We start from the raw sequence: 141,471 nt of genomic DNA, 5'->3' as shown, positions 1-141,471 counted from the left end.
CGCCACAAGGGTCTGTAAAAACATTACACGATATTAATTTAGAGCGATTCAACATTGAACCAATGAGTTCACACATGGCAGATATTTTCACATTTGATGGAGAGCGTTCTCTAACATGTCACCCTAAATTTCCACAGTGAACTGGAGTGACATCCTGGAAAATATCACAGGACATTTTCAACAATCCCCTTGACATGATTTGAGACAGAGCCTTCGATCTGGAGTCAGATGCACTACAAAGGTGCTGGGTACAAGGTCTGTGTTTGGAAGTTGTAATGCTACTTTTAGACGGATGCAGTAAGGCGCAAAGGCCATCAATAAATCAGTAATTCACAAGTGAACAAATGTGTTTTTTGCAGAATGATTTAAAAATGACTTAATTTCACAGAATTACATGTTCTGTGAGTTCTAACCTCATAACATGGAAATACAACTTGTAACAAGGTTTACCACACATCTGTTTTGACCTTGACGTGATTTGAACACGCAGCCTTCTGATCTGAGTCAGACGCCATCGCTATGCGCCACAAGGTTCGATGTTGATATCATCATGTTACTTAAATGTATGCAATAAATGTGCAAAGGCCATAAATTAAGCAGCTTCCAAAACAGAGTGAACATATTACTTGCATTGAACATTTTCCCTGATCATGCTGGTAGAGAGCACTCTTAAAAAAATCATCACCCAGCTAGTTCTAAGTTGACAAACTTAAAGAACACAGGGGACAGTATTTATCACACATCCATTCGAAATCTTTGAAGGCAATAATGGCCTTTTGTAGTTTAAAAAAGCAAACCATCCAAAGTGTGAATATGCAGTTCAGATCCACAAAGCAAATCACTGCATAGAAGCCATATACTTTAAACTGATGTGAGTTTAGTGCTTTTTTAACTTTGTATGTTTTCTGTTAACTTTATGCATTTACTCAGCGGCCACGCTTTGAACTCGTGTTCATTATTCTGTTTTCCATTTTGATTTCGAAATGTTTTTTTTGAAAGCAAAACATCAGTGTTACTGTTTGGACGAGACAGGACTCGGACTGTCAAGCTTCTGGATTCGGGAGTCAGACTCGTCACCATCGGGTACGCAGAACACATCAGTGCAGAAAGGCTCATGTCTAAGCCCACTGTAGGTCATGAGAGTTCATTTGTGTTCATGAGGCTGAACACGGATACATGACACATTAAAGGAAAACAATTAACGGTCACGTGTCAGGCCGAGACAAGCTTTCAGAATAGCTCCAATGATTGTACAGGCCTTTGAACCAATACTGAAGGGATGAAACGCATTCTGTGAATATTGCATTACATTTCATGAATAGGCTCATTTACACTTTAACCCAAAAATATAATAATGTGTTGCAAAGATGACACGTACCTTATATTTTTTTTTAATCCTATGTAGAGTTTGAGCATTGTTAAAAGGGCTATACAAATAAAATAATTAACTTAGTTTCATGGCAAAGTGTAAGGGTTATATAAATTAACTGTAGGCCGTATGACTATAACAGAAGGCCCAAACTCATGAGGTCAAGGTTCTATAGTAACTTATTACACTAATTCACCCAAAGGTGTCTGGGTTAGCTCAGATCTTCTGACTGCAGTTATGATTCACACAGCTTTGGGTTTGATTCGTATTCTAATGTGATCATCTGCTGTATCGCCTAAAAGACCACTGCACCAGGAGTAAAATGTTTGTATCTGAGGCATTGAGTTCAAAAAGGGATAGTTTGACCTCTAATGGGATTGTAGAATTAACATTCTGCAGCAGATGTGCTATGTGCGTTTTTAGATTCAAAGCAACTGGATATGTCAGATATTAGTCTTACACTAGTTTTTTTGCACTCGTAACATTTAAAGGGCCCATATTTAACACCTTTCTGGGATTTAATGAGGTATTGTACTCTAGGATGATGCATCAGTGCTTTAAAGTAAAAATAAATAACTGCAATTGTATTTCCTTGTCTCCTCTTCTGCCTGTCCAGACAGAACAGGCCATGAAACCATGGCTTCAAGTGGAGCTATGTCATTTCTTACTGACTCATTTGAGGACTTGTTGCCCCCCCCACTACAGAGCACCAGCCCACAAGTTGACAGGAATTGTTCAAGTGGTTTTCTGATGACATCAACCAGACTGGTCTTTTTACTGCAATGTTAGCTTAACAATACATGTCATTGTGTTTGCCACCATTTCATTTGAAATGTATAGTGTAAAAATAAATAAAAGAAACATCGGCCAACAGAGTCAACATGTTGGACAGAAGGGGGTTAAAGGAGCATGTGGTATAGCAATTTAATAGTTTGGAAACTTGTGGCTTTTCACATCATGATTTACACTAAGGGCATAGGATGCTGTACACCAAGCAATCTTTTCCCCATGATTGATTTGTCACCACCATGGAACAGGTCCTTTACAGGTCAATAAAATGCATGAAACGCAAGTATTTGAAAAAGGTCTTTATTGAATTCTGAAACATCCTGCTGGAGGATCCACCTCTAGTCATGCTGGAAAGACAAGGTCAACATTAGCACAAGTAAAAAAAGAAAAGATATTTTGTGCCAGATTTTTATCAATTTACCTTTGGCTGCGTTAGAACTGTTCCACACCACCTGCATGGAGAATTGGTTGCTGGCTGTTCGAATGGAATAATGGGTTGGACAGCTGCATCTACACCAATGCCTAGAACCACTCATTTGCAGGAGCGCTAACCTTGGGAGTGTTGATTGGCTGAGGGAGCAGGGTAGGGTTATTCTTCTCACAGGTGAGTTCTTTGAAGTCGCCCCTTCCGTGTCTCTAAACCGCCGCTGAAGTAACTGACTGTGCCTGTTGACATGGCCGGTCAGAACATGTAGTCGTAGTAAGGATAAACGCGCTGCAGAGTCCAGCAGGGCCAGAGTCTGGTCGAGGTGGGGCTGGACGAGCTCTCTGCAGATCCGCAGCCAGAGGAGAACGAGGAGGTGGTGGCAGGGTCTTGTTCTGCAGTCTCGCGGTCGTGACTCTCGCCACCCTCAAGGTTCCTTTCGTGAATGGACAGCTCCCCTGCTCTGGTACACCGGTGGAAGAGGGATACTACCTTCACTGCTGATGCAATCTCTGGTGTTTCCTCATCTCTGAGGATAGGAGGTGCAATGAGCCACTTGCTCTCTGAGGAGAAATAAATAATAAATGTGAGCAAGATCAATGATCTGCTTCGATTAAAAATCTGAATTTTCTACAATAGAGAAGTAACCAAAGTCCTTCATTCAAATGCTAAATAAAGGGAATAAACCACCGGTTACTGTGAAGTTATTGAGCCTCAACCCTAATATTAATCTTGAGGTACAAGGTGTGTGCAGTGATAAATTCAGAGGCTCCAATGAGTCTGACAAGATCATTTGTACTGAATGCAACTTCAATCTCCAATCAGTCACTGAACACCCATCAGGCACTTTTCTACAGGATTCTATTTACGGTTAACAAAAAAAACACAAGGTACTAGCAACAAGAATTAAATGTTGTAGATACAAAAATATTTTCTAAAGCATTCGATTTTTCACCTTTGAGTCAGATTGAAATCCAGCCCTGACTGTGCTGGGCCCAGGACCCTGCTCGCCTGCACTGCCCTGACTCCACAGGGGTTCTGAAGAAGAACCAGCGCCAGCAGATGGGGCTGCTCAGCGCCAGGATAAGCACCTCAGGCATGAGTCCAGTGAATACTGGCTGGAAGGCGCTCCCAAGGGAGCCTGATCTTGAGCATATAGAACTGCTTTCGCTAAAGGACGACTGGGATTAAAGCTCGAATACAAGAGACGGTTCAGACTTGAATTTTACTTGTAACATGTAAATGTTTGTCCAGACTGTGAGATTAATTTTCTTGATGAGGGCCACAGCACATGTCCACAATCAGCAGAGCCCAGAGGGGAAGTCCCTGAATACTTTTAAAATCAAACATATGAACACAAGTTTCCAAACAAACAAATTGCCCGTACACAAGAACATCAACTTACCCAAAGAAGAATGCGTAGTCGTTATGTTGAAGGCTCACACTTGGAATTACAGACGGAGGTGCAGGTTATAAAGCTGTTGATCAACCCAGCCATCAATGGACGTCAAGTTGGTGCGATTGACAGGTCAGACCTCAGCACAGTGACTGAACGAGGATCAGGTGCAACAAGGTTGGTGGGCCTTCATTACTCTCAGTGTTTAGTGTTGAATGAAAAATAAATCGAGTTTCGCTTTATGTCTGATTATTTTAACTGTCAGTGCGTAGGAAACCCCAATGCGCACAGAATTGACTCTTTTGTTTTGCAATCATGTGGCATTTTTATGTTATGGAAAATCTTCAGTTCAAATTATGAACGGAGGAAAATACCTTGATACCATACCAAATGATTATTGTACCAATTTAATATTTAACATTCAGATGCTTCTATTGGCCCCCCGTGACTTCTCCCTGGCTTTATTTTAGTCTGCAAACAAGGTGATGCAGCTCAGTTAGACTGAGATGAAAAATATTCCACTTAAAACCTGAAAAGATCTTTGGCTATTTTGTTCGTATGTCTAGATAATCATGTAGATGTTGAATGAATAAATGTTTTCATACATCAATCTGAGCTAGAAAAAACTATGTTGCTTCCATCAGCAGTGAAAATCATCAGTAATTGCCAACGTGAAGCAGTTGGAGCACCTGCAGCCATATACAGCTTGAGTCATAACAGAACCAGCTCCATGTTTCATTTTGCTTTTCCCAATCTGCAATGTAACTTTAAATTGAAGCTTAGTAAAAGTGCATAATTCATTAAATGTCTAAAGTGGCATTAAATAGAAGCTACTGGCACAAATACCTCAATACGGGTCTTCCTTAAGGCAAATTTATGAGCAAATTAACTTAATGATTTCAAACGCTACAAAGTATTTCCATTGTCTATCTATTTAGTGAATTAATATAAATAAACTTTTGCTAATGTGCTTATAAAATGGTCAAAGGATGCTGTAGGTGGAGACATCTGCATTTTGAAAGCACAGCTGACCTTGATTGGTTTTGAACACACAGCCTTGATCTGAGTCAGATGCGCTACCATTGCGCCACAAGGTCTGTGGAAAACAAATACTGATGTTAATTTAGATGAAATGGAAGTGCAAAAGTATCAATAAAACAGAATTAAATATTGAACCAATGAGTTCTTCAATGAAGATATTTCTGAGTTGTGTTATGATTAGTTGGTGTTGGAGAAGGCTCTATTATACATCCCCATAAATTTGCTAAAGAACAAGTATCTTCTATAAGTCAAACCTGATGCTGTAGATGACACCATTGAGGCACAGCTGACCTGACGTGATTTGAACACGCAGCCTTCTGATCTGAGCTGATCACACACTGCGCCACAAGGTCTATGGTCTTGGACAGTAATGCTACTTTAGAGGGATGCAAGAGAAGTGCAAAGGTCATCACTAAAACAAGATATGGCAGTGAACCAACAAGTTCTTTGTACATAAAGATATTTCTGAATTAGTGTTTACTAAGACAGGCAGAGAATGCGTTAACATGTCACTCCTGACTAAAATATCCTGAAGATTTTATGACAGAGATTTCCAAATAAATCTGACATGATTTGAACACACAGCTCTGTCCCTGGAGTCAGACATGCTACCAATTCACCACAAGGTCTGTAAAACATACAGTGATGTTAGTTTAGAGGGATTCAAGACAAGTGCAACGATCGTCAATAAACCGGATTACCTGCTGAGTTCTTCTAGACAAAAGATATTTACTGACACACTGCATGGTGGTGGAGAGCACTCTCAACATACACCCTATATCAATAAGGAACTTGGGGACTGTGATACTCTGGAAAGCATCAAAGGACACAACTGCAATAAACCTTTGAGCCAGCGTGATTGAACACGCAGCCTCTGATCTGAGCTGACGCTACCATTGCTTGGCTGTTAGTCTGTAAAAACAAATACTGATGTTAATTTAGATACAAATGGAAGCGCAAAGATAATCTATAAACAGAATTAAAGATTGAACCAATGATCTTCAGTTAAGATATTTGATTATGATTTGACTTAGTGGTGGTGGAAAAGGCTTTATTATACACGCCCATCAATTTGCCAAAGCACATAAGTCAGTTGACTCTGATGCTGTAGATGGACACAGATTGATAGCACAGCTGACCTTGACGATTTGAACACGCAGCTCCTCTGATTCGGAGTCAGACGCGCCACCGCTGCGCCACAAGGTCCGTGGGTTTCAGAATGTCACTTTATATGGATGCAAGAAGTGCAAAGGTCATCAAAAACAATATATATAAGAGTGAACCAATGTTCTTTGTATTACAAAGATATTTCTCTTGAATTGGTGTTTTGATTAAGTGATGGCAGAGAATAGAATGCTACATGTGTCACCCCAAATGTCTAGGAGAACTGGGTGACAAAATATCCTGGACATTTTTGTATATAGACAGAGGTATTTCCAACAAACGTGACATGATTTCGACTACAGCTCTTCTGTCCTGACCTCAGACACACTACCAATTCACCACAAGGTCTGTAAAAACATACAGTGATGTTAGCAGGGATATTATAAAACCGGATTTAATACTGAGTCTTCAGACAAAAGGTATTTTCTGGATGGGCTGTTTTGATTACATGGTGGTGGAGAGCACTCTCTAACACATCACCCTACATATCAATAATGAATTGGGATCAGATATTCTGAAAGCATCAAAGGACACATTGACTGCAATAACTGTTTTATCCTTTGTTGTGATTTGGAACACGCAGCTCGGATCTGGAGTCAGACGCACTACCAATGCGCCACAAGGTCTTTGACCAGTCTCACAATGCCACTTTAAATGGATGCAATAGAAGTGTAAAAATAAATAAACAATATATAAGAGGAACCAATGTGTTCTTTGCAGAAAGATTTTCACAGTTAATCAAAACATACTTCTGTGAAATTGGAAACAGATCTGGGTGATGAAACTCATTTAGTGACTTCTCACCTTAGAAACACGAGATTGACAAGGCTACTCACACATCTGTCTGACCTTGACGGATTTGAACACGCAGCCTTCTGATCTGGAGTCAGACACGCCACCGTTGCGCCACAAGGTTCATGGTCTTGGAGCAGTAATGCTACTTTTGAGGGATGCAAGAGAAGTGCAAAGGTCATCACTAAAACAAGAGGCAAGAGTAACCAATGTGTTCTTTGTACATAAAGACATTTCTGAATTGGTGTTTTACTATGATGGCAGAGAATGGCAGCAATATCACTCCTGACTAAAATATCCTGAAGATTTTTACAGGACAGAGGTATTAAACAAACGTGATGATGATTTGGAACACGCAGCCTCTGATCTGGAGTCAGACGTGCTACCATTGCGCCACAAGGTCTGTAAAAACATACACTGATATTAATTTAGAGTTGCATTCAACATTGAACCAATGAGTTTCTCCGTCACATGGCAGATATTTCACATTTGATGGAGAGCGGTTTCTAACATGTCACCCTAAATGTCCACATGAACTCATGACATCCTGGAAAATACTTGAGGGACATATTGATTTCAACAATCCCTTGACATGATTTGAGACAGAGCCTTCTGATCTGGAGTCAGATGCACCACAAAGCCACAAGGTCTGTGTTTGGAAGTTGTAATGCTACTTTAGACGGATGCAGTACAAGTGCAAAGGCCATCAATAAATCAGTAATTCACAAGTGAACAAATGTGTTTTTGCAGAATGATTTAAAAATGACTTAAATTCACAGAATTATGAACTTGTGAGTTCCAACCTCATAACATGGAAATACAACTTGTAACAAGTTGGTTTACCACATTATCTGTTTGACCTTTGACGGATTTGAACACGTAGCCTTGTGATCTGAGTCAGACGCACACTGCGGCGCCCACAAGGTCTGATGTTGGATATCGTCATGTTACTTTTTAATGTATGCAATAAATGTGCAAAGGCCATAAATTAAGCAGCTTCCAAAACAGAGTGAATATATTACTTGCATTGAACATTTTCCCCATCATGTGCCAGTAGAGAGCATTCTTAAAATCATCATCTATTAGTTCTAAGTCATAAACTTTAAAGAACACAGGGGACAGTATTTATCACACATCCATTAGAAATCTGAAGGCATAATGGCCTTTGAAATAAAACTAAAGCAGGAATATGTAGTTCAGATCCACAAAGCAAATCACTGCATAGAAGTGAGTTTAGTGCTTTTTAACTTTGTATGTTTTCGTTAACTTTATGCATTTACCTTTCAGCGGCTACGTGCTTTGAACTCGTGTTCATTCTGTTTTCCATTTTGATTTCAAATGTTTTTTTGAAAGCAAACATCAGTGTTACTGTTTGACGACAGGACTCGACTGTCAAGCTTCTGATCTGAGTCAGACTTCGCCACCATCGGGTACGCAAATACATCAGTGCAGAAAGGCTCATGTCTAAGCCCACTGTAGGCCGTAAGTAGAGTTCATTTGTGTTCATGAGGCTGAACACGATACATGACACATTAAAGGAAAACAATTAACGGTCATCACGTGTCAGGCCGAGACAAGCTTTCAGAATAGCTCCAATGATTGTACAGGCCTTGAACCACTACTGAAGGGATGAAACGACATTCTGTGAATATTGCATTACATTTCATGAATAGGCTCATTTGACACTTTAAACTCCAAAATATAATAATGTTGCAGTTTGATGACACGTACTTTATATCTTTTTAACTCTATGTAGAGTTTACATTGTTGGGAAGGGCTATACAAATAAAATAATTAACTGCTTCATGGCAAAGTGTATGTATATATACTCAACTGTAGGCCGTATGACTATAACAGAAGGCCCAAATCATGAGGTCAAGGTTCTATAGTAACTTATTGCGCCCGACCACCCAAGTCTGCTAGCTCAGATCTTCTGACTGCAGTTATGATTCACACAGCTTTTGGGTTTGATTCTGTATCTTTAATGATCATCTGGTTGTATCGCTCAAAAGACCACTGCACCAGGAGTAAAATGTTTGTATCTGAGGCATTGAGTTCAAAAGGGATAGTTTGACCCTAATGGGATTGTGGTGAATTAAACATTCTGCAGTGAGATGTGCTACAAGTGCGCTTTAGATTCAAAGCAACTGATATGTCAGATATTAGTCTTACACTAGTTTTTTGCACTCGCACATTTAAAGGGCCCATATTTAACACCTTTCTGGGATTTAATGAGGTATTGGTACCCCTAGGATGATGCATCAGTGCTTTAGCAAAAATAAATAACTGCAATTGTATTTCTTTGTCTCCTCTTCTGCCTGTCCAGACAGAAGAGGCCATGAAACCATGGCTTCAAGTAAGCTATGTCATTTCTTACTGACTCATTTGAGGACTTGTTGCCCCCACTACAGAGCACCAGCCCACAAGTTGACAGGAATTGTTCAAGTGGTTTTCTGATGACATCAACCAGACTGGTCTTTTTACTGTAATGTTAGCTTAACAATACATGTCATTGTGTGTTTACAATTACTTTCATTTGAAATGTATAGTGTAAAAAAATAAATAAAAGAAACACGTCAACAGAGTCAACATGTTGACAGAAGGGGGTTAAAAGAGCATGTGGTACAGCAATTTAATAGTTTGGAAACTTGTGGCTTTTCACATCATGATTTACACTAAGGGCATAGGATGCTGCATGTTCAAGCAATCTTTCCCATGATTGATTTGCAGAGTCACCACCATGTGAAATGGTCCTTTACAGGTCAATAAAAATGCATGAAACGCAAGTATTTGAAAAGGCTTTTATTGAATTTCTGAAACATCCCAGTTGGAGGATCCACTCTTAGTCATGCTGAAAGACAAGGTCAACATTAGCACAAGTAAAAGAAAAAAGATATTTTGTGCCAGGATTTATCAATTTACCTTGGCTGGGCAAGTAGAACTGCTCCCATAACCACCTGCATGGAGAATTGGTTGCCTGGCGGTTCGACTTGAATAAATGGGTTGGACAGCTGCACCACCACGCCTAGAACTACTCATTTGCAGGAGCGCCAACCTTGGGAGTGTTGATTGGCTGTGAGGGAGCAGGGTAGGGAAGGTATTCTCTCACATAGTGAGCCTCCTTTGAAGTCGTCCCGTGCTCTAAACCGGGCTGAAGTAACTGACTGTGCCTGTTGGATATTGGCCGGTCAGGAACATGTAGTCGCAGTATGGGATAAACGCGCCAGAGTCCAGCAGGGCCAGAGTCTGGTCGAGGTGGGCTGACGTAGCCTTCAAGAGATCCAGCCAGAGGAGAACGAGGAGGTGGTGGCAGGAAGCCTTGTTCCGCAGGTCTCGCGGGTCGTGTACTCGCCACCCTCAAGGTTCCTTCGTAATGGGACAGCTCCTGCCTGGTACACCGGTGGAAGAGGGATACTCAGATACCTTTCATTGCTGGATGCAACTTCTGGTGTTTCCTCATCTCTGAGGATAGGAGGTGCAATGACACTTGCTCTCTGAGGAGAAATAAAATAAATATGAGCAAGATCAAATGATCTGCTTCAGATTAAAAAATCTGAATTTTCACAACAGAGAAGTAAATCAAAGTCCTTGATTCAAAACGCCAATAAAGGAATAAAACCACCTGTTACGGTGAAGTTATTGAGCCTCAACCCAATATTAACTTGTGCACAAGGTGTGTGCAGTGATAAATTCAGAGGCTCCAATGAGTCTGGACAAGATCATTTGTACTTGACAAATGCAACTTCAATCTAAATCAGTCACTGAACACCCATCAGGGCACTTTTCTACAGGATTCTATTTGATGGTTAACAAAAAAAAAAAAACAAGGTACTAGCAACAAGAATTAAATGTTGTAGATACAAAAATATTTTCTAAAGCATTCGATTTTCTACCTTTTGAGCCAGATTGAAATCCAGCTCCTGACTGTGCTGGGCCTGCAGGACCCTGCCTCGCTGCACTGCCCCTGGACTTAACAGGTCTGGAAGAAGAACCAGCGCCAGCAGATGCAGCCAGCTCAGGCGCCTCAGGATAAGCACCCTCAGGCATGAGTCCAGGTGAATACTGGCTGGAAGGCGCTCCCTGGTTAGAGCCTGATCTTGGATACATAGAACTGCCGCTAAAGGACGCACCGGGATTAAAGCCTGAATACAAGAGACGTTATTCAGACGTGAATTTTACTGAAGCATGTAAATGTTTTAACCAGACTGTGAGATTACCTTTCTTGACAGGGCCACAGCACATGTCCACAATCAGCAGAGCCCAGAGGGAAGCCCTGAAATGATTTAAAAATCAAACATATGAACACAAGTTTCCAAACAAACAAATTGCCCGTGACACAAGAACATCAACTTACCCAAAGAAGAACCGTGCAGTCGTCATGTTGAAGGCTCACACTGAACATGCAGACGGAGGTGCAGGTTTATAAAAGCTGCTGATCAATCCCAGCTTAACAATGGACAGCTGTTGGTGATTGACAGGTCAGACCTCAGCACAGTGACTGAACGAGGATCAGGTGCAACAAGGTTGGTGGCCTCTCTTCATTACCTCAGTGTTTATGTTGAATGAAAAAATAAATCATGTTTCGTTTATGTCTGATTATTTTAACTGTCAGTGCGTAGAAACCTAATGCAGCACAGAATTGACTCTTTTTGTTTTGCAATCATGTGGCATTTTTATGTTATGGAAAAATCTTCAGTTCAAATTATGAACGGAGGAAAATACCTTGATACCATACCAAAATGATTATTGTAAATAATTTGTTTGGAGATTCAAAAGTAATTGGACACATTAAGTCAAAGAAAATCATCATATTTAATTAAATTTAATATTTAACATTCAGATGCTTCTATTGGCCCCGGTGACGCTCTCCCTGGCCTTTGCCTTTAGTCTGCAACAAGTGTGATGCAGCTCAGTTAGACGGAGATGAAAATATTCCACTTCTTAAACCTGAAAAGATCTTTGGCTATTTTGTTCGTATGTCTAGGATAATCATATAGATGCTGAATGAATAAATGTTTTCATACATCAATCTGAGCTTAAAAAAACTCATGTTGCTTCCATCAGCAGTGAAAATCATCAGTAAATGCCAACGTGCCAGTTACACCGGCAGCTATATACAGGCCTGAGCCATCACAGTACCAGCTCCATGTTTCATTTTGCTTTTCCCAATCTGCAATGTAACCTTTAACTGAAGCTTTAGTAAAAAGTGCATAATTCATTAAATGTCTAAAGTGGCATTAAATAGAAGTCATCAAGTACAAATACCTCAATATGGGTCTTCTCATGCAAAATTCATGAGTAAATTAATTTAATGACTTCAAACGCTGCTGTAGTATTTCATTGTCTATATTGTTTAAAAAAATAAAAATAAAAATAAACTTTTCAAGTTAATGCAGTTTTTATAAAATGGTCACACGATGGCGCTATCATACAAACATTTTGTGACAGTCCTCTAATCAAACACTGAAGTCAATGTCTTTGTAAATAAACTGCAGATTGATCAACAGATTGATTCAAGCATCATTTTGTGAGACTGTCAGCAGATTTTCACATATTTTCTTAACAGATTGTAATTTCTTTTTAATCTAGTTCTGTCGCCCAAATCAGCAAAATAATAGAACAATAGAATTATATTGCAAAGATGTATTCAATCTAAAATCTATATTCTAAAATCCAGTTTTAGATGATCAGCAATCTGTCAAAGTAGACAGACATTGTGTAAATGGGTGTGTGAATGAGAAAAGAGAAAGAGAACAAGTAAGAAAATAGATAAATAGGAAGAGAGAGAAAGAAGAATTGTGAAAAGAGATTAAAAAAACAAGCGAGACAAAGAAAGAGAACAAGAGAGAAAAGAGAAAAAGTGAGAAAAGTTTATTTGTCAGCAGTATCACACAAAAAATATTCAACCATTTTCCACCATTTTGTGGAGGGGTGGGGCATAACCAAAGAAAGAACCCATAAAATGTTGGTGTGGCTCCGGATCAGGGGGTTGATCCAGGAAAAAAGATCATTTATTTTACGCGTTGTAAATGATCTTGTTAAGAGTTGAATATGAATGTCGGGGCTTGTGGACACTTGGGTGACACCACAGGAGCAGTATGGAGGCATGTTATGTTTTCTTTTTTAAGTCTGATGATAAGTCCCTAATATCCTCAGTTGTATTGCATTCGGATGCTACACAGTTTACCCCTGAAACTCCAGCAGTGTTTTGTGGACTCAAACACTTCACCACCCCTCCATCGGCATAGTGGTGACTAGATAATGAGTGAATTATCATTTTTGGGTGAACTATTCCTTTAAAATCACAGCTCCCCCTGGTGGCAACAGGAAATGTCTTGTTTTGGCATGTCCTACACCTCGTCCATTGCCCACAACTGTGTCAAACTTTGTTAGAAGGGCCTCAAGACATTGATGATGAAGTCTTATGGAAACTGTGAATTTTTGTCGAGCACCGTGATAGTGGCGTGGCGTCAAATTTCAACATATCGCCGTGACACTCGAAATTGCTGTAACTTCAGTGTACTTTGTTCAATCTCCCTCAAACTACATGTGTGTAATAACACCAAAATCTTCACCTATGATCAGAGTTCCGGCCTGAACAGCTCCATATGTCAATATTAACTCAGGGACATAGCGCCACCTACTGATTTGCCATGAAACAGGATGTTTTTTTTTACTTCACTGCACATTCCCCAATCGGCCTCAAATTGCTCAGGCTTCATCAGACCCCGGCCTGAACAGATTTATTAGTCTGTGTGTAGTGAAAGCGCCACTTACTGGCAACAGGAAGTAAGCCTTGTTTTACAACTTTAATTCGATTTACATTAAATTTGTGGACCGTAATAGTTTGTGGTTGTTTGATTCGCTCTAGAGTTTATGAGTCAACGCTGGGTTTTAACTTCATTGTTGCAGAAGAAGCGACGCCCGTTTATCCAGGAACATAAATATGAATTCAGCAGGTTTTTAGAAAGTGAGTGATTAGAAAACATCAGAGGAGCAGAGTTACTTTTTGACTTGCGAAATAATGCGCCTCAGTGCAGTGGCACTGCTAAGGGGGGTCAGGTGGGACCACCTTGATACAGTAGAGGCTATAATCAGAGTTTGTCCTTTTAAGCCTCATAAGTCTCAACTGAATTAATGTCAAATCAGTGTGGAGAGCACTGACCACTCATAGACTTACTGTTATAGTCAAATTTTTGAATTGTAAAGAAACACTCATGCATGAAATAACAGGAAATGAATACGGGTCATTTTTGACCCATGTTGTGCATTAGAGGGGTAGTGATACAAAAAAAATGTTTATTCAAAAAGTAACAAAGAAGAAATTTAAATAAGGATTTGCAATGATCAAAAACAAGTTAATTGGGGAATACCTGAAATACTGAATGAATTGCAATTCATTTACTGCAAATATATAGAAAATATAAACTGGGTCACCTTTGACCCATGTTGTGTATCAAAGGGTTGACTCCACCCAGGATTATGAATCCTTTGAAGTGTTCTTTTATATGAAATATGAAATAAAAGAACACTTCAAAGGATTCATAATCAAAGAAATCCTTGTTGTTAGTTTGTTTTAATGTCACAGTGTCAGTGGTCATAGATTCCTTTGATGTCTTAGGAAGTGACGTATTTATCCTTCCCTGAAAACTGAAATTCCTGCAGGAAGGCAGACGGACCTCCGCTGCAGGTGGAGCTGATTCAATCAAACTGCATTCACTGAGTTTAGTCCATTTCACATAAAGCTTTATACCCATTTATTCAAGTTTACTTAAATTCTGAAAAAAATAACTTGATCATCAAGGGGAAGCCAACAAAACATCGGACACCAACATTAATGTGCGATATGGACCCAACCTGTACAGCATTAATGCACGATACTCTATCAAATGCATGAAAAAAATCATTCATAACATTATATCGTAAAAGGACTTGTCAGATGATCTCGTCATGTGGCATTTCATCTTCATCCTCAACATTTTTAGAAAGAAGAAGTCGAGTGTAAGGTCGAGAAACATCAGTCCCGTGTTTCATCTCTGTGTTACAAATATGATGACATCTTATTATTATCAAGTTGCTGATTTCAGCACTTTCCCCTTTCGCACGACAGCGAAAGGGGAAAGTGCTGAAATTGCTTATGCAAACAAAAAAACACACACGCACGCACTTGACCTGTAATAACACCAAGCTCCTCCTAGCCCCACCACTATACATGACTAACCCATACCTAGAACTAGAGCTGCACAATTAATCGTATTAAAATCTCGATCTTGATTCACACCACAATGATTCTGCTTCATTTTAATTGGGGACATCGGCTGTATCAATACACACACTCCTACTTTCTACCAAAGAATCCAAAGGAGAAATAGATTTTTAAAATATTAATCTAGAAGTGTTTTCAATTCTAAACAAAAAGAGATTCTTATTTTTTTCCAGAGTCATGAACCCTAATCACAACCTAAACGAGAGCATGGATCTCTAAACAGGTAAAGTGATAAACTACCTGGATTCTTATAGACCCACAAAAGCCCCTGAAATCCTAACTGTTTGACATCAGGTGGGTGATTAAATGATCAACTTGTTTGGGACGTGCACCACGAAAGCACAGTTCACTAGGTCATGATTCTTTGTTTAAAGTGCTTTCTGTGTCAAAATGTAGCTGAGGCCTAAGTCCATGCTCCAGAGTTAGATTATATGAATCAGAGCAGATGACCACACTGCAAGAGGAAGGGAAGGAATGGTTGGTTAATAGACGATCAGCAGTTCATTGTTGTCTCAGGGCCCTCGGGCAGGTCACTCATCGATACTGTAGGTGCTGAGCAGCAGATATCTAAACGTCCCACTCTTCCACGTCTGCATTAAGGACGATCCATGTTGCTTGTTGGTAAGGGTAAGTTAATTCTAATGAAAGATGAAATGTAGCCCAGTTCAACACTGTGGCTTTAATGAATTTCTATAGTTGTTGGATAATAATGGATGTGTGGTACAGAACAGGAAGTTGTATCAGTTTGTGGCTTCAGCGAAAAGCCGTACAGATGCATTCATTTTTTGTTTTATGATCATGGGATTTGTTGACGATAGTGAACGAGGAAGTGTCACAAGGGTCTCAGATTCAGGACCTATCTGTTCTTCCTCACATACAGATGTGTAAATTTGCGGTGGCGGTGTCGTGGTTTTTTAATATTGGTCTCAGGAAGTGCACACTCTCTTCTTTAGAAGTCACATGGTGTGAGTGTTTGAAGAGAACTGTGTCTTATGATGCAGTGGTGCTAGTGGTTAAATATACATTTTTTGATCTCATGAGCAGAGTCGGACTCTCTGCAGGGATTTGCATCTCGGCCCTCAACAACCAGCAACATCTCCACTGACCATCAGCTGGCTGGATCCCACTGACACAAGAAACCAACATCAGATTAAAAAGAGCTGGGCCTGCAAATGAAGATTATGTGATGGCATGTGCTCTGATTGCTCATCTGCCATGGCAACAGTTGCATAGCAACAACCTTCTAATGACAGGGGTAATGGAAGCAGCCAAAGCAGGATAGACCCGAATGCAAATAGGCATCAGGCCGTTCTGATGCAGTGTGCTCAGTAAAGTGGGTCGTCAACTAAGGGGTGATAGTATGATTCCAAGTGTCCATGGGTAAGACACTGGACCCACAACTTGCTCCTGACAGCTGTGAATGATATGCATCACTGACTAAATAAATGCTGCCCATTTAACATCCAAGTGCTGAAAACAGGTAAACTGGACTTGGTTGAGTTTCTTGAAGGCGTTTCACCTCTCATCCAAGAGGCTTCTTCAGTTCTAACTGGCTGGGAGGTATTTAACTGGTTGGGTCTTTAGGAGTCGTTGAGGATACCTGAGAGGCTGGACCCACCTGCTGTTTGTTTCGTTGAGTCGTTGACCCACCAGCCCTGTCAGTCATGTGTCCTAAGGTGTGAATTGCAGTAAAACTTCCTGGGGATGGAAGTCAGGACTGTGTTGTATGTGGCTGATAGATGGTGTCTTAAATCTCCTCCTCTGTTCAGACATGTTTTTTCTAGTTTGATGTAGATAGCTTTACTCTTCTTTCAAACTATGTGTCTTCCCTGGCGTATTGAACATTTAACATAAACAGACCAAGAGACAATGACGCTTCTGAGCTATAAATATAAAAAGCTCAAGCTAGGTCGTAGACGTGTTCTCCAAAATCTTTCTCTGGACCCCCTCAGGAGTCAGAGGAGATTAAGGGAGCAAGTGATGAAACCTTACGCTCCCAAATTGACAGAATAGCAGCAAAACTCGTTGCTAAAATGCAAAATATCCAAATCAAGTAGATGAACAAGCCTCCATGTGTAGGCAGAAAAACACCTTGACCCTGTGAAGGAGAGGTTACTCTACAGCTGCACACAGTCTTCCATATCTAATATGCAAAGAGACGAGTAAAACACACTGATAGTGTCACTTGTTGAATGTACAAAAGAAACTCATAGAGAGCCGTCTGCAGGGAGGGATGAGCAGCACCAGGGCGGCCCCGACCTGGAGCTATACGTGTAAAAATATGATTTTATTCTGCAGAAAGGTCATAGGGTCCAGACAGTTTTTCCTCTAGGGAGGCCTGTGGCATCATGGGAAGTCATGAGGTACTTGCAGCATCCCTGTCTTCCTGCCTGCTGGCGAGTGATGAGGTCAACCATGGAAGCTTTGTGAACACATCTGGAGTATCTTTCACAGCTTAACCAGTGTCTGGTTTTGGGGGAATGTGGGAGGGTTCATTTTTTGTAGGCCCCGGAGGAGAGGGATTTTCTAGAGAGAGAGAGAAGGGGGAGTATTGTGAAGGGAGGGAACTGGTAAGGGAGAGGAGGGAGAAGAGCTAGACTATATAAATTAGGAAAGTGGAGTAAGAGCATTTGGTGTGTTTTGCGAGAACACATCTTTTTCCTACTCTTCTTATTCATTTCTTTTCCTGAATACCAGTGAGTTGCTGAGTAAAGCCGAGAATATTAACAACTGTGCATTTTTCTTTTGCTGGATATTTGCTCTTTGTGGCTTCACAAGATGGTTAATTTGTTATAGATTAACACTTGCATATCGTAACAGCTCCTGTTTTATTAGATGTGTGTTTTATGTCCGACCAGTTTCTGAGTAAATATAACTTTTGTTTCGCTGCTGTTTATATGTAAATTCCTATGACTCATATTTTTTGCTCTTGGGAAAGTGCTGACCCTGCAAGATGTTTTGTGCCCGGATGTTTTCAGTTTCTGATCCTGTCTCACTTACGCAACATTTTCTATGTCAAGCAAGTCAATGTTTTTACCAGGAAAATGAATATAATGCTTTAAAGGTGAATCCTTTCTAAATGCTTCTCACATTGACTTATATTTCTCTCTTTTTTTTCAGGTGCTGTGTCTGTGTGTGTGTGTGGATCTGTGTCTTTGTGCAGTTAATTTCCATGCAGGTGAAAATATAAATTTTCTGTATTATCCCCCTGCATTTCTGTGTTTGTGAGTGAGTGTGTGTGTGTGGGACCATGCCTAGTTTTGGGAATGGCTTGTCAATGCGACGCGGCCTCACTTTTGCCACGGGCCTGGTGGAGTGTCTGTGTTTTGCTGGAGCTGTGTTCGGATGGGCTTCGCTTGTTTTCGTCTTGAAGACAGAGGGATACTTCAGCGATCTGTGCGTCAACACCACAGGAGTCAATGGAACACAGGTCTTAGGTCAGTTTGATGTCCTCACATTCACAGCTCTGAATTCTGTGCATCTATAATCATTTAAATTATTGTAAACTGCAAAAGGTTTAACATTGACGTCTAAAATTCATTGCGACTTTAAAAATGTTGGAAGAATGATGATTTTTTTAAGAAGACATCTCTGACGTGTGTGTGTGTGTGTCTGTCTGTCTGTCTGTCTGTCTGTCTGTCTGTCTGTCTGTGTGTGGTGTGGTGTGGTGTGGTGTGGTGTGGTGTGTGTGTGTGTGTATGTATGTGTGCAGATTGCAGTGGACAGGATGAGCAGTTCTCGCTGGTCTTCACCATCGCTTCCTTCATGAACAATTTCCTGACGTTGCCCAGTGGTTTCCTCTTTGACCGTTTTGGCACGACAGTGGCCCGGCTCTGTGGAATGTGAGTGCAACATCTTTACACACAATACATGAGAGTGAATGCTAAATGGAGACAAACAATTTCCTATATTGCATCTACATACTGTAGATGCAACGAGAAAAAGTGTTTCCATGCTTGGTTCATCTGCATGTGCACTAACAAGATGTCTGATCGTTTAATGCGACAATAATTTCTATTTAGCAAAGTGTAAGTAAGTTCATCATCTAAATCTACATCAGATAATAACACATCCTGCCCACAACTTGAATTGAAGTAAGTTTTGATTCTTAGAGTAGAAAAAACAATCAAACATCTGACAAAAACCTTTCGGTTAGCAATAACCAAACACTAGAGTACTCGTTCAAAGATTGCTTTTTATTTTGTAGTTCAAGCCTTCATTTCAAACAGCTGCAGCACCGTGTATTTTACATTTTATTCTCGGAAGGCACTCCACCACTACGTTACATTCCCCTTATGAAACCACGTTCTTATTCATTGGATCTAGATTCTTATTGAGATCTGCACCAAACGCCCACACTCATAAATAGCAGTGCCTTCAACATGCCTGATTTCATCAAGATGAATTATTATCTGAGAAATCCAGGATGTTGGAAAAATGGCCTATTTGCAATTTATTAGCAACATTTTATGGGACATGCTTGGGTCTTGCCCCATGAAAATTGGTTGAGTATTTTTTGTTTAATCCTGCTAACAAACTATTGTTTCTGCAATAACCTTGAATTGAATAACCTCCTAGGCAGAGGTAATGATTACAGCATACCTTCAGTGAAATGTAAATTATCAGGGTCAAGGATACTTTTCAAACCTTGAAGTGACAGTGGCATGCTTTTACACACCTAATACTGCAACATGGCACTTATGTATTCAAGAGATTAAAACTAAATCATTAGAAAGAAAAGCGCAACAAACTCTTTATTTGCTCCACTTGTGTCGGTAACACCTTGAACTCTCCAGTGTCTTAACCAGAATGTCCATTATGATCATGATGCTGCAGCCTCTACCATCAACATCACGTTTCTACCAAACCAAATGTGTTTTCACTGACGATAGATGAGCCACTGCTCTCTCCCAGCAGGACTCCACTCAGTCTGCCGCTGGTGGAGAAGCTAACACTTCTGTGCAGAGGTGTTGTGCTGTAGTTTCAGTCTGTCTGTGGTGTTTCCCTCTGAGAGATTCACAAATCTGTTTACTTACTGTTTTCTCACATGGAGGAAGATGAGGGGGAGTCACGGAGAGAGCCGAGGAAATAACATGATATGTCTTTATATTGTGTGTGTGTGTGTGTGCGTGTACAAGCACACACACATGCATGCCATGTGTGTGTGCTTGTACTTTTTACTTTGTAAGGACTATTTTGAGTAAAGACGTTAAAAAGTAAGGACATTTGGGGAAATCAAGGACACTTTGGCTGCTCCTCACATTTTCAAAAGACTCTTATGTGGTTAAGATTTGGAAGGGAATCGACATGGAAACATGGAGACGTTAAAACAGAGACATCAGAATACCTTGAGGGATGTTCTCAGCAGACACACACATGAGTACGAAGCAAACATTTAAAAAGCCTGAAGACTAAATGTTGAGTGTTTTATAAGAAAAGTAAAAAGAACACAGCAGTAAAGTGCAATGGAACTCTAAAGAGCAGGAGAATGACTAAGAAACAGAAAAGGTTACAGGACCATTAATCACTTAAAGATGGAGGAGTGTTCGAAACATGTTTTTTCGTGCAGATGTTTCTGTCCGTGGGACTGAGACGTCCTCCATTGGCTCGGAGTTAATCTGTTTTTTAAGATAACACCGTGCACTGCCTTGCTTATTGCCCCAGATATATCTAAACCCCAATAACAAACAGGTACTGAGGACATCCATATGTTTCCACTAAAAGAGGGTGGAGGAAGTTAAGGAATGCAAATAGTTGAAGAGACGGCAATGAGCTGAGGGTGGATCTTGGCTTACGACAGGCTGAGAGAAGGAAATTAAAAGAACATAAAAAGTTGGTGGGAACATGTTTTTGTTGTATCTAGTGTCACAATTTTCTTTTTATCACTGACAGTGTTGATTTCTATTCATCTTTAACACAATTTTTGATTTGCATATCAAATTCTCTATATTGAGATGCAAATTATCCATGGTATGAAGCATCCAAAATGCTAACAACATAAAAACACTGGTATTTCTTTTTCCTCCACTAGATGTCTTTACTCCACGGGCACTTTGATGGTGGCCTTCTCCACTTCAGGTGAAAAATAATTATTAGTCTGCGTCAGGCCCTTATTGTGTCAACAAACATTCCAATATTAAGACTGAAGTGTTACAGCTATAGGTATGGATCCTCATTTCTCCCATTTTGTCCTTTTTTCCATCAGCTCTGTCCAACCTGCTCTTCCCAGCTCTCACCCTCCTGGCAGTCGGTGGCATCTTGTTTCTGATCACCAACATGCAGGTACTTCACACACACATTCACATGTTCATGTATGGAAAATTCTTGTATTTTTTTGATAAATGAAAGTTGACATTAGCTATATATATATATTAGATTTGGTAATATATGTTTTTTGTGTCATTTCTGGATGCCCCCCATGTTTGCATTGATGTTATCATGTAAAGGTTCTGTAAAAATAGACACATGATCAAGAACCACCAACTCCATCTCATCCCATGACGCATTAAAAACAAAACTGAAGCAACCAAGGTTTGACCTCATGATCTTTGAGATCCTCATGTTCTCCGGATAAAAGTGTCTCGAGGAACAAAAGACAAGAGGCTCTGCCCCCAGTGAACTGTTTACGAGTAGTATAAATAGTGCAGTAATATATGAGTGCAGGGCTTTTCTCAGACCAAACTCTGGGCTTATTGATTCATAGTGACTAATCAGGTCAAATGACAACAGATGGATGCAAAGAGAACGCCTTAATCACACAGAGGGAGACGCAACATTCATCTGTCGTGATTGATGTGAATTTTCCTCCTGTAGGTTGGAAACTTGTTCGGCTCACATCGTTCCACAATCATCACTCTCTATAACGGGGCCTTTGACTCGTCCTCAGCCCTGTTTTTTATCATCAAGGTGAGTAAATCCACACGCTGCTCCCATGAATAAAATCTAAAATTCACATTCTAATGATGATCTCTACCTGCTCTTGTTTTCTCCTGCAGTTGTTACATGAGGTCGGAGTCTCTCTCCGATCCGCCTTCCTCTTCCTGACGGCCTGCAGCATCATTCATGTGCTCAGGACTTTCTTCTTGATGCCCAGAAAATTCATTCCCTACCCGCTGCCTGATCACTACACCTACGGGTATGAGTCTGCAGCACGCCACAAACATCACCCACTCACATGTGTGTGTCATGTGCTCATGTGTCATGTGTAAACATGGCTCATTATTTTGTGTTTCTATCTAAACAAAAGAAAGAAGGAAAATCACTGGAAATATATATATGTGCAAAATCTACCTCCGAATAAAAAGTCCTTTGTTTCAAATATTTAAAGGATTATTGACGATACGAGCACATTTTCAATAATAAAAGTGCATTTTAGTCAACTTTGCTTACTTGGAGGGACTTAGATTCAAGATTTTCTGCTCTGCGTTCTCTATAAAACACTGTTTACTGTAAATTGTTTGGGAGAATGTGCTGTTTCTAGGACCTGTTTGTTTACACTTGCAACAATAACAAAAAAATGTACTTGTGACGAGGCAAAATCTGGGTGGAATAGAATTTCCTGTTTGAATTATACATAAATTAAAATACAGAATGTTCTGGTCAATGATAAATACCTCCTTCATCCCTCCTCTCTGTGGAAATATCCATCATATCCTGTAGAGTGATTATTGTGGGTTAGGGCTTAAACCCTCACATATTCGGTTAAAAACAAATTGAAAAAAAAAATTCCCACAGTCCCCTCAGTCTGTCTCTGACTCCACTGTGACCTTTGACCTCTGTCAGGATAACCTGTGGTAAATCAACCACCCTGAACTCCAAAGTGGCAGAGAATGGGGACACACAGATGGAGACAGAGGACGTGCACACACCGCTCGACAAGGACGCCCCCGCGAAACAAGGTTTGCGTGTGTGACTGCAGTTCACTGTGGCACTGATCTAAACATCCAGATGTGAAAGAATAACTGTATGTCCCATGTGACGTCCCCCTCCTCTGTCACAGAGAAGAGTTTCCGGGAGTGTTTGCTGTCCAGGTTCTTTGTGTTGCACCTGCTCTGGTTGTCGGTGATGCAGCTCAGACATTACCTGTTTATCGGCACCCTCAACTCCATGCTGCAGGGGCTGACAGCCGGAGAGCCCTCGCTGGGTAAACGCATACACTGCACACATCACCTCCACCAGTTGGTCTGCACTTTTACACATAACTACACTGGATCCGCTCCTTGGTCAATGTCCCAGCCTTTCACCATCATTCATATCCATCCATTATCTATACCATTGATTCTTTGTTGCAAACACCAGCTGACATTGGGTGAAAGGTCACGATATAAATACATCTTATTGTTTTAGCAGTTGTTTTTTTCTTGTGCCAAAATATTTCTTGAAACTGTTAGTGTTAATATATTAACACTTTTTTGATTCTTGTTGGCAATTTTATAGAGTAATTACTTGTATTTAAAGCCCTTTGAGACGGGCTTAGTTTAGGTTTAGGTTACAATTAAACACTGGTGAGCTTAACAACATGAAATCACCATTAATACCTCTTTGTCATCCTCTTCAAACTAATTGCCTGTGTTTCTCTGCAGTGAGCAAGTACATCAATGCCTTTGCCATCTCCCAGCTGTGTGGAGTGCTCTGCGCCCCCTGGAACGGCCTCATCCTCGACAGACACAAAGGCAAACCTCGTGCTCCGGGTAATTATGACGAGTCCAGACACCCGAGCACATGACACACTCACACCAGAGTCCACAACATGTGTGTGCTCTTGACTTACTAAGATGCTTTATACATTGTGTGTGTTTACAGGCGAGAGTGAACAGGAGGCAGACCTGCGGGCCACCGTGCTCTCTCTCTTCCTGACAGTGCTGCAGTGCGTGCTTTTCTCAGTTTGTGCCACCATCCCGTACCTGCCTCTGCAGTACCTCACCTTCATCCTGCAGGTGCTCAACCGCTCCTTCCTCTTCGGTGGAAACGCGGCCTTCATCAGTGTGGCGTGAGTATCAATGAACACCGTCACACACACAAGTAGTTCTTTTGTGGTCCCACTTATGCAGTGTGTTCCCAAGGCAGGAAGAACGCAAAGACACATAGAGAGAGAGTTATTTTTACAAACATACATTTGCGCTGATAATCAGGCAGTCATAAAGAAGGACTGTAACACATGACTGCACAACAGAGAGCGGTTTGTGGCTCCTTAATAACAATCCCCTGATTACAAGGAGGTTTGTGAGTTGTATGTTGTTTGTTGTACAACACATTGTTACTTAAATTGAAAAGTGCTATACAAATATAATAAGAATAAGAATAAGAATAATATTATTATATATTATATATTATATTTGTAAAGCACTTTTCATAATATATTTATTATTATTATTACGTATTAATGTATTTGTCAACAACTGAGTCCTCCAGTAAAGCATCTTTAACTGTATGATGGCATATTAACAGAAAATAAATTATATCATAATAGAGTTGGGATTATATATTAATATCACCTGCACACATGAAAACAACCCCAAACTACAAATACAATAAAATAAAAAAGTAAATGATTTTAAAGGAATGTTTTATGAGTTCCTCTTATTCTGTGCGTTCTTATGATTAATTTCTCTATGCCCCGTCATCACTTTGTGTTTGTAGCTTCCCGTCACGTCACTTTGGGAAGCTCTACGGTCTGGTCATGGCTCTGTCTGCAGTGTTTACCATACTGCAGTATCCCTGCGTTTCTCTGGTGAAGGGACCTCTGGGTGGAGACCCTTTATATGTGAGTACACGACAGAGCGGATGAAAAACTGTAAATCAAGGCCTTCAGCTTCACCATCTCTGAAACGTCCCCTCATGTTTGCCTCTCCTCCAGGTGAACGTCGCTCTGACGCTGCTCAGCCTGTTGGCCTTCATCCATCCCCTCTCCGTCTACCTGCACTGTCGAGGTCTGGCCTCGCTGCGAGCCGAGAGCCAAGCCGACCCTGCTTCCTCTCAATGACTGTGAATTGAGACTAAACTTAAATTGTATTTTATATCTCCAGTGACACTGTTACCTCCTCAGTTTGTTTTTATGGCTGTGTTGCCACATGTGGGACATAAAGTCCCGCATTCATTAATGCTCTACAGATTGTAGTAAAATGTGTTCACAGTGTGCTCGCCACACTCTAAAAGCTTGTTCACAGCCTGCTCTGACTGGACATCTGTATAAGTTACAAATAGTTCACACAGATGTATCAGTTTATTTTTTTATTTTATTTTTACACCGTAATACACTTTCATCTGAGCTCTTCTCTAAAGCACTTGGTTACAATGCAACATGTGGTGCTAAAGGGTTTTTTTGGTCTGTTTTGTGTCTTATTTAATTCTAGCCACCTATCACACCCTGGATATGGTGGCTTTAAAGTGCCAAACGATGACGCCGGTTTTTGTAAAAAGCTGAAAGAGAAACATTTAGAGAGATGTGGGACACATTTAGGAGCTGAAATCACAAACACCAGACATGAAAATGTGAAGCCCCTCTGCTCGGGCAAAGGTCGCTATCTTTTACTCTCTTTACATGTGGCATTAAAATGTGTTTTTAAGTGATCGGATCACAAACCTGTCCACAATCGTACCCATGATGCAACGAGAATGGATTGTGATCCAATTGGCCAAACTATACCTCCGGAGGTGGTCAGGGAAGCACTGTGACCACGTTGTAATGACAGGGAACTGCTCCAAACTAGCGAGGTAGCACAGATCTGCCCTCTGCTGGACTCTCAGTGGAGCTGTTTTACACACAAATGTGTTCTGTCCTTCTCAGGTGCTTGGTGTTTGTGTAACACAGTAGCAGAATTTCTACTCCTACCTGCCAACTAATGTTGACATGTAAAGAATTAAGTGTTTCTGTTTTCTTTCTTTTTTTAATTCCAAATGTTGGAAGAACTTTGCTGAAATGTAACTATAAATATGCAAATATGAGGATTGTGCTTATATGAAATATGCCTTTTGATCTGAAGTGAAGTAGTAAAGGGCATTATTCTATTTTGAACTTGAGAGGAATTATGTACCTACAGGTGGTATAAAAATGCAATTGAAATCTATTAAACTGAAACGAATGTACATGAAACATCTCTGGTAACTCTGTGTTTTACACTAGATGATATTTAAAGGCTTTTTCCCAGTTTTTGTTTGAAGGTTTTAAGTCTTTTTTAACTGACAAGTTAAAATTACTAAAATGTGAAATCAAGTAGGATATTATATGATATATTTACTTTCCAAACTCAGGGTCCAGATAAAATACATTATAATTTCATAGAATAAAATACAAACAAAAGAACAAATGAGGATAGGCTTTATAAATTAATGTCAAGCTAATTGGTAGTGTGTGTAGTGCTGAGCCTAATATTAAATAAAACCAAGATGATTTTATTTTCAGAGTCATTGAGCCGGCAAATAAATTCATTTATTTAGGAGTATAGACTCCTGCCACCACAAACATCTCACTCACTTCAAACCATTTAGGTCACTTGAGTAATATTCTCACAGCATCATTATGAGCAACTTCAAAATTTGACCACAAGTCGGCGGTATAGTGATATGCATGCTCTGAACAGAGACGCCTGTACACAGACTAAACCTGCACAAAAGAAATGTACAAACATCCTGCCTAAAATACCAGCATCTGTCATTTGATGAGTAATAAAATGTCCAAGATATTTCACCTCATTACTGATATCGACATTACTGTTAAGATCCATGTTTTTAAACCTGCGTTTACTATCCATCTTCATACAGGTCTACATAAATTTAAACATGCTCAGATTGTTACAAAAAAAACAATATACCATCAAGTAATATAAACAAATTAAAGGTACACACTACAAGTTTGACACATCACAATCAGTCCACTTGTTTTCAGGGGGACAACGCAGCCTGAAAACAGTTTTATTATTTCCTCTGTGGTTTTTCCTTTCTTTCATCAGGGTTTTCTCAAATTGTGCTTGGAATCTACTTTATTCTCCTGCGTCATGAACCGTGGGCGTGGAGTTGGAGAGACTCTAGCTTTTAGCACAGGAGGGTCTGACGAAAGATGCAATTGAGCTGCATTATGGGAAGGGTAGGATATAAAAGTGAGGATATTTCAGCCTCTGCTGCAGCGTCCTTAATACTGACCCTCACAAGTACCCCAACTTTATGGATGTGAATCTGTTGAGTACCTCTTGAAAGAACTCATCAGAGAAGTTAGAGATTTTTATTTTACTGCATCCAAAATGTCCTGTGACTTTGGCGCAACCTTGCAGGACATTGGAAAAGGGGAAAATGGACAACAGTTGGTGGGAAGACAGAAGCAGACTGGAGCTCAAATAAAAAAGCAACGCAATCGTCTAAACAGAGCAGAACTGACCAAAGCTTTTAACGTCGGTCTGATCTGATTTAATGAATCAGTGCAAACCTGCAAGAATCACAGCAAGCCCAGACGCAACGACTTCCAGATTATCCAGTGATCCACAGACCACATTGATGGTCTGGGTGGGAGTTGTCATGTTGTTACTGACATTGCTTGAGAAGTTTCACACAGGACAGAATCGTCTGGGGGGGGGGAGAAATCTCTCTCGCAGAGTTTGAACCTGAAATAACAGGGACACTCCTCCACAACAGCCTCTCTCAAATTCTCACCTGCTCTGCCACAACACCACAAGCCCCACAGCGTCTGTCATGCCCAGTGTGTGTGTGTGTGTGTGTGTGTGTGTGTGTGTGTGTGTGTGTGTGTGTGTGTGTGTGTGCAGGGGACATGTGCATATGTGACAGGTTCTTCCCATTTCATCTGCGTCATCATCCTCAGTATCTAGTCAATTTAAAAATACACTTTGCATAAACAAATGTATGACAGATATGAAGTGAAGGTGGGAGGAGTGGAGGATAAAAATAAATCTGTTAATGAGGTGATTGTGTGTGTGTGTGTGTGTGTGTGTGTGTGTGTGTGTGTGTGTGTGTGTGTGTGTGTGTGTGTGTGTGTATAAGCTGTTTCTGGACGGAATCTGTTGCAAACACTGAGGATTTCTGTCTTGACGCAGATTTGGTAAATTTACTCAAAACGCTAACTTGCATCTGCTCTCTTCGATGGGAGCAGCAGGAGACGTTAATGAGCTCGTGCTGCGAGTTTCAATGTTTTGTTTTCCATCTGATGTGGTGAGCTGCTGTCTGAACACATCTGATACTGAATTAATGAATCACACAAAAGGGTAGAAACATAGGGAGCTGACTGATGCTCGGGGGTTTCAGGCTGTTACCCAGATATAAGCACAACAAATGAATCCTGACTAATGAGCACAGTGACGCTCATGTCATTTATCATGTGGACAAATGTAAGTGGACGCTTTTGTGTACTCGTGTTCTGGGGCTGTTGATGTGTGGAAAGTAGTCTAAATTTTCTCAAGGCCCGTTCACGTTCTGATACTGTTGCACTGTTTATTGTAGTTTCCTACTAATTTTACTGCTTCACATATCACTGGGAAATATTCCTCTTTTTTACACATTTATTAGACAGCTGTAAATGCAGTGTTAAACGGATACAATTATATATTTTTATATTTATCATGAAACGCTAATGGCATCGCCAGGTACAACAGTAAATGCTACTTCCACGTGAAAGCATCAGTAAAAAAAATAATGCAATAATTATTCACGACAATCAAACTCTCACAAAGGTACTTTTATGTGCATTTTTTCAATCAATACTAATGTACTTTTACTTTTACATAGTTGTAATCATCTAATGTGATTCTCTGTGAGACTTTAATCTGAATGGAACGTGGCCACGACTAATCCCTCATACGGCAGCTTTGGGTTGAAAGAGTGCACTGGTTGTATCACCCAACAACTGTGTTGAACCTCACTCATGCGGAGAGAAGCTGACTGGGAGCTAATTCGTAAATACAGGTCCCATCATCCTGCCAGTGGAAAGCCTTGGTGGAGAAGAGGAGGCTGTTGAAGCTCCACAGTTACAGAAAGGAGGGTCTAAGCAGGTCTACAATACAGATTATAAAACCCTCTGTGGCAGCTGTATTATTCTTGCCTTTATAAAAACAAAAGTACTTTACATTAATTAAATTTTTCGCCATGTAATGTTTGGTTGTCCACATACTTTTGGCAGTATAACATGCCTCTATCTAACCTTTACTGCCTGTTTTAGTGGCTACATGCACACACATCTACAGCTAAGGTTTCTGTTATTTTACTTCTTCAGATTTTTTAAACCTTAGTTAAGAGGATTTCATACGAATGCTTTTTAATTTTCTCCTAACTCTTGGTGAAAAAAGAAAGACTGATGCCCACATTTAACCACGATTTTGAAGGAGTTGCAAATATGAACTTTAGAAACTGGAGCTTCTCTCCTGACACAACAATTAAATATCAAATGATTCATTGTCTTGTTAAAAAGTCTTGTCAGACTTTCGATGCCACAAATGACGCCCACATTTTGTATGATTCATGAATTTCTACACATTGCACTACGTTGGATTTGAAAAAAGGTGCAGAACCTTGGCCTTTAATTCTGAGTGTTTTGATTCCCGACCAAGCCTAAACTCTCAAGAAAAAAATTAAAACTGAAACACATAAAGGAATATAGAGAAGACGCTTAGTTTGATCAATGTATTTAAAAAAAAAACACTTTATGTATCAAAAGTCAGCCTCTTGGAGATGTCTCACCTCTCGACCCTGAAACGAAGGTTTTCTCATGTGTGTGTGTGTGTGTGTGTGTGTGTGTGTGTGTGTGTGTGTGTGTGTGTGTGTGTGTGTGTGTGTGTGTGTGTGTGTGTGTGTGTGTGTGTGTGTGTGTGTGTGTAGGTTATGGAGTCAGCAACAAGGACATGCTGTGTTTACACCAGTTCTAATGCCAGTGTACCCGTGATTCACTTTGACACAGCAGCAGGCTGCTGAGAGTGAGAGGGCAGATCTGACTGCAGGGGGATGTGTGAGCGTGTATGTTGTGTGAAATACATTCTAAAAAAAAACGTCTGTATATATTATAATATATGATTTACATAACACATGTCTCAAGTTAGAAACACATGCATAGGTGTGCACAAATACTCCACAGTGTCACTCTGGATGGTCTTCATAAGTGGGAATTCTGGGAAATAAGAACCTTGCACACACACACACACACACACACACACACACACACACACACACACACACACACACACACACACACACACACACACACACACACACACACACACACACACCTATCCTATTGGGACTCTGCATTGATTTCCATTTATTGTGGACAGTCTAACCAATCCTTATCCCAAACCTTAATCGTGACCAATTCATGCCTCAGCCTAACCTTGACCTACACATCTTACCCCTAACCATGTGCTCAAACATGATGTTTTAGCCATATCAGGCCCAGGCTTTAGTCCCCATGAGGTCTACTAGTCACACAGACGTTTGCCTCCCTCATACTTCACTTCAGCCAAAAAACAGTGTGACTCCACAATAGTGCCCTGCGCTCACAGCTTGGAGCTGCACATGACCTTCAGGGGGGCAGGTTTTGGTGAGTGTGTGTTCACTCGGGAACAGATGATGTGCATCATGTGGACCTGGCAGTGTCATGCAAAGCAGACATAATTAGTGAGTAAAAGCAGCCCACCCCTGCTCTGACACGACTCACAAGACCTCCGTGTCCCGTCCCATCCCACGTCCATGCCCGCATGTTGCAAGGCACCTTCCCCAGCAGCTCGTTTTTACTGGAGCCAAAGGAAAATGAGAGCGATTCTGTGACTTATCCAGAGGGCACAGTGGCCCTCACCTTCACCGTGGTGCACCAGGAGAGGAACTAGCACAATATTCATCTAGGTGAGAAGTTAGCATTTAGTTTGACCTTTAACAGTGGCTGCTTTAATAAATGTGTGAAATCGGTCCATATGTCGTGTGAGATCATCTCGCTCCACCGCTGGGTTTCACCTTTTCAAGTCCGTCTGTTGTTCTGAAGTGTAGGCGGCTCTCGGCTCGTGTCCAAACTGGCCTACACCAAATGAGACAAATGAATTTTGGCTTTAATGCCAAATGAGTTTTCCCACCTTCTGTCCACCCCCAACCCCCATGTGAGCGCACGTGACCACACAAACACTTTTCTTAATGAGCAGTGGCCATGCCTAAAAGTATTCTTAAACTCTTACTCTTGAAACCAAAAAAAAAACAACCTCCACCATGCATATGTCCATTCCTATCATATTGGGCTTTCCCGGAAAATCCAGTGAACCATGTTTAATAACTTCAAATAAAAAGCAGAGAGTGGTGCGTTGCTTTTTAAGGTAACACCACCGTGTGGACAGAGATTCACACCCACACTGCCGCTGCCTTTCCTGTCGCTTCCTGGGGGGACTCTCACCCCTCCTCCTGGGCTGACGTAGTGAGGAACCCCCGCTGCCCACGTCTGTGGGCGAGAGCCGGCTACGGGTATAAAACACCCGGGACTCCTTCACGTCACAGCCTTCAAGCCAGAGCGACTCGATCACCAGGGCTGAACCTCAGCAGAGATAGCAGCAAGCAGGCATCTCCACGCTGCGCAGGCTAACTCGCTTTCGGCTTTGGTTCGAGATGGAGGCTCGTAGGACCATGAGGAGCTCCCGTGCCCACAACTTCAAGAGTAAGTTTTCCACCAGCGTGCCCCTGCACGGTCTTGATTTTGTAAATGTATTTCTGTGATTTGGTGCTGCAGCTTGTAAATCAGTGGTTCTTTGAACAGATTTCAAAAACTGAGAACAGCCTTCATGTGGTTAACTGCTGAGTGTATGTTATTGTGGTTTTACGCACAGGCATTTTTATGCAGGGATGCATGTTAATTGTATGTCAACAGTCTGGTGGGTTCAATACAGTGTGTTTTTTACAGTTATGGGTGTCAGAACTTTAAAAGGACGTCACCTATAGAGTCAGAAGTGCGCGCTTTTTGGACACATTGGTGCGCAAATGAGCTGTGTCAAGTGCACGCTATTTACGTATCCGGTTTATCCATCTATTTGTAAATGTATATGGTGACATTTTATTGAAATCACCTGCTTTCTAAATTTGTATAGACTCTCCTGTAAATATTTCAGTAAGTTTGCACAAACCTCGTCATCCAGGCTCTCCATCTCTTTTACGCACGGATAAATGAGCTTGATTGGTGCGCACATGATACTGAACTTTATTTCTCACTCCAGTTTGATGTAAACAAGACTCACGGAGACTCTAGAAAGGTTTTCTCTTACACCTAAAAAGGCTCCAACTCCGGTTCTCCCTCAGCGTCCAGCGCAGCTAATAGTCCAACTTGTTAGAGGGTCAAGAGGTGAGCCGCTGGAAAATCTTGCGCGCAGCAGATGAATGGGAACTTCATCATTATTTCATGCGTGTACTTTTCCCGTGGCGAAAACTTTTGTGAGCGTTATCCGATCTCTGCCAAGAAGCTGTTGCAATATTAACAGGAACCGAAACCAATCCGGGTCTGGTTACGTGTTTTACGCGTGCCCTCTCTCCTGTACCACTCAACGGAAAAGCTTCTGGGGGGAAATAGCCTGAGAACTAGGATAGCAGGTTAATGCAATGCACTGAAGCACGTGTGATCGCTGCTTGTTGTCTCTAACTAGTTTTTATTCTATATTATTTGATGACTTTTTTTTATTCTAATAATATTGGCACAATAGATAATTGATACCCTTGTAAAGTGATCAGGAGGATATTGATGGATGAATGATTTCTGTAATGTAATCTGGTGAATTATATATGAACACCAAAGTTCTGGGGATCATCAACAGGTCCCGGGTGAGAGCACAGCTGTGCTAAAAAGAATCACTGTGTTCAGCCTCAGGTTTGACAGACAACAGCAAAGAAAGACCAAAAGCTGAATCACACACAATGTGCACATCAATCCAGAGCTTATCAATGCAACAATGCTCCTTTGCTGCTGACCTGACCTTGACTTGTGTTCCTTCAATTTTCATTAATAACCTCCTCTTTCTCTCCCTCCCTCTCTCCAGGTGGACTGACCCTGTGGCTGATTCTGTGGCTGGTGGTGGTGAAGCCAGGCGGGTTGGCCGCATGCCCCAGACTGTGTGTGTGTTACCCTACGCCCATGACGGTCAGCTGCCAGTCCCAGAACCTCACCATAGTGCCGGCTGGTGTGCCCTATGACTCGCAGCGTGTTTTTCTGCAGAACAACCGCATCACAGAGCTTCGCGCAGACTCTTTTGGCTTTGAAACTCAGGTAAATACTGACACTGCGTGCTGCTGAATTGCCTTAATTTGAATCCTGAACACTCTTTGAGTTTTCTTCTAAAAACATGATTAATTTCTCTTTAATCTGTGCAGGTGCTGTGGCTATACGGCAACAACATCACATGGATCGAGGCCGGGGCCTTCAGTAACCTGAGGGTTCTGGAGGAGCTGGATCTGGGTGATAACCCCCTTCTGCGGCGCCTGGAAGGTGGAGCATTCAGGGGATTGGAGAAGCTGCAGAGCCTGCACATGCACCGCTGCAAGCTGGCCGCTCTCCCCCATGACCTGTTCCACAAACTGTACAGCCTGCAGTTTCTCTACTTGCAGGTACAGCCAGAATCCAGACATATACCCAGCAACACACCCTTGTGTTTGTAGGAACACACATTTTTTGTTTCAGTATAGATTGATGAACACATCAGTCACTGTACGGGGTCCCCACACACAGGCTGCACATCACAGAGACACATTTATACTGCACATGTTAAATGGTTTAAACACAAGTAGTTTTCAGCAGAGACTAAACTAAACTGACATTTCTGTGATCATCATATTATTGAAAAAGCACAATAGGTCACTCTTGCACAGAAGGGTCACGGTTAGAAAATGATTGGCTGCCAAATCCTCACATAGTCTATAAATGAGTGTATAATACATACAAATGTTCACACACACAGCAGCAGTAGCCTCAACCCAGATGAGACAAAGCCAAAGACAATAAAACCAAACTGTAACTACAAGCTAATATGCAATAACATATTATAAGAGTAGATCTCAGAACCAAATAGTAGATACATTTCAACTAAACCACATAAATTGAAAGCCCCATAAATGTAACTTCTAAGCCCCTCCTGTCAATAAGAACACTGAATGAAACTCATCTTAATGCAGAACTTCAAAACCAACACAATATAACCAAGTTACTTGTTCAGTAAAAAAAAAAACATCACCAACCACAATTTACACTTTTCGAAAACATTTTCAATGATTATCTTAAGTATTTAATAAATTCCTTCTTTTTGGACAGTCACTCATTTCAGTACACTGAAAATTATCTTTCAAAGTTTTTTCATTATCGTCCGGTGTTTTTTCAGTTTTCTGTAGCAAGTCCCTGCCAAGATGTCATAGAGAATCATTCACACATTTTTGCCATCAACTAGACCCAGGATCTGTAATTTTCCCACCTGCTTTTCCACAGCACTAAATCTTCTTGTATTCTGACTTTGCTCCAGGAGAATCAGCTCCACTTTCTGCAGGATGACCTCTTCTCAGATCTGGTCAACCTCACCCATCTCTTCTTACACGGAAACCGCATCCGTGCCCTTTCTGAGAATGCGTTCAGAGGCCTGGTCAACCTGGACCGCCTCCTCCTCCACGACAACCGCATCAGGCAGGTCAACCGTCGTGCTTTCCGTGACCTGGGCCGCCTGACCATCCTTTACCTTTTCAACAACACCCTGGCCGAGATGCCAGGCCAGGCCATGAAAGACGTCCAGGGCATCCAGTTCCTGCGTCTGAATGCTAACCCTTGGTCCTGCGGTTGCGAAGCTCGTCCCCTGTGGGAGTGGTTCCGCAAAGCCCGCATTGCTTCCTCCGACCTCATGTGCACCTCCCCATCCCAGCGTCAGGGCCAAGACCTCAGATTCCTCCGGGAGCTGGACTTCGCCCTCTGCCCCCTGGCTGACCCCGGCTCCATGGCTGGAACCACCACGACCACCTTCAGCACCAAGACCCGCTGGTGGTTCTCCAAAAACAAGCCCGCATCTTCGTCCAAGGCCCTGCACCAGAAGAGCTCAGAGACGGTGAAGGCCTTCCCCTTCGCCGCTGTAAAGCCTCAGTACCTCCCCAAGACCCCCGTCGAATCCATCCCTTCCAAGTATGAACTGTCGGCCGATGAAGCGGCACTCCCCAAGCTGGACCCAGAAGAATACTGGGCCAACTACGGCAACGAAGACGCCTCCGTCCCCTGCTTCGAGCTGGAGTGCCCCCAAGGCTCGGACAACCCAGCATTCCCTTCATCCTCCCTCTCACTCATCACTCCATCCGTTCTCCACCTCCTGACCCTCTCCATAGTCACCTTCTCCCTTCATCTCCTTTTTGGCTGAACCCTTGCCTCCTCCACTCCTTTTTCCTCCTCTAAACTCTCCCCCTGCTCTTTCCTACTCTAACATAAACCTGGATCTTGATTCCTTTCAGCCACCTCCTCGAGGTGCTATACTGCAGGAGACAGGCGAGGCAGCAGGGAGCTTACCTAAAGAGCAGAGATCATTAAAGCTGACGTAGAGCAGGACAGGACTTCAGTATCGAAGTAGCTGCTGCTTAGTGGTTCAGACTTTGAAAGCATCAGAGATAACATCATGAAAACTGATTCTAATATCAACAGTCTCAAGGTAAAAACCTACAACGGTTTTGTGAAATGACCCTGTGCAGACAGCTATGGGGTCTCAAGATGTTTTTTGATATCACAGCTGTAAACAACGCAGGCGTTGGGAATTATCAACAGCTACAACAAGTACTCACCATCCAATCATTGCTAACATTATCCGTCATTGATTTACCTTTATCAGAGAGATTTAAAGGTTTACATGGCATCGCCAGAAGTAGGAGAAAGAGGTTGATCAACCCAGATAACAAGAGGCGGTCGAGGAAAGAAAAGAGAATTAAAGTGAAAAGAAAATCAATACAATGTGAGGAGAGCGAGTTTTAGATACATATCCAAAGGCAGAAAAGGACGAGAGGATCGTTATATCTGCAGCCAAGGCTCCTCGCCTCCTTCAGATTCAAACTCCTGTGTGAGATGCCAGCAAACATCCACCACCCACATCATCACTGTATATACACCCATCACACACCGCTCTGTATTTTAGCTGGCTTTGTACTTTCCTTTTTGTACCATTTAGTAAACGACAGCTTGTGGTGACAGAGAGATAGTAAGAACGTAAATCGAAGGGCAAACAACTGAAATATGGAAACTTCTTCTCACCCCTTGTGTTTTCTAGTCTCTTCCTCTTTCAGAAAAACTTGTCCTGACTTCCCAGACTGAATAAAGAATCAAAAATCAATGTGTTTAGAGCATTGATGGTATAGATTCAACATATCAGAGCTCACTGTCAACATGAGCAGAGTGATAGATAAAGAGATGCTTAGTAAAGACGACGTGTTTCGCTCGTCAGACTGTTTTGTGTGTGTTTTTTTTTGTTTTGATTGTGGTTGTGTGTGAGTGAAAGTGTTTTGAGGAGGTGACCTCTTCTGTGTGTGTCTGTGTGTCTGTGTGTGTGTGTGTCCTAAATGCACTAAATTCATATGACTTAGACCCTGAACTGTTTCAAAAATGCGCCGGAATGTGAGTTGATGTTTTTTTATCTTCTGAACATATTTAATAAATCCCAGGGTGTCACCTGGTTTCAATGACTCATATCTGTGTTTTATTCTCACACAAACAATAAACACATCAAAACAACGAAACTGTCACACATAAAACCATCTCTTGAGATGACAACCTCTCTGACTACAGTGAGTCTTTTTGGGTGTTTACCCATCTGTCCAACACAATGCCAATCCTGATTGAGATGTGGATTATTCATGCCGACCATATGCTCCTCCTCAACCCCAGATGTTAACATCTGACTCATAACTGTGACGTTCTGGATAGAACATGAAAGATACTGCGCCGCTGTTAGATTCTGTATTTTTTCAATGAGAAACCTTGTATGAGAAGTGCTCGGCTCTATTAAAAAAATGTAAGAAACAATCAAACTGAAGCGAGTTGTAGTTTCTTTGTTGTGTCACTGTCGTCTTTGTTCACTGAGAACGCTGCAGAGGAAAACAAAAAGTGGGCAAAAGTTAGTCAGCTGCTACTTTAGGACAAACACAACCCATACGGACAAGAATAGATTGAAGATGTATGTTAAACAGTATTGGACTGAAATCACAGTAAAATAAGGGACTTGATGATGAATGTGATCAATAATATCAGAGCTGATAACATTTGAAACTCTGTCATCTGATAGCTTCAACATTTTGGACAAATATAAAAAGTCAAGAAATAGTTTTTTAACAGCATCATGTCAGCTCTTGTCAAACTCCTTAGAAAAGGGCGGTGGTACTTGTGTGTATGACAGTGTGTGAAGTGTCACACAGTGAGTGTGTATGGTGAAGGTGACCAATCCCAACTGTGCTCTCTCCTCGCCCCAGTCTGTTTCGTCACCATGAGCAGTTGGCAGCTATATTGAGCTGTATTAGGGGTGGGGGGTGTTAGGGGGAAGAAATGGGAAGATGCCAGAATGAAAATGTGACGATGTGTCCCAGAATCAGCACACACCCCCTCACCAGACCAACTCTCACCATGGTAATCATGACGATGATGAAGTCGCACACTCTCACGCATGTGATTTTACATGTGCACATACACTAATACACACACTTGATCAAATTCAAAAAGGTTTGGAGAAGTTCGGTGGAGCGGCCTGTATCCAGTCACTCGTTTTTGTCGTCTAGCTCAATAATTATTCATCATTTTCACACCTTTCTTTGTTCCTCTTCTCTCTCTTTTGTTTTCCTCCTCTGTGTGATGAAAACTCCCTCACTCTTCCCAGTCATAGTTAACAGCAGATAAATCATCAAGCCCACTGACATTCTTGTCCTTAACAATGTCCTTTTTGGGGGACATTTTCCACTCCTCTGCTCTACACATTTGCAGTTAAACCTAACCTGCACATTTTGACAACAAAGAATCCGATGCAGCAAACCATCAAGACAACATACTGCAACAATCATTTCAGCGGAGTTAAGAATTAAAACTGTTCACATGACAGAGTTTGCAGAAATTTGAGAATTTCTAGGTTAGGGCCTTGTTTGTGATCAGAAACTTAAAGGACATTTACCTTTACCCGAGTTTTTAATGAGTACATCCATGCAGACAAGTTCAGCTCAGTGAATCATAATATTTCATATGAAAACATTTGTAAAACAACCAAAGTAAAACAGCTTTAGAAACTTTGAGTTTACTTTATGTAAAAAGACATTGACTGTGAGTCATAATTTCACAGAATTGCAGAGATGGCAGCAACGGATGGCCATGGACATGCCCTCAGAGCTTTTGTTTACCACCTCGAGAAATGCACATCAAAAACTTCAATCGTGACCGATGTGATTACTCTCTCCATATTTCCAAGTTGCTTTTTCATGGCAGTGGAGTGGGCGTTTGCCCTCTGTGCATGAACGCAGCAGGTGGTCATGGGACATGTTGATTGTTATTCCGCTGCAGGAACACAACCAGGCCATTAGCAGGGAGCATTTCTCTGAAGTTGTCAGACTTTGATGATGTTTTCTCTTCATGCACTGCACCCACTCGTTCTGCCTGAGTCTTTCCTATTTTTCTTGACGCTCTTTTGTGTGCTTGCCTGCCTTTCACATTCTGTCACTTCGTCTTTGTCTAAACTCTAATCACTCCAGCCCCTCTCTCTCTGCCTGTCACAAACGTCTCCCCCATATGGTTATTCCTGTCTTGGCCTGTGTGTTGGCTCATACGTGTTCGCTTGCGTACCATTGCCGTGTTTGCTGACGTCTACCTTCACACATGTCTTATTGGCAGAAGACGAACCGAGACTCACCCTGACGTCAGAAATGAAGAGGCAGAGATAGACTTTCAGATGAATGAAATTAACTGATTCACTGCCACTGTATAATGAGAAAGAACAGAGACTGTTTTGTTTTTTTACATTAAAGAACATAACAGGTTCATAATTAAAGTCGAACAATGTATAGCGTTGCAGACAACCTGACAACTGACCTCAAACATTCATAATTGATGAACACCATTAGCAGCACTGTCACACTGACCAACTCTCATTGTCCGGCACGTGGAAACATGAGCCTCCGGGGCAGTGAACCTCTGCTCGTGACATTTCACCAAACGGAAGAGGGGGGAAAAAGATAGAGGCACCTCAGAGAGATGAGGAGATCCTCAAACCATCTGTATAAATGTTTTGAGTGGAAACCGAGTTCACCCACTGAGCAATTAGAAGCCAATATGAGACTGGATGACAAAAGAGCAAGAAGGTGAAACATTCAAAACATTTACAAAATGTCAGAGAGGAACACTTGAGGAAAGGTTGCTGCAGCTGGTTTTGAAATGGTTTTCATCTGCAGCCCAAAAGCTGGAGACTGAAACTATGGAGATTCATGTAATTCTTCAGGTGCACCATGTAAGAACAAACAAAACTGGAGCTGCATTCATACACATGGAACTTCACTACAGTTAAATGTGGCATCACAGTGACTTGTAAAAACCTACAAGACTTAACTGTCAATAACTGATTTTATATGGAAATTGAAAATAATTTTCAAGTTATCTTCACTTAAAAATTGTGGTTAACATGATAAAACTGGCTGTTCATCTTATAACTATAACAAATGAGTGGCCTTGTGTACTGTATTGTGTTTGTGGGACTTGAGTAAAGGCCTTTGTAGCAAATGAAGAACTGCCTCTTCCAACTGTGAAAATGTAACTGGAATATAGATTCAGTTGTTAAAATGACTCATGACTTAGAGCTAAACATTCAGAAATAGTGCAGTTAACTTACATGCGGAGCAGTTGCTCTGCAGCCAGAGAAGGTTGTGGTTTGATCCCCAGCTCCTGCAGTCTTTTAATTAAGAAGACACTGAAATTGGCCCTCAGTGTATGTGATAGAAAAAGCGCTGTCGATAGAAGCGCTGGATGAATGGTTGAATGCCACTTGTACTGCGCAAGACTAAAAAAGCACAAGGATCCGTGAGAATCAGGCTCTGTGATGCTGTGGCTGCAAAAAAACTAAAAATATCGGAATTTATGAATGAAAATCTGCCTTCTGTTGTTGCTCGCTTGTGCGCATGCAAGTGTTTGTGAGCATTACTTTGTGCATCGTTGATCGCCCTACAGCCACGAGCTCTGTGCATCCGGTCTTGGGTCAGAAGTAAAAGAGGAGAGAAGGATGGTGATGACAGGGCACATCTGTCTGTTGGTCTGTTCACTCCAGGTTCAAGCACATGACTAAAAGTACACTGCAATAGAATGAAAAGACAGATTTTGAGACGGTAGAAATTTGATTAGTGTCATCTGTTTCCATAAGAAAGAGACACAATGAATGAAGGACTTAATCATAAAGCAACGACAACATGAGTAAAAGTGATTACACAGGAAGTGTGGGTCTTGAGTTTGCGAACAAAAGAACAATGATTACATGGGCGCTTGTGAGTCATTCGCACCACCTCGCTCTGGGACATTGTATGATCCATATTTGTTGGCTCAGACGCAACTTGTGACGTCCTTAATACAATTTGTTTATGAGCTCAAACATGTGACTGCTGCCACGTTCCCTGTGAAACACATGGGGATTGGGTAAGGCTATTTCAGTAACACGACGGCTTTGGAGTACTCAAACAGACCCGTCTGTTGCTCTGCAGGGTTTTCTCTCACTTGCGTCTTGTTTGTCTTGGATGCTGTCTCACAGCCGTTGCTCACAAGTCTACATTTGGGGACCTGCGTTCATCTGTCCCTCTGTTTACAGAGGACGTAGAGTTCCCAGATGGGGGAGTTATCTCAAAGTGTATTCAGGCTTTAGCGGGACTGGATGACGAAGATATGACACCAAGAAAAGTCTGAGTCTGTCAAAGGTCTAAACACATATTCCCTGTCATTCTGAAAAAACATGTTTCAAATGTGTTACATTACATGCTGCAGTTTGTATCATTTGATCTACCAAAACAAATGTATATTATCTTATAGGGACTATGGGTGTCAATAATATTCAAAATTATTTCATACATCAACACATCTATACAATATCTATGCAATAGTGTTGCCAACAAGAACTGAAATCTCAAAAATCTGGTCAAGAATTTACAAATTGCGATTTTTCAATAATCACAAACAGCATCTAAATCAGTATTGCCAATGCTGTAAAGGGTACCACATATATATATGGAGTACTCAAACAGACCCGTCTGTTGCATATATTCTAAATTTATATACTCTGCAGAGTCAACAATTTAGAAAAAGAAAAAAAAAACATTTCATAACACATTTACAGAAACAGAATTTGATATATTATCAGTTTGTTTTTTTGGATATATTTTTTTTAATATTCTTGTTATTTTTGTATTTTTTTTCGTGTATTCGCCTGTTTTTCCAGGTGGTGTCGGTATGAAGACTTTTGCATGTGTTCAAAATGAGCAATACTTGTCTTGTAAATTAATAAATGACATATAATAACTCTTCTATGTGTTTGTAGTGCTAGATAGTGAATATTTTGTTGTATCCGCAAAGAAGATGTCAGAATAATGGTTTGGTCCGTCATATTTAAAAACCCCCCTTGCTGGTGGTACAGTCCCCACACGCGCGAAACTTTTGTAACAGAAATGGCGTCCAAAACAGGTGGGTGTGTATTGTGTTTGTTTACTGTGTAGAAAGACAACTGTACAGGTTAATGAGACTATTGTTCCATTATAGAATTGTCCTGTAGCCTTGTTGTAGTTAATGTACAGGTGCAGTGCATTGTACCTCCTGCTATAGCGGCTGTCATCTCATGTTTGTGACTGCTGCCATTGAGCCACCGTTAGCTTCATGGCTAAAACAGCTGAGCATCCACACTGGCGAGATTTACTGATGATATGTTTATTTACGTTGTCCAGTTTCTAAGCGAGGCTTTGAGAGCCTGGCACTCGACTGACATGACTGACCGCTCTGTCTGCTTATACAACGTGACCTCTAAGTAGCCACTAATGGAAATGTTACCTGTGTTATGAAGACTACTGAGTAAAAGCGTGTGTTGCTCAGGCCGCCGAGGGACGAAGCGCAAAGCGGAGTCTCAGGTAGAAGAGGAGAAGCCATCCGTGAAGGAGGAGAAGGAGAAGGAGGAGGAGAGAGGAGATGGAGAGAACGGCCAGGAGGGTCAAAGAGTGCTCATCGAACACTGGTAAATAATATCACACCATACCTTGCAGATATAAGTGCTCAGATTCTGGGTTATAGTTGAACTCTTCCCCCACAAGTAAAATCAAACATTAGCAGATTTCTAAACTTGGTCAGTAAAGAAATAACAAAAACACAATTATTTAACAGTTAAGTAGCAACAGATCCTAACTATATATATATCTATCATGTGCATCTTAGACATAGTTAAGTGATGTTAGTGAAAAACCTTCACTGCATAAGGATCTCCTGAACTAGACTTGATAAATAATTACAGTATGGCTTTAAAAATGTGATATTAATGAGTATAAAATATACCTCACAATAGCTCTCCAACACAGTAAATAAAGTCACTATATCATGTGCAACAACACATCATTCACAGCTTTAGTTCCCTGTGCATCTGATAGTTGTCTGGTTATTTCTGGCAGCAAGAGCTGACGAGTGTATGGGCGTAATGCCGAGGAGGTGAAATCTGCCCTCCTGGCTGCCCACCCTGGACTGATTGTGATCCTCAACCGCGAGAAACCCCGCAGAAACAGCTTCGAGATCACTCTACTGGATGGAGTCAAAGGTGAGAAGGAGAAAAAGGGCGAATCCAATAATAAGTCGGCCATATGGCGTCCCAGAGGGAAGACCGACATCCTCAGCCAAGTGTGGCTGTTTCTATATTTGGTCTTTTACCGAATAATACAAAACAACAAAAACTTAAGAGAAACAAAAGCATGTTTTCAAATGTATATCAATCAGTCTATTATATATATACTGTTATATTTCAACGTTTTATTTTGTTGATCTAGCTATGGTTACAGTGAACAACATTTCCCATTTAAAACAGTTCATAGAAAGGCCTGTGGATCCTGCAGAGCAAAATGGGCCCATTGCATATGTAAAGAATTGTAAGGACATGTGGTATGTCTGAAGGAAAGTTGTATACTGTCATGTATTGTAAAAATGTGTTTTTGTAACACACGAGTGGTACCATTTATCGTCTATTATTCCTACAAATGACCCTGTTCTCTTTTTCTCATCCCTAAAGAAACATCTCTGTGGACCGGAATAAAGAAGGGTCCGCCTCGTAAGCTGAAGTTTCCTCAACCTGATGTTGTAGTTGCTGCTCTTCAGGAGGCTCTGAAGCCTGAGTAGATGTCCAGTGAAGGTTTGTGTCAAAGCTGTGTGACACTTAGACTGAAAACGCAAGTTTGAAAAACTCAAGTATTACACACTCGCACAGCTTTAATTTATAGTAATGCTAAGTTAAATTAAATTTGAGAGACAACACATTACATAGAAACTCAGGTAAAATGTTTCTGCTTTGAACTTAAGTTTCACACGAGGTTGCCAAACAAATTAGATGTCAAAATTTCTTCTCGACAGGATTATGAACATCAGTTGAACTTTTAAAATATGAAAAAGTTTAGTTCAAATTATATATTGTAATCTATATATTTGGAATTTTGAAGAATTTTTAAAGATTGAATTTCTTAATATATGCTCTTGAAACTTGAAATGCTGGAACGAAGGATCTTTTTGTAAAATATTATACATTTCTTTTATCATCAAATAAGTTACACTCAAAACACATTTCCTCATTGCTATTAGTTGTTGTTCCAGCATTTCCAAAGATACTTTGTAAGTAGTTGTTGCTGTTGAGTATTTGTCTTGATTCACAGTTCCTGTTATGTATATTTTCATTTCACCTGCAGAGCCATGTGTTATAACCTATTTCCTGGATAACCATATTTTATCAGTTTGCGTCACTGACCTAGAGGATGTATTAACTGTTTGTTAGTTGAGCTTATGAAACACTGTCAGCCTTCGACATTTGACCACTTCTAGCTCTTACTATGATGTCTCCTTTTGGAAATGGTCTCGCAAACCACATGCAATGTACAAATGTGTGTTGTGACTGTTTGTATTTCAGATTTTAACAGAATAATTCTTTCCTAACATGCAGTTCAGGAGAAGTGGCCTGTGGAGGCAGAATGACGAGGAGCGACCAAGGAGAATGTTCTCAGTCCTTCTTCTGATGATCCAAGCTCCAACAGCTCACATCCTCCTGATACAGTGCGACACCTAGTGGAGCCTCTCTGACACAACACGTTTTTAAATTTTACTTTTATGCTGTTTTTGAGCATTTCCCACTTTTTCTCAGTGGTTACTGTGCTTTTATGTCTGTTTTGATGAATAAAGTTGATTCATAGTTATAATGTGGGTGTAGCTTTGTGTTTGTTTTGTGCTGGATTGACAGAATCATGAATGTATTCTGATTAGACAATAACAAAATTTAATTCATATATTTTCCTTAGGCTATTATTCAACTATGAATGGATGCCTTGAGAGAAAACTTTGGTCTATAAAAACAATTAAGACAAAATTAGCATTTAATGTGTCACTGTGAAAATTCATAATAGCTGTGTGTTAAACATTTAAATTCATTCAAAAAAGTATAAGTTTAATAATATATCTAATCGGGATCCAAATATACTGATGCATTTCAATCTGTATTTAGATGTATTTATCCATTTTATCACCAACATATCAACAAATTCAAAGTTACTTGTGATTACAAAAGAAACTAAATTTGTTATACGGTTTGTATTAAACATTGAATAAACAGCAATAAAGATAGTTTACCTTTTAAACAATATTCTTATACAAAAATCGATTTCCAATGTTTCGTTTGAGATGATTTTTTTCCTTCCAGTCGAACGTTGCTACGGGTTGGTTGCCAAGGAAGTGACCTCACTGTCACGTGGTCATCCACAGCAGCGTTGGCTCATGAGTGGGGAAGCTTCTTTCTACTATAACGCTTGAAAATAGTCCGTAAGTAACTTATGTTATTAACAATGAATCTATAAATATTCACCTGACATTGCGGGAGTAGTCTGTACTGACAGCTGGATTTCGCAGGCAGCCATTCAGCCTTTGTTGCTGAAATTACTATGGCTAAGTTAGCCACGGCCTGCTAACTGCTAGCAAGGTGCTCTGTCTGTTTGCAGGAGTCTGGTGTTAAAAATCAATATATTTCATTGTGTTAATCTTTTACTGAACTTACTCTGTTGTACATTGAATATATTTCTGAAAGTTCACTGCCGCCATTGTTCTGCACTGTCTTCTGCATATTAAGAGACGAGTATAGTTTCCAAACATGAACTAAACACAGTACTTCAGTACTGTGACTGTGGGCAGGGTAAAGTAAGAAAAACAAACATGTAATACTTAAACGCCACATATTCATTATATTGAAACTTTACATTTAAACAGGCACACACTGGGGCTACTTTCTGTCAGATACTGTTTTATGTATTAATGTGAATGTTACTAAATTGCGTATGAGCAACACTTGTTTAAGAGTCTTCCTAGATGTATAAACGATTAAAATATTGTAGAATTGTGTTGCACAGCTTTTGACAACCACCCATCCATATTCATATTCCAAGTCGATATCAAATGAAAATGTATTGATATGCTATGAAAACAACCTTTAGTTGCATCCCTATAAGTATTACAGTGCCGTACTTGAGTCTCATTGTGTTGTTGTAATACTGTAAATACTTGATGGGCAAAATAAGTTATTTTCATTCTTTATTAATTAATAAATTAAAATTGCTTTAAAAAAACAAGAAAATAATTCAACAATGACTAATTCATTTCCCCCAAACTTAAGGCTACTATTGCTAGGTATTCATGTACTTTTCTCTCATCAGTCATGGCAACAGAGGGTGTGGAAACCACGAGTGAAGATGCTCCAGCGGCTGGGAAGGTCAGCACCAGGTTTGACCTGGAGAAAGAGACAGAGCTTCGGTTCGAGGTGGAGGCAGCAGAGGCGGCAGAGCAAGTTGAGCTGGAGCTCCTCACGGGAATGGCTGAGGTGTTTGGTTCAGAGCTGAACCGCAGCAAGAAGTACGTATTTGGACCAGGATCTAAGATTGCAGTTTTCACCTGGCAAGGCTGCAGTGTCAACCTTTATGGCAAACCAGAGGTGAGCACCAGGGGAAGGGTCTAAAAAAAATATTGGTTGGTTTTTTGGAACAGAAATTATGCATGATGTTTTTATTTGCATATAGTGCAGGTAAGTCAAATCTGATCACATCACCTGAGACAGATGTTTGTACCAAGTCTGTACAGGGCCTACGTTAGTGTGTGAGAGTTTCCATGTGGATACCTCAGTGTTTAAACTACTGACGTATCGTATCACATTGACACCTGCATGACCCCGTGTTTGACATTTAATCAATGAGAGGCTCAAATGACCCAGCTTTTCTCCCTCGTCACCACAGGTGGCTTATGTGTCCAAGGACACTCCCATGCTGCTCTACCTGAACACACACGCTGCCCTGGAACAGATGAGAAAACAAGCAGAGCGGGACAATGAGAGGGGGCCGAGGGTGGGTTTGATTAAAGAACTACTGTATTCAGAGGCCTTTATGAAAGATTTGAATGTATGTATTTTACATTGACATTGAATAATAAAATCATCCCTCAGGTGATGGTGGTTGGACCCACAGATGTGGGAAAGTCAACAGTGTGCCGTCTGCTGTTAAGCTATGCTGTGAGAGTGGGCAGGAGGCCGACACTAGTGGAACTGGATGTGGGACAGAGTGGGGTAAGATGATTTGGAGTTATCATTAAGAATATTGACACAGACTGTGTTACATCCCAGTGTGTACCAGTGGCATACATTGCATTTGTTTATTGGATAGTTATAATCTTCCACATTTTGGTATTGAATTGTTGCCACAGGCTTTAAGGGAATATCCATTATACAGATCTGATCAATATGAGTTATAAGGAACATTCCGCCCCCTCAGGTGTCAGTGCCTGGGACAGTGTCCGCACTGTGCATCGAGCGTCCGGCAGACATAGAGGAGGGCTTCTCAGTCCAGGCTCCATTGGTTTACCACTTTGGCTCAACTACCCCAGGGACCAACATCAAACTTTACAACAAGGTGAGAAGAAAGGTGCTGGACATTTTGTTAGAGTTATTTTGCATTCTCATCAGTTATTTGTTTCTCACCTCCCACTTTAATCTGTTCTTTTCTTATAACGTGCAGCTGACGTCATGCCTGGCTGAGGTGTTTTCCCAGCGCTGTGAGGTGAACAGGAAGGCCAGTGTTGGAGGCTGCATCATCAACACCTGTGGCTGGGTGAAGGGCTCTGGGTACCAGGCTCTGGTCCATTGTGCCTCTGCCTTTCAGGTGGATGTGGTGCTGGTGCTGGATCATGAGAGACTGTACAATGAACTCAAACGAGACCTCCCTCACTTTGTCCGAGTTGTGCTCCTACCTAAGTCCGGTGGGGTGGTGGAACGCTCCAAAGAGTGCCGGCGGGAGACTCGGGATGAGAAAATCCGCGAGTATTTCTACGGCTTCCGTGGAGTGTCCTTCTACCCTTTTTCCTTTGAGGTGCGTTTCTCAGACGTTCGCATCTATAAGATCGGGGCACCGTCTATCCCAGACTCATGCCTGCCACTGGGAATGTCTCAGGATGACACGCAGCTCAAGCTGGTTCCTGTGACACCAGGGAGAGACCTCACGTATCATGTGCTGAGCGTGAGCAGTGCAGAGGACGTAGAGGAAGGGGCAAGAAAGGATATAGTGGAGAGCCCTGTGCGTGGCTTCATTGTGGTGACAAATGTAGACACGCAAACACAGGTAATGAAAGTGCTATCCCCATCACCCAGACCACTGCCCGGACACACGCTGCTTATCATGGACATCCGCTTCATGGACACAAAATGAAATAATCCTTCAGGGAAGACGACACCGTTGCAAAAGAAGTGGGACTCGTACCAGAGGACTTGGATTTTGTTTCCTAGTCGTTTTTTCTGCTTTGTATCAACTACAGAGAGCCTAGAAATTTCATGATTTGAAAATGGACATTGATCTCTGCAGATACAGTTTCTGGTAGAGGAGGTTTTATGAGTAGGGAAATTATTTTTGTGATAATCTGTTTTCTAACGATTGTCTTTTTTCATGATAATAAATTTTTTTAAACTAAAAAGTTCTGCGCTTTTATTTTTCAAATTTCATGGTCGTCAGATTTTCCTGTCCTACATATGTGTATCAGTTTACATTTATTTGCAGATGTCCTGTACGTACATAAAGTAAAAATTTACTGTACGTCAGAACAGTTTGGAGGTACTGGTATTCTAATTCTACTTTTAAGTATTTCCGGCTACTCCCAGCTACAGTTAGTACCACTTATTTAATACACAAACCATATGATCATTTTATCAAAAATTGTCTATCAAATACAATGTTAACATACAAATGTGTTCAAATTTCGATCGATTTAACTGTGCTGCTTACACATTACTGTATAAATAATAATCAAATAATCCAATCTAGGACTTTCATTGCAATTAACTGTTTTCATACTTTGCTTTTACTTAAGTAAAAGTAAATAATTCTTCATATACCACTACAACAGAAACAAAAGAGACATACCAGTGTGTCAACACCTGCCAACTCATAGAGTTCATCAGATACACTACAGATACACATTTCTTTAACAAGTGGAAGATGGACTCAACTAATCAGCATAAAGTGACTTAACTTTAACTCGTGAGGTGTGTGATGCTCAGTATGAGCCAGTATTTAAAATGAAACATCCTCTCATACAGTATAAACACATTTAACTTAAAAAAATGATATTTTGTCTTGAAATACACATTTTTGTTCAGGCTGATTTATTAGCATTTCTACACCACAATTGTCCGATTTACCATGTTACTTCTATTTTCTGTGCTTTTTCTCTAAACATTATCTTTCCTCAGCAGGATGCTGCTTCATTGTAGGTGGGTCAGTTGAAGGGGTTTCAAGTTGGCCATCTGGGATCTGTGGAGAAAAACCAAATAGGTTGTTCTACCAAGTGAATTTGCCGTAACGCCTGACATTTAACAAGGATGCTTTACACACTGACTTTCAGTTTGAGTGAAATGATTATTGCTAAACCAGGTGATGTTGATGCAATGCATTTTGTTGATTTTCACACAGTCGAGCTTTTCTCTCCAGTTCTACTGACAGTCAAGGTCAAATTTCAGTCTGAGTAACTTCCCCTTCCATATTAAACATTTTTTTAAACATTTTTTTGTAATTTATTAGGATATTCAATATACAGACACCACATATTATTATTTATTATTGATCATATGTAAAATTTATATAAATTACTCAGTACTAGTGTACATAAAGTTTGTGTCCATTATACAATGCATATAAGGTTTATACATCCATATGTAAGTTTTGCATGTATATTATGTAAATAAGGTTAATATATAGTATATTATGTGTGTAAAGTTTATACATTTATATATGTATGTTTTGCATGTATAATTTGTAAATAAGGTTAATGTAAAGTTTACACCGGGTATTATATATAAAGTTTATACAGTCTTTGGTCATAACATCATTTTTTTCATCAGCCAATCACCATCCACGGTGTTCGAGCTGGTTCTTCAGACCACACCTTCCTTGCTCTCTGATTGGCTGTTCCTCCCACCTGAGGCACGACGGGCCAGTTCCGGGATTCCGACATCGGCCTAGCCAGCGAGCTAACGGGGCTGCTAGCGGCTAACTCAAGGAGGACCCAAACCACCCTCACCCTACAGGCAAGGCAGCTCGCATGTCCGGCTCTGGCTGCTTGATTTACCCGCCGTTCGTGGTGACTGTTTAGCCCAAAGTAGCCACAGCCAGCCCGCCAGCGAAATCTATTCGAATAAGCGAGTGTGAAGCTACAATGCTAACCAGGTAACGTTAGCTGACTCTTGTAGCTGTGGTAAAGGACTGAGCGGTGTCGCAAAAAAAAACTTTCGAGGCTAGGTAAGAGCTAACCGATCAATAAGTACAGGTTGTGGTTACATCGCTCATTGTTGCTCATTTGGAGTGAAACATCGCACCGTGTGTCCGTCAGTTGTAATGAAGTTTGATGCTATTCACGGGGTTCATGTTGCAGTAGTGTTGTCTTGACTGAATCCTCGCTGTGCCCCGGCCTGTTATTCAACGCCCGGTCTGACACAACCGATGGCTCGGAGATGAGGTGATAGTGTCAGATGTTACAGTTTTAAACGAGGCATCAGCTTGTAGCCTGTCAACGTGTTGGTATCGGTCCGAATTGTTAAAGTTTGCTCGAAAGGCCACTTAGCGATGTCGCCTGCGAGCCGCAGCTTGTCGTGGTGACATGACAGACAGGACTTGATACGGAGATTTTAGGATTAACATCCATAATAGTCGAGGGGGGATTTGTCGTGTGGCAGATGAGATGATTGACAACAGGCACAGTGACACCTCAGCTCGGTATTTGGTAATAATACCGATGATAGCTGAAAAGAGGGGTGTGTCCAAACTATCAGATTACACTGTTACTCCGGGTCCGTTTTCAGTGTCTTCACACTTGACGGACTAGTTTTTCGTCTGGAGAAGAGGGAAATTTGCGTGCGTGTGTGTTTTGTGTGTGTGTGTCGTTGTCTCCATGGTGTTTTGAATTTCCAGGAGTGGGATGTCTTTCATTTGATCACCTGGGGGCATGGAGGTGACAGCTGTCTGTGTAACAACCCCAGGCGGTTGAACAACTTTGTTTATGAGTGACGGTGAGATAGGTACAGTCACATAAAATAGCACGAGCTGTTTATCACAGTAAGACGGTGGTTAGTCATCCTGATTGTTGGGAAATCAGGACTTCTCCTGGATTACCCTGCCCTTCCGCCCAACAATGAAAATACATTTCGATGGTGAATTCAAACCGGTTCAAGCGGAACATGGATAGTTTCATACAAAACATTATTGTGCTTGTGATCTTATTCTGTTATTGTATATAGAGCCATAACTAATCTGCAAAGAAGATGTTTGACCCACTGTTTCATAGGAAAAGTGGCACATCCTTTCAGTTAAGAAGCTGAAACCAGAGAATATCAAAATAGCTTCCAATTAGTAATAATAATTAAGTGCTAATTTTAGCTTTAATTATTTGAAATCTACTGTTTTGGACACTGCTGACAAGTTGTTTTTGTTTGTTTTTCTTTTTACAGGGCTCTCCTACAGCTCACATAGCCAGTGGCTGAAAGACTACCGGTTTGACAAAGAAAAAAAAAAAGGAGTAAAATGGATCAGCCTACATAACATCACTGCTGCACATGGCTTTGTTTTGGAGATGTAAAATGGGAACAGAGGTCTGTCTGCAGAGAATTTGGAGGTTTCGGAGGTCTCTACACGCAGACCCGGCCAAGAGCGGCGACACCTCGGTGACATCCACGGGGCTTCTTTTTGGAATGAGTTGATTTTGTCTCCATATTTACACAAAGACTGAAGGCAGGGGTCTTAATAGATCCAACGGACTTTGCTTGGGTTTATTTTACTTGTGAAGGCAAGGATAGATATCATTTAAGGTTTTTTGTTTTGTTTTGAGCAGCTTTTTAAAAATAGATTCCAGCTGGACTTTTGTTTTGATGTCGGGCGACTTCCCACAACTGGTTTGAAAGTGAATTTGTTTGTTTAGTTGTTTTCCCCCTGCTGTCTTAGTTCGAAACGCTGGAACTGTTCCCTCTGCCGCCATCCTCAGTTTCTTCCACCCACCCAGTGCCTATATAAGCCCTCTCGGGACAATCACAGAAGTCATCAGCAGCTGCTACGCTCAATCCTCTGCCTGTTCTCCTCCATGTGCTTCTGCTCCTGGCCTGCTGGCTATCTACCCACTACCTCTTTAATTTCCTCGTTTCTTTTTTTTCTATACCTTTTTTTCCTAAGAGGCATAATCAGAACACTAGCACAGTGACAAGCATTAATGTAAACAGAGTTGTAAGATTTGAGAGAAACCTAGATTGCGCCAAATTTGGATGCGTATGCAAGTGTACATGCACAGTGTTAAGGTTGCACTGGTGCCAGGGAGCAGTTTAAGATTAGATTTATTTATATTGTTGCAAATTAAATTAAAGCCATAAAAATATTTATGAATTACCTACACATATTTTTGTATCACATTGCTCTTGTATAGTTTGCTTTTATATGCTTCTGTTAAGATTATGCACACAAATTAAATATCTACAACAAGCTGCACACATACAAGTAGAGCTGTATATTGCTATATGAAAAACGATCTCTGTTTTTGAGTGATTATATTAGTGCTGGGAGATATTTTGTGTGGGGACGAAGAGACTCCCTCATGTTTCTGTTGACTTGCTGCTTTGCATAGTGTTGGTTTTCTTCTCCAGTCTGTAGTCATGGCCCCTCCTCCCACCCAAACGCCATCTTTGTCATTTTGACCCGTAAAGCGCACTTTGCAGTAGGTAGACAGTAGATATCTACCTCTCTCTCTCTTCCTCCCCTCTTTCGCTCTGTCTCTGATGCCGGGCTTCAGTGGTGGGGGGGTTGGGGGAGGAGTAGGTGGCCCAGCTTCTGCTCCTCCCCGTGCGTTTCGACCCAGCCGATATGTCCCGGTGTCTGCAGCCACCTTTTTCCTTGTTGGATCCACCACCCTGTTCTTCGGCTTCACGTAAGTGTCTCTTGGTCATTCTCTCTTAAATACGCAAACAAACTGACACCTAAAGCAAACACGGTGCCTAAGTCTCAAACATTTACACACAGATGTGTCAGGATTGAAAGTGAATACATATTCGTGTTTGCTTAAGGCATGTGTGAATATCCCTAAGTAATTGTGTTCAATCGAAAGGCTAGTTGATTTTTTGTTTGAGTTTGTTTCACTTTTATTTAAATAAAGAAAATGTACATAGCACACATACTTGTATTTCAGCAACACTTGCACATAGTTCTTTACAGTCACACCTGTGAGATCCCCTTTTACAATTAGTTTATTTTTGGCCAGGCATTCCAACTTCACTGGAGGAAATCGTCAGACACAAAAGCTTATAGCAGTTGTGTTGATGGCGCATGAAGTTTTACTTGCACATTTTTCCCATTCATGCCTTGATTCAAGGTTTTTTTTTGTTCTCTACTTGCTGCTATTTTAGACTTGGAACAAGAAAATATGTCAATATGTTGAAATATTATTAGTTTTGGCAATAATATGTCAAACTGTTATTTCGTTTCCTGCTGCCCAGGTGCCCGTGGTTGTCAGAGTACTTCTCCGCTGTCATTCCCATCTACATTGCTGTGATCTTCCTCTTCACCCTCGCCAACTTCTGCATGGCCACTTTCATGGACCCTGGTGTCTTCCCCAGAGGTAAACACACATAGACAGTGCCAATGTCATTGTGCCTAGGTTTCTATGCAATGGTGAATACAGTGTTTTATACAGTACGTTGGAGATCATCAATCACGTGCGTGCGTTTTCTTTCTGTAGCGGAGGAGGATGAGGATAAAGAGGATGATTTCCGAGCTCCACTCTATAAGACGGTGGAGATCAAAGGCATCCAGGTGCGCATGAAGTGGTGCTCAACCTGCCGCTTCTACCGGCCGCCACGCTGCTCGCACTGCTCAGTCTGCGACAACTGTGTGGAGGTACACACGCACAGAAACAATTTATTTCATGCAAATATGATTTGTTATACCAAGAAGCTGGGTGGAACAGGGTGACAGTGTCAGATTATCTGGGCTCATTTTGGCTTAAAACATTGTTTTTCTATTGCTCCTGTGTTTTTCCTTGATTTAGTGCAGTGCCTGTTCTTAACCTACCTGTTTGGAATGGGCTGTTTGCTTGGCCTGTGATAATGGTGGTTGCAGCTTTCTATTTGAAACTGTAAATGTGACCTGCAGTAATTGAGCTGGGGCAAGTGAAGACTGGCTGCAGGACTCAGTCTGCAGAATCCTGAAGCCGCTCCACAGCTGCTGCACAAATAGCCTTTCACCTGTTTATTCAAAGTACAGTGAAACTCGACTCAGTACTCAAAATCCAGAGCTGGAGAACCAGTTGTTGTTGCTGTTGTCATGTTCGACAATGTCACTGATTAGTCCCACCAGCCACCTGTTTAATAAAATGTAATTAATATTTAATTTATCGTGTGTCCTTTGACATTAAATTTAATTAAAAATAGACATGCCAAGTTTGAAGCTGATTAGATGAACGATTCTAAAGACGTGTGCCACAGTCCGACATTTCTGGAATTATTAGACAGATGTCAGTGGAACGTTTAGAGCAGTGGTCACCAACCTTTTCAAGCCAACGGTCTCTTTTTAATTCCAAACATAGGCCGAGATCTACCACCCTGATATCTTACCAAAAAAACACTTAGGAGGGTCATATTTATTATTTTTGCAGTTTCTATTAAAGGCTCAATGTACGAGCAATTTCCTTGTATAAAAGTAGTGCTGTGTACTCGAATAAATACCAGTAATATACAGTATAAAGCAGTGCATTTTCTACTGCTGCAAATATTTCACAATAAAATCCCCCTTTTTTTATTTAACAAATGAACAGATTTATTTTGAAACGCATACAGCAAGTGTTGCAACCATTTATGTTTGTGACATAAATTCAACCGATAAACATTAAAACTCAGCTGAAAGATCGTTTTCACCGTCTATTCTGCAGTGAACCTTGTGCAATGTTTTTCTGTCGGATATGTCACAAACTTGCATATTTACAACACTTCCCGAACCCGTTTTAAAGTACAAGCACTCCAGCATTTCCCTTTCAGATCGATCAGTCAATCGTGATTGTCGGGCGGTGACCACTGCTTTAGAACATCTGCTTTATATTTATTATTGTATCTAAGTCTCAGTTGCACTAAGTCTGTATTACATGTATGTGTGTGTGTAATGTATCTCAGTTTTAATAGTTAATCCTAATTTCACAGTGAGCTTTTATAAACTCCTGTGTGGCTTCAATTTTCAACCTATATCTGTCCTATTCTTAGTTTCCCACTTAGTGCGAGTGTCGGTGGTAGAAATTGTGCCCATATCTGATATTGATTTTTTTTTGTTCCTGTTGCTCATCATCATAATTCTTCTCTAAATCTTTAATGCTCTTTTGCCCCTGTTCTCTCTCAGGATTTTGACCACCACTGTCCGTGGGTGAACAACTGCATTGGTCGGAGGAATTATCGCTATTTCTTCCTGTTCCTGATATCACTTACCACCCACATTGTGGACGTGTTTGGGTTTGGCTTGGTTTATGTCCTACATCACCGCCATCAGCTGGATACACCACATGCTGCTGTCACGTATCCTTCACTTGGCACGCTACAGCCCAAAACATGCTGAACGCTTTTCACATTTTTATGCCATATTTGTTTTGATCTCCTTGACCCTCTCCTCCCAGTATGGCTGTGATGTGTGTGGCTGGTCTGTTTTTTGTCCCAGTTGCTGGCCTGACTGGGTTTCACATGGTGCTGGTGGCCCGCGGCAGGACCACAAACGAACAGGTACATACGAGAGTACATACAGTTTAGACCAGAGGGCTTCAACAGGGGGTCCGCAAAATATTTGGTTGATTAGACAATTTTTTATATTTTTTTTCACACTAATTTAAATGTCTTTAAATACACATTAACATGAATCCAACATATTGTAGCGAACGGATAAATGGAGGTAGAAGACGTTCTCTTTCAGTCAGCAATGCACACATTCAGCGACACACAGGAGCTCTGTCAAGCTGGGCACCGGTTCACTCACAGCACGAGACTAGAATAGACCTGTCCCTCCAAGCCTCCTGTACACAAAGAGGAGGACATCTTACAATTGTGTATAAAAACACAATTTTATACAATATAGTAGGGGGTCCCTGCTCCATCTCTCCATCAGTTTGGGGGTCCTTGGCCTGAAAAACGTTGAAGACCCCTGGTTTAGACGGATTGTTCTTTTCTGTATTTGTATCATTATCGTTGGTGTCTACGTGAACTGGATGGTTTTCTCTCACTGTAGGTGACAGGAAAGTTCCGGGGTGGCGTTAACCCTTTCACCAATGGTTGCTTGAGGAATATTTCACATGTGCTCTGCAGCTCCCAGGCCCCCAGGTCAGCCCTCCTCACTCCTCTGTTTACTCCTTTCCTTAAACACACTCCACAATTATTCCTTTTCCACTGGTTCTTTATTTCCATTGCTCTCTCTCTCCCTTTTCCACTCTCCACTCTCCTCATTTATTGTTCTCACTTTATTCCTTTAATGGGTACAAGCTTTTCAGTGCGAGTGGCTGCTGTTGCTTGATTCGGTTTGTCAAAAGAGAAATGTGCTGCTGGTTTTAATGAGTGTGTATGTCCTTGTCACAGATACGTGGGTCGATGGCGGAGCCCTAAGTCTGTGGAAATACAGCCACCATTTCTTATACCAGCTCTCACTGAGGCCCAGCTGGAAGCAAAGGTCCTGGACAATGGCATCCAGAATGACCGACACAGCGCCCGGGTGAGTGATGCCTCATCCCACAGAAACTCAAAAACAGAAAACTTAATTTATATGTGGAAGTTGTGGATAAAACAACTCAACAGAAATTATTGGTATACATTTTTTCCAAGTTTCATGGCTCCTATGGTTGACAAATGAACGCTACAAGAGAAAATACTCAGTACTCTACCTTCTATGTATAATTTAGAGCCCGGTTTTAGCAGCAGCATGTTGATGGTGAATGTTGAGACTGAAAATAGTTTGAGTAGATCGATGAGTTTGAAAACAATGTTTGTAAAACAGGATTTTATTACATTGTTAATATGACAACAAGCATTTGATCATCTGTTACAGCAATTGCAAGCTAAACAGCGTATAGATAATAGTTTTTATGGATAGGAATGACTCCTCATTACTGTGTCTCTTCCAGTCCAAGAGCAGTCTAGATCAGATGGAGAGCCAGTCAGCTGATGCAGAGCCTCCACCTCCTCCAAAGCCAGAAATGCGTTACCCTGGCCTGCCCCGTGCTGACACGGAGGGTGAGACATGTAAATTCAAATGCACAAGATATGTGTTAACATCTGATTGTTTGCTGTCAAGTGCAGCCATGATACTTGAGGTGTATTCCCTCTTATGTAAACAGATTCCTGTTTGTATTTGAATCTCAAACACACCTTGTTCGTGTTTCACTTTTGGTTTTCTCGCCGCTCAGAGAGCAGTTTGTTGACTGAAGCTCCACCTACACCGTCAATGTACAAGTACCGGCCAGCCTACAACAGCCCAGGAAGGAACCACACTGCCCTCACACACCCCAACAAGGTACATCTCAATTCACACTTGCACAGTCCTCGAGGTATTAGGTATCAACTACTAACATAACATTATGTCGGTGCTGCCTGAGAGTGACGATGCGCATTTGTTTACTGGAAACTTTACATCCAAGTATATTCTATTACATACAAATTCATTGATTAGTACATTATTCTAGCAATATTATATACAGATATTATAGCAACCTTTCATTTCTACTTTTCGTAAAAGATATGGGGATGTGTTTTATCCTTACTGCAAACACAGCAGAAGTACATAGAACCGAGCAAACAGACATTATCCCACAGATTACTGTAACAGATGGTCCTGTGGCTTTTGTGCTCTCCCCCTTCTGATATCCTTTGTGGTTAATACCATGCCCCTGTTTTTTTGTTGTTGTGTTTTTTTACTTGAAATTAATCATTCAGTGGCCACCGGGTGATCAGTAAGTCTCAGCTAGTGTCATCTGTGTGTGTGTATCCCTCTGGTTGTCTCTGTTTGAGTGAATCTATCCTTCCTCCCCCTTGAGACTGCATTGACTGGAATGTGTAGTTCATGTACTTTGTTTTATATTTGTATCCCCGTTCATGTGTTGAGACACAGTCTTTGACATGCAGTGTCAGTGCTTGTTCAAGCCAGTCAATGTTTCCAGTCCAGTAGTGTGATGATGGAGTAGAGCACCATTCAAGCATCCAATTTCTCCCTACCACTGTTTCTTCTTTTTTTTTCTGGTAGCATTTTTAAAAGAACTGGCTAATACTTTACTTAATTTAAGTCTCTATATTAAGCAGTCTACAAACAATTAAATCACGTGATTAAAAAACACTAATTTAGTTGTGTTTATGAATGTATTTTTAACAACTCCTCATACACGGAGGCTTCTGTATTAACGGATAATGAATTGAAACAATATGAAATAAAAAATAATCGCCGAATAGTGCACATTAATAATCACTTCAAATCTTCTTATAGTTGCTTAAAACTATAATGTGATGTGCCTCAAACCTTTTTATGAAATGTTTACACTGCTCATAAATGCTTATTACAGAGACTCAAATTAAAGTGTCGTCAAACATGGGTAATTCATTTGTCTTATCTATTCCTGAGGTAACATGGTGGTGTTCATCTCTCCTCCCCCTCCTCTTCATCACACTTTTCCTCACCCTCTCTACCTCTGGTCTGTTTCTCCTCGTCTCTCCTCTCCTCAGATGATTCGGGGTGAGAGTCTTGACTCTCCATCTCCCTCTATCCTCCAGTCCAGCCGTCAGCCTAGCTATCGCTCGGAGCCGAGCAGCCTGGACGGGGCCACGGTGGTGGGGGGAGGTGTGGGGGCACGCAGAGGGGCGGGGGAGAGGGGTGAGGGCCCCGGAGGCCCTGGCGGGACCACTGGGGCGGTGTTGGGGGGCATGTCAGGTTACTCCCTGACTGGGCGCTCCTACACCTCCTACCCATCTTCTCTCGTTTTGTCCATGGGTGGCTCGCACTCCTCCAGCATGCGCTCGGCGCACACAGCACACAACCCGATGGCCACGCTCCAATCAGAAGGCACCACAGACACCAGCTATAAAAGCCTGGCCAATCAAACGCCTCGGAATGGCAGCCTGTCCTATGACAGCCTACTGACGCCATCCGAAAGCCCAGAGTTCGAGTCGGCTGCCCACGAGCTGTCGCCGCACAAGCCTCATGCTCCATTTCCCTCTGTGACTAGAACAGGCCAGCTTGAGATGGTGTCACCCAGTAGCCCGTTGCAGGGCTACATGTCGCCCTTCCTCTCAGCTCAGATTGCCCAGCAGAGGGAGGGGCAGCTGCTCCAGGGCTCTGCCACTTTCTCCTCCCCTCACAGGGCCTACCTGCGTGCCGTCAGCCCTCCCCCTTCCTCCACTGGGCTTCCTGAGACCCAGTACCTGCTCCAGCATAACCAGGACTCTTCTTCCCGAGGCCCACGTAACCCTTCCTCCTCATCCCCTGGGGCTCGCTCACTCGAGCCGCCTGTCTCCCCGCCACCACGCGGCCTCTCCCTTGGCAAGTCCCAGACTTACACCGGGGAGACAGGGCCTCAGCACAAGCCTAGACCTGCAGGAGGAGGCGCTGTGCTGGGAGGGGCAGGAGCCGGAGGAGGGCAACAGGCTCCACAGTGAGTAGTGATCCTTCGGCAGATCCGTCAGCCTGCTGCTCTTCCTGCTCCTTTTCCTCCTAATCCTCTTCTTCTTCCTCCCTGGTTTGTGTCAGCCCTCCTCTTCCTCCCTGATCTGTGTGAGTCTTCCTTTTCCTATTCCATGGTTTACAGCCAGTCTTCTCATGTGCTGTGCAAGTTTTATTGAGTCAGGTATTAGTATGTGTTGATCAGTGTTAAAAGCATGCCACTGTGTGTTTACCTCTGTGAAAGCATGTCCAACCACGCTGCTGTTTACGGTCCTGTTCTCACTCTGTTTCGTGACCAAATGCCTTAACGATCATTGGTAGACAAATGTTTAGCTTTTTGTGCTTTTGTTTATTTTTGAAGTAGAACCACTCACCTCCACATCCCTTTCTCCTCCTACACTCCCCCCCTCCCCTTCCCTTCTTCGTGGCTGTCCGATTCAGATTTACCTCTCGCCCAGTCTTGGCCAATCACACCACATCCAAACCAGGGGGCGGGGTGAAGAAGGTGACCGGCGTCGGAGGGACTACTTATGAGATATCGGTTTGAGTGACAGACGCCCTTCATGGTCTATCACTATGGGGGGAAAGGGACTCGACTTCTTCCATTGAGCTGGATATTATTCACGACTGCAGGCTCCTCAAAAATGACAGTTTTCTTCTGCAGCGGACGAAAGGAACAATCCTGTCTGGTACTCAACTTTGTTACCTTTGTAACGCCACTGGCCATTCGTCTCCGCCAGCCTTTCAGATTTGAACAAAGAGGAACCGGGGACACTGGTTCATGTTTCCACAGGATCAATATGTGTCCATTTAGCCACTTTGTGAGCCATAGACTGATGTTAACGCATCATCAGAGCTTGGTACAGATTTTGTCTATAGAACACACATAGCTTTTCACTGATTTGCGGTTTTACTTTGGTACCTTAGCACAGTACGGAGTGCTGACAGCAGCGTCCTCCGCTTTAAGAAAGGATGGCCTTTAACCAGTGGATGTAAAATAAGAGAGGGAGGATTTAGGACTGTCGACCAATTGAAACGCCTTCTTTTCCACTGTATGAACGGACCACGCAGCCTGGTGATTTGTTTAGAGTCGTGGAGAAAAGAGTCCAACCTATTAACACAGTATCATTTAGTTTTATAAATCTTTTTTAAGTATTGTTTTATATACATGTATTATTATAATTACCGGGTCAAATTGTCAGGTATTGATGAGGGTGGCAGATGTAATGTGTGTAATTATTCATGAGAGCGGTTCCAAATCAGTTGCCTGTCTATATTTGATGGCTGCATCAGCCACTCACAAGCTCTTGCTGGAGGTTTCATCGTCCAACGAGAAGGACGATCCTTTGTCGATAGCGGATGTGGCAGGTCATCAAGCTTAATTATCAAACGCCACAAAGAAATTCTAAATCACGATTCCAGCACAAGCAACTTTGTGGAATGTACGCTTGTAATGTTTATGCCAGAGACATTATGCAAAATCTGTTTGTAGCTTTAAGATCCTTTCATGTCTTTTGGGTGTTTTTTGTTTCTTCCTCTTTTCTGTGCTGTTTTTGTCAGTCAGTCATGATGCTAGCAGAACCTTTAACAGATGGCCAGCCAAATAGGTGCAGCGAGGGAAGGGCTTATTTATTTCACCAGACAAGACAATGCTGTAGTTCTGGACACCATTAATTTCAAACCAGTCTCTACCAGTTTGCTTTTATTGAGAAGTTTTTTTTTTTCTTTGAAAGGAAGCTAATGAATTAAATGGAATATGCAACTGAGTAGATTTTTAAGGAGGGACTGGTTTGCAACTGGATACTTTTTTTGCCTTGAGACCATTCATAGTGAAGCAATCGCATTTTTTATTGTTTTTTTTAATTGATTTAAATTTTTTACACTTCTCAGAAAAAGTTTTTGGATTGACTTGTTAATTTTGAAAATAATTCCCTGAAGGTTCAAATATTTTTTTACCCACAGCCATGAGTTGAGAACGGAATAATTACAGGAAAGGAGATGAGTTTGTCTGTCAGGATTTGGCATTACAGTAAAGATGCATTTAATTTTCTTTTCCCATCGAGGCCCACAGCAGCGTCAGCAGCAGGAGGTCGAAGCTGGCTTTAAGTAGCACATGTTTGGGGGAACGTACATGCTTGAAGCACACAAGAACCATCATTCAGCCAACACGACTGTGTTACTAGTTTTCGGGCTTTGTCTTCTGTGTGCATGCGGTTTTGGTTTTGTCGTGCTTGAATGCTTCACTGGCGTGCGTACCTGTGAGAATATTGTCAAATGCCTGCCTGGTTCATGTGTAGGTGGTAACGAGAAAAGAGTCATTAATGGCACCAGCAGCCATCGTTTGGAGATAAAGAGAACCAGTGTTACTTTCTTCCTTCTCTGGCCAAGGATGGTGACCATTGAACAATTTGAAACTTATCTGAGAGCAGTAAGTATACTTCTATGTGAGATAACAATATCGCTATTGTGGGCTGTGATGAATGGAACGAGTTTCACAAATATCTGTAACGAGTACATTAAAGACATTTCCAAAATGGCCTTAAATCAAGAGTTTTTAAAAAAAAGATGTCTTCTCAGAATAAAAAGGTCAATCTGATGAAAAACTGAAGACGTGAATCTTTACTGTGCAGTCATTTTTATTAATTTATTTCACCTTCTCACCTTTTACTTTGGTTTTGAAATACGAGACATCAGCTAAACAGACTAGTTGCAAAATACAGGCAGCACAAGTTTACACGCAGTGGTGAGAGTAGCCAAAACACAATCATTACAAAAAAGGCATTTTTTCGAAAATAAGTTAAGGTCTGTAAGAAAATAAAGTCAAATCATTGACCGAGTTCAAACCACACTGTACCATACACATCATACCAGTCAGACCAGGGAAGTGTGCTGCAGCTGTTTCTGGGTATATATTTGCCTCAGTAAGGATTTAACGCAGAGATGACATGAAGCTGTGGTTGAACCTTTTCTCGCCATTTCGTTATATTCTGGACTAAAGCGATAATGCAAGGCATGTCGATGTTGGAGGAAGAGACTTCATGCGACCCCTCTATGGTTCTTCCTCCTCACTTGTCTTTCTTGCTCTCTATTGGCTCCTCTGGAGTGTCGGTATGCGGCTCGTCGGTGTCGACATGCAGCTCGTCGCTGCCCTCCTCTGGCTGAGAGTTTATCTGCTCCTCGCCCTTCAGGACCAGACTTTTGTTCAGCTTCTTGGATTTCTGGAAGAGCTCGTTGAGATTAAACTCTCTGATGATGTTCTCCTGGGGAGGAATAAGATTTATTAGCATGACTGTGGGTGATGAGTGAGCAAGTGACATCTACACAGTCTGTACTCCCATGTGTTTTTAGTTTTTCTGACACACCTCATTGAAAGTCCAAGACACCGCTCTCCCTTTATTGTCCACCATTGGACGTCTCATAATTTCTTTGCCTCCTTGGAAAAGCAGCAGTGAGGGCAGCTGCTTGGACAGAGGGGAAGTACTGACCCTGTACCTGTTCAGAAATAATTAAAGCTACAGTCAATACCGGCACTCGGAATCTCAAAACAATACTGTGGCGTCAGAACTAGCACTACTCACCTCTTTGAAACCTCCCCGTAACGTCCGATGTCCACCTTCCCAAACCTGAGTCCAGCACAGTTGTACCTGCAGGTGTGAGGGAGAGATGCATGAGACATTCAGGCTTTAAGTCATAACTGCCGTCGATAGCAAACATCCAGCATGTGGTTTATTTTTTTAGTTTCTTAGTTTCTCCTGCAGAACTGAAAAGCAGAAGTTTAATCCAACAGTGTGAGTGTGAAAACAGACCGAGACATCAAATGCATCTTACACAGCATTAACAGCCTATTTTGATTAAAAGTTGAACTCTAAAAATGTCAAATCAGGACGGACATTCTGTGAAAGTCACTTGTTTGGTCAGCCAATCCTGATTAAACATAACATTAATCTGACGTGGGTTTTATTTACAGAGCAGAAAGGATGAATTTGAAACTGTTAAATGTTTGTGATATACAAAGAGTAAAAGTAAACGTGAGGCGGTTTCTCACTTCAGGGAAAGGTCGGCGAAGACGGGAGCGAAGGACTGGCAGTCAGACGACCAGTTGGCGTAGAATTCAACAATCCAGGTGACACGAGTGTCCCTCTGCAGCTCCTCCTGGTGAATAAATGACAAAATTACATTAGAAGAGATGCTGCAGATGTAGATCTCCGTCATTCACACCGACTCCCCTCCAGCAACAGTGCATCAATAAATAGGGAGGTCTATTACTTCAATATTTCAAATGACAGACGTTCAATTACACAACTGAAATATCTTCATACTATTGACATGTTTATTATAATGAGCCAGGTTTTAGAAAGTAGCTAAATACATCAACCCAAATAGTGTATTAATAGGTCCTATATTCTACACTTTTCCAATGGTTTATTTGAAGTTTTATTGTTTATAAAAAGATGTGTTTTCAAGTACCAAAAACCCTGCAACAGTAATATCAGCCCACAAACTTAATAAACCACAACGAAATAGGAGTTGCCTACTACAAAAGGTAATTTCCTGCAAACACTAGATAGATTTACGTGCCACAAAACAATTCTGTGAACTGACAAGGAATGATAAAGCTGCGTGCATGTGGTAGGCAACTGCTATTACGTTTGTGGGAAATTTATTACGTTGGTGGGATTATTACGTTAAAAGCCTCAGATTTGTTTTACCTTTGTGGGCTGTTATTACGTTGGCAGATGTTACAAACCCTCTTAATGTAGTTTGACATCTCTGCTCAGGAGCTCGAGCAAGAACAGGTCTTTAACATGAAGATATTCTTGATGACTAAATCAGTGGTTTCCAACTATTTTAACTTGTGACCAATTAGAAAACAAATCAACTATAACAACTGTTAAGTGGTAGGTTGTCACAGACGTCTGAGCTCCACTATCGCATTTCTCAGATGCTTTAAATTTAAATAAGATGATGTGGAATAATCCATTATCTCACTAAATCACGCCCCTGGGGCCCTCCATGCTTGACAGACACTTTCCAAAACACACAATAAACACTCAAATGAAGGCTTGATGAGCCCACAAACATCTGGCAGATGTGTATATGTCAACATTTAAACATTGGTAATTCCTCAGAGTCTGTAGTGCAACACTCACATCTATGGTCTTGTCACTGAAGTACTTGATGTACTCTGGGCCCATGTAGAGAGGAGGTTTGCACGTCATGACGAGCGCTGGGACATAAAGAGACAGAGTGATGTGAGGTTAAAGAAGTTTACAGGGGATGAAAACCGCTACATCTTGGTTTTCCATTTTCCTGAAGCTGTGGAGAAGCTTAGGATCATAGATAGAAACAAACTCTAAAAGCACTTATCTGTTATTAAAGTTTGTTATTCATATTCTTTGAGTATTCCTATTTAATTATTGTGTATATGTTCATACTATTCATACTATTACTATATATTTATATAATCTCTTATTATTATTGTTGTTCTGTCTTTAATTACTTAACTTTATTTGTATTACTTAACAGACTTGTTTTAATGGAGCTCTGACTCAAATCTACAGATCAAAATGTATCTGAGAGTTTCCCGCAGTGTCTCAATGTGAAATTTGTGGAAACAAATATACTTCTAAGAAACAAAATGCTGAAATTCATATTTTTGGCAGTCATCAAGTCACTTCACAGCAAAAGATTAGAATTTTAACAGCACCATCTTGATGTGGAGGTTAGAGCTTGATAAAAATCTGCCTTTCACAGACATACTGGCGTCTATGTTTGCTGATAGCCTCCAGTATGATACATTTTATTATGCCAAATAAACAAAGCAGAATAGATAATTTATTCTTAATAAAGTTTATGATTTAACTGAAGAATATCATTCCTCAATTACATTTCTTTATCATAAAGGTTTGATAAACGACATCTTCGGAATCATTGCCAAAGTAATACATTTTTTAATATACATTTTGGCCGATATATCAGTTTTGGAAATGTTTTACATCTAATATGTGTGTCATCATCAGCCTTCATAACTCCGTACTGGTGAGGCTCTAATGGGGGATGGGCTGCTACACAACTGTAACTGTAACACACATCTACTCCAGTCATGAGTATTTGTCACAAGGCCACTGACCGACACACAGTGCGAGGTAAAGGATGCCGAGCCGAATGTCCAGCCTGAAGAAGAGGATGACGTTGGCGACTTTGCTGAACAGGAACAGGTTGCCCACGTGCTGCTCCATTGTGACTATAATAAAAAGGGAGAGAAGAAGAAGAAAGGAGGAAGAACACGTCAAGCCGGTAAACAACCTTCAGCCTGTTGATACAAGGTCAGAGCACAGGAAGCCGGGATTAACACTGCAGGTGTAATGTTTACACAATAAAGCAAGGTTTTCCTGGATGTGTGCGGAGCTTCTCTAGGATGTGAAACAGTTACCCATTAGGTCACAAATACCAGTGTGGCTAAAGTTTAACAGCGGAGTGCGAGTTAGATACGAGGTCGTGCACAGAGGGGGAGGAGTTTTCTTTCAGTCTAATCCTTTACGATTACAAAACCTCCAGGAAACACAATTTCTTGTCTGACTCTTGTTGACTTGTCTGACACTGAGCATCACTGGTTTGGTCCCTGTGATGACCAGACTGTTTATAGTGTAAACAAACACATGTTATGACAACAGTTTGTTTACACATAAACACGTGGCCGTTTTACTATTTCTCTGAGCAAACAGTACTCGAGAGCTTAAATGACTTGTTTATTTATTAGATTAGCTGATTGATGGACTTTCTGATAATTGATTTTATGTTAAAAGTTATTTCTTAAGCGAAAATAACTTGGCCCTAGCTTCTTGTTTTTTATGTCTGTTACTCCCGTTTTGTATTATCGGTAACTCCGCATCTTAAGGTTTTTGACTGTCTATCAAAACAAAAAAAGATGTTAAATATGTTAACTTTGTGCCTCAGGAAGTAATGACACATTTTGTGTACTTAACAATCAACTGATTATTGAATAAAACAACTGTCAGACATATTAATAATAAAAATAATAATTATTTGTTGCCTTATACTTCTCCAATACAGTCTTGTCTGAGCTTTGTGTCACATACTTGACCAATAAAGACAATTAAAGCAGTTTAATGAGACGCAACTTAATAACTGAAGACAACAGAAACTAAAACAACTGACATCTTAAAAAAATGATTTTGGTGTATGGTCCCTCTTCAAGAGCCGGACGACAGGACGGCTACTTTTATAACATGCGTTTGTTTGGTTTATTTAATTCCAAGCAAGATTACACACAAAAAAAAAAGGAAAACTTGGTAGAAGGATGTGGTTTGGCAAACGGAAGAACACATTAAATGTTGGTGTGAATCTGGACAACAAGGCAGATCTCTGGATTTCTTTCTTCTTTACCACTAGGTAGGGCTTTTTTTCCCCCACTGATTTCCCAGGGGATCATTGATGGATCTTGATGACAAAACAAAACCCACCACGTTTAGGGGCCTGACCTCTATGAGTGTGTGTAATGTGGTGCAGCCCTTAAATTGATTGAATTTAGGGGAATGATGGGCCTTAGCGGAGCTATGGGCTCTATTGAGCGCCAGTCTACTTTTCATACATTTAATTTGAATGTGTTCCTTTAAGTCCCTGTCGTTATCTTTCTCCTTTCTTTACTACTTCGAGTACTTTGTTAATTTGCTTTATCTTTCGCCTTACTTTTCTACAACTACTATTACTACTTCTTCTATGTTTGTTATACACCTAAACACCAAAAGCAAACTCCTTCTATGAGCAAACCTACTTTGCAATAACATAAATCTGATTATGGTGCCATTTTGTACCAGATTGGTGATTAATCAAATGATCTAAGATGGCATTTTAATGAGAAAATCTGAGGTTTCTCTGGCCCCTGATGGTCTGAGGAGAGGGGGGATAATAATAATACACTCTTATAGCACTTTTCATAGAAACATAGAAACAGAAAATGCTGGCAGTGCAGTTTCAAGACAGTTTAAACAAGTTAATTCAAGTTAATGAGACTTACTTGCTCTCCTGTTCTTCATCATCACTATCGCACTGAGGAACATGAGGATCTCCATTTCTCTCTGTGAAACAAAAACATGGATCAACTCTGTGATCAGAAGTACGTGTTGTCCACCATGTTGAGGAGCAGCAGGAGCAGCAGGAGCAGCTCGGCCCCCGGCAGCGTGCTCACCCAGTCAAAGTCGCAGGAGTTCCCGTCCTCTCGCTCGGTCGCCAGGTGCTCGCACAGCCCCGGAGCCTTCCGCACCAACAGGAAGGCGACGGTCATGAAGAGGGACGAGATGTAGTAGGGCTTCAGCAGCCATTTGTAGATCTGAGGTAGGTGGTAGAGGAAGGTGCAGATCCCGGTGATCAGAACCATGTTGGCAGAGAGCGACAGACGAACAGGTCTGAGGAGCTGTGACAGCTGAAGGTCCGCTGAACCAATGTGCCGCCCGGGCCTCACTGCGCCTGCGCGGCACAAAGCGATCTGGTCATGATTGGACACGGCCGTTTGCCGTAGATTCCATTAGTGCTGCATGTTTAACAAACTCAAGAATATCTGTCAATTTATGTTTGTTATGTTGTTAGTTTAAATCTGCTCAATGTTGTTATGCTTTGTCAATCAATAAAGTTTATTTAAATAACCGCAGAGCCGACATTTCACCTTGAGATCTCCATGAAATGAATTTATAGTTTCAGAAAATAGGTCTGAGAGAAAGGCTGATTGAAAGAGTAGAAAAGAAATGACTGGGACTAACAGGCGCAGGACTATTAAGTACTTTAGTATTAGTACTAGTATTAGTACTAGTATGAGTATTAGTATCGTTATTTGTTTTGTGTTACTATTAATATAATATTCATATTAGTTTTAGTATTAGTATTGGTATTAATAGACCTATAAGTATTAGTATTATTAGTATCAATATCAGTATTAGTAATAACATATATATTGGAATTAATATAAGTACAAATGTTGTTTTACTATTATTATTGGTATTAATATTCGTATTCATGTTATTAGTATAAGTGTGTTAGTGGACTATAGTCTTCCACATGTCTACATCTTAGTTTGAAATTCACCTATATATATATATATAGGTGAATTATATATATATATATATATGTGTGTGTGTGTATTACTGTGAATTAGTCTCGCTGTCCTATACTGTCTCCTTTTTTCAGGCGCAGGGGTCCAAAGCTATGTCAATGTTGAGCTTTATCATAATTTGGAATCCTGGGAGTGGAAGAAAAGGTTCAGTGTGTGGAATGTAGTGACATCTAGTGTTGAAGTTGCATGTTGCAGCTCCCGATGTAAAAGGCTCATTCTAGGGTAAAGAAAACAAAATTTCTACAATTTAAATGAAACAAATTAGTGAAAACATCACTAGGATTATTTTATACTAGATTTCTGCCAATAGATCCCTTTCACCTCAATCTTACACATTCCATCCTATCTTATCTTAACACTGTGGGTGTTAATTAGCACCAGCAGATGGCAGTAAGGCAGAAGTAAAGATACAAGCTGCCATTAAACAGTAGTGAAGAAGAAGAAGAAGAAGAAGTCGATTTGGCGGGGACTACAAAACGTAAACAGAGGAAGAGAAAAGATGGAGGAGAGCGGAGCAGCAACACAAGGAGAGGCTGGAAATAACACATGTGTGAGAGACTCCGCTGAAAACCAGACCAATGGAGCCGCGGGAGAAGTCTCCTCTCAGGTGTCGGAGCCCGGCCCGGGCCGCAAGCCCACCGAGGAGCCCGGAGCTCGGTACAACAGACTGAAGCTGTTCGACAAAGTGATGCAGAAGAGCCTGGAGAAGCTGGTCGAACACGCCAGGTACAGTCAATCCTTCTGTGTGTATTGTGGTGTAAAACACGCCAGGTACAGTCAATCCTTCTGTGTGTATTGTGGTGTAAAACACGCCAGGTACAGTCAATCCTTCTGTGTGTATTGTGGTGTAAAACACGCCAGGTACAGTCAAACCTTCTGTGTGTGTTGTGGTGTAAAACACGCCAGGTACAGTCAATCCTTCTGTGTGTGTTGTGGTGTTTTTGTTAGCAATATTATTGATGTACTCCCTTCTGTTTTCAGATGTGTAGCACTATGTACTTTGTGTTTAAAAGTGCACTATAAATGAAGTTGTTCTGAATAAAGTTAGTACATTTCAAAACTCAGCAAGTGACTTTGCAGCAGTGATGGAGAAAGTATTCATATCTTATATTCAAGGTAAAACAATACTTCTGCAAAAGTTGCTTTTCTGTTTCTGAAGCTAAAATATGTACAAATATTCTGTAGTTTGGCACTAAATTGATACTAAGGCTAATTTACTCCTGTGACTGTTGTACTATACTATACTATGTATTTATGTAGCATAACACAACTGTAGTTGTAGTGTGATTGTAAAAAAGTGTGATCACAGTGACACCTTCACATTTCATGTTGTGACCCAATAAAAAAAACAATGTAGCATCAAAATTAAAACAAATACAATTTATTATAACTGCTTATAGGAAAAACAACACACCCTCAGATTTAAGAAGCAGGAACCAGTTGACTTTGACTGTTTACTTTTTAATATGAAAAACGACTTGATGATTAACAAAGCAGTTGCCAATGAGTTTTCAGTTATCAACTAACTATTTCAGAACTATATTTACTCCACAAAAAGTCACTGCACTTTCAGCTTACCACTTGTTTCACTCACAGTTTTAACAGATTCGCCAGCATGTTTCGTCCACTGTACAAGAAGAACCCTCAGAGGATGGAGAGCATTCACAAGCAGTTCATAGAGGAGTTGCAGAAGGCTATACAGGTATGCATTACAATACAGGAATGCAATTTATGATGATATATTCACTGCCTTGTTTTTATTATATACGTACGCACAGTATGTACTGGTCACTTTTTTACACACACGTCTGTGTCTCTGTGTGCGAAGGACGACACCAGCAGATTGATTGAAGAAGGACAGTTGGAAGTCAAACTGAATGAGCTGGACAAACTGGAGCGTGCTGCTAAGAAGAATCCACAGCCTGCATGGTTAGTAAACAACATCTTCATCTGATAGAACTGTCCAATGTCTCTCTGTTAAACACTTTTAGATCTATAACATCTGAATTCTGACATCCATCCACTCCCTGTTATCACCACTCACTCTAATAAATTCTGACAATAAGAAATAGTACGTTAATTCTCTTACCAAATATATGACACGTGTCAATCTACTGTTGTCGATCAAATGCATAATTTTCTAGCTCATCTTGAACATTTCCAAGTGATTCAGAGCAGGTACATCATGATGGCTACACACGATACACTAATACATGTTATTAGGTGCATTCCTCGTCATTCTTGCACTGTGCATCACCACTGCAATATTTCCATTTTGCAATTTTGTGAAAATATAAAACAGTTTAATCGCTTACAATCTTACTTGTTTGGTTAGGCGTCCCAGTGGAGTTCCTGAGCAGGACTTATGCAGTTTCATGATGCCCTACTATCAAAAGCAGGAGGCTTACATGCGACTGGAGCTGAAGAAAATCCAAGCGGAGAACGCTGCACTTGCTCAAAAGGTTCAGGCGGGGAGAGAGAGCATTGCTCAGACTGAAAACTGCATCTCAGAGGCTGTCGATGAGTGGAAGGTAAGAGGGGAACGATTGAAGATCAGTAAAAGAGAAAATAGATCTTAAAAATAAACAAAAACAACATGACCTTATCCACTATGTTTATTTTTTGCACTCATGAAGAGGATGCAATTGTAAGCAAGTGTAAAAATGTCTTTGTGTGACATTCGGGGCTGGACTGATATAATATGCACTGAAAGTACTTGTGCTTATTATAGATGCAACATAAAGCGTTTTAAAATTTTGAAAGACCAAACCCCCCCCCCCTCTCATTAGCCTCACAGTGGTTTGGTCCACTGCTAAAGTAACCTTGGGCAAGATACTGAACCCTGAATTGCCCTCATAGAAAACATGCTGCCCATAGATGCACTGTATGAGTGTGTGGCCCTTACTGTAAACTACTCAAGACTAGAAAAGCACTATATAAATTCAGCCCATTTTCACACACAGAGCGACGTGATCTCAGTGTTCAGACTCCTTGTAAGTCGCAGCTCTGCAATAGTTGACTAAAACAAAGGAGTGCAATGTTTTTTTCTGACTCTATGTGAAATGGCTGCCAGTGGGATTTGTCCAGTACAATTTTGGACATAACACAACATTTTCATTATAATATATTTTATACATATTCAGGGGAGCATATTGATGATAATAATACAATATATACTTTTGATAAAAATATCTGGAGTTTTTTCCAAAATTATTAACTTATCATCTTGTTTCAATACAAGGATGTTCCATTTATATTTAGTATGAATGCAGCTTTATTGGTTTTAGACCACATCTGTACATTTTGAGGAACACTCATTGCTAGGGGCCAAAATATTATTATTATTATTATTATAGCATGAGGAGAGAAATAAAATAGAATTTTGCGTTGACTGTTTATATATTTTTCTCATTTTCAGGCATCGGTCACAGAATTTGAGAAGCTGGCGTCTTCTCTCTGCCCTGCTGATGTCTTCGATGTGTGAGGCTCAAAATACTCCACAAAACCACTAACTTAACTGTACATATTGATTTTGTTTACTGTGCATGTTTATCTGAAAATAAACGTGAAATATTTGAAATGAAATGTGTTCTGTGATCTCAGTGATTAAATCCGTGCAGGCCACCATACACCAATCATTGTGGTAGCGTCTATGTGAGGTATTACGGTACATGGGGCATACAAAGAAGTGTCTGGTTGTTGACTCTCGGTCTGATTCACGGTGGAACCTCAGTCTGACTCATAAACTAAAGGATTGAGGGAACCGGCGTTTTCTTTCCGTATAAATGTTCTGTTCGTTATAGATATGACGGAAATGTTTTCGACTCTGTTCGGGCAAAATGAAGCTCAGGGACCGCCTGGATCCTCTCTGGGTTTTGGACCGGGGAAACCTCCGCCGCCTCTGCCGCAAAACCAAGTCTCCATGTCGGGGCAGATGCCACCACAGCTCGGGGACGAGGGGCCTGCTCTGCGGAAGCCTGGAGCCATGAATGAACCGTTCTACCTACTGCGGGAACTACCAGGTATTATTGAACTCTTACAGTGCACGAATGCCTTGTGTCTTGTTAGTCAATGTTTGATTTTTAAAATGAGCTTCTGCTAAAGGTTGTTAAACAGTTTGTAAACAGTGCTAGGTAGCGTTAGCCGAAGCTAATTAACGGTGTTAGCTTACCTGTCACTCTCAGGTATGATGTTATTTATTGCTTCTGTGACACTAAAATATTTCCAAATGAGATTCACATGATTTAACACTCGTTTGTGTTTTGAAGTTAGATGTTATGTAACTACTCCTATCACAGGATTGAGCACCCCTGACCTGACAGTAGCTCCAGTGGGCAATGACCCCCTAGCCTAGCCTAGCTTAGCTTAGCCTAGCTTAGCCTAGCCTAGCCTAGCCATGGTGATGAAGTACCTCATCTCTCAGTGACTTACAATGAGTGTATGAGTTCGCCGTGCTGACATGAACCTTTTGTGTTTAGTGGGGAACGAGTTAACGGGGAACACCAACCTCATCACGCACTACAACCTGGAGCACGCGTACAACAAATTCTGCGGGAAGAAGGTGAAGGAGAAGCTCAGCAACTTTCTACCAGAGTTACCAGGTGGGTCCAGCGAGAAGCCGCTGTTACTGAGCAGAGCTGCACATCAGACTAAATAAACACGGTTGAGATGGAGAGTTCAGTGTAGGTTCACATGTTATGTTATTAACGACATATTCTCCTATACCATCCTCTATACATGTCTATGGTGTCACTTCAGTGCAGGAGCCTCAGTCTATATAATGACCTGTTATTTTAATGGGTCAAAACTCCAGCAACACCCGTAATATTAAGCAAAGCCTCACCTCTAGGCTGGCACCTCTCAGCTTATTGCCTTCAATCGGGATTCATCCAAAATATTTAACCCACTTCCCTTTTTAAACTAAATTTTGAGGGACTGAATTGATATTCATAGGAGTGTTGCTGAACTTGGAGCTGTTATCCCCCCAAAAAACCACAACTATCTCCTGTAATTGTTGAGTTATACAAATCGAACACATAAATGTGAGACAGGTCTGTAAGTCTATCGTTGTGGTTTAGAGCTGATCTGTATGCTCATCATAAAAGCAAAAATAATTGTTGAATTGAACCCCGGACACCCCCACTGCTTTTATTTGTGACACCTCCACAGTGTTGTTATCACAGCTTAAAGTTTCTTCATCGCCGTGTTTCCAGTGCTCATCACTTTCCTCTCCTGTGCCGCAGGTATGATCGACTGTCCTGGCACTCAGGATGGCAGCTCGCTGCGCTCTCTGATTGATAAGCCTCCGGTGTGTGGGAACTCCTTCAGCCCACTAACCGGCGCCCTTCTCACAGGCTTCAGACTACACACAGGACCGGTACTTACTGAACACACTAAACACAAACCTATACCAGTCCCACACATTTTCAGCATGTTTACACCAGTAAATTGAACTATTAACTGTATAATGATGGTTTGTTTTTAGTTAGAATATTCAGGTTTTTCAGTTGAATACTCACATGTCTGTTTTTCTGTTTATTTTTCCCAGCTCCCAGAACAGTACAGACTGATGCACATACAGCCTCCAAAGAAGAAGAGCAAACACAAGCACAAGCATCATCGACCACAGGACCCACTACCACAAGGTATGACTCAAACTACACCTCTACACAAACACAGCGGAATGCAACGTGTTTCAGGCCACTGACCTGCTTATGTTTGGCGTCACAGAAACTCCATCAGACTCCGATCCCAAGAAGAAGAAGAAGAAGCGAGATGACGATCCCGACCGCAAGAAGAAGAAGAAAGACAAGAAGAAGAAGAAGGTAAGAAAAGCTATCCACCAAAACCACATAAGTTCACCAAGTTTCCAATAAGGTGTTATCAGGAGTTCATCTGAGACCTTTATCGTGACCTTAGCCACAGCAAACCCATGTCTCAACTCCATTCCAGGAATAAAGCTTATTAAGTGTGTGTTTTGCCGATTCTCTGTCTCCCTCCAGAACCGCCACAGTCCTGACCACCCCGGCCTCGCTGGATCACAACCCAACAGCAACAGCCTCAGATAGACACCACCTCACTGTGTGCATGCCTGTGTTTGAATGTGTGTGTGACTGTACATTTTGTATGAGGGCGTGGGTTTTACAGCTAAATTGTATTATTGAGTTAACGAGAGGAGGGGATGAATTAACGAATGCGAGTGGTTGTATGATGTGAGAGTGAAAGGAGCTGCGACACAGTGGATGCGATGGGAGGAAGACATGTTACAGAACAGTGTAAAAAAAAAAAAAAAACCTGATGAGCCTATTAGATTCATGGAAGACTGAGCGGGCGCTGTATGTATGTCGCTATTTTGATTTTGTTGTGATATCTTTTGAGCGTAATGCCAAAATCAAATAAACTTTGGTGTCTCCTTTTAAGACATCTTTTTTGGGATTTTGGATTTGGAGTTTTTGGGTTGTTATACATGATAAGATCCACGACTGGGGCACCTTGTTGCTGTGGTGGATGCCCAAAAAAAGCCACTCAAGACTAGATGTTTACATTCATATTTTTAATTTTCAAATGCTCAAGCTGGATATATTGATTGAAGGCAGGAAAGAAAGGCGTACATTTAGCAAGACATACCAGCACATCAATTCTGATGGTGAGGACAGACCATTAGGCCAGCCAGTGTATACAGTACAGTATTAAAACACAGATAAAAGAAAGGGTGTTTGATTTTGTTGGAGAGACTGTTAGAGGTGTTGATTTAAATTAACTTCATAGGACAATTCAAGTAGGTACCACTCTGAGTTCCTATTACAAGTCCATATGTACAATGGAGTACCATTAACATGAAATTTGCCAGCATTAACAGAGATCTGACACTTCCTTCTCTAAAGGCATCATACAGGTACAAAGAGGTCACATAGTTGCTGCTGGAATAGCTGGTATACAGGTTTCAGCATTAAATACTGTAATGTGAAAGGAAAGTCTTGACAAAAGCCAAACTGAAAAATCTTTTCAACAGTGAATGAAATGTAATCATCAGTTTTTTTTTTTAGACTCAACAACAAACTCCAGCCTCTGAAGTGAGAAATCAACAAAAACCAAACATTACGATCGGACTGGTGTTAACTGCAGGACTAATGTTCTGTTTGTATGTTCTCCTGAGGAATAGCACTGTACTAACTACAAGCTTTACAGTCTCTAATCATGGCTTTGGTTTACGTTTGGCACAGAAATGAATCTCACACTCCCTATGCGATAAAGTCAAGACAAAGGCACAGAGCTGAAACTTGGAAACAGTATTGTTTGTCCTCAGGGTGAAAAATAACCACGTTGTTTCCACGTCGAACTGGAAAGCAGAAAAGAAATGCGTCAAACAACAAAATAAAGGAATCCACTAAAGCTGTCTTCACTCTGAAATAGTCAAAAAAATTACAAATTATACATTACAATTGATTTCATAAATCTACATGACACTTGCTGTGTGCAGAACAAACAGGTACAGAATAGATACAGTACATTGTGTGATCGCATAGGAAGATGTGGACACATCTGCAGGTGGAGGCTGAAACAACAATGTGTATTTATCATGTGACTCAGCATTGAAGCAGCCATGACAGCCATTGTCTCCTCTGCCATCGGTTAATATTTGTGTGTTTGTGTGTATATATTTATATATATATATATATACACATGTATGTGTGTGTGTGTGTGTTTATGAGAGGGGGATGATGGAATGGAACCAAAACAGAATCTTTTGAATATATATATATTTTTTGCTCCATAATCAAAACATGACACAAAAACGCAAAAAGCATACAAAGTGAATCACATGAGCTTCATCCATGATCAGCACACTACAAAATAACATTTGCTGATAAAGAAACGAACGCTTCCCTTTTTAAAGCTACTGCAGCTAGAGTATAAAAAGACACTTAAATACATATTTTACACACACACTATTTCATTTCTGTGCATAAAGCAGTACAAGTGTTAAACAACACTGACAAACGTGTCCATTTAAAAAATACACTTTTTTTTTTTTGTCCTTGTGAAATAACAAAAAAAACAGAAATGCAAGGGCTGAAGTACATTAATACACAAGGATACAATTGTGCACTGATTCAATTTGTTGTTTGGGTCGTTTGACATTTAAAGGGTTAATATTTCCTACTTTGAAACAAAAAACAATAAATGATGGACAGGTACAGGAGTCGGCTGCAGAGAGACAGTACAAAAACAGGAAATAGAGGAGGTAGATATGCGTCTCTACAACCAGCCTATTTGTGCGCATCTGTGCGACTAACTAGGCTCTGAAAATACTCCTAAAACCTTCTTTATATGTACTTAATGTCGAGCATTCATATTTTGTAATGCTTTAAATTTTCCTTCGTAGCTTGTACACCTATCATAGTGTCTGATGTATGATTAAAGCTTTTGCTGAGCTGGTTTACAGTAGAAACAACACAATTAAACGTTTGCTTCACAAGCACACATCTCAAACAATACTGAACTACAAAGTGTAACGTTCTTATTGTCATTACGCTGTTCTTTGGTGTTAGCGAGGATTCTGATGATTATCTCAGGCGTCTGTTTAACAGCTTTTCAAGTACCGTGCTGTGTGTGGTATGACACACAGTGGATACACCAGGATTTGTGCGCATGTCTGTGCGTGCGAGTGACATCCATGGCTTTAAATCACACAAATTTGGCTCCTTGACCTCAACTACAATAAATAAACAGCAACAAATGATGATGACACAACCTCTCCCTAAATCACAAAGAACTTAAAAGTGGAACTCTAAGTTGGTGGGTCAGATGGTGGGCTCTGTTTGACCTATGATATGGTTTGTTGTGCGGAGTGAAATTTTCACCACTAATGGCCCCGGGAAAAAAAGCAATGTCAAACTATATGTATTTGGATTAATACATTGCCGGATCTCCATCTGAAGGCACATACAAAAATAAATCCTACATTTCCCCCAATCCTCAGCTCTTATGTCGTTTAGGCCTCGACAGCAGCGAGGCCGTTGGTGTGGGGCTTGAGGCCGTTGGCCTCGCTGTGGTTGAGCGCCTGCATCTCCTGCTCGACGGCCTGCTTGTCTCTGGCCTCCTTTTCCCTCAGCAGCTGTCTGCGGTGGTAGAACAGGTAACCAGGCAACAGGAAGCCGGTCAGTGAGGCGATCAGCAGACTGAGGTTGATCTGAAGGATAGGTGGATGACAGAGATGGAGCGTTACAGTCACACATCTTCCTTGACATTATAATTAAATGTTGTAACAGGGGCTTGATTTGATTCATGTTGACTCATATTCATTTTCTAATTGGCAATAAACACAGAGTGAGTTTTGCAGGTATTTATCAACTGAAATATCCCTGCTGCTACAGCTGGATGCAAAGTGAAAGGCTCACCAAACAATTGACCATTTCTTGGGGCAAACTGAATTTCTGTAACAGATGTTTATATAAACTTGGTGGTAGCGCTAGAGGAAAAAGTCAGTGGATTCCCAAAACCTACAGACTGACACTCTCAACATCTATAGCTCACATTATGTATTTATAATAATGTAATAATAAGAGTTAATAAGAGTCTGTCCTCACCCAGTAGGGGTCTCCTTTCAGGGGTTCGACCATGGCCATGAAGAGCGGCTGCTGCAGCAGAGCGATCACGGCGCTGATCATGGACTGGAGGCCTGTCAGGGTGCCGAAGTGGTTGGACGGGTAGCTGTGGGAGAGATAGCGGGTGGTTACAGAGAGTTTGAAACAACAGGTGAAAGTACGCGGTGTTCCAGGTTAAAGGAAGAAATAACCTTACAGAGAATTGCATTATTTGTATTATTAATATAAGCACTCACACAGCAGCGTAAAGGCCTCCGCAGCAGGAGTGGATGAAGCCTCGGACCATGGTGTGGAGGATGAAGGTCAAAATCTAAAGAGGAACAAAAAAAAAAAGAAAATCACTGTATCTGAGTATTCTTTACTTATTTACTTGTTTCTTTGCTGCTGTGGCGTGTGTGTTTGTGTGTTCTACCTGAAGGGGCAGGCTGTCTATGAGGCAGCAGCACCCGAAAGCGATGAGCAGCACGTTGGTGAGGATGAAGGCTCTCATGGCGTTGGTCACTTTCTGGATCTTACGGTCACTCTTGGTTCCACTTGTCTCTCTGATGAGGAAGAAGGTGCTACATCATCACCACACTCACATTTAAACTTTACATTAATGTTCACCATATTTCATCAAAAGGCCACGACTGGCTTTATATCCTCTTTATACAGAGTCTAGGGTCATGGCCCTAGACTCTGTATAAAGATAGTTTCCTGGCCATATCTTGACACTGGATGTACCTGTGCTCTGTGCCCGAGGAAGCGGTCGGCTCCTCTACACACTCCTTCATCCTCCAGTCCATGATGTATCCAATCAGAGGACATGTGAGAAGACACAGCAGCTGCAGCGTGCCGAAGATGGAAGAGTAGAAACCCACTGAGGGAAACAGAATAAGAAAAATTTAAGATTTACCAGACAAGTGACAAAAAAGTACAGGATTTTAAGCCACATTATTACACTGCTCACCTTTTGTTTCTGCTTCCAAAACCAGCTGCTCGGAAGCTGAAATATAAAGAGAGACACATTCTGTCAATATTCCATCAAAGTTATTAATAACACACAATTAATAAAGTGTTTGCTGGGGCTGTGGTTGAGGGTTTGACACTCACGATGCTCTTCACCATGCATGACCACGAACTCCAGCATTTTGTTCATCGCCCCCATGAAGAAGATGATCCTTAACTGGGATATTCCCATGGTAACCAAACTCCACAGGAAGATGGGAGAGAACACGGACCGGCGGAACGGAACAGTATCTAAAGAGAGGAGGAGAATTCCAATTTTATGTCATGGAAAGGTTACAGCTCGACAAAAGAAGGCATCTGCTTAATAGAGATTAATGGTAAAAACTGAGGGGAATCTAGTCTGTCAACCTGTCACAATGGGATTAAGAAGACAAAAAATTCTTCTTAGACTTTTTATTCAATTACTCATCTGAGTGAGTGTTTGCTGACTTACTGGGTGCAGCGTCAGGACCTTTAGAGAGCTTCTCTGTTGAGTGTTGCACGTCTCCGTTTTTCTGCTTATGTGTCTCTGATGCCATCTTCTCGCCCGATGACGGCAGCTCTTTCATAGTGAGGATCTTACTGTTGAATGCAAACATCAGGGTTAGAGGGTTGTGGTCCTGATTAACACGTATGTGACCTCTGATCACTGAGATGTGGTCCAAGGAACAGACTGGCTGTCTAACTAACCTGTAGTCCACTTCTTCAGGTGTCGGGAAACCCTCTACAGGCCAGTTTAAGAAACAGTTGAGACAGACAGCCCCAGCAAGACCGGCCCACGTCCACATGATCACCTGGAAGGACACGCCTGCATCGTAGATCAGCTGCGTAGAAACAGGAGCGAGACAAACAGGTGAACCTTAATCTTTGTTTCACCACTGTGTGGACTCAATTTATACATAATATTTCATCTAGACGTAATCTTGATGTGAACTTAAGAGAGTAGAAATACATATTTTGGACATGATGATTGTAGAGTTTCTAATGAATTTGTTGATCCTGAAAGGGGAATTCTACATTTACAAGTGCAGAATGTGAAACTATTTTGTTTTGTGTCTTTTGTTTGAACATTGACTTGAAATGTTTGGGACACATTGTTTGTAAATACTCAAAATAAGACAAACAAGAATTTTTAGGTAAATTGCATATGCTTCAAAAGCTTCATTAACTGATATGATTTGTCACTTAGGGGCCACAGAAAGAACAATTAACACAATACTGACTTAATATTATAACATTGGTATTGTCACAGTTGCTCATTAAGACATTCAGCTGACGCAGAACATTATTTTTTAATTCAGATAATTTTTGTATCTGTTTTGGCAAATATCTGACTCTGCGAAATACTCGACTATGTTTACCAGATAGTTATAGTTATTGCGTCAGTATAACAGTAAATGTTTAAGTTACCCTGACTCCAGGGAAGGTGACAGCCGACGAAGCATAGGAGCCGATCATCAGAGACATGATGGTGGAGCTCAGGGCACCAAACATGTTGGGGAGCTGCAGGGACAAAGGAGAGGAGACATGAGAAACGATATAATGTAAATCCCCACAATACATACAGGTCATCCCACTGAATATCGACATAAGTTGATTTATACCTCAACCAAAACAACGTCAAGCCTGTGTGCTTGATCCAGGGTCTATAATGATTTAGAGTAGGAGTGTGTTGTTCTGACCAGCAGAGGGCAGACAGCTGCTTCGTGTGAGCAGGATGAACCAGCCCGGGAGAGCTGCTCTCTCCTAATTGAAGACTGTGAGTGACCTGTCCTGCCTCCAGAGTTTGCACCCAGTAACACCTCTCTCTCCCCGCAGAGCAGACTCATTAAAAAAATATTAGTTTCCATGTCATGGGAAACAAGAAACAGAGTCATGACCCAGTTTGGGTGCTGACCCCATAGTTCAGACAAAGACTAAGCCATCCTCGCACACACAGACACACATTCATGCTCTTTCTTTTCTTTGCAGTTTCAACTAATTCTTTGAGTTAGGATTAAACATGTGGAAACCGACCTATAGCAGGCTCTTGATAAACTTCACAGGGCTCTTCAGACCCAGTGCGGGGGCCTGCATGAGACACGGCCAAGGGGACGAGGTGGCGGGCACCAGGCACTAAGACATCATATATTAGATCGACCTATTTACAGTAGTAAGTAGCTTAGCAACATAACAATGACCTATTGTGCTGACAGCTCACTCAGTGTCCTTTGATTAGACTTTTAAATGGGTCAGTCACGATTAAAAAATCACATGTGTAGGATTTTAAGTCGGCTGCATGACACGCTCACAATTCCCCCTTAACACAGACCATGGTTTCCCAAACTTCTGCTGGTGTCAGCTAAACTTGTGTTACACATTTACTATGTACAGCACTAATATAGTACTGGATCAGAGTTAGTATATATACATATATAGATACATGTATATATATTACTGACTCTTGTCTTACCCTATGGCAGACTAAGGTCTATAGGTGAATAGTACAGGAAAGCGGGAGGTCACTTTGAGAGCTGACACAACAATGTGGTTGGCAGGTAAACAGGAAAAATAAGAAGTCTTTCCTGAGGATGTTCGAGGAAGAGTCAGACTGTCTGAGTGATTGGAGGAAAACATACTCGAGAACACCCATCCTCATTCAGTGTTTCTGAGAATCCAAAAACTTCACAGCCCGTCTGGGGCCATGGGACCTGCAGCACCGGGACTCTGGGGCTGCACAGGTTTGTGGAATGCAGGCGAGGGCCCTCTGAGCACACAGGGGAGTTTGCATCTCTTACTAATGTTAAAGCAAAGATATTCCCTCCATGTGAGATGGCAGCGAACTGATGTTAGCTTTCAGAAGCAATAAACAGCAAGTTGAGATTTGTGTGGAGGAGGAAGGCGAGAAAAAGCGTGAAATGTGTGCGTGTACATGTGTCGGTACATGTGCCAGCAGCAGACGAGGTTCCCTCCGCTGTGTTCTGGCAGTTCTCATAAAATGGGTTTCACACAGGACCTTGCAACACATGTCGTGCATGCTCGCGCTGCCAGGGGGACGGGGACGGAAACACATGACCACGTGGAGGCACACGAGGGTCAACCGGTGTCAGAAAGTCACACACAGACGGAGCTTTGGCTGTTCACTTGTCACGACTAATCAGTCCCAGCTCTACTCGTGCTGTGCTCACTCACTCGGGTGTTGTAAGACTTTGGCACTGAGTTTAATTAAGACTTAATGAGCACTGCATTTTTTATGCAGCTCTGAACTGGTGGAGAGGTAGATGCAAGTAGATTAAGTGGAATAAAAGAGAAAAGGAGAGAAAGGAAGGAGAGAGGTATATAAAAATGATGACAATGAGAGACGTAGTGGGAGCTACTTTTGTTTTTGTTTGACTGATCTCCTCAAGCCACAGCTGCAGCTCCTCTCTCTGCAGAGCACCCAGCAGGAAACACTAAACCGCAGCTGATTAGAGTCGGCTTCTTCTCTGCACCTCAGCTTCTCACTGAACGGGTCAAATCTTTATTCATCCAAGCATTGGCACTGTCCTCATGTCCGGCTGCAGATATCTTACATAGCACGTCTAGAATTACCACCCTGTGTTTGTATGTATCCACCAACCAGTGCAGTGTCAGTCTCATATGAGGGCATCTTTTTAATCAGTTCATCTTTGAGTACACAACTTGTCCAAATTTAGAAAATTTCCCGAAAGGCAGACTTGAGATACTATGTTCAAAAGACTCAAATGTAACCACGAAATCTGTGAGTCTAAGTGAACATTTTTGCCAAATTTGAATAGATACTCTTGTGGCATTCTTGAGATAACACGTTCACAAGCAGCAAAACAGGAATTTGTGAAATCACAGTTACATTGACCTTTGATTTTCAATGACCAAAATCTATTCAGTGCACTTTTGAGTTCAAAAGAAAGTTTGTACCAAATATCAAGACATTCCCTCAAGGTGTTCCTGAGATATTGCGTTCAGAAGACCGAAAACCTTTGACCACCCAAATCTAATCAGTTAATCTGTGACTTCAAGGGAAGGTTTGTTCCGAATTTGAAAGGAATCCCTGAACGTGTTCCTGAAATGTTGCGTTCACAAGGCACAAGATGTGATTGCTGAGGTCACAGCGACCTTGACCTTTGATCACCAAATTCTGATCATTTGATCCTTGAGTCCAACTGAAAGTTTGTATAATATCTGAAGAAATTTCCTCTCTTCTCTCATTCTTGAGCTATTTCAGGAAGACAACCTGAAAACATGCAGCCCCTGTAGCCAGCAAGGAGACATAAAGGTGGTCGGATATAAAAATGTTGGTTCAACCCAAACTTTGACGTGTGACTCTTGCTTTTAAGATTTGTTTTCAAATCAAAAGCATTTTTCTAAAAAACAATTCCCTCCAATGCCCTTTATCTGTTGAGCAGATTTTATAGTAGCTCTCGTATGTGGAACGAGGAACCAGCCACCAGCAGGACTCTGCTTGCAGTTGAAGCTGTTCAAGGGCATTCCCACATCTGTTACTGTAAAATAAGGGGGATCCTCAGTCCCGCCTCCACATGTTACGCAACTGTGCCCTCGGATGAACTTCAAAACCACATGGGTGTGTTCACAATGGTTAATGATGCAGGAGATCATTCTAAAGTAATTACTTAATCTTTTTAGCAAAACAGTTTTATATGATTTAGGGAAAGAAACGAAATGCGTGAATGACGAGCTGCAGGGCCTCAAACTTTCATTTACTTACAGTGTCACCGTGAAGAATGCAACTTTGAAAAACTGTAAATTGCTAATATGGATAATTTTTACTTTTTTCCATTTCTCTCAAAATTGTCTTTCATCTTAAATATACATGAGCTTTATATTTTAGGTTATTTTACTTATTATTTGTATTTAACTTATAGATGGAGCAACTGTGTACATTCACAAAGACATAACCTATCAGATAATTTCAGACAAGCCGACACATAAACTAAATCAGTTTACTTTAAGGTCATACACTCTGGTACACTTTCACTAAAAACACAATAATTTCCTGAACACCTGAAGCAGAGCAGCCTCTAAATACACAGTTGCAGGTTTGTTTGAATTGTAGGGATTAATTGGTTTGATTAATTGGGGTTGTGTTTTTTTGCCCCTGGCCATTTGTTTGTCAGCAGGATTACGGAAAAACTACTAAATGGATTTCCAAGAAACTTAGCGGATGTGACAAGGGCCAAGAAAGAACCCATTACATTTTGACAAAGGTCCAGACAGAGATGCCGGATTTTCTCTTCATTTTCTTAAAAATTGTGAGATTGGGCTTGATCTAGATGAAATAAGTTTGGTGCTCTACTGAAAACCTAGTTTACTATTTGTTACATTTCAAACTTCAAGCAAAACACATATTTCTTTGGCCTCTTATGATCCCTTTGCCAATTTGATCAAGTTTGTTTAATAAGTGAACTAATAGCAAGGAGATCCTGTACAGTTATATTATTTCATCAATGTTGTTCAAAACTTTCCTTATTTTTTTATACTAAATAATAACTAAAATAATTTATCGATGACATCAGATAATGTTCAAGTGTCTTCTTATTGTATTTGATGAATTGTCATGTATCATATCTCTATATCAGTCGGTTGGTTCCTCAATTTTGAAACTAACAATTCAAGTTCTCTTCTTTCCTTAAACAGAAACTGCTTTATAATCTATTATGAGCTGTTCGTCTCAAGCACATGGTTTAAATCATGATGGGGTTGTGTGTGTGTGTGTGTGTGAGTCTGTATCGTCATTCGCTCTTCAGAACAACACAACAACAGTGTGGAGGTCAGTCCTTGACGGCACAACAAACGCAATTAGAAATAGACACACAGGGGTCATACAGGGATAAAGAGAGAGGGGGGGGGGGCTCGAGCATTTCTCAGGTGCGTGTATGTATATGTGCCAAAAATACATGAATACTGACGAGTGTATCCATGTGCAAAACAATGTGTGTCATGTTTTTCTCAGATAAGAACCTAAAATCATTTAAATATTTGTCCCAAATTATCGACTAACTAATTAATTAATGGAGTAAATGTTGCAGCTCTAAAATGTTCACAACTCCACCCTCATTGTTTTGGACATCTTTGCAAAGCCTGTTTTTCACTTCTAGCCAGCCTTTGTTTATTTATCTAATATGTTACAAGTTTTGTTTACATTTTTCTTCATGTAAAAACAGCCATTTCAGCTCTTTCTCAGCAGTTTCAGTAAGATATGGGGCAAAGTTGAGTGTGCTCAATATCAATTCAATCTAAGTTAAGCCTGGTTTATACATCTCACATCGTCACAAAGCCCACGCTGCAGCCTGAGCCTGTGTCCTTGGGAGCTTTTATACTTGTACACAAATGTGTCTTTGTCGCTCTGCAATTACACCAACAATGAGCACTGCAGTTTCTACACTGCGTTTTGAGTTTAAGACATGGACGAGACTTGTTCTCAAGTGGACCAGTTATAGTTGTTGTGGTCGGCTTCACTCAAACGTACAGTTACATTTCTAAAGAGGTGCACTTCAGGCTGCTGTACCTGCACCATACACACAGCACCGATTCAAGGCAGAAGTATAAACTGGCCTTTACTCCACAGAGAGACAGGCACAGGTGTTTTAGCTTTTCTTTTCTCCAAATTCAGGCTACAGAGGAGACGGGCATTTGTCCCAGCATGAGACACATGACCCCTCAGCTTGGACCTTCACTATCTAGACATCTGCTTCATGTTCGTCTCCATGCGTTTACATAAGCACGTGCACACGTTTGTACATTTACACGTGTGCACAGTCATGCAGAGTTGAAAAGGGTCTGCCTTGGACTGCTGCGCAGAACAGAGAGAACAGGAAGTAGGGATGAAAGAAAGAGGAAGTAAGCGAGAGGGAACAGAGGAGAAAGGAGAAAGTGTGACCTTGATTGTTTTGAATAGAGGTGAGTGGGCCGAGCCTCGGGGAGGGTGTGCAGTCAGCTGCGCGCCGTCATTGGTGGAAACACAGATGGGAGAGTTTCCATCTGGGGGAAGTCATGTGCAGCTCAGACAGAACACTGTTAATGTACCGTGCACACCGACAAGCAGCACAACCTAAATACTCTCCAGGACACAACAATAAAACACGATAATAATATGCTGGTACCAGCTGACACTTCACACGCAAATACACAAGCCTGAAGTGAAGGTAAATAAACACAAGCTCCCTATCACAACACACACTGTTGCCTCAGCTGAGACAAACAGAGGACCCAAATACACTGAGACGCTCAACTACCAAAACTTCTCTGCTCAGTGGTTCCAGGAACACAAACGCACATTCATACATTCTCAGAATATCTGTTATATAACTACAGGCTTTTTTTTCCTCTTCTTTTTGCGGTTTCAGTGCTTTTTTAATGGGCCCAGTGAACAGTTCTCTACAATATCGTGACAATGCCCTTATTATTTATCTTCCTCAACATGATGACAAATATTTCCCTATCACTTTTAAATATGTAGTGATTTATTTTCTTGCTGCAAACGGCACCTCGAATGACTGACCCGGTTCAATTGGGAGATTATTTGTCCTAAGTTTCAGACTTAGACTGCTTTAAATACACTGTAAATACATGACACATTGACAATAATCGCTGGAATTGGTCAAGGACTCACATTCAGTACATAGTGTGACCATCTACTCCAACGAGAGGTTTGCATTTAACGCAACAGTGATTCCAAACAAAGTTCAGACAGAGGAGAGTCATCGCTTTATTTTCTGCCCCATTCTTATTTGGTTCTTTGTCTCCTGAGTCCAGACAAACATGAATGCTGTTAAAATACAGGCATCGCAGTGAAACTCGAACAAGTCAGTTATCTTTGGCCACCAGGGGTCACTCAATCAAAACAATAACAAAGGACCCAGTTGATGTCATGGAAGAAGCATGGCATCATGGGAGTTGTTGTCTTCACCACCATTGCCAATGAAAATCTACCTGACATGACTCAGGCGCAAATCATGTTCACTGATCGTTTATTAAAGTCTTATCCATGTTACGAATTAAACAGCAATCGTGATACATTACGAGTGACCAATAAAAACAGTGAAAGGAAAAAACTGTCTGATCGGCTAAAAGTCAGTTTTTCCTTCTTCATACGTTGTTTGCCCCACTTATAGCAGAGACGGTCAAAGCAGATAAAACGCTATTAAATGGCAACCAAAATGAAACATCCTGTTACCTTGAATAAAAATTGGGTTTAAAAATTTAAGAAAATGTAAGTACACAAGTCAACAAAATATATCACATCGTCGTTTTTAGACCTTTCAATGAAGAATTGTTACGTTTGATATCTTAAACTATCAAAACTAGAGGAAATGTGAAAATGACTTGGCCTGCCTGTTCACCAATAACCAAATGGATCTTATAAAAGTGGGAACCGACCATTGACTCATCATGTATCAGTGATGTGGTGTTTGTCAGGTTCTGTGTGTTTTCCTGTTGGTTTTGTTTGTCAGGTTCTGTGTGTTTTCCTGTTGGTTTTGTGTCTCACCGTGAGCGAGGTAAAGGTCAGGCAGATGCCGCCAAAGCCGTTCAGGGACAGAGCCAAGAAGATGAGCGCTGACAAAACTGCAAATCAACAACGAAACAGAGGAAGAGTTAAAGTGACATTTACTCTCTCAGAAACAAGTGTGGTAGACAATGTGTCCACCGTGTTCACCAAGAGCCAAACTGTGTATATTTATGTACTAACTAGAATTGAAGATTACAAAGATTTTTTTTTGTACAATTCTTTTTGTTGTTTGTTTTGTTTTGTATTCATCTTCTTTGTTTTTGTCATGTTTCTGCAGTTACATTTGTAAGTTCATTATTTCCAAAAAAGTATGTACAGTAGGATGAGGAGGTGATGACGATCTGACAGACACTCTCATAATGAGGCCGCTACACAGTGGAAGAATCTGAAGGTAGAAAGGCTCAATAAAAACACCACAGGGAATAAAATATTAGATTTCCAGACACCGTGCAGGAACAGGGGAGTTTATTATGATTGTTTAAGATTCAAGTCGCAGGATCCCTTCCTTTGAAAATACAAGTACATGGCTGCCATTGCAGGAATAATAAAGATCTGAGGAAAATTAGAGTCTCCACTTTAACCAACATTTCCAAATAATCCTGATGTAATAGTTCAACTTTCAAAACTCATTTGCTTGGTCACACAGATCAAGCTGATGTGTCGAGTCGTCTAACAGGACCTTTTAAAAACACGTTCGAGAGAATATGAAAATGTTCAACTGCCAAAATATTACAAACTGAGCTTTCCTGTCTCTGCTGTGAACGATGTGTTGCATAATTCAAGAAATAGATCAAATCCTCAGCATCATATGTTAACATGGAGAATGTTGCTCTTCTTGACCCTCAGTCGGCCTTGTCATCTTCAAGTCAGCCAGGACCTCAGGTGGTGAACTATTGTAGTATTTCCACCAGTCTGCACTCAGGCAGTGAAGCTTCACAGTGCAGAAAGACTGTGTCGTTACGCAATGTGCAGATACATATTCTTGCCACAGTTAAACAGTACTAAGCAGCTGTGCTTTACAGATATCTAGTGTCGCAGTTTGCAGTTGATTAACTGATAACGTGTGTGTGTGTGTGTGTCTGTGGGTGGGTGTATTCACCGTCAGGTTTGTAGGCAGACACGGCCATCATGGCACAGGACAGACCAAAACACGAGCTGCAACGAAACGACAAGAACATTTCAAGCTCTGCAAACTTTATTATACAATTAGAATGAGCTGTTTAACAGAACTGTTCACTAAACTGCAGTTAAGTTGCTGTTTGTCTGCCAGAGAATGAAACTGTCACATGCAACATCTGCATCTCCAGATAAACCTCTCAGTCTCCCTTTATTATCAGCTTTCATCTCTTTATCAAAGCTCACAGCACAGCTTCTGTCATCGATGTTCGAACTGTGAATTTGAGAGAGTGCATGTGTGTGATTATATTTCTAGCAGTGTAATTGTTTTATGTGAAAGTATGACTGTCTTCCCTTTTCCACACCCAAATTATGAAGGAATGTCTCTACTTACTATACACACAGTGTAGAGCCCTACCTACATTCACTCATTCACACACAAGATGAACCATCTCCCTCCTCCCACTCCAGGAATGTGATCTATCAGCTACTTTTGTGGTTGGACCGTAACAGGGAGACCAGCTCTAGAATTGCAAATGTCTGTGACCAAGAGCCCATAGGCTCTCGTCTGACAACAAATTAGCCTCTGGGGGCAAAGACCAATATTTTGGGGCTTCCGGTGTAGACAGCTGAGCCTCTGTCTTCTGTTCGCCTGTTTACAGTCTGATTAGTTTGTTTCATCACACGAGTCGAATGTTTCTACACGCAGTAGGTCTTTTAGGTCCAAATGACATTTGGGCTAATCTCTACTACATATGAATGCTGATAAATTAAAAACCATCATAAACATTCTTTTAACAGTGTGTATGTGAATGTGTCCTGGGCCCCACTGAAGGACCCCCTACTCAAATAATGTCCTCTGTGTAAGTGGACAAACAAACTGTCTCTTACTCATTCAGTTAGTTTTCACATCAGTAAGCTGGCTTTGTCCATGATGTGTGGAACACACAGACCAATAGACCTGGCCTATGATGTTTTAATTTCTTCCTTTTTTTCCCAGCAGTAGCAAAAGGCATCACTTTGTCCTGCTTCTTAAAAGCAACTATGCATTTGATAAAACATAAATTATGTTTAGATTTTTTATTACAAACCATTACCTTCCCACCAGGCGAATCGGGCGCGGCCCAAACTTGTCCATAAGGATACCGAGCGGCAGGGTGGTGGCGCTGAGCAAGAACGAGCCAATGGTGAACCCCATATTAAGCATCTGCTCCTGGTCCACGCAGCTGAGCAGCTCCTCCACCTCACCGTGAGAGGAGTTACCCGAAGACACATGCACTGAGGAGTTCTCTGTGGAAACAAGTGTGGAAGTTTGATAGGAAACACGAGGGTTAGGAATGTGTAAAGACAAATCTAAAACATGTTCTGACTCAGTGCTTCATTACTGTGGTGTTCCTACAATGTGTTGGAAAGTAAATCTAAGGGGTTCGACATATTTCTGCTGCACAAACTGTTTCTGTTACATATTTTCTAATTTCAAAGTAAATTATTGGATCATTTTAACTCTCAAAAGATAAAGATGTGATCGGTGACAGGAGGCTTGCAAGCAGCCTTAACAGTAAAATGCCAAAAAAGAATGATAACCACGTAGTATTTTTTTTTCTGGACATTGGTTTGAACTCGTCGTTATCTTAAAAACTAAAAGCCAATCACGACCAAAAAGAACTGTTCCAACATTTAAACATAATTAATGAGTTCTGTCCAACAAACTATTAGAAATGTCCAATCACAGAAATTGAACTTAAACGTACAATATGTAACTTCAGCCAATAGGGGTCTCTCAATTAGCACTTTACAGGGAGAGCTTCGGCAACAGAACGCACAGGAAATGCCTATGAATAATGGTGTTACATTACAAGTGACCAATACAAAGAGTGGAAGGAAGAAACCAATTGGTGTGATTTTCCTGCGTCATACGTCGTTTGCCCTGGAAGTTACAGCAGAGACGAGCAAATCCACAGCTTAAGCAGATATGACGCAATTAAAAGGCGACCAAAATGAAACATCTCGTTACCGGGAGTGAAATTGGGGATTTCTCTGGGTTTGCACATTGTTTGAACAAATATATAACACAGGTCTCGTTGTTAGTAGACATTTTAGTGAAGAATTTTTACATATTATTGCTTTAATTGGGGTTTTAGATTATAATTATCATGTTGTTAAGTGAGTTCTCAAAGACCCCAACAATAGCGTTGAGTTATTACCTGAGCACAGGTGGGAGTAGAAGCCTTCCCTCTTCAGCATGATGAGCAGGGAGCCCCATCCCAGCAGCACAGCAGAACACAGCAGGTTTTCAATCACCGCTGTCACCGCCATCCACCAGCGCCTCTTGTAGGCCTGGAGGAGAGTGGGCTTCATCATCGCGGCTGCTCTCTGGAGGAGGGGAGAGGAGGTTAATGTAACGATCAGAATTAAGTGAAGACACAAAGGATCGACAAAAGTCTCTTCGTGGTATGATACAAAAACGAGGGCTGCGAGCAGCACTGTGCAGGGCCCGAGCACTTGTGATCGTATAAATCTTCACCTTTGCAACAGTCTAAGATCAAAGAGATCTATGACCACCAACTCGAAATATAACAGTATATACTTAATAAACGTACGGTTAATATGGGCATAACGATGCTGCATAAAGAACAGGATGAGGCAATACTTGGTCTTTATTCTGAGTCTGACATCTTTGATGCTGAGGACCTAGAATTATGTTCTCCAGGATCAAGCTGGATGCATCTTGGTATCCAGCTCTCTTAAATGAAGAAGGCTCCTTTGATAACATACAAGACTATCCCTGTTAGTCATCAAAGGATGAAAAGAAGGAAGAATAAGCTATAAAAGCATATATCCCATGTTGTGCATTTGAAGGGGTTTGCATAGCTTGTGTATCAAAGGTTAAAATAGTAAGTTACAAAGAAGTGTTATAATTTATGACCATATCAACAGTGCAGTAAATCGAGGAAATGACCGTAATGGCACACAAGATGAATGACCAACACTTTATAAAAACCTGCTGAATTCATATTTATGTTCCTGGAAAAACGGGGCGTCGCTTCCTCTGCAACAATGAAGTTAAAACCCCAGCGTTGAGTCATAATCCGCATAATCTTAAAGTTGTAAAACGAGGGTTACTTCCTGTTGCCATTAGGTGGCGCTATCACTACATTCAAACTGATAGATCTGTTCAGGCTGGGGCTCTGATGAAGCCTGAGCAATTTGGGGCTGATTGGACAATGTGCAGTGGAGTAAAAAAAAAAGTCCTATTCACAGTGAATCAGTAGGTGGCGCTATGACCCTGAGTTAACATTGACATATGGAGCTGGACTATTAACATGTGACCGAATTTTGGTGCTGATTGAACAATGCACAGTGGAGTTATAACAACTTTGTCTTCTTTGGCGAAGGATCAACCTTCGCCGCACCACAATGTTTACAGTTTGTGGAAATGTCATAATTCTGACCATGGGTGTATGACTTGTCTGAGCTCATTTGAGCTGTATATTATAAAGCAACCAGGAGCAGTGCATCAAAGTATACAAAATTTCACTTTCTGTCATCAGCAGGTGGTGCTGTCACGATGAGTCAATATTGACATATGGATCTGTTCAGGCCGGCATTGTGATCATGTGAAGGAGGTTTGAGGCTGTTGGACAATGCACAGAGGAGTTATAACAAATCCCTCTTTTTTGGCAATCATCAAACTTTGACGCTACAGCATGGTCACACCGTGACGTACACTAAAACTTTTAACAAATTGTAATCTCCATAGAGTTGAGATGACATTCACCGAATTTGAAGTTGATCTGATGAAAGCTCTAGGAGGAGTTCGTTAAAATACACAACGTGTAAACTGACCACTAAATCCAAAATGGCTGACTTCCTGTTGCATTAATCGAATTGGTGACACAGACTTTTATTTCCAGTCACTATACACATGTGTACCAAATTTCGTGAAGATTGGTTAAACCAGTTTTAGGGGGTGCTGTTGTTTTCGAGTATGTTCAAGCCCTCAAAAATGTGATTTATTTGCCTGAATAATCAAACGAAAAGCATAATAGCCAACGTTAGAGATTAGGGTTAGTTGCAATGTTAAAAAAAAAAAAAATACCTGGATCCAGGTGGTCTAGATCCAGATCCAGACCAAACTTTAGAGGGTTCTTCCCTGACACATACTGTCCCTCAACACTCCATCGAGTTTCATGGTAATTGGCTTACAAACAAACAAACACAAATGACAACCCCCTCCTTGGTGGAGGTGATAAAATACAATCAAAACTAAATTACAATAAAAGTGACCCACGCAGGACCAATCATGACCACCATCACTAAAAGCTCTTTCAACTTCCTGAACCTAAAGTAAAACCACTCATGATCCATTTGGAGTTCAGTGGGTAATGAGTTAAAAGTCCTGATGCCCCACACAGAGAGGGGCTTGTGAAAGGTCGCCTTCTTTCAGTGAAATAAAAAACCGAGATATTTCATTATGTTTGCTTCACTGAAGCGACCTGGTGGAGACACTGCAGACGTTTCTGTCTGTTTGCCTAATGACCACCCGTGTGACCAGCCACTGTTTTGTAAATCCCAGCTAAGTACCTGACACCTTGCTCTTCATTGTAGTCAGCAGTCGACCCACTGTGCTGTCAATAGAGCGGCTGTTTCACCCTTGTTTTTGACAAGAGGATACAGGGATCAAATTTTTAAAAGGGTGACAAAACAGCAGCACTGAGTCGGACTGGAAGCGTCTCTCAGCGGCATTTAACCACATATCTTTGCTGTTATCTCTCTGGGTCAAAAGTAAGTGACGATTCAGCCTTTATGTACAAAACACAAACAAAACAGAGGAGTGAATCTGATGACGTGACTTAAAAAATAAAGTCATGTTAGTTGTGACCGCCTCCAAAGTACACACACGCACAGGACACACAGGACACGTCTGGATATTGCGACATGTGACGGGATCTCACGCACACACATCTGGAAAACATCTAAATACGAAGCAAAGATCCAAATATAACCAGCTATTCTGTTTGGCGGTCAACCAGAGAAGAAGTGGTAAGGAAGAGAGGGCGGAAAAATCTCAGCCACTCGCAGTCAAGGAAACGGTTTCAGTAGTTCCTAATGAGGGCATCTCCTTTGTGTGTGTGTGTGTGTCGCACCGGAGAAGCAGAGAAGATCTAATGGGACAGATTTGTCTCTGCGTGTGCCCATGAACCTGCGTATGTGTTCATGGGGGGCGCGTGTAATGCGATTATCCATAGCCCAGTGAACTGCTTTGTACTAAAATGAGAGTTTGAAAAGGGGGATTTCTGTGGTAACTGACACCCCACCATGAGAGCCCACTCAGCACTCACACACACACAAGACTCCCCAAAACTCAACAATGAGGCATCGTAGCGTGGAAACTCATTCAGTCTGCTCAGTAAATGTTTAACACACAAATTGACCTGTTACACACAGTTAAGAGGCGACCAGTTTGACTATGAGTGTCTCTAATGTGGGGTGACACTAATGACTTAGAGGCCAAGTACGGCCGCGGCTATCGATTGTTTTCAGTTAATCAGACGATTATTTTCTCGATTAATTGTTTGACCTGTAACAAAGGTAAGTGTTTGCTCAAAAATTATGTAATGTTTTCAAAAAAAAACAGGCAGAAAAATGTAAAAATGTTCAGTCAGTCAACTGTTTTATCAACTAATTGTTTCAGTCCTAATAAATATGAATGTTTGAATTAAAATGTTTTATAATTTATACAGAACAATATATTCCTCTTCACATTTCTACTACACGTCTATTAAGATCTGTAAAATTTAATGCACAATTTAATGCTGAGGTTACAACTGTGTCACTTTCTTTAAATACAGCCGTGCTTTGACATCATCGTTGCCCAGAGCCACATACGACAACTGTTCCTCATGCCTTAACTTATGAGTCATCCCTCCTCTACTATATGTAATGAGTCATGAGTTGTGGAAAATCTGCAGATCAATGGTCAACTCATCAGTGAAAGCGTTCAGGAGCCCTTTGACATCTTATGCTGAAATATTTATTGAAGCTTGGCCAAGGAGAAAATCTGAATTCATCAGTACAACAACTGTGCATGATGTCCTCTCATATTCTGAAGTCTGCTTTCCTGCAGTCACACTTTAAACCCCTACAGATCATTTAATCTATGGGTCTGCTAGTTCCTAAACAATCAAATGAATGTTCTAGTTCTGGAGACAGTATTGCCTGCTTACGCAGTCCCATATCTGTGGTGTCTAGGGAGTGAAGCCTGGGACCTCTGCCAAGCTCTCGCAATTCCCCAAACACGACAGCCAGCTGCAATGTGCCCCAGAGAGAGGACAGGAGACAGTGTCTCCGGAAATCCCAGAACATCATGGAATATCAGTTTGTTAATGTTAAATAAATGCAACCCGTCAAACCAGGTTCATATTACAATAAGCTAAATACTCCTGTAAATACATAAACATGAAAGATGGGAGAAAAACACTGCAGTCCTGTATTGGTGTAAAAATACATGGTAAGTTAGCCAAAGCTAATACATTGTTTGGCAGTATCTGTCAGAGCAATAGTAATGGAGATTATGTTCAAAGGAGATAAAACCAGAGGAGCTGACCCAGATAACCAATATGTCTTCGTCTAATCAATTAATTCCAATAAATAAAGCGGATCACACCATATAATAATAATTCCTTGTTTAAAACTAGGTGTAATGCCTGAGTAACTCTGAGCTTTATGAATCTGAACCAAAGTCTTTTGTGTCTTTTATATTTCATTGTACATTGTAGAAACTAGGACGGGTTTTGTGTGTTGATGCAGGAGAACAGACAAACACAGTGTGAATGGACACAGTTCATTAGAGGCCAAGAGGCTACTGTCACATGGATTGGATTTACTCTGCTGTGGCCCGACCACGAGTATCAACACACAACAAATACTACACATATGACCCTCATGCTGGTCAAGGCTCACACAATGAGGACACAATGTTGTTAATGCAACGTGTCACTCTCGGAAACATTGTGTGTCTGCACCAGGAGAGACTGAGGTATCATTTGCTCTTGGGCGAGTAGTGGAAGCTCAGGTTATACACCCACGTGCACAAATTCATGGCAGGCTGAACAGGTTGACAAATATTAACTACCGGTTCTGGTTAATGAGGAGAGTCCCTGGTGTTGTGACGCAGGAGAGTCGACGCACAACAAAGACTCGCCAACAAGCTAAAACATGAGGCTTTTAGTGTTGGCATCGCAGGCAGCTGCAAGCCACTGTTATAACACTGTGAAGTGTGTGTGTGTGTGTCTGTGTGTGTGTGTCTGTGTGACTGTGTATTTTCACATCTGTTTGACATTTCGAAGCGAGGACATTTTGGTCACTGTTACTTTTTCAAAGCTTAGAAGGTTTAAACTTGGTTTTAGGGTTCAGGTATGAATTATGTGATGTTTTGTTAGAATTAGGTTAAGTTAAGTTAAGTTAAGTTAAGTTAAGTTAAGTTAAGTTAAGTTCAATTAGAATTAGGGTAGGTTAGGATAGAATTGGGTTAGCTTAGGTAATATTAGGTTAGGTTATGATTGGTAAAGTTAGGATGGAATTAGGTTAGGATAGGCTAGGTCAAAAAAAACGCAGCACTCTGGATGAGTACAAAGAGGCCACGGGCGCTCAAGGAAAAGTACGTAAAAATACCTTTAAATATTTCTTCATAAAACCAAATCTAGTCAATTTAGAGGTTAAAATTTGGGCGTTGTAAAAAGTACGAGTCAGGATGGGCAGAGGAGCCTTGATTTGTATCAAATGTCGTGGTTCTGCTCAGTGGCTGAACTTATTATCTGACATCCTGGTTAACGTTAAATTGGGTAATAGTGAGAGTTAGGCAGGTGCTGGTCATGGTTAAGGTTATGGTTAGGAGGTTCACAATGAATGGAGGTCAATGCACAGTCCGGATTTTAGGTTTAGGTTAGGGTAAGGAGCTAGGGAATGTATTATGTGAATGAGTGTCCTGACAAACATAGAAGTACAAACATTTGTGTGTGTGTGTGTGTGCAGAGGGAAGTCCATACTGACAGCAGCACCATATAAGGAGTCTGTTTCCTGAAATACCTGGCGCTGAATGATGCAATGTTGCCATCATGACTAACTGAACTGTTGAGGCCATACAGAGTATTTATAGTACAGGATATGTGTTATATATCTAACTATTAAACGTATCTCTACTCTTTGGGAGTCAGCATTAGAGTTAGAGACCATGACACGCTGACTTCATCACGTGTCTTTGTGTCTAACTGTGCTGTTTCTGCTCCCACATGCGGCCCTGCTCTTTTTTCCCCGCGGGGATGTGTGTGACCTTGACCCGCCGTGTTTATCGACCTCAGTGCGACACAAAGGATCGCAGCCCAAACTCTTTATTCTCACCAGTTTCCAAGAAAACAAACCTCACGCTCTGGGAGCCTCTGTTGCCCCAATGAGTCCCGAACAAAATAATAATAATGACACCCCTGGAGCTGCCTGCCTGCCCGGCCCCGGCCAGCAGCTGTCCCCCCGCCTGCATGACCTCAGCCCCCGGCTCCGGTTACCGGCCCTGGAGAGGCCCGTCTGATGCCATGTTCAAGTCCTGTTCGAAATGTCGAGATTCCTCCCTGTGTCCAGCGATAGCCTCTAAATCCAGAGGCTTATTTTTGTATCTACTCAATTAAATATCATCAAATAATTAACAAAATGGCCAAGATATTGATTATTTCACCTGACTTCAAATATATCTAGGTGTAAGTGTATTAAAACATAGAAAAGCAGCAAAATCTAACATTTGAGCAGCTGAAAAATGTTTGTCGGGCTTTTCTTTTGAAGGCTACAACTCTTTTCCATATAAATTCTTAATATTAATTCAACAAGTGGTCACTGTCTCAATAGATAGTTGGGCCTATAAAATAATAATAATAATTTGTATTTTTATAGCGCTTATCTTAAACAAGATTACAAAGTATTTCACAAAATCCGTGGCAAGAAAATGAATGAACTAAAACATCAGACAGTAGTGGTGCATTTTAAAAGGCCTATGTTGTGTCTAAAAAACCCTAAATATTTAAAAATCCCTCTAATCTGTAAATGAAGCACACGTTGATTTTTGAGAAACCAGTGAATGTAAAAGTATTTTTGGGGAAATAATATTAAAAGATGAGTGGATTGTATATTTATGTTGTGGTTTTATTTTCTTCTCAAATGGCTTAATCAATGAATTGATCACCAAATTGATGAGTTGTACATCAACTTACCAACCAACCAGCCACTTACTATATTTGAGCCTTCATTGTCGCCTGTGGAATGTATTGGCTCTACAGGTTTATCACCGGTCATGATAATTGATCGTTGCAGAGTTTATTTCTAGGACTGTAATTTCTGTAATTAAACCCTTTGCTGTCTTGTGGATATATGAAATCATTTTGTCAAAGTCTCTTAACACAGGCCTAAAACAGCCAATTTTATAATAGGTCGACAAAAAATGGGTCTTTAACGTGTGCTCCTGAAGGCAACATCTGTCCTTTCTCTCCCTGACATAAACGTGTCCGCGCTGCTGCTTGTGGCCAAAATGAAAAAAAAATAAATAAACAAACGTGAATTAAAAACCCAAGACTTTCACCAGCTCTGTGTTTCCAAGCTCAGCGGTGAGCAGCATCGTTGAATTTACCAACTGCTGCTGAATGACTTTAACCAATGTGAAAGGTGATGAGAGAGGAAACAACTGTAAAGACATGTGAACAGAAACAACCCCCTCATCCTGGTTAGCAGGAGGTCGAACAGCAACACTTATCTCTCGTGTGTGAACAAGACTTTTAACTCTCACACACACACACCCAGGTCTGCACGCACACACACACACACACACAGGCATGTGGGCGACTCGCGGGTTTTCCAAACGGTGTAAAAATTTGACTGAGTCTCAGTCCTCTGCCACGTGTGAGAAGCAGCAGCCGGTTTGTCCTGCTTCACGCCTCCACTTCCCGCACATCACCATTCATAAACTTAGTATTACTACACCTAAAGTTACACTTGTTACCAGACACAGTGAGTATTTACGTGAGTTTATCGGGCTACTTACTTCACTTGTAGTTGAAGAGCAAAACAATGTCTTTTAAAAAGCTTTTGCTGAAGTGAGAGGGGGAAGAAAAAGATGAAGAAAAATGTACTCGCTCAGCTGATTGTTTTCTCTCCTCACAGTCAATGAGACCGTCAAACTCCCCCTGAACTAAACCTCTCCTTTCTTCCCCCTCTTTGCTGATCCTTTCTTCTTTGTGAAGCTTTCCTGGTAGTACGAGGCTCCACACCTCTTTTTCTCTCTCTGCTACAGACTCCCCCCAATTTGACTTGTAATTCCCTCCCTCTTTCTGATGCTGGAGGGGCGGAGAGAAGTCACCACCCTGCTGCTGCTGCTGCTGCTGCTGCACTGTTTCACTGGGAGACACAAATGTCTCCCCCCCCCCCCTCTGAGACTGGGCCTCCAGCTGTGGACCCACTTTCAATAAGAAAACCTGCTGCAGCACAAAGGTTTGTTCGTCACAAACCAAGCAGCAGTGATGTTGACTTAACTCCCTGTTACATTTTGTATATGTTATTTCACCAAGTTTAAAACCAGATGTTCACTGTGCATCGTGTATGTTAATAAGACCAACGTGGTTTATACTCCTGAAGCCTTAGTTTTTCTTCACTATAGAGAAATAAACATGCTTTTTAAAATCATAATTATGGAAGATGAATCATGTGCTATACCACTGTCAGGACAGGTTATAGACAAAATCCTCAGCAATCCTCAGATCCTCAGGTCATTGACAGCACAAAAAAAATGGCAGGCATGTCAACAATAATAGTTTTTGTCAAGTTAATATTTTCCGTGAGTTGTTACGTGTTGAGGGCTTTTTCTTCATCATAATCATATGTAAAGATTTTATGTAAAAAAATGTAACCTGAATTCTTTGAGTATCTTTCATAATGTTTATTTATTGAATGTTTTATTTTATGGTAAATTACTTGTTTGACTGTTTTCTTTTGAAAACGACATATACAAAGCGTTATTACTGTAAGAGAACAAACAAAATGCTGAACAATCATAAACTGTTTTCAGACATGAACTCTGGGAAATGTCCGGACAATTAGTGGGCATGTTAGGAATCTTTCTTTCAATTCCAGACAAATACTTCATTGTCCCGGTAAGGGAAATTCATCTTGCAGTGGAGCACAGACAAAAACAGTGACAACGATGACAATAAGCACAATAACACATAACACAACAACAAAATCAATGAAAGATAGAATATGTCTACAAAGTTTGAATGTGAGACAAATATCTTTAAATGCAATAGTGTGTAAAGTTGTGTCCCAGGTCAAAGGTCTTCTGTGTGGAGGAGGCGGTCATGTGAAATCAGAATACTACAATGCTTACGAGAGTCTGTTAGAAATCCACTGGGTGGCTTTCTAAAGAATGTCTCTGCATTGCATTTGGCCTTCCGATTTATTGGGGTATTACAGGAGGTCTCTGGGTCTCTGGCCTCCCAGAGGTAGAAGGTTGAGAACCTCTGGCCCCTGATTCCTACTTCAAACCCCGATCCGGCTCATTTAAGACATGTATGATATCCAAGACTGAAAATGATCATCTTAAAGCAGAGAAGTGGATCTTTTTGAGCATCATGTAACTTTTACTGTGTGCACAGAAAATTCAGCTTCCATCTGTATTGCTTTCTGGAATCCACAGCTGAGCTCTAGTAATTCTGGTTTACCATAAGCATTAGTGCTGCTTACTCATGAATCCTAAAGAAAACCTACACCCTGTTGGGCTCCACAGGGAAATGTTCAGTTTTCCATTTCAGACCGATGGCTGTTTTTCACAGGTTACTCTGGTTAGTCACAGCTTTGAAACGTTTGGTTCCAGCTGCAGCAGAAAATCTAGGGCCCCATTTCTTTGATAAAATAATCCTCTTGGAGTTTGTGAGCTCTCCAGCTGTGGACACCTGCAAATGTGACCTTTAATCTCACCTGCACACTGCAGCCTCCGTGTGTCCGAGTCAGGTCAGTTTACTCTCAGGTTGACAATGTCACATTTCATCAAAGCGAGGAAACCTGCTGGACTATGTAGCTGAGCGATTACACACAGAGTGGACACAAAGATTTGAACGACAGCCCTGCAAGAAATAATAATTCTGAAAATCCTTAATGTCCAGTTTTTTATAGTTCTGTACGAAGAACTTAAATAACGCCAAAGTTGAGACGTTAGCGAGAAAGTATTGATTTATGACATGACTACAATATTTTAGCAGTTTATGAATATACTACATGCAATTTGTGTTACTGTGGTGTTTGTACTGCATTACACCATGTTACACTGACATCCTGCTGAAGTGTCCTTCATCTTTAATTGTAAGTGCAACAGTCATTTCCCATTTCATCATACTCATTGGGAGACAAAGTTTGGCACATGCAGCAGTCTGGAGTCTTGATAGATGGCCCCACCTGCTGGACAAATAACAGTACTGATGAGGGATTCAGGAAACAACCACAGAGAGGGATCATCTATCTCCTGAAATCTGTTTGCCCATCTGTCTGCATATCTGTCTGTCTGCCTGTCTGTCTCTCTGTCTGTCTGTCTGTCTGTCCTCTGTCTGCCTCTTCTGTCTCTGTCTGTCTGTCTGTCCCTCTGTCTGCCTCTCTGTCTGTCTGTCTGTCTGTCTGTCTGCCCCACTGTATGCCTGTCTGCCTGTCTTTCCGTCTGTCTGCCTCTCTGTCTGTCCCTCTGTCCCTCTGTCCCTCTGTCTGCCCGTCTGTGTGTCTGTCTTTCTCTTCCTCTGTCTGCCTGTCTGTCTGCCTGTCTGCCTGTCTGTCTGTCTTTTCCTCTGTTTCACTGTCTGACAGACTGACTGCCTGCCTGTCTGTCCCTCCGTCTGCCTGACTGTTTGTCTGTCCCTCTGTCTGCCGGCCTGTCTTTCTGTCTGTCTCTCTTTCCCTCTGTCTGTCCCTCTGTCTGTCTGCCTGTCTTTCTGTCAGACAGACTGTCTGCCTACCTGCCTACCTGCCTGTCTGTCTTTGGACAAACAGAATCAGAAGCAGTGACAGCTGTAAGTGGCAGTTTTGTGCTAAATGGGTGAATGAAACTTGAATTGTAAAACACCTTGAATGTTTTTTAAGAGGAAAAGAAACTAATTTGAACCCAACACCAAAAGAAGCTCAAACAAATGTAGTCAAAAACTGAGGTGTAAAACAAAATGGCAGATCTTCGCTCCAGGCTTCCTGGCAAAGAATTCAAATAAAGGTGTAACTCATACATTCACTAACTGAAGGAAAACACAGACTTGACAAAGTAAGAGTAAGTAGTTTTAGCTTGGCCTGGCACAAGGTACTCACAAAAATGAATTTCATTCATTCACCTATCGGGGAGTGTAACAGTCACCATGGCTCAGGCCGTCACAAAGGAAACTGTGGAAACTAAAGTGTTTGCGGCACTGTGGTAGATTATACAACCTAACTAGACTAAAGACTAAAGAGGAGACAGACAAATGCTGAAATAGAGAAATATTTGTAGCATGTGTCAGTAAGATGATTTGTTGGAATAGTTGAAATCAGTTTATGTGCAGGAGTTGCTGGCGACCCAAAAAAAGTGAGTGTTGAGTGTTACTGTTGTGTCAGCATTTACACTAGGGACAAGGTGGTGGAGTTTGTTGCTGTTACACACACACACACACACACACACACACACACACACACACACACACACACACACACACACACACACACAGACTAGACAGGGAAGGAGGCAGTTAAACCCTGAGAAATAGAATAATGTTGCATATTCAATATTTGAGTATGAATATAAATCTCAGTATGATTGCACCATTTGTCTTTGTGCCGTTAACAGCAGGTATTTTGTTATGAGGCCTGTTGTGCATTTGCCAACACACTCAGGATCACCTGGGTGTGTTTTTGGCGAACATCCGACAAATATTATTTTTTCCCTATGTGAGCAGTGGTTTCTGTCTTGGTTCTCTGCCATGACTCATTGTCTCCAGCCTCCTCTTGGTGGTGGTCTCTTGAACGCTGAACAAAGCCAAGCCCAGAGATGCCGGCTGACTGAACGAAGGCTTCTTGTTGACGTTGATGATTTTCATGCTTATACTTTCACATGCTCAGGGAGGTTTTGGCAGGATGACCACTTCTGGGAAGATTCACCACTGTCTCACAGTTTCTCCTCTCGTTCACCGCACGTACAGTTGGCCGGGGGTTCAGTGGCGCCCCACAGCTTTCGGAATGACCTTGGAAGCGTTTCCAGACTGACAGGCCTCAACGCGGGCCCTCTGGGTGATGATGGGAGTGCGTTTGATTGTGATTTGATATGGTTCTGAAACCTGTGTGATGATGTAGCTTCTCTCGTGGTTCGAGGCCAAAATTTGTCAGACGTCCAATCGGTTGAGTCTGGTCCAGATCAGTCAAGAGAGCTGCCACTTTTGTGAGAAGAGTTGAGAAATAAGAATTTACTCAAACAAATTGGCACCAAGCACAGGAATCTTCTCCCACTCCCACTAAACTGAACAGACTGAACATATATAAGGGAAAAATAAGGTAAAGTTTAAATATAATTAAATGTAATGTTTGGTGAAATATGCTTTTTTATATTCTTCTTGAGAGTTGGAGAAGATCTGTACCACTTTCATATCTGTCCTTTGCTCACTTTGCTCTAATAGCAAGGTTAATAATAAGAATAAGAATAAGAATAAAACAATAATAAGAATAAGAATAAGAATAAGAATTATTATTCTTGCCCATGGACAATTTACAAAACATCATTAAAAAAAGTTATATTAGCATAGATTAGATACAATTTTTATTTTTGTGTAAAGTGATGTTTTGACTTGAGATTTGAAAACAAATCCAGAATAATAATTCAGTCATCATCATACATTTTATAAACAAAATAGACAGTGGAAATCAAGTTGAAAGTCTCAGAAGTGAAATGCTTATTACCACCACCAAGGATGTCAGGTTTTCATTTGCGTCTGTTTGTTTGTCTGTTAGTTCGCAGCATTACACAAAAACTACTTGACAATGAAACCTGGTGGAATGATGTAGTATGAGTTAGAGGAGAACCCATTGAAATATGGTGCACTTTGATTAAACTCAAGCCGACTGCTGGTCCTTTTTCTGCCATTGACAGTAGAGCCTGGAGGTGTGTGCTCTGCTGAGAGCTATTAGTGAATGAAAAGGTTCTGGCAGAAGAATAAATGCTTATCTAAAAACGCATCTCCAAAACGAAATAATTACAGTCCTCCAGCTTGTTTGTTTAATTTGATCAAAGTGCAGAAATAACAATTCCCCATTCTGATCATTTCTTTCCTGAGCAGTAACTTGTTGCCTGGTCAAAAATAACTAAATTCCTCAGATTAAACAAACAAGATGTAACATGATAATTAATTAATACACAGATTTTGTCGGGCTTTAGAAGGAGCCTCACTGTTTCCCCTGTTATTGGTGTCGAGCTTTGCTAACGAAGACTCAGAAGCTAATAAAACCCATTTACTAGCATCACTAAAAGCAATTTATTACCACATTAGATCTTGTTTACAAACTCCAAAGTGTAAAAACCACACACTGTGGTCAGGGACTGTTTGTCCAGGAACAGTGAGTTCCTGATGTGCTTGTGGATTTGGTTGCACTTGAACAGAACCAGGCCCATTTTTCTCCTCTTGCCATTGTTTCCAGGCCTTGTGCTAAGCTAAGCTAGCTGCATCTATCAGACACACACATTAAAGTGGTATTCATCTTCTCTCAGCGAGATCACAAATAAACATTTTTTCATAAATCTTTGAACTATTTACAGATTAGATGTAGTATGCACGATATTCTGCAGAAACAACATAAATATTTACATTTTATGATGAAGAAAAAAATAGTGGTTATCATAGGCCTCATGTAACCTTGTGTATCCATGTGTGTGTGTGTGTGTGTGTGTGTGTGTGTGTTCGTGTGCATGCATGCGTTTGGTTAAATTTGACCAGAAGCCCTTTTAAAAGCAGCCCTGTGATGCTGCTGCTGTTTGACATAGTAAGGGAAATTCCATCTTATTAGACCTAATTATCATTCTTCAATCTGTTTCTACTTAAATGAGGTCCAGACACTAATCAGAGAACGCTCTCTCTCTCGCACACACACACACACACACACACACACACACACACACACACACACACACACACACACACACACACACACACACACACACACACACACACACACACACACACACACACACACACACAGACTCAATGTGGTCTTAATTTTCATTAATGTGAGGACGGTTGGAGGGTTGGCAGGGGAGCGGACAAGTCTCACGGTACCTGAAACATAAAACATATCTAATCCCATGATTCCATTAGCAGAAGACCATAACACATCATTCTTCTCAGCTCGAAACTACACACAGGTGGTCAAACAAGCTCACAACTCCTGAGAAGTCATGAGGAGCTGTTAGTAATGCCTCCCGCTCGCCATGGGAGGGCAACAGAGGCCTATAAAAACAGCTTGGTGCTGCATTTGACAAGAAATGTCTATTTAACCTATTGGCCAATCATTTAAGAAACGGTACTGTGGGCTGAAGCAAAACCGTTTCCAGTGGGGTTATTTACCCCCAGGCAGGTTTTGGAGCAGGAGCTTTCTCCTTAATCTAATGCAGCGCTCTCCTCAAACCCCCCAAAAAACAAAGCACAGCTCCATCTTTTTGACACATCTTGGTTCCAGCTTCTAGTTCCCTCCAGTAACTTGGAGGCTTTATTGTCATAAAACTCTTGCCTGGTCCAAGCTGCAAAGTATGTTCCCATTATTCTTCATTGCACCAATTCTGCATAACATCTCATCGTGTTGTTTCACATTAGAGATTCATGAATCCTCCGTATGGGGGTGCAGCCCCTCCAGTGCTGCGAGATTAATAGACCCACAAAAAATGGACCTAAAGCATGTGTTTATTTAACAACCTAACACGCACATTGCATCATATACTGAGGGAATAATGGGGAAGGTAACAACAAAACTGAAGGAGGGGCCCATGACTTCAAATGTATTTTAAAAAAAATGTATATACATCCTTAGAGTTTGTTTTAAGTTGTTATGGAGTAATGTAAATGTATTTATTCATCTGACATGATTATTCTCTGAAATCCTCTGTCTGCATACATTGTTCCAACATGGTTACCGCCACTGTGAGCCTTGTGGTCACATCATCTAAACCTCTAACTTCAGCTCCTTTTTCACTATATAGAGCCTTTTAAAATAGCTCAATGTATTGTGTTAATATTCATTTTTATTTTACTGTTACACTGTTGATGTTTCACATTTTCTTTGTCTTTTCAAACAAAGTTGGAGTGATCGTCACTGTCAGAATATCCAACCCAGCTTACACCTTGAATTGTGACTCAGTTGCTCATAATGCTGATGTGAATGATCTGACACGACTTCAGCTTCAATCACCACAACCGGACCCAATGAGACCAGCAAATCAACCACAAGCTCTGTCCCGTGTAATGTGCAGGAGCCACTGATGGAGGTGTTGATATGACATGAACAAAAAGAAAAAGGCTATTAGGACTCACATTGCTAATGGTACACAACCATTGTGATGATGACATGTTGAAAAGAAGAAAAAAGCATCTTGTATCAGGGGTTAGAACTGACGCCTCACACCAAGAGGCTTCTGGGTTTGAACCATAGACTGGGCTGGATATAAAGAGGGAGGACATGACAACTCCTCCAAAATGAAGCCAAATCATCTTATAATAAATCATAATATAATAAAAATTAAAAATAACCTGGAATAAATCAAAATAAAAGTATTCAATTCAAATTTCTGGATTGCCACCTGGTGGCTGCTTGCATCATAAATCCTGCATCCTCTATGTTAGTTGATGGGACATGGACCAAACTAAAAAGTCAAACTACGTCTCAAATACATATTTCTCAAAGAAGTTTTCTGTCATTTTAGGTCGTTTTTAATCACACTGATTTATGTCCAAGTGCATATATTTTTACTTAGAGAGTTAGTTTTGAATTTGTTATTTGACACTGGTAAACGGGTTGGAACATCATGTGTCGACAGTACCTCGCTACCGTGAATCCATGGCGGAATATCTGGGGTATTCCATCCATCTATTAATCAAACCCTGGTTCAGCAAAAGGCATTCCTGTGAGGAGTTTACATGTTCTTTAGTCATTGTGGCTTCCTCCCACAGTTCAAAGACATGCAGGTTAAATTGATTGGCGGCTTCAAATTGCCCGTAGGTGACTCTTGCCCAGTGTCGCCACAACCATCAAAGGATAAGCTGTGTAGCTAATGGATGGATTGTGGTTCAATGGTTCAAAGGATATACAGGCATTCTCGCAATGCTGGCGATAGATGTTCATCAAATGCTGCATGAAGAAACCACAGGCATGGAGTTAAAAAGTAAAGTAAGTGTAAAGAGTAAGATATGTTTATTTAAAATAAAAAAAACACAATATCTGCATCATTGTTTAAATATCCTTTTCAATCCTAAAGTGAAGAAAACTGAAATTTCAGTTTGACCTTTAAACTTTTTGCATCAGATCCTTTGATGTTGTTTTTGGAGCCATGCAGGAGCCAGGCATGCAGCCAAGAAAGATGTACATGAGATGAGATTATTATAACTAAATAAAGACTGTGGTGAGAATTAGAAGAAGATGTGAACATGGAGTCCGGTTTGAATGTGGCCTGAGTTATGCTTTCAAAGGGCATTCGGAGCTTCAGGGCGTTTAGGGTTAGGCCTTGATAAACCTCCCTGATGTTTTTCCGCACGCTCCTGATCTTGAAACTGAATGGGCAGAGCGTGCCATGCCGTGGTTGGGGGCTAAACTCCTGCTGTGGGTCTTCAAATTAAAACTGTATGTTTGCACAGAACTGAGGGGCCAACAATAAAAAGTATCCTCCAAATCGCTTATGGTGCATTTGTACCCTGTGAGGCGAGGAGGTGCCTAAAATCAATTAGCACATTCATCATTTTTTCCCCCACAGGGACTCCTGCTGTCTGAAAATGACAGCCATTACTGGGAGCAGTGTAAAATCAAAGCGGTGCCGCCGTACCGTTGGGGCTGTGGGCCAATCAAACGTCTCCCTCTGGCTTGAATTATGACATGAAGCTCTTTAAGTCAGAGCCATGGAGTCAAAGGAACCCTGAGTGTGCATAAAACCGATGCAGTGCTAATACAGGACAAGCATATTCACATAAATATGAGATAATTACATGACGGCGTCACGACCGGCGGCGACAGCACATGATGGATGAGCTGGGGAAAGAAAACATGAACAAGGCGAGCGGAGAAAGAAACAGGGCTACTGGTGTAACACAAACTCTGGATGGAGCGATGGGAGTGAAAGGCAAAACAAAAGATGGATTGACGGAGGAATGGCGGAGGTCTTAGTGTCTTGGGCCCCGAGTATTACCCCTCTCCTCTCGCCCGTCTTCTATTTCTGCCTTTTAAGGAACTCCATAACTTCAAGTAGATAATGAGTGCCTTGAAGCAGGCTGAGTAAATCAGACCGAGAACAACAGAGGGAGAGGGAATAGGTGTGTGTGAGGGGGGTGAGGGTGGTATGAGAAGCAGTGGGAGACAGTGAAAGGAAGAAGAAGATTAGACGTGATAACAAATGAAGCGGAGAGAGGCCGAGTGGAGCTGAGCTGAGGGAAGACGCATGATAAGATCTTGCATTAACTTAAAAGCATACTTTAATGAAAGTCCGCCAAGAGCTTAAGAGAGAAAGAAGCAAAGACAGGTCCCATGCAAGGTTAGGAAAATAAATGTCAGCAGTGGATGTCTTTGAGTTCTTGATTTTTGCGTCTAACCTTCGAGTTCCATTCTCACCATTCCTTACACTCGCCATGTTTATCTATTTACAGTCCAAACAGCTGCAGTTGGATTCCCGCCTTTCTTTGACGTTCTTTTCAAAATTTGCAGCAGAGGGAAAACATTATACAATCCAAAAACTTCAGCTTTTCTCTGCAGAGATGTGACTTTGAAGGGGCCTGGAGGGGTCGCCGAACAATTCAGGATTCAAAGAGACCGCGACCTCATCACTGGCTTCTGATCAACAGTGATTGCGTCAACTTTAAACTTTGACCCTTATTGGAATCATATGTGTCAGAGAAAGGGCCAAGGAAAATTGGTTCAAACAAACATACTTGTCGGGTTGTCTTCTTTTATTCTTTATACAACTAGATACAAGTTAAATATGGTACAAAAACAAAAAACTTTTTCCTAAACCTAACGAAGGAGAAATCCTTCTTCCACTGGGCACGCAGCGTACAAGTCATATACTTCCTCCAGGAGCCTTTTGCAACACAATGAAGACCTTTGAGTAAACGGTCTGAAAATGTGAGCTGTTATCCCCATTTGTAAGGTTCACCATGTCGAGACGACAGAAACTCGCAGACGTCTTGGAGAGAGATCAGGGCAGTGATGCAGCCAGGAGAGGACTATAACAGCAGGCCTTTTGTCCTGCCTCAGAGCACAGCCATCATTGAACCTGCTTGGTTTCAAATAAAGCGAAGGGTTACAGCGGCTCTGATCAATAATTTTGTATCAATATTGGCTCAGATGACTGTGTGATAATTATCATCCAGCTAAACGAGAGGGAATATTGCACCGAAGTTAATCACAGCATCACTCAAAATACTGCTGGTTGTTAAAACCTTTGCAAGCTGTGCTTTCTGGAGTTGCCAAAAAAATTATAATTAATGACTTCAGGTCAAAAAATGCATTTGAAATCTGAATCAAAACCCATAAACTGTGTATACAGATGGATGACACGTCTCCACTTCCTCCCACTGTCCAGAAATGAAGCTAAAATATCCAGAGTAAAAACGGTGGACAGGTCAGCGGGGATCCCAGACAAGGTGCAGGTTGGTCGGCTGGTCTTGTAAAAGCGTCCAATCAGCCCTCAGATAACTGTCGGAACAGGGTCTCTGATTGGCTGTCTTTGAAGTTTGGGACAAAGTGGAACTGGAGGATCTCGGAGAACTGCCCCAGGGTGCCAGACCCCCCCCCTCCCCGGCCTTTTTGATGGTCATGTCTGGCCCATGTACTTGAAACACAAGAACATCTTGGACTCTCTGCTCAATAGGAAAGCAAGGGATGGAGCGGCAGTGGCGAGGTAGCACGGATCCATATGTTCGACCAATCGCGAGTCAGTCTCAGCTGTCATTCATGACGTTTTCACATTGAGTAAATGAGTAAAACCAAACTTAGTGGTTGAATTAACATTGGAACATAAATCAGTGTGACAATATCTATCTAAAATCATATTTGGGAACATTTTTGTTTATTTTTAAGTTTCGTCCATGTCCCATTCACCAGCATGGAGGAGGTGGGATTTATGAAATATACTGCAGCCAGCCACCAGGTGGCGATCCAGATGTTTTGGCTTCACTTTGGGGGAACTGTCATGTCGTGGATCTTTACACACTCTATGGTTGTAAACACAACTTGTTTATGTTGAACTAATGAGAAAATAGGCAGCATAATGAGATGGCCTGCGTGCTTGGAAAACTGTTGCTGCTGTAGACTGTGAAAAAAACTCTGACTGTTGTACTCTTCAGTTTCCTACTTCAACGTCAAAGTGACAATAGTTGGCCTGATAGAAAACAAATAGTCCCCAAGCTCCAAATAAAAGCCTCGCGTGACGTCAAGGAGCAGTCCCACTCTTTGCCCTTGTTTCAAACTCTGTCTCTGTTTTTACTGCGTCTCTCCGTTATTTTGCTTTTCCCATTCGTACACTTCTCCGAGGCTAAACCGCAACAGTTGTGGGAAATCAGTGCCAGCTGTCAGCACTTTGATTTGATTGTAGAATGTGTCAATCAAGCCGGGGCACGTTGAACAAATTCTAATTCTACAGTGACTCGTTATTTCGGCTCCCTGCAAGCTCTCAGCTGAGGGATAAATTTTGACTGTCGCACAGAACCAAGGACCAGTGCATCTGATTTGTGTTCCTTCGATTCAGCAAACTCAACTTGAAAGCACATTTTATGTAAAGACATTTGTTCTGAATCCCTTTGAATAATCTTTCTCCTTGCATTAGCTGCATGTCAGGGTTGCATGGCAGCTTCAAAAAAGATTATTTTCAAGGTAGAACATGTTTCTGAATTCAAACACAGACATGTGCAGCCATTTGTTACACAATCTCCTCTCTGGATCATTTGTGGTGGCGGCTCTGCAGGTTTGAGAAGAAAAGTTCAGATCTCTGTCAAACATCAAGTTGGTGTCACAAATAGGACGTGAATCTTACTGGTTCATCTGGTCAGGACTCCCTCTAAACTTCCCTTACTTGCTCTTCCCTGTGTTTCTTTCCAGGCAGACACACGAGAAACATGCCTTGCTGATGGGTTTTGTTCCAGTCTTATTGTCCTCAAATGATGAGAGACATAAAAAAAGAATTAAAGAAAGGAAAAGTCAGACAGCGTGACTGAATGAAGAAACAGCATCGTATTATCATGAGTTTTTTTTTTTTTCCAAGAGGACCGTAAAGAGATATGCTCTGTGTGCTGTCCAGGCCTGGAATGGGAAAATATTTGGTTCTGCCTTTTTGAAATGATGCGCTGTGGGAAAGAGAGAAACCCCCCCCCAGAAAGCTGTGATCTAATGTGTTGGTTGTGTGTCTGTGTGATGTGTCTTCTATGTGTGTGCACAAGACACTGTCGAGTGTGAGAATAAAGTGGTCTGATTATAAATGTCATTGTGTATCTTTGAGTTTACTTTTACGCTGTGAGGGAAAATACTCTTTTATTCAGCCACATTGTGGAGAAATCCTGGAGTAGAATATTTTGTTGTTGTTTGCAAATATCATAAAGACTAAAATGAACTACGGATAAATTGTATGACTCCCCCAGACCCAATCCTGTTGTTTCCTCAAGATACAAATATTTTAAAGCAGGTCACAAACACCAACTTATATGCAGATGCAGATTTAACATTGCGAGACAAGGTTTTTTTTTTATCATATTCATTGATTTCGCAGAGAATAGTTCATGGATCTTGATGAAATAAATCAGGCACATTTAAGGGATACAATTGTGGATTACCAAATTTTTGGAGGTCTAATAAGCGATCATGATGTTCAACATAATGAATGATAATGAATTGAAGACGCTTTGCAATAATCTATCAGAGAATATCAGGCTTGCAGAGTCAGTTCCCTTTTTTATCACTCTTTTAAAAACACACTTTTGTCACATGACGTTTATCGCTGTACTTAACTGTACCTGTACTTCATTTATTATAACAACATGCTTTTGGTCAGGTTTTTAAGTTGAATATTGTTTTATTTTGTATTGAAGAGTGCTATACAAATCTTCTTCTTCTTCTTCTACTTCTTCTTATTAATATTATAATCAAGGAAAATTAAACCCAGTAAAAAAGTGAGGCACATCCATTTTTTGGCAAGAACAGGAGTCCATGAAACAGAGGAAGAAGCTTTATCTGGCTACACAGACAGTGGTCCACTTATCATTGGTTTGAGTCTGTTTATGAGACTTGTTGACAAAAAGAAAGGATGTAATATCACCATACTGAGTTTTTTTAGGTTAAAGGTGGGATTGAGGCATGTTGTTAGGGTTAAGATCAGAGGCGATGTAATGACGCCTTCTAAGTGTGAGACTGTGAGTGTGTGTATGTGCAAGAGTGTCTGTAGTTCTTCCATAATCTCCTGTCTTCGTGTGTCCCACAGACAGTTTAAAAGCTTTCTATTTACCTTTCGCACCAATCTCGGGGATGGACGTGTGTGTGTGGAAGAGTGTGAGCGCTGCAAGTCGTCCTGGTGTGGGTGGACAGCTGGTCCAAAACAGGCGTTTTAGTGTCTAACAAACCGTGACATGTCAAACATGTAATGTAGACCGCGACACAGCAACATGTAAAATGCCTCATTGACTCCCACCCAAGGCCTCGGGGAAACGAAAAGAGTAGAGAGAAAAATCCTTTTGCTCGCACAACCTACTGCAGACATTAATCATAAATGATATTTTACGAGGGATCGGGAGATATATGATTGTCATGAAAAAAATGAGCCAAACAAATGTACGAGGGGAAGTTCCTGGCTGAAGCTGCTGGAACCACCTCAGGATACAGCTTGGCTCGGGGAACAAAGGTGTTGAGATGTACCCTGTGTTTGGATATGTGTGTTTATCTCACTCTGTCTCTTTCTCCACTCTGTTTTGAATTTGCATGTCAGTGTTTTTGCCAGGATGCATGTCAGTTATCAGACTTATTAGGTGCCATCAAACCTCCATCATCCGTCTTTCATCTCTCGCCTTTATCTTACTTGTTTTCTCGTTTCATGATAAAATGAAAGATGAAAGAAAAGAGCAGAAACAAAAACACAAAACTGCACGAAGAAGCACACAACCCCTCTACTGAGCTGAAACACCTGAGATTCACGATCATGCAGACTCAAACGTGGCAGAGCATCATGAACAGACATAATTACTCAAACAGGACTCAAGATTTATTTTTCTAATTCTAATGGGCTTTTAGACAAAACCACAAAAAACACCAAAAGACCATGACTACAACAAAAATACACACCCAAACAGGCATTAACAGAAAAAAACAGTATAACAAGAAGAAAAAACACAAAATAATGGGATAAATATATTGGGATTTTAGATTTGAGCCTCCTGCATCCTGCCTGAGCCTCAGAGTAATGACAAATTCACCCGATAACGGATGTATTTAGTTTTTACAGAACTGAAAGTTGGACAAATCTGAGGGTTATAGACTTCAGATTAAACATGAGAATCTGCCTCCAGAGTATTTGTCCCTGTAATTTGCAATGGTCAATAGTTAGAAAACATTACACTAAAATTAATGTTTCTGTTTGGGTTTAGAGAACAATTCATTGATCTTGATTAAAAAAATCAGGCATGTTCAGGGGAGTGTGTGCAATTTGGTGAAGCTCCAAATAAAAATACAGATCCAGTGTTAATCTAGTTGGTTGAGGGTGGTTTCATAAGTGTTGGGCCCTGTCTGGGTGCCATTCTATTTTTTTTCTGTAATCTTGCATAAATGTTGATAGAGCCGATCATACAGCACGGCTGCAGTGTTTATGGGCCTGAGTTCAACTTTGATTGACTTTGATTAATGTGGATTTGTTCAGTTGAGCTGTGTGTCTCACTCCTTGGCAGATGCAGTGGAGAGAGTGAAAAGAAAAGAAGAAGAGAGCTTTTTGTTTTGTTCCGGTGTTACACTGTGGGCTGAGGCCTCTACAAAAACACACTGGAAAATATCTCATGGACGTAGTGTAAGTTCCAGTAGGAGGTGAGAAGGGGGAAGAGAATTGTTTGTTGTCTTATTATCCACAGCAAATCACGGCTCGCTTCTCTGGACTGAGATTTACCCTTTCCACATGTGTGATGTCACGACTTTTCACGGTCAGGTAAGACTTCTGTCAGACCGTAACACCCACACGATCACACACACACACACACACACACACACACAATCCATTCAACCATCAGATGAATGAACGCCCAGCCCCAATTTTCTCCCTAATTACTTTTGAAAACATGTCGAGGAGCCGAGCAACACGGGGAATGACAGCTCGCAGTGTTTTCCTAAGGGACTAAGTCAACAAGCACAGACACTGACATGAAAGAGCTCACACATCTCTGCGGTTTTGCTCGCTCACACGGACAACCAATTGATTAACTCATAAATCAACCTCATCCCAGGCCCCGGGCACTGGAGCGCCCCTGCACCCCCACTCCCACCCCCACCAACCACCCAAAAAAAAAGCTGTGAGAAGCTGCAGCCCAACCCTGTAGCCTCCAGCTAAGTAAGTGGAGGCGGGATGTTCGCCGTCATGGCAGAAACCCAGCAGGAGGGTGAGGCCAGGTGGGGCAGGTAGAGTGGGTGCAGAGGAATAAGAAAGAAAAACATTTAGGGTGGGGTCATGGAAACAACAGGTAAAGGATTAGTTTAGTTATTCTAACGACAGGGAGGGATGGAGACGGAAAACACAGAGGGGCTCAGAGAAGGATACAAACGTGTTAAAAGGACAAAGCAGGAGATAGGCTGAATCAAACACTGTGTAACGCTGCCAAACAAGGAGAGACAGATATGGAGAGAATGAAGGAGAGAAAGCGTAGAAGAATGCAGTAAATCCCTGAGCGACTGAGCAATTCTCTGGAGAAAGGAAGGAGGAATTTTTATGTGCTGCAGGTGAGCAGAGCGAGGGAGGGAGGGGGGGAGGGAGGGAGAGGGAAGAGGAGACAGAGAGAAGGAGATAGACAGATGGAAAAAGAGGCCGAGAACGCGGGGGTGGCCGAGGGAATTTAAGGGAAGCGTGAAAGGGTTCGATTGTAGCAGAGAAAAGGGCACACATGGGGTGAAAATGAAGCGAAAATGAGATAAAATGACACAAAATGGCTCCCAGTGCGGGTCAGAGAGGGCCCCGACAAAGGAAAGAAGTCGAAGAGACATATGGAGAAAAGATTGGAGGACAAAGTTTGACAAAAAAAAGGGATAGAGAGCAAAAAGGACAGAGGAAGATAGAATAGGGAGGAAGAGGAGGTCTGAGAACGGCTCGACGGGTGCATCTGTGCGTCTTAAAGGAATAGAACAGGTTTCGGGGAGATCGGTCTATTGGTCAGCTTCGACGATATCATCACACACCACAATCATCGTGTGACTCAAAAACCGTATAGAATGTTTCATGGGGATAAGAAAGATTAATTTTTTTACTTTTTTTGTATATTTGTACATATATTACATCAGTTCACTTTTATTGCAAGTGTTTCAGATGGAAACTCTGTGAACTCTGGTGAATTAAGATACATTCAACCCTGGTGAATTTCTCCTCCTTTTAATATTATCACTTTGTATAATCAAACTTTTTATAAATAAGTACTGCAAGACAGTAGGGTTAAAAGTTTTTACTCACTTGCCATTTAAAATGTAGCTTTCAGAAACATATTTCAAGTGTTTTAAGACGTATTGTTTGTGCACAGCCTCCTTTAAGGACGCCCAGTGGCTTTTGTTTGCACACTGCAAATTGTCACTGGACAGTTTCCTCATCAATATCACTCTTGTTGTCAAATCATGTCATGTCTGACAACCCTCTGCATATTTACACTTTTTTTTTTTCTCACTGACCTCTGGAAAATGTGCAATATAGCTTCAGTCAGTTTGGTATGGAGCAAGGTTATAAATACTCAAATACCCACAATCCTCAGGCATTCGACTGAAATTGACTCAGTGGAATGTTGAATATATTTTCATATTTTCAATAATTAGCTTATGATTAGATGTTTCTTACTGAACTACTTGAACTCTGCTTATAATTGCTTTTAATGCAATTGCTAATCTTTTGACAAACCAAAACCTTTGAGGTACTTCAACTACCAGCCAGCTAATGGTATCTGTGCAGTGAGTGATCCTGACTTTATATATCCACAGATTGTATGCATCAGACTCTGTTTACATGTCTTGGGGGGTACTGTATATATATATAAACAGTCGTATATCGGGCTGCCCATGCTAAGGGTGTTTACTAGCATGATATCTATAATGATAATGATGAGAGCATCCACACCGATAAACGATAATATACAAGTACACGCGGAGCGCTCCAGCTGTGTTGGAGCAACAAACGTCTTCTCATCTCTGTTAATAATAACAACAAAACATTTAACCACTGATTCCAAGAGTGAGTCCAGTTGCATCCCAGATGATCTTCTTCTTACTGACGTCTTTATAGACACTGTTTGTTGTTTGTTTAATCAAACAGAGGTGTCATGTCATCTGCCATATTGAACACGATGTGTTGAATGTGACACCCTGTGAGTTTGGATTGGCTGTCAGTGTTTCTATTGTTCCTCAAATATCTTTGAAAGTGATCCCGATGAAATAATTTTCCACAGTCGTTGATATTAGGGTTCAAACAAAATATTTATAGCACTTCTTATTGGTGTGGACAGTCTGTTTTGGCCCTAGAGGAGACTGTGATTGTGAATTGCCTCAGATGAAATCCCAAATGTGCGACCCAACTGTCAGCGGTCCTGGTGCAAGGTTTTGACCAGGAAAAGTATATGTGGAATAAAAAGTAAATTTTTCTGATTCTGCTGCTCTGTTTTTTTTATTATCAGTTTGACTTGACGTCCTCAGGGGGACACAGAGGAGTTTCCCAGAATCTTGGTGTTTTTCTTTGAGACTGGAAGGCGGTGGAGTGTGGAGCAAAGGACCCATGAGGTGCTCTCCAAGAGCGAATATAAAGGTCCTCAGCGAGATGGCCTGCACGTCCCACCCCTCTGTGGGTCATTAGTCTTGCATTAGATCACAAGATGCTAATAGACAGACGGGTCTGTCTCAGCAGCGGCGTGTTCCTCTGCGAGCAGCTGCCTGATATAGACCCAACAAGCCAATAACGTTGATGCCTTGTCACTCAACTCCACTCTTATCGAAGGGCTCGCCAGCAAACAGGGCTCAGCTATCCTGTTACGTATTAGTTACAGCAATTTGTCTCTGCAGCGCTGACAGAGTGAGACAGACGGAAAGAGACGGAGGGAGAAAACAGTGAGTGATGGCTGCTCGATCGCTACGCATGACAAACCTCATTCCAAAGACGTTCTGACACATCAAGATAATGATTCACACACGTGCTGAGTTTGCAAGCCCACACAGGGGCAAGACAATACACACACACACACACACACACACACACACACACACACACACACAGGCCATACAAAGCTTCCATTGTTGACTACTGGCAGTCCCTCAGTCACTGCTTACTGAATGTCAGAAAACACACACAGCCTCTTATGTAAGTGTGCATGTGTGTGTGTATACATATGTGTCATGTCTTTGTCAGTGTTAAACTTTTACCCCATATAGTGAAAGTCATGAGTGTGTGATGATGTGTCAGTGTTGTCACAGTCGACTTCTCGTCCAAGTCACTTCCTGCTCGGCCTATCTGCTGCTTTTGTCAAGATTCACGCTTTGCCGCACTTGTTTGTCAGAGCCCTGCTCCACACTTGTGTGTGTTTTTTTGTGTGACGACTTTGTGTCCGGGTGGGTGTGTGCAGGTGTGCGCCTCAGAGGTGATGGAGGGAGGATTCTCATTGATCCCTTAATATCTGGCCCGAGGCGAGGAGGGGGAGCCAGAGAGCTGCAGAGAATGTGGGAAAAAAGTGTAGTCGAGAGCAATAAAGCCAAAACAAGAGAGACAAAGAGGAATGAAAGATAACAGGTGAGGAGGCGATAAAAAAGAGTGGGTGTGTAAGACAAGAGACGTGAAAAAAAAATAAAGATAAGACTGACAGAGAGAGGGAGAACGGCGGCTTTGAAGCAGACACAACAAGAGAGCTGGGGTTTGGATTATAAGGGCTGTGTTTGTACCTGTACCTGTTTGTGCTCACGCAAATCCCTGACTGTCACAGGTCAGAGGGATGGTTTCTTTTGGGGGTAAGAAGAGGAGCTTCGTGAGATAGTGTGATGTGAAAGGAAAGCAAAGTGGGAGGAGGAATGATGCAGTGGGAGGTGGGAAGCGAGAGATGAAAGGGAAAAAAGAGAGATCGTAAATTTTCACCCGGACAGACAAATAAAAACTCTCTCATACCGCGCCTCAATCGCCCCATTTTTTTCGTCATGAATGTGAGCCGGCCTTTGTTTTCCAGAAGTCTCCTCTCCCCTTGTGCCAATCACTCGTAACCATCCCTATAAAAACTCTAACCATTGCAAACAAAAATCCCATATGCATTTTTGTCTTTCCTCCCAACGGGCTCCCAAATGACCAATAACACCACACTCTGTACAAAAGCTACTATTTATTCTCTCTTGAGTAACAATACAGTATTTTCACACTGGAGAAAAAATAAATAAACATCTTGTTCAATAAATATTATAGAGATATGATCCATAACCTTACGCCACGTCATCTAAGGCACATTGCAAAGACATAGCATTACATTTATTCTGAAAAAACAAACAAAAAACATCTGTAAATAAAGGAATGAGATCGATTTCTGGTTTTAAGAGGGACGAAAAATCCAACAAATTTTTGTGCTGAGGAGTGCGAAGTGACGAAGAGGAACAGTTTGACATTTTGGGAGCATTCTTTCCGAATGTTATACGAGCAGCCTGATACCACTCTCATGTCTCCCTGTTAAGACATAAAGCTCAAACCAGGTGATGGTGAGCTTAGCTTAGCACAAAGACTGAAGTCAGATTTACGATCAACGGAAGGGAGGTGCCGTCCTAGATACCTACAGTGTAGCTTTAGATTTATGGTTCGGCGTCAGATTTCGCCCATGGATAGCACCACGTCAACATGTATTATTAAGGACCAGGTCATGTGGTGCTTTAATCGTATTCTACAGGAATGGTACTATTGCAGTATTTTCATTGAGTGCCATTGTTATGGTTAGCAGAAGTGCTGCAGTGGAAAAGGCTTCAACAGATGATCTTATGGAAACTTTGAGACAAAAACACAAGCAGGCCGTTTTGACCAGTCACGGCTCTTGTGGTCACCATGTGGTGTCTCGCTGCTGTAGCCTTGATGTGCAGTCACATTTTTGAGGAAGTGCATATCAGCTACAGTGCAGCTGCGGAGCCAATGAACAAAGCTTCTGCACTCTGTGGCATCAGAACACAGAAGTATAGAAGAAGCTCAACAGCAGGACCTGCTGGGAACCTTCAAAGTTCTCTAACTAACAATCTTGTTTGTTTACTTTGCTCACATGTGAAAATGTGCTTTCAGAGGGAGTTTGAACTACCACAGGGTTTCAAAATGAAATGTTTATATGACGTAATTATGGCGGTGTTGTAAGTCAGTAATTAAGAGAGTTTTACAAACACCTTCCAAATTGCAGATTTCCAAAGGCCTGGTTTGTATGAATCCGTACGTGTGTGTAAACAGAGCGATACGATGACGGTACAGTCATATGCCCAGTGTTACATTGTGCAATGAGTGTTAGAGACAATAGTATAACAACAATGTCATATCAGCTTGTTTGAGCATTTGTTATTGTTTTTGTGTTCTCGTCTGGAGATATTTTGTAAATTAAAGGTGGACTGAGATATTTTAAAAACGTAGGGGGAAAATATCCACTCAACAAAAAATCCACAGTAGCGTAGACAAGGCCTCAGTGCTGGAAATGCAGATTGGCAGGTTGTCTGTCAGTCTTGAGGTGAGAACGAGACTCTAGAACGGCAACCTGACACTTTCACACTTTTGTAGTTGATCTAACAAACAAGAGACAATATGTTAAGTGGTATTGTACTGACAGATTTGAACAAAGCAAGGGCTGTTGATAACCGCCGCATATCAAATCAAGAAAGCCCAAAAAAAATTCCCAAAATGTGTGAACTGTTTCTTACAGAAGACCTTTACTGAGGTTTTTGCAGGACAATAATTCCATGATAAAATATGTTTATAATGTTTCTAGCTCTGGGATAAAATCCTTATAAAGTGGTAAAAGTTATGAGCACTGAATCAAAAGCAGCAAAGAAGTGAATTGTTTGTTAAGGCACCAAATACCACAGTGAGGGTGAGTCTGTGTATGACCACCTCTGTGTCTGGACAGTATGTGTAGCGCTTTTATAGAGTTACTGTAACTGACCGGCCATCTTGTGATTACTCAGCAGTACCCCTCTGCCCATTATACCCAGTGCTGAACCCCCTGACTCACGCCTCCTCCCGTCTTCCTGTCCCTTTCTGCGTCTTCCTCTCCTCCTCTTCATCCCTCTGGTCATTTCCTCCCCTCTGCTCTCCTTTTGTCTTTTACCCATTCAGAATAATTTCCCTTCTGCCTTTCGAGAAAATGAAGTTTGCTGATTCACACTTCTGGAGGTCGCTGAATCAGTTTTCGCTCAATGGCTGCACTGTCCCTCTCGCTGCCTGACGCTACGTCTACCCTCGTGCGTGCATGTGTCTAACCACCTACAGTGGTATTTCTGTTGATCTATGAGCCGTGAAGTCCGGTAACTCAGCCCAGTCTCAGCGTGTCTCGCTCAATGAGCTGCTATGTGCATTAGGAGGGTGACAGTGCTGGTAATGTGTTGGGTTTTGTGTGTGTTATATTCCATTAGCGCCTCTGGTGACCTGCCAATTCGTGCTTCATTCATTTATTCCAGTACAGTATGAATGAATGCGTTAAAGCATGAGTGTGTTTATGTGCGTTTGTCGGTCAAAGCTCTCAGTTTGTTTCCACCCGGATTTTGTGCAATTCGTTATGGGTAAGATTTCCATTATACTGCACATTCGTGTGTTTGTGTGTGTGTGTGTGTTTTGTCTCAGTGTCCCGTCCCGTTGAAGTGTCTCAACCTCTTAGTCTTTTCTTGAGGCGGTTGAAGTCCTTCGCCGATCGCCACAGCCAACTCTGCAGCTCCCGCAATATCCAAAACCCCTCCACCTTCCTCGCGAAGTCGTTCATCGTCGGCCGCACAGACAGGAGTGAGGAGGAAGAGGAGGACGAGGAGGAGGAGAGCAGCGGGGTCAGAGGGTGCGAAAGGAGGGATGTGCCCCTTTGTAAAGACAGGGGGACGGGCTGGGGGAGGAGGGTGTGCCTCTCACCTGCTCCGAACTGGTAGAGGAGGGAGAGGGTGGAGAGGGGAGGTTGGAGTGTGGGGGGGAAGAGGGAGCGAGGAGGCCGACGCTGGTGATAGAAAGCTGAGGAAGAGGAGGCCGCCTCCATATTTGTTTGCTGCCCCTCCTCCAGCATTAACCCTCTGCTATTCACCACAAAAAATCCATCTTCCTTTCTGATGGTGTCTGTGTGACGTGAGTTCAGGTTGTAGCTGTACTGATTGTTGTTGTTGTCAACGATGGTTGGTTGCAGAAGGGAGACGGATCTTTGCGTGTCCAGGTACGACAATTCGACCCCAGGTTCCGACTGCCTCCCCTCCTCCTCGCCATCCTCGCTGATGCTCAACAACCTCCTCCCCCATCTCTCCACCCCTACCTCTCGCTCGAGCTCCTCCTCTCCCTCCTCCCCTGCTCTCTCGTCTTCGCTGGCGGTCCATATCCTGCTCTCAGGCTCCTCCCTCTTTCCTCTCCTCCCTCTTTCTCCTCTTCCCTTTTCCCTCGATCCGCCACTCCTTCCTCCAGCTGAAGTCGTCTCAGCTCTCCCCCCCTCTTTTGCTCTTTTCTTTTCTATCAGGTCCACGTTGACGCCATCCTCGCGATCTCCTCTGACCACCCTCATCCCACTTCGTTTCTGGTTGTTACGGTGACCCGCTTCCGTCCTAGTCCCGGCTCTGGACCTATACAGGCTCTGGCTCATCAGTGGAGCTGGCCGGTCGCCTCCTATCCCACTCTGAGGGTATTGCAGCTCGCCAGCGCTACTTCTCATGTTTGCAGATGGAGGAGGAAGCGTGTACCCGAGCGTGGTCATCAGCGCAGATATAGAGCCCAGCAGTCCGTCCAGGCCCGTGCAAAAGTGCAGCAGGGAGGTCTTGAGGGAGGGGCAGAGGGTGGAGCGGGCTAGCTCCCTGACAGCCGCCAGCAGCACAGAGTAGGCCTTCTGGTTCTGGGCAAGTCGGGCTTGGTTCTCCAGGCCATGCCACAGCTCCAGGCGGGTGGCGGCAATGGGCAGGGACAGAGCCGTGCTGTTGGGCCGCGGGGGGGAGAAGTCTTTCTCGTTGAATGGAGGGCCTAGGTAGGTGAGCTGGAGGAGGTAAACCAAAGGAGGAGAAAGTAATGAGAAGGTTTATTGGACAATTGTGGTTAATTCAGTTTTATAGCTTGGGCCGTCATTCATTACATCACTAATAGCGGCTTAATTGCTCCACAGACCAAGAGATAGACAGGCTGTAAACAAGGCAAGAGTTTAGGCAGTTTATCTAAACCATTCAATATGGACCTGAGAGAAAGAACTCCTGTCATGTTTGTAGTGAGATCTCAATGCATTGAAAAACTGTGTGTGTACAAGCACAGTGTGTCAACATTGAACTAACTAAACTGTGACGCATGTTTACAACAATGACTTTACAGTAAAGCTTTGTTTTCTCTTCCAAGTGAGTTTGGCAAACACATGGGTTTGAAATTTCCAGACATGTCAGACGTCTGTCGCTGTATTTCAAGATCTCTTTAGTTACTGACATGACAACATGATGAGTGTAATTTTATGAGTAATCACCCAAACTATGAAAATAACATCCAAGTTAGATCAAGTACTTTAAGCTAGCGAATGGCCATTCAATGTAAAAACTATTTTTAACAGCAGCAACATTTTCTTGATTGAACACAAGCTTTCAGGAGTTTTGTCATAACTGTGACGTTGCCAGAGGAGAGACGGATAAATTGTTGTTGTTCAAAATAAATATACTTTTTAACTGCCTTGCAGACCACAATTTAGCTTTTCTGAATTAAACAAACCAATGCAAATGTGTTATTTTATTATTTATATTTTGTTTGTTTTTTACCTGTGGAAAGAGTAACTTTAGCTTCTTCTGTCTCTGGTCTCTATGCAAAACCAAGCTAATCAGCGCCTGGCTGTAGAATCATATTTTGTTATTTCTCTTTTATCTACAAAACAAATTCCTTAAACCTGAAGTTACAGATTTTTGCCCATTTGGGAAAGTGGAAATAGGTTATGAATATTGATATATTATCACGCTTTGAGTTACTAGGACATCCACCAGGTTCATTTAGGATAAACTATTACTATATTCTCTCTCTTATTGTAGCTTTTTTGGTCAACTTCCCCTATGTAAGAATATGGATCATAACCCCTTTAATGGGGACCTTTGCAGTAATTGTGATTAAAGTCATTTAGAGGTTAGTTGTTTTTCAGGAAGTACTTTTGTCTATGGATCACATATTCATTTAATTTAAAACCCCAAACTGGTAATTAAAAGAAAACATGATTCCCCCCCCGCCCCCCTGTTGGCTTTGATTAATGAGAAATCATACTGAAACAAAAAATTACTCACATATACGTCTTTGATTTCCTTGAGCTGATACTCCAGGTACTTGGTGAGTTCATACGTGCTTTCTATCGAACTCCTCTCACTGGCCAGGTTGTGTGACGAATCAATGGCCATCACCATGGCAGCAGCCAATAACAGGATGAGCTGGTGTTGATGGACTGTGGAGAGATAAAAAAAAATAAAAGACTCAGGATTCTGATTAAGTGACTCAGACAGTGTGAAATGTTTCTTTAATGACAATCATGGGTGATAATTAACACACAGCAGAGGCATTTGTAATCATAACAAAGAGATAAAATTTATCTCAGCTATTATTTTCTCAAACATTTTGTGATCATTTAACTTGAAGCTCTCAATTAGTTTGATGGCTTGAGACCAGACACAAATCTTCTCTGGCAACAGTTTCCAAGTGTCGCTCTAAAGTCACCGTTCACACTGTTTAGAGGGATTTCTTACAATATTCTGGTTTATTTCCTTGTCTCTATGGCAATGGGCTCGTATGTTTACATATTGCCAGGTCAGAGTCATCTGACACTGCCAATAAAGCTTTTTCCATTTCCAATCTAATTTTAGCGGTTTCTGGCCGTCTGAGGTTTACTCTGGCTTCAAATAAAACCTCGCCTAATAGCTTCAGACAGTCAGACAAATGGCTCCTATGTTCAGCGAACCAGCCTGTCAGGCGAATAGCAGCTTAAAGACACACACACACACACACACACACACACACACACACATACATACACATTGACATAATGCATTCCTCCAGCCCCTTACATTACCATTCATCATAACTACATGGTTAACCCTAACACCAACCTAACCCTCACCCTAATCTACACCGAATTCTAACCCTAAGAGCAAGTCTCAACCAACAAAATGCCACAAAATGTCTAGACTTTATTAAAGATTGTGGTCTTCCAGTTTGAGAGCAGGATTTATTGATTACATGATTCAGATTTTCACACAAAACCCTGCGCTCACATTCAAATGACCCCTGCTTGTGCTTAAATTTGCTCTGCTTGTGCTCGAACTGTGCGCTTGCACTCAGATATTTTGTTTCTTGGACAGATCTCCTGCACTCCAGCTTCAGCTCTTCTCCTCACGCTGCTTCTGTGCCTGCATGTAATGTCTCCTCTTGGATTTTTTTCCTTCTACAATTCTCTCAAAAATTCCCCAACCAATAGAATTTCAGGTGTAGCTTTGACAATTGAAACTGCCCCGCCCTCGTTATGGGTAAGTTAGCTTTACTTCTGACGGGAATCCGGTGAAATAATAAAGCCGTGGAGTGTGGGAGTGCATGAGCCCAGTTAAATTAACCATCTGTACTGGTCTCTCAAAGAGAGAAACGCTAACACATCCACAAAAAGGGTAGGACAATTTCATATTTGAGTGTGAGCACAGGGTTTTGAGTGAAAGCATTTCAAAATATGAACAAGAAATCAATAAGTCCGGCTCTCAAACCGAAAGACCACGCTCTTGAATAAAGTCAGGAAAAAAACTTTACTCACAAAGACATAGAATACAAGTACACACACACACGATCAAACTTAAATACTGAACCCCAACACCCAAACACTAAAGTGAGGACGTCCAACACTCATTCTTGTCCTTACAATATACTCGTACAAGTAGACACACACACACACACACACACATATTCATGTCTGACCGATACGGTGAAAACCAAGACATGTGGCTTTCTTTACAATCACAAACATTAATGTGTTTGCATCAGTTGTGTGTTTTCTGTGGACGTTGTGTTTATGTGTCAGTGTTTGTGTAGGTGTTGTATGTTACTGTGTGAGTGTTTGTGAGAATGTTTGTAGCTGTAATTATATATGTTGATTAAATTCACATAGCTGAGAGTTTACGGTGCATGTGTGTGTGTGTGTGTGTGTGTGTGTGTGTGTGTGTGTGTGTGTGTGTGTGTGTGTGTGTGTGTGTGTGTGTGTGTGTGTGTGGGTGAAGAGGGGTCGTTAGAACAGTGGAAACCTTTTAGTGCCCCTGTCTCTGGTTTCAAACAGAGAAAATTGAAGCTGAAAGCTCGTTTTCAACATTAAGAAACTTCACGTTGATCCACTGATCTCCCCTGTGCTCTCTCTCTCTCTCTCTCTGGACGCCGTCGACCTCACACTTCCTCCTTCTTTTTCTAACTCCATCTCAACACTTCCTCAGCCGTTCACCCGAGCGCGGTGCACATTTCTCTTGGCCATCTCTGCCCTCCATCATCCCCGTTCGCTCTCATCCTCCTGACACCCAGACTGCAGGCTGCAGTGATTCATGCTTATAATTACGGACAAAACATGCTTCTGTTCAACAGGTGTGGAATATGTTCCACACAATGTGTGTGACCCTGTCGGCTTTGTCTCCCTCTCTCTCTGACGCACCTCGGGCCTCCTGTTGCTTCACCAACCAAATTCTTTTTCTTCTCCTGAATTAGTCACATACACTCAAACCTTCCTTTTTCTTTCTCTCTCAGCTTCTCCTCCCCTCTTCTCCTCCTTATCTCTTCTCTGCCTCGGGTCAAAATAACAGCAGTCAATTAACCCTGATTAGCTCTCATACTCCCTTTCTATCGCCCCACTTTTTCCCCCCTCTCTCCCTTTCATCTCTCCCATCGTGACGGGCCCCTGAAGGATGAATAAGAGGCTTTAAGTAGTAGTAGTTTGAACAGATTGCAAAACATTTACCCTCGACACGTTTTCAATGGTTCTAAGAAAACAAGTTCTGACCTAAAACAGTCAACACCTTTTTCCTCTTACTCAACCGCTTACATTTGACATATCGGTATGCACTCCCTAACAGGTCTGGGTAGAAACCTAATGATGGCATGTGCTCTATACCGCTCTTTATGTGAAAAAATGTGCTGCCTGCCTGTCTGTGCAACTGAAAACAAGAATGTGTTATAATTGCACTAAGCGAGAAACGTTTAATGCATCCAAGAGGAAAATGTCTTTCTACACCTCTGTCAAATAATTATGAAGAAAATAAAGTCATGAGCTTGACAAGTGAGGATAATCACTTTGATTATGGTACTAATTGCGACGACGATCATGGTGAGACAAGTGACTTAATTACTCTGCTCCCACACAACCACAGTTATAAACAATATATTCATCAAATGTCTGGAGCTGCAGAGACAGACTGGGGAAACTGACAGTTCCAAATTAAATAAGATTAGAACCACTTGTCCTTAAAGTGAGAAAACCTTAACAAACAACTTCCCAGGTGCTTGATGGTGATTATTCCACCACATCTTCCTCACAGCTAGTTTCTAAATCCATGTGTTTGGGCCTGGGCACCTCCCACACGCTCCCACACACACCTTGAAATCCGTCAACTAAGACAACCCCCCCCTGTCAGCCAAGCCTCCTCCTCCGACCTCCTCAACTGCAGACACCTTCATCACCTGTCACGTATGAAACAGAAAAGCATCTTTCAGTGACACTCGAACATTTGGAGCTCATCAAGCGCAGGGTCCTCCCACTGAACATCCTCCATTAGCGTCAAAACACCCCGAAATCAACATGACATCGTCGACTGTCGGAGTAAACAGCCCTGGAGGAGAAGGACACACAGTGTGCAGAGAGGATTGAATTCAGAGGGAATAAAAAAGGTACAGAAAAAAATGAAAGCCTGGGATGAGGGAGAAAATTCTCCTTGGCAGAAAGCGACCCAAACTGATCCAAACCGTTTCCTTTTGTCTGCCGCCACATGCTCGGAGATGATTGCCAGACGCAGAAGGCTCTTGTTGTTTTGATTGAGCGCTGACATGTCTAAAAGCATCCTCTGCTGCGGCTAAAAACAACTGCTCTTTTGTACAAGTAAACTGAGAAAACTCGAACCCACAGCCATGTTGCTGTTATATAATATTATACCGGGTGACTACATTATAGTCGGCATATAGCCTGACTTCAAGGCGAGCCCTGCAGGCTTGGGGCTGTGTCTGTGTACCTGGCAGTGGAAGCACACTCCGCAGGGCAGGGTTGAAACCAGAACATTCTCCGTGGGAGGATTGCGTTACAGCAACACAGGGGTTCCCTGCAACGACCGACCATGACCCGCCTCTGTGCGCTCATGTGCGTGTGACTCTCTGCACATTTTCTCTCACATAACTATTAGGGTTACATATGCACTCACAGGGGAGCTCCATTATTCACAATAGATCTTTTTTTTTTGTTATTTCGTATGTGTGTTTTCGCTGATGTAAAGACAGATGTGACACTCCGGAGTCTGGCTGCCATCTGCCCAACAGAGCTGAGCATGAGGTTTCGGGCGCCAGAGCTTCTGCACTCCAAATAGGTCAAAATTAAACACCACCACGAGGGTCAGGGTTCAGAGGTGAATTTTGGGATGGAAGGTTGCGTTCAAGGGCGAAAAAGAGCCTTGTAACACATGTGACGTTCTACACTGCAGACAGTGTTTTGGTAAACCAGTGACCCAGTGTTTGTGGGTGTTGTACAGGCCTAACGCTCTCCATCCAAGAGGACTAGTATTTCATGTTTCCCAACATACACCACCACTTGAGGTTTGAAACAAGCACTTAAAAACAGAATTTGGTATTGTGGGAAAAGCATGTGCGAGTAAATGTCTCCAATCTGGTCCAGGAAAAACTACCATCGGTGCCAAAAAAGGTTGCCCTCCGTTGCTCTAACCACTTGAAAAGAAGTCCTAAACAGAGTACATGGAAGATGTTGTAAATCAGGTCCAAATGAGATGTTTATCATTTCCAGTGCAACAGTGATTAGGATGGCTGCAGTTAATTGTAATGACATGATCTCGGTGAGCGCACATTGTAAGACTTTGACACGATTCAATATAAATCAAGCCATGCAGATGGACTTTGAAGGAAAAAAAAAAAAGGTTGAAACATCATCTGTGGTGTGTTTTCCAGAGCTAAAAGTCCTGTTGCTGTAGGCTACATCCTCTCACTCTCCACACTTCATTTGTATCTAGTCACTCATCCGCTGCTTTAGAGGACAGTGACCTTGGAGACAGATACATCTGGACAAGTTTGATACTGTCGTTCCTGGATGTCACGTTGTGAGTGAATAAGTGTCGGGTTTGAGTTCAGTGTGTAAACTCATCTCAAGTTCAGCTTCAATCCCACATTAAGCTTATTGAAATGCAGCCACATGCGATAACTTGAGTCAAAGTCACACTTTTAAATCTCATTATCTCACCAACTTAACTGTCACATTTCTTTCTCTGAATCTGCACCGATCCTTCACTTTGTCTCACATATTTGTTGTGATCACGGCAGAGCTGCGGCCACATCGTGGCTTTTTTGAAAGCAAAGACCTGTAATGAGCCAAACCCGAATTTGAGCCAAATTGTTTGTTGCGTAGATTTTTAATAATACTGTTATAAATATAATAAATATAGGCAAATATTTGCCTCCCATCTTGAAACTCACCCTAAACATAAACACACCTGTGCAGGACGCCTAGGGGCAAAAACACACATCAGCACACACTGATGCGAGGGACTGAGACACATGTTGGTTCTGCCGCTTATAGGTGAGTGAGGGCGAGCGGAGGTGGAGGGGTTTGACAGTCTGGGGTCAGGGTCGGCGTTGTGTGTCTGTGTACAGTTACAGGCCAGATTTATGTGCAGTCTGTACTCAATCAAATGTGCATTCCTCCACTAACTCAACACACACAAATGTGCACACACACATGCACGCATAAGCATCCGGATTGTGCAGTCGGGCGTAGATCCACGTATGCACCAGCCTTATACTGAATAAATACATATAAACAAACCAATGTGCACCCACGCACACACTCAGACATATGTGCACACACACCAACACACTCACACACCTTCCCATCTCTTGCAGATTTTTGTTCACACTGAATTTCAGATTGATCCTCTTGGCCCTGGACACACACTCGCTTTGCCAAACAGCACAAACGACCCCAAAACAAAAATGCGAGAGAAAACACACATTTAATGCCCAGAAACTGTTCAAACATTTCTGTCTGATCACAAAGTCAGTGTCCTCCGTCTCCCTCATCACCTTATAAGCCAATCTATCCTTGCCTCTTTCTCTCTCTCTTTTAAATCTGTGGATTCCACTCGCTCCGTGCTTTATCGCCATGTTTGGTTTCAATTTCATTGTCGCTTGATCTGTCCCCCCTCCCTCCGTCTCCCCACTAAATCTTCCTGAAACATCGAACTTCCATTTTAAAGTTTACTTCCTTTCTCTCCCTAATTACTGTTACCCTCTCTTCCTCTCACTAATTGGTTCCACTCGTTGCCTCCATCAACTCCTTTCATTCCTCGCCGGCCCCTTTTTCAGACCCTCGGTTTTTAATTTACCTCCTAATGACTTAGTTAAGTGGCTCGGCAGAGTCCTGGGCGACACTCATGTCCTCTTGTACTGTGTTTTAGTTTGTGTGTTGTGGTTCACTATTGCTGTGGCAGTATGGCTTCCATGTGTCGTCTGCTGTTCGTATTTTTTGTTATTTATCGCTATGCATGGGCGACCAAACTAGGGACAAATAGAGTCATACATTTATTTGAGTATTTTTGTACATGCCACCTTGAATTTCAGCTCCACGGCAAAATGTTTTTTTCTTTTTAACTCCACTAGCCACAGTTATGTTGTGTACTGCCGATGAAAATAGTGTCAACCTAAAAATTCCTCATTAAATACACAATGCATCGTTTATAACAACTCAACAATGTATAAAACTTGAAGTTAGATCCACCCTGATCCAACACAGTGTTAAAAAGCAGCATCAGTCCTAATGATCAAATCCTTTCTGCCTGAGTAATAAATACCTTTACGCTGATGACACTGTTTTTCTGGATACATATCTTATAACAGTAGTGTCTATTTTTATATTGTGGTGTTGCTCCTTTTACTTAACTGAGGGATCTGAAAGTGAGGACAGATATTTGTGGGCCTTGAAGGATCGAGACAGAGGGGAGGAGTAGGAGGAGGAAGAGAGGATTTGAGAGGAAGGGGGGAGAGGAAAAGGTGGTGGAGGAGGGGGTTTCTGAAGCGAGGGGCCATGTTAATTTGGGAAAAATGTAAACAGCATGTGTAACTGTTCAAAGCGTGACCGACTCATTTTATATCATTCCCCCCTTCTCTGTGCTCGCTCTTTCCCTCTGGGTGCTGCTAACTTCTGTCAATCTGCACTGCATTAACCCCTCTACCGCCAGTTCCTCCTCCTCCTCTCTCTCTCTCCCTCTCTCTCTATAAACCTCCCCCCTCCACACATCAGCTTGACATCCCTATATGTATATATATTGTATGTGTATGTGTGTGTGTGTACACATCATGAAGAATTGAGGATGGAGCTGAACGAATCAAAAGATGTGAAAGGTTCACTTTATCCTCTCTTTCGCACATCTCTCTCTCTCTCTCTCTCTCTCTCTCTCTCTCTCTCTCTCTCTCTCTCTCTCTCTCTCTCTCTCTCTCTCTCTCTCTCTCTCTCTCTCTCTCTCTCTCTCTCTCTCTTCTTGGCTGTGTTTGAACTCACTGGTCCAACACCCACACCCACACACACACACACACACACACACACACACACACACACACACACACACACACACACACACACACACACACACACACACACACACACACACTTTTATCTGAAACACAGACACTAATTCAACCCTCCCGGCAATAACAGGCCTTGTCTCTGAGAGTGTTTATGTCAGCATTTGTGTGTGTGTGTGTGTGTGTGTGTGTGTGTGTGTGTGTGTGTGTGTGTGTGTGTGTGTGTGTGTGTGTGTGTGTGTGTGTGTGTGTGCGTGTGTGTGTGTGTGAAAGTCAAAGGTGGCATGTTCCTCAACAGCAGAGGTTGCTGTGTATTTATTTGCTCTGAGAATCAGGAGCAGCAGCAGTTTGCTCTGCCCTCAGCTCTCTGTTTATTGTCGATCTAAAGTTTCACCAAGTTTGCTGATGTGCCGAGGAGCTGGTTCACATGATCTGACCACCTGAGACCAGGAGAGCGAGGGAGGATGTCATGAGATGGAGAGGGAGAAAGGGAAGGCAGAGAAAGAGAGGAGAAAGAGAGAGGAAGTTGGTGATCTACTGTTCCACACATCACTTCATGGCACAGCCGCACTTTGGTGTCTTTCCCTCTTTCTCTCACCTCCTAGAAGACATGGAGCAGCAGCCGCACCAGTCCTCCCAAGGGGAAAAGTGTGTGCGTCAGTGTGTGTGTGTGTGTGTGTGTCTGTGTGTGTGTGTGTGTGTGTGTGTGTGTGTGTGTGTGTGTGTGTGTGTGTGTGTGTGTGTGTGTGTGTGTGTGTGTGTGTGTTCTCTCACACCCTGACTAACGTGAATCATGTACTTTCTCATATCAGTGACAGCTAACTAGACAGGGGCTTCAGTTGCCTCCGACCCTTCGACTCCTGTCATTTTTATTGTGAATAATACCCCCCCCCCACACCATTTTCTCTCTCTCTCTCTCTCTCACACACACAGATTTTGTCCAGTCTCTTCTTCTTGCTCTCTCTTTGCACTCTGTTCCTCTCTTGGCTGGCAACACATTTATTGGCATATATCTGAAAAATATAAAATTACTTAAAAATGAAATAAAAATGTTCCTCTGTGTTCATATCGTTTTTTTTTGTCCATTCATGTTTATTAGAAACTACAACGTATATCTAATATCCCTTGACAACTTTTTTTGGGGTGTGATGATGAACCTCCAGACCCATCTGTCTCTTCATTATTAATTTTCTAAATTATTCAGAACTACTATTAAACTATGCATGCTGCGGGTAAAAAAAACAAGAATAAATATAAACATAAAAAGACATTTGGATTAATTTCTTTCCAGGGTTACAAAAACGTAATTAACATAATCTAAGAGCATGATAATAATTCGATTTTTAAGTTTAGGCTGCATAGTTTATTGCGTAGTTAAACTCTAAGAAATATAGAATAGGATTTTAAAAGTGTAAAAACACACACCAATATATTATGTAGCAACTAGTCCTGCTCTTGTTCACAACATTGAATATACATCACACATTAATAGGCCCATTATCAAACTGAAGCAAAAGAAATATAGTAAGTAATTTTTACTATAGTTTCATGTGGAAAAAGCAAAGAATATGTTTCTTGCTTTTTAAAACTTCCATCAAATGTTTTATCTTCTTGGTCTTACCTCCGCACAAACTTGTCATTTTCTCCAAATCCCTTTATTCCGTTGTGTGCGCTCTCTGAGCTTCATCCACTGCACGAGCTGAAATAAGCCGATGATGATGATGATGATGAGGATGATGAGGATGTTCTTCTTCCCTCGTGTAGATTAGTCAAAAAAACTTTTCATCGGCTCAACGCAATCTGCTCCATTCCCCTCTCACAACAAAAAAAAATCAGGTGATGATTAAATCCTGTGGATGGAAGTTAAATTGATAATAAAGATAAAGTACTCAGAAAGGGGAGATGGAGGTGAAATATTGACGCTCCTCTGTCCTGGTGTGTGTGGTCTGCTGTGTGACAGACGGAATGACGGCGGACTCTTTTTGTACCTCCTCCTCCTCCTTCACTTTCCTGCCCCTGTCTCTCCATCTTTCTGTCCTCCTCCTCCTCCTCCTCCTCGGTGCGGGTGATTCAGTGCGCTGACGCACCGGCGGCTCAGCTCGGTGCGGAGCCGCTGAACCACGGGACTTGTTACGACTCATTTCTGTCTCCTGAACTCAACGCAACCCGACTGCTGCCTGTTTGATGTTTAATCGGATTCCCTCGGATAATAAGGTGCAAGTCAGGGAGACCTGGGAACCCTGCGACCCTCAGATCATCCAGGAAACGAGGAATTAAACTCTGACAGACATGTGTGATTTTCTTTTTTTCAAATAACTTTTTTTAAATTGTTCTTTAATATTTATTTATTCAAATTAAGAAAAACGACTAATTAAAAAAGTCGTCCTTGTGTAACAGAAGGCCCTAAATCATCTTAAAATAATTTATATAACCACAAAAATAAACTTTAAAATATCACTGAACCGTAGGATAATTTTTTTCTTCGTCAATAAAGATGATTTAAAAAAGCTTTCATTGATTAGACTGGTGAAAACAGATGCCATTGAATATTCTACTAAGGGCTCTTAATTTTAGAGGCCTCATAAATTGTGATCAAGATACATTTATACACTTATAATGGGAATAATCCGTCTGTTTTACCCCCTCTCTGTTTCTAAGAAAATGAGAGGAGACAAGTGTTTGCCTGCTCCACAGCGTTTCTTCCTTCTCCCTTCATTCCTCAGCTTTTATTTTTTTATTGACAGAGGAATTACAGCGATCTTCTCCTCTCAGCTCCAGCTGTCACTCACACCGCGTCATTACAGTTACTGCAACTTGTCCTGGATCCAACTTATTGGAATTAATAAATTATTAAAGGTTTTCAAAAACCAAAATCCCTCACTTGCCACCGTAATGTCCAAAATCTGTGGGAGGTTTGTGTGTAGCATCGAAATCAGAACAGATAGACGCCGATAATGTGCTTTGACAATATCCAGTATCCTGGATCAACAAGGGGCCACAAGTCCACGTGTCATATGTTGATTCAATTAGAAATTTAATATAGAATATGCAACGTGCACAAAAGGAGATTATCACAGACATTACAATGGCTTTAAAATAAATCGTTGTTTATTTTAAAGACCAATTTTTAATCTGGAGCCTGTGTCAAAATCAATTAGTTTAATGATATTGGTTTCAGTTTAGCTCTTCTTAAAATCATTAATTTAATCAAATTATCATCTAGAATATATAAATCCGCTTATAAAAAAATCATATACACCAACCTCTAACAGATTAATTTACTAGTATTCTGTTTTATATCATCCAGGGTTTTCCACAGCCTCATTAAAGCTGCTTTGATTCAAAGTATAAAGAATTACTGAGTAAATTGTATTTCCCTTCAATCTCATTATTAAATTAATTTTGATGACACCTCTGTGTTGTTTCCCTCCGTGTTCAGTTTGTGTCACAATTTAATTCTCACGTTGGAATAAAAAAATGATTCTGGATCTATTTGATTAGCTGTGTTGTGCGCCACCCAGTGGTGATGAGTGGTTCTTGCAGACACCGGTTTCAGTTGTGTTGTTGTGAGTGTGTTAGTGTTTCACGTGTTGTGTGAGAAGCTGCAGGTAAAGACTCCAAAGTTTCATTGTCTATTTAAGACTTTAATCTTTCATATTAAAACCCAAACGTCACCACAGCGGAAGTAAATACAAACCTCTCCTGGCTATTTCCGGTGACGTCACGCTAGCTCTCGATGCTACACGCGGGAAACAGGCGAAGCTGCGCCTCACATCCACAGTAAGATGAAGTTTTTTTTATTCTATTTATCTCATATTTACCAACTGCTCCGGAGACACGTGTGAGTTGTAATAGAGTGTTTTCAGTCCTCGTGCTTCATTCAGACCCACTTTTATTTCCTTTTGCTGAATTAACATCACTTCACTTCTTTACGCCGGCCTAGCTCTGCGGGAGCGTTCGATTTTAAAGTGCGCCGCGTCTCTACGTGGCGGTGCGGTACCCCCGCATCGCTTCTGTGCGTTACAGCACGAGGACTCCGCGGAGCACCGTGTTGTAAAAGAAGCTCACCCAGAGCAGCTAAAGTTAGCCTAGCCATTGTTGCTGGCGCAGCATGGACGTCAGTACATTCCGTCTCCGCTCGCTTTAAAGTGGCGGCTAACGGAAACCGCTGCTAACTGGTTTATGTCAGGAGGAGACAATGGTTGAAACTTTAGTTGAACGTAAATGAGGGCAATGCTAACGTCCACAGACACTAGCTGTTAGCTAGCTGGCATCTCTACTCGAGAGCAGAGATGTCGATATCACTGCAAACAAAAGCTAACAAGAAAAATAAGCTAGTTTTAGTTGTACAGCATCACAACATGGCGGTTTCTTGTCTCTACAGCCTCACCGTGCTTCATCAGTTTGAAGCTATGATGATGATCATGTGATTGTGATCATAATTATTGATAATAATCAATATTTCAGTAATATGTATTTATACACACTGTGTTGTGGGTCATACCACTGACTCCCACCATTAGCCTGCAATGAAACATAACTTCCTTCATTCCCTAAACTGAAAATACACTGAAAAACAATAGGTGTCTGTGTTCACAGGGGGAGATTTAAAGTTTTAAAAAGTCCAAAATATAATAATCTGAACTTTAGGCCTTTTAAAGTCTTTCATATGTTAAAATATTACTTATTAAAATACTTAGGGATTGGTCTTTGTTAACGATCATTTAACACTACTTCTATTGTGCTTTAAAAGGTTTTAATGCATTGTTTGTAATGTCTCCATCAACGAAATAAATATTTATAGTATAGTATATAGTAATAAAACCGCAAACAAGACCGTGGAACTGATAACTGCACCTTCCTTGGCTGTGGGAAAAACTATAGTTACTGTCGCCATAGTTTGAGACATATTGTGGTGTTTAAAGAGTTATTCTCTACTTGGCGACTTCGCCTTCAATTAGAGGGAAGTGTGAGTAATTCTCGGACCCTGATATTCCTCGTCTGTCATAGTTGACATAGGTATTGAATTTAATTCATCGTGGTCTTAAAAATTCTTAAATGTAACTTATTGAAACTTGCAGAAAAAGGCTTTCTTGATGCTTGTTTATTCAATGCATTCTCTTCTGTCTGTCCATAGAACATCATTCATCGCCTGGAGCTGAGATGGGAGACACACTGGAGTTCAGTGACATTTACCAGGAGGTCAAAGGCTCCTGGGTCAGTATCCTCATCAACAACCTCTGCTTTCTGATGTGTAGAGAGGAATCATACTAGATCAGAATACTTTCAATACTCGCTTTGATCTCCTCTTTAATAAGTTTGGGTCAGATACTGCGTAATTCCAGCGCCCCGACCACTGATATCAATATTTTTTGTCTTGTATTGTCATGTAAGGGAGAGAAATATGACATGGTTTCTGAGGTCAAGGTATTATTAAAAGGCTAATCCAGAATTTGTGGGGATAAGAGCCGATGCCGGGGTCTGTGTGTCGTCAAGAAAATAACACGATCTCCGCAGTGGAATTAATTTGTCTCTGCCTGCTGCACTCGGCTGCTCCACCTCTCGTCTGAATAATGTGCAGGATTTGTTGCTGTTGTGAGCACATCTGTGCAGAGAACCTCCCGCTGCGTTGTGCATGTGTGTAAAACAAACTGCGGGTAAAGGCCGGACCCAATTCTCCAGACTACCCGCAGGTCTGTAAACAGGTTAAAAAACACCATGTTGCTAATTTAAAAAAAAGATCATTTAACTACAGTATGATAAGACTGAAATGAGAAAGCTGCTTTGAATTTACTGAGACCTGATCAAAATGACTAATATGCTTCAAAAATACATCAGTGTTAAAGTATTAAACAGATCATCTAGAATAAGGGGTTGATGGGTGTGTGGTTCTAAAGACACCTCCACGCTGAAACTGAAAGTGAAGCTAAATAAAAAGATGTTCAAAATTTTGGAGCAAAGTTTGTTTTGGATTATAAATCTTTTGATCTATAAAATATCAGTAAATGGGTAAAAGATTTGAAGTCTCATGTTGATGATTTCAAATTCAATTTTTTCCGACTGCAAATCAAATGCAAAGATAATTTTTATTATCATAGAAGAAATGGAAAGGAACAAAAAAGTTAATATTTGATAAGTAGGAATGAGAAACCTTTTTGTATTTTTTCTTAAATACTACTTGGAACAATGAATTTACTTTTTTTTTTTTTGAGTAGTTGACATTTTAGCTTCACTGTGGAAAAAGTCTTACTTTAAGCCTCAAACCCCAACATTTAACACAAATTCCATCTCTTTTTGCATCTCTTCTTGCTTCAGAACGACGGCCGGCTGCGCTTCAGTAAGCAAAATGTGGTTTATAAGAGCACCAAGACGGGGAAGGTGGACAGCATCTCGGCTGGTGACCTCAACCTGGCTCAGTGGAGACGAGTGTGTTTAGGTCACGGCATCAAACTGGGCACCAGCTCAGGAAACTTCTACAAATACGACGGCTTCAGAGACACGGTAAGTGTGTTCCGCTCGACAAGACTTAAGATCCGCAGGCTCTGTAAAGTTTTGTTAATTTGTGTGTGTGCAATAAAGAAGTCGTTTTATTGTTTTTAAGGCTTAGGCGTCTCTAAAGCAACAGTGGAATATTACAGACTGACACGCTGCTGTTTTGTTCAGCGCTATGTTTATGACGAAGAATGTAACACAAGCAAGGGGACCACTTCCATCCCACATCTGACATTTCCAAGAAAAACTGTTCCATCTTGCGTAAAGGCCACCACTTGTGTGCGTGCATGCTTTTGTGGGTTGCTATCAAAAGTATGTGAATGAGTAGGCTCTTCTCCCCAAAGCTCCTAATGGGATTAATGAGGGAAACCAGCACTAGCATGTGTGTTCCATAAACAGTGTAATCATCGGCTCATGTGAGTCAGTGTTTATATCAATCCATTGAAACAATTTGGCTCAGAAGACAGACAAGGAAAAAAAATTGTGGTCTTGTTTGTTTTCTATCACTCTATTTTATTTTTTTTTCCTCCATCGCTCTGAGTGTATGGGGAATGTCAGCACACCAGTGAAAGACTGGGATGGAGGAGTGGGTATAACCTGGAGTCCGTGGTTGTGAGAGCCAGCGTCTCCTGGGGTTAATCAGCAAAATTTTTGGTTGGGATGAGATGGATCCTCTTGTCCCGGAGGGCAGGCTGTGATGTCATTGTTTATTATCGCACAGCCAGTGTCGGTAATCGTGAGTTGGCTGGAGGTTTAGCCGCTGGCGAGCTGAGCAGAGGCTTTGATTTATCTGAGTGTCCTTGTGCAAGATGCTGAATCTCTGTCGGAGGAGCCGAGTGTTGTGTAATTGTCGTCCGTTCATGTCACTCACAAGTGTAATATGTAGCTGGCCCAAGACGTCATTGTGTGTGGCATTCTGCTAACAGGGCTCACTTTTTCTTGTGCCACCAAAATGTTTCTGTTTTTAACTAAATCTGGCATTGAACCTGGAGCTTTAAAAAAATAAGTCAGGCCTAAGAAATGTATCAGCGACCATCGTTTCAGTCTCTTGTAAAGAAAAAGTAACGGCTGTCTTTCTGTTTTATATTATTGAAGACTGAATATCTTAGTGTTATAGAGGGTTTGACTAAAACAAGGCATCATATTGACATAAGGAAATTATGATTAACATTTGTCTAAAAGTTTTAAAAGTATATTGATTAATTGCGAAAATGGTCCGCCAGGTCGATGGTGAAACGAATTGTCATTTGCTGCTGTTCCAAATGAATAGTCAGAGTTGTAATCATTTTTTAAATAGAATGGAATAAATAATGTCTATTGAATACTCCCTCTGGAGTAAGTTGGGTGAGTTATATGTTTGTGTTTCTCTGTGTTGGGTAGTGATGGGGGCCTGTGTTTATTATGGTTTAATGAGCTGAGCTAGCCCGATGCAGTATGATGAACTATATCATGTGACAAAAGAAAAAATCTATTGTTTCATATCATGCTCTATTGTTTATTTCTTTTAGTTACAAATCACTCTTTATAGCAATATTCTTCATCAATTGGACAGTGTTTTGCTTTCTACAATACGGCACAGATGCAGGCAGCACAAATAAACGCGGAGTAGAGTAAAATATGCTACATCGCGATATGTTTCGTTATCTGGATAGGAATTGACCGATTTTAGTCATATTGCACAACCCTAAAACGAGAAACAACAAATCTGCCTCAACTGCAATGAGATGTGGAGAAACACTCAGCAGCAGGTCTGATGAGGACACAGTGAACATGCGCACACACACACACTCAAGCACGCATGAACACCAATGGGCCACTTCTGCACAAAGTCAGATTTTATGCATTTACACATCTGCTCACACATGTTCGCCTGTCTAAACAATGCCTTAATCCTGGCTAACATGCACACTGATAGACTTGCTCTCTCTCACACACACACACACACACACTGGGCTCTAATTGGCGATAATAACCTTGTGGATAGGCAAATATCCAGGTGCCTAAACTATGTTTCCCACAGAGTCTCATTCTCTCCCCTGCACACCACAATCATTTCCACATGTGGGGACTACAGTGAGTGTGTGTGTGTGTGTGTGTGATTGACCATGTGTTTGTCACTGTGTGTGAGTACGAGTCCTCTCCAGTTGTAAGCGAGCCTGCAGGATAAATAAATAGGCTGATTGTCAGGGCTGGTGTGGAGGGGAGGCGGACGACGAGGGCGGATGGATTACATTCACCTCCACTGTTCCCAAGTGGCTCAAGCGGCGGGTGCGGTTATAATTGCCTTGTGATTAATTAGCCCCCGTTCCCTCACCCTCTGAGGGTGTTTTGCTAAGCTCTGACCCATGCAGTGCCAGTACGTTTACTGCCTTTAATAACTGAGTCTTTTCTCTTTTTCATTTTCTACTGCTGACACTCATCTACCATCGGCCTCCATCAGGACTTTGAAAAGATCTCCGAGTTCTTCAAGGCGAACTACAAGGTGGAGCTGACAGAGAAAGACATGTGTGTGAAGGGCTGGAACTGGGGAACAGCCAAGTTCTCAGGTACAAATACACATATTTGTATTAACATCAGACAGGGGGTCACTAATTTAAAGTATGTTATGTACTAAACATGAGAAGTAGACTAAGAATCAACTATCAATGTGTAAACATCAGTTCATTCTCAGTGATTAAACTTGTATCAACTTGTAAACGACACATTTGGAAGATGTTCTCTTAGTTTAATCAGAGAAGATACAAAATCATGACACCTGGGTGAACTGAATTTTGCCCTCAATTGAACGACAGCTCAGCAGTAAATCAAAATACTGGAAATACATTGTAAAACTGGAAATGAAGCTGCTGTTGACATTTCTCCCTTGTGTCTCCCACGACAGGACCACAGTTATCATTTGAAGTAAATGACAACTCAGCCTTTGAGATCCCACTGTCCAACGTCTCCCAGTGTGCCACAGGGAAGAATGAAGTCACTCTGGAGTTTCACCAGAATGACGACACAGAGGTGTCGCTCATGGAAGTCCGATTCTACGTCCCTCCCAGCCAGGCTGATGAGCGACAAGACCCTGTTGAAGTGAGGAAGGATGTTCTACGTCCTTTTCTATTCCTTGTTCCTTCTCCATAAAACACATCAGTGGTTTTAATGTTGCTAAAAGTGTGTTTTCTTACAGGCATTTGCCCAGAATGTGTTGTGTAAGGCCGACGTGATCCAGGCCACAGGAGACGCTGTGTGTGTCTTCAAAGAACTGCAGTGTCTTACTCCCAGAGGAAGGTGAGAGATCAACATAAAACACAGTCATGAAAAAGTGGAAAATTTACCATGAAATTACATAAAGTCTCACTTCTTAATGGATTTATTTGTACAAATCTCCTTGCACTTTCATAAATGACACACTGGTAGTTGGATGTCCAGTTTGTTTTAGTTCCATTCTCTCTAAAATGCTGCTTTTTTCTTTTTTCTTTTAGATATGACATTCGTATCTACCCCTCCTTCCTTCACCTCCATGGTAAGACC

At 41.5% G+C, this 141,471-nt stretch overlaps 12 protein-coding genes across 17 annotated transcripts in view; 8 read left to right on the top strand and 4 right to left on the bottom strand.

Moving 5' to 3' along the window:
- Positions 1-2,840: 2,840 nt before the first annotated feature.
- LOC124852106 lies at positions 2,841-11,401 on the bottom strand. Its single transcript, XM_047340672.1, has 4 exons — positions 11,330-11,401; positions 11,193-11,248; positions 10,869-11,117; positions 2,841-3,145 (listed from the first exon to the last, which is right to left on the bottom strand). Exons 1-4 carry the CDS (start codon positions 11,353-11,355, stop codon positions 2,841-2,843), a joined length of 636 nt encoding a protein of 211 aa, XP_047196628.1. The 5' UTR covers positions 11,356-11,401.
- A 6,503-nt stretch (positions 11,402-17,904) lies between these two features.
- slc43a3b (solute carrier family 43 member 3b) lies at positions 17,905-26,333 on the top strand. The gene is made up of 12 exons (XM_047340681.1): positions 17,905-18,678; positions 18,954-19,083; positions 21,273-21,319; positions 21,447-21,523; positions 22,055-22,147; positions 22,237-22,376; positions 23,024-23,139; positions 23,241-23,384; positions 23,824-23,931; positions 24,044-24,230; positions 24,881-25,004; positions 25,098-26,333. Exons 1-12 carry the CDS (start codon positions 18,492-18,494, stop codon positions 25,221-25,223), a joined length of 1,479 nt encoding a protein of 492 aa, XP_047196637.1. The 5' UTR covers positions 17,905-18,491; the 3' UTR covers positions 25,224-26,333.
- Positions 26,334-31,726: 5,393 nt separating this feature from the next.
- rtn4rl2b (reticulon 4 receptor-like 2b) lies at positions 31,727-37,129 on the top strand. The gene is made up of 4 exons (XM_035160644.2): positions 31,727-31,865; positions 33,232-33,458; positions 33,563-33,796; positions 34,702-37,129. Exons 1-4 carry the CDS (start codon positions 31,817-31,819, stop codon positions 35,572-35,574), a joined length of 1,383 nt encoding a protein of 460 aa, XP_035016535.1. The 5' UTR covers positions 31,727-31,816; the 3' UTR covers positions 35,575-37,129.
- A 4,702-nt stretch (positions 37,130-41,831) lies between these two features.
- On the top strand, positions 41,832-44,629 carry selenoh (selenoprotein H). The gene is made up of 5 exons (XM_035161551.1): positions 41,832-41,882; positions 42,285-42,423; positions 42,851-42,993; positions 43,459-43,578; positions 44,377-44,629. The coding sequence occupies exons 1-4, from the start codon at positions 41,867-41,869 to the stop codon at positions 43,563-43,565; spliced, it is 405 nt and encodes a 134-aa protein (XP_035017442.1). The 5' UTR covers positions 41,832-41,866; the 3' UTR covers positions 43,566-43,578; positions 44,377-44,629.
- Positions 44,630-45,134: 505 nt separating this feature from the next.
- On the top strand, positions 45,135-48,425 carry clp1 (cleavage factor polyribonucleotide kinase subunit 1). Its single transcript, XM_035162389.1, has 6 exons — positions 45,135-45,245; positions 46,130-46,404; positions 46,703-46,810; positions 46,909-47,028; positions 47,234-47,371; positions 47,477-48,425. Exons 2-6 carry the CDS (start codon positions 46,132-46,134, stop codon positions 48,161-48,163), a joined length of 1,326 nt encoding a protein of 441 aa, XP_035018280.1. The 5' UTR covers positions 45,135-45,245; positions 46,130-46,131; the 3' UTR covers positions 48,164-48,425.
- A 1,514-nt stretch (positions 48,426-49,939) lies between these two features.
- Positions 49,940-62,252, top strand: zdhhc5b (zinc finger DHHC-type palmitoyltransferase 5b). 4 transcript variants are annotated; one of them, XM_035160747.2, is made up of 13 exons: positions 49,940-50,173; positions 51,451-52,910; positions 53,476-53,597; positions 53,718-53,875; positions 55,364-55,536; positions 55,635-55,737; positions 56,237-56,328; positions 56,581-56,713; positions 57,123-57,231; positions 57,405-57,511; positions 58,711-59,636; positions 59,732-59,755; positions 60,086-62,252. In XM_035160747.2, the coding sequence occupies exons 2-12, from the start codon at positions 52,762-52,764 to the stop codon at positions 59,748-59,750; spliced, it is 2,091 nt and encodes a 696-aa protein (XP_035016638.1). In that variant the 5' UTR covers positions 49,940-50,173; positions 51,451-52,761; the 3' UTR covers positions 59,751-59,755; positions 60,086-62,252. The 4 variants fall into 4 exon arrangements, with proteins under 4 accessions (XP_035016638.1, XP_035016637.1, XP_035016635.1 ...); XM_035160746.2 differs by having other exon boundaries at positions 59,732-62,252; XM_035160744.2 differs by lacking the exon at positions 59,732-59,755 and having other exon boundaries at positions 49,941-50,173.
- A 10-nt stretch (positions 62,253-62,262) lies between these two features.
- tmx2a (thioredoxin-related transmembrane protein 2a) lies at positions 62,263-68,124 on the bottom strand. The gene is made up of 8 exons (XM_035160749.2): positions 67,854-68,124; positions 67,683-67,743; positions 65,775-65,888; positions 64,795-64,871; positions 63,690-63,796; positions 63,223-63,288; positions 63,007-63,136; positions 62,263-62,904 (listed from the first exon to the last, which is right to left on the bottom strand). The coding sequence occupies exons 1-8, from the start codon at positions 68,040-68,042 to the stop codon at positions 62,710-62,712; spliced, it is 939 nt and encodes a 312-aa protein (XP_035016640.1). The 5' UTR covers positions 68,043-68,124; the 3' UTR covers positions 62,263-62,709.
- Positions 68,125-69,188: 1,064 nt separating this feature from the next.
- On the top strand, positions 69,189-72,356 carry si:dkey-6i22.5 (polyamine-modulated factor 1). Its single transcript, XM_035161188.1, has 5 exons — positions 69,189-69,497; positions 70,368-70,473; positions 70,600-70,700; positions 71,107-71,302; positions 72,190-72,356. The coding sequence occupies exons 1-5, from the start codon at positions 69,271-69,273 to the stop codon at positions 72,253-72,255; spliced, it is 696 nt and encodes a 231-aa protein (XP_035017079.1). The 5' UTR covers positions 69,189-69,270; the 3' UTR covers positions 72,256-72,356.
- Positions 72,357-72,427: 71 nt separating this feature from the next.
- med19a (mediator complex subunit 19a) lies at positions 72,428-75,206 on the top strand. Its single transcript, XM_035161187.2, has 6 exons — positions 72,428-72,793; positions 73,250-73,372; positions 74,015-74,148; positions 74,320-74,416; positions 74,502-74,596; positions 74,774-75,206. Exons 1-6 carry the CDS (start codon positions 72,577-72,579, stop codon positions 74,837-74,839), a joined length of 732 nt encoding a protein of 243 aa, XP_035017078.1. The 5' UTR covers positions 72,428-72,576; the 3' UTR covers positions 74,840-75,206.
- A 103-nt stretch (positions 75,207-75,309) lies between these two features.
- Positions 75,310-99,330, bottom strand: slc43a1a (solute carrier family 43 member 1a). The gene is made up of 15 exons (XM_035161186.2): positions 99,088-99,330; positions 91,211-91,379; positions 90,104-90,296; positions 88,990-89,045; positions 87,870-87,946; positions 80,777-80,869; positions 80,057-80,190; positions 79,821-79,948; positions 79,472-79,618; positions 79,329-79,364; positions 79,103-79,238; positions 78,792-78,921; positions 78,616-78,689; positions 78,362-78,485; positions 75,310-77,964 (listed from the first exon to the last, which is right to left on the bottom strand). The coding sequence occupies exons 2-15, from the start codon at positions 91,365-91,367 to the stop codon at positions 77,767-77,769; spliced, it is 1,683 nt and encodes a 560-aa protein (XP_035017077.1). The 5' UTR covers positions 91,368-91,379; positions 99,088-99,330; the 3' UTR covers positions 75,310-77,766.
- A 19,491-nt stretch (positions 99,331-118,821) lies between these two features.
- On the bottom strand, positions 118,822-133,411 carry clcf1 (cardiotrophin-like cytokine factor 1). Its single transcript, XM_035162319.2, has 3 exons — positions 133,085-133,411; positions 123,948-124,102; positions 118,822-122,680 (listed from the first exon to the last, which is right to left on the bottom strand). Exons 1-3 carry the CDS (start codon positions 133,101-133,103, stop codon positions 121,334-121,336), a joined length of 1,521 nt encoding a protein of 506 aa, XP_035018210.2. The 5' UTR covers positions 133,104-133,411; the 3' UTR covers positions 118,822-121,333.
- A 1,684-nt stretch (positions 133,412-135,095) lies between these two features.
- Positions 135,096-141,471, top strand: part of ssrp1a (structure specific recognition protein 1a) — a 12,926-nt gene continuing 6,550 nt past the window's right edge. For all 3 annotated transcript variants that reach the window (XM_035161912.2, XM_035161911.2, XM_035161910.2), the window contains exons 1-7: positions 135,096-135,243; positions 136,601-136,680; positions 137,779-137,964; positions 140,396-140,501; positions 140,837-141,030; positions 141,128-141,228; positions 141,423-141,471. The exon at positions 141,423-141,471 is cut by the window's right edge and continues 81 nt beyond it. In XM_035161912.2, coding sequence (XP_035017803.1) covers positions 136,627-136,680; positions 137,779-137,964; positions 140,396-140,501; positions 140,837-141,030; positions 141,128-141,228; positions 141,423-141,471 — 690 coding nt within the window. In that variant the 5' untranslated portion in view covers positions 135,096-135,243; positions 136,601-136,626. The remainder of the gene's footprint in view (positions 135,244-136,600; positions 136,681-137,778; positions 137,965-140,395; positions 140,502-140,836; positions 141,031-141,127; positions 141,229-141,422) is intronic.

This window comes from Hippoglossus stenolepis, chromosome 7, assembly GCF_022539355.2.
Source record: "Hippoglossus stenolepis isolate QCI-W04-F060 chromosome 7, HSTE1.2, whole genome shotgun sequence".
NCBI classification, from domain to species: Eukaryota; Metazoa; Chordata; class Actinopteri; order Pleuronectiformes; family Pleuronectidae; genus Hippoglossus; species Hippoglossus stenolepis.
The sequence above is the reverse complement of the archived record's forward strand: the minus strand, read 5'-3'. Positions and strand labels throughout refer to the sequence as shown.

Coding starts and splice junctions, on each gene's coding strand:
- si:dkey-6i22.5 (XM_035161188.1), top strand. CDS start 69,271: ATGGAGGAGAGCGGAGCAGCAACACAAGGAGAGGCTGGAAATAACACA. Junction 70,474..70,599: donor AGTTGCAGAAGGCTATACAG/GTATGCATTACA, acceptor CTGTGTGCGAAG/GACGACACCAGCAGATTGAT. Junction 71,303..72,189: donor AGGCTGTCGATGAGTGGAAG/GTAAGAGGGGAA, acceptor TCTCATTTTCAG/GCATCGGTCACAGAATTTGA.
- clcf1 (XM_035162319.2), bottom strand. Junction 122,681..123,947: donor AGGAAATCAAAGACGTATAT/GTGAGTAATTTT, acceptor TACCTCCTCCAG/CTCACCTACCTAGGCCCTCC.
- tmx2a (XM_035160749.2), bottom strand. CDS start 68,042: ATGGTTCTGATCACCGGGATCTGCACCTTCCTCTACCACCTACCTCAG. Junction 63,289..63,689: donor TTCGCCGACCTTTCCCTGAA/GTGAGAAACCGC, acceptor TCACACCTGCAG/GTACAACTGTGCTGGACTCA. Junction 63,137..63,222: donor TACGGGGAGGTTTCAAAGAG/GTGAGTAGTGCT, acceptor ATTTCTGAACAG/GTACAGGGTCAGTACTTCCC.
- slc43a1a (XM_035161186.2), bottom strand. CDS start 91,367: ATGATGAAGCCCACTCTCCTCCAGGCCTACAAGAGGCGCTGGTGGATG. Junction 80,191..80,776: donor TCACCTTCCCTGGAGTCAGG/GTAACTTAAACA, acceptor GTTTCTACGCAG/CTGATCTACGATGCAGGCGT. Junction 78,486..78,615: donor GGAGGCCTTTACGCTGCTGT/GTGAGTGCTTAT, acceptor TCTCTCCCACAG/CTACCCGTCCAACCACTTCG.
- zdhhc5b (XM_035160744.2), top strand. CDS start 52,762: ATGCCGGGCTTCAGTGGTGGGGGGGTTGGGGGAGGAGTAGGTGGCCCA. Junction 52,911..53,475: donor ACCCTGTTCTTCGGCTTCAC/GTAAGTGTCTCT, acceptor CCTGCTGCCCAG/GTGCCCGTGGTTGTCAGAGT. Junction 53,598..53,717: donor CCCTGGTGTCTTCCCCAGAG/GTAAACACACAT, acceptor TTCTTTCTGTAG/CGGAGGAGGATGAGGATAAA.
- slc43a3b (XM_047340681.1), top strand. CDS start 18,492: ATGCCTAGTTTTGGGAATGGCTTGTCAATGCGACGCGGCCTCACTTTT. Junction 19,084..21,272: donor GTGGCCCGGCTCTGTGGAAT/GTGAGTGCAACA, acceptor TTCCTCCACTAG/ATGTCTTTACTCCACGGGCA. Junction 21,524..22,054: donor TTCTGATCACCAACATGCAG/GTACTTCACACA, acceptor TTCCTCCTGTAG/GTTGGAAACTTGTTCGGCTC.
- med19a (XM_035161187.2), top strand. CDS start 72,577: ATGACGGAAATGTTTTCGACTCTGTTCGGGCAAAATGAAGCTCAGGGA. Junction 73,373..74,014: donor CTTTCTACCAGAGTTACCAG/GTGGGTCCAGCG, acceptor CCTGTGCCGCAG/GTATGATCGACTGTCCTGGC. Junction 74,597..74,773: donor AAGACAAGAAGAAGAAGAAG/GTAAGAAAAGCT, acceptor GTCTCCCTCCAG/AACCGCCACAGTCCTGACCA.
- LOC124852106 (XM_047340672.1), bottom strand. CDS start 11,355: ATGACGACTGCACGGTTCTTCTTTGG. Junction 11,249..11,329: donor ACTGCACGGTTCTTCTTTGG/GTAAGTTGATGT, acceptor AAATCATTTCAG/GGCTTCCCTCTGGGCTCTGC. Junction 11,118..11,192: donor CTGTGGCCCTGTCAAGAAAG/GTAATCTCACAG, acceptor TCTTGTATTCAG/GCTTTAATCCCGGTGCGTCC.
- clp1 (XM_035162389.1), top strand. CDS start 46,132: ATGGCAACAGAGGGTGTGGAAACCACGAGTGAAGATGCTCCAGCGGCT. Junction 47,029..47,233: donor TGGATGTGGGACAGAGTGGG/GTAAGATGATTT, acceptor CCGCCCCCTCAG/GTGTCAGTGCCTGGGACAGT. Junction 47,372..47,476: donor ACATCAAACTTTACAACAAG/GTGAGAAGAAAG, acceptor TATAACGTGCAG/CTGACGTCATGCCTGGCTGA.
- rtn4rl2b (XM_035160644.2), top strand. CDS start 31,817: ATGGAGGCTCGTAGGACCATGAGGAGCTCCCGTGCCCACAACTTCAAG. Junction 31,866..33,231: donor CCGTGCCCACAACTTCAAGA/GTAAGTTTTCCA, acceptor CCCTCTCTCCAG/GTGGACTGACCCTGTGGCTG. Junction 33,459..33,562: donor CTTTTGGCTTTGAAACTCAG/GTAAATACTGAC, acceptor TAATCTGTGCAG/GTGCTGTGGCTATACGGCAA.